The 105563-nt window shown below is 38.4% G+C and overlaps 3 protein-coding genes across 3 annotated transcripts; 1 reads left to right on the forward strand and 2 right to left on the reverse strand.

The window, feature by feature from the left end:
* The first annotated feature begins 4189 nt into the window (after positions 1–4189).
* On the forward strand, positions 4190–52351 carry BRD10 (bromodomain containing 10). The gene is made up of 8 exons (XM_062513309.1): positions 4190–4740; positions 7002–7202; positions 13944–15373; positions 22497–22573; positions 27968–28057; positions 39839–39954; positions 46390–46577; positions 48750–52351. The coding sequence occupies exons 1-8, from the start codon at positions 4190–4192 to the stop codon at positions 52349–52351; spliced, it is 6255 nt and encodes a 2084-aa protein (XP_062369293.1).
* A 12301-nt stretch (positions 52352–64652) lies between these two features.
* MLANA (melan-A) lies at positions 64653–70532 on the reverse strand. The gene is made up of 4 exons (XM_062513812.1): positions 70459–70532; positions 67858–67954; positions 65658–65759; positions 64653–64721 (listed from the first exon to the last, which is right to left on the reverse strand). Exons 1-4 carry the CDS (start codon positions 70530–70532, stop codon positions 64653–64655), a joined length of 342 nt encoding a protein of 113 aa, XP_062369796.1.
* An 8721-nt stretch (positions 70533–79253) lies between these two features.
* On the reverse strand, positions 79254–87942 carry LOC134056982 (monocarboxylate transporter 13-like). The gene is made up of 4 exons (XM_062513948.1): positions 87443–87942; positions 83199–83342; positions 81259–82065; positions 79254–79459 (listed from the first exon to the last, which is right to left on the reverse strand). Exons 1-4 carry the CDS (start codon positions 87642–87644, stop codon positions 79254–79256), a joined length of 1359 nt encoding a protein of 452 aa, XP_062369932.1. The 5' UTR covers positions 87645–87942.
* Positions 87943–105563: the final 17621 nt, after the last annotated feature.

Consider the following 105563-nt stretch of genomic DNA (forward strand, 5'->3'; position numbering starts at 1 on the left):
TCTAACACCACAAAAATGAAAAAGAAAATAGCTGCAGGTCTACAATTAGACACAACAAAGTATAATTGCAAAACCTTTCACATAAATAAATGTTGGGTCTGTATGAAGCAATTTTGTTGCCTTTCCTGTGTTGCACAATTACAGAGAGCAAAGTAAAAATAAACAGTGTTGGAGATTACTAAGTTCCTACCACAAATTTTCTAAGGGACTGAGGCATATGTAGTTGTGCTGTCTGTCTCTCCTTTGCAGATGCTTTTAATCTGCTGGATAATTTTGATGAAGTTTGGCAAGGGTGTGGAAGCAGGAAGCCTAATTGAAAAAAACAAAATTCACATTTTTTCTAGTTCTGTGAACATCAGCAGCTGAACAGCAGGCAGAATGACAAACACTGCTAAATGAAGAACTGCAGCCTGATCTCATCAGTTATCATTCAAGCTTGGCTAAGGACCTAGTTATCAGCCTATATGTGCTGGATGACCATCTGTCAGGTGTGAATGGTAATAAACAAGAGACCTGAACTCTGGAGTTTATTACAGAACCAAAGAAATTAGATGTTTTACCCTACTTGATTATCTGGCACAATTATTTCCTCATGTCACATCCCTAGCTCTCAACCTGTGTCCTCTGCAGGAAGGTCTCTGCTGGTGGTCTGGTATGGTTGGGTAGGAAATCATGTTGATTCCTGCTGTGCCACTTCCTGCAGCAGCCAGCTGCATTAGGCATTAGTGGTCAAAGTCCTTGGGCATCCTACAGCATTCATCTCCACACAGTTCTCAGGCAGTGGACTCCAAAGGCTATCTGGAATAGAGAAAAAAAAATTTGAATGTGCTCAATGGCTTTAGTCTTTCTCTAGCTCTAAAAAGACATTATAACAATTTTGGATCATAACATGTCATGTCAATTTAAAAAATACTTATTCATTGTCATTGTTAGAGAATGGATTTTTGATGCATCATAACACATTGTAAAATTTTATTTCTGATTTAAGTTGCTGAGAATAACTTACTTTAAGGAAAACTGTACTTTTTCAGTACTATATGCTGCAGAAGCTTGAATGCAAAACAGCTTACAGCTTCCAGGACTCAAAAAGGGAGGAATGTCTCTACACTGTAGAACTCTTGGACAGTTTCTTTTCTTCTGTCTTGTTTTTATTCTAATTGGCCATGAGGACACCACCAGCACTAGAAAGCGATGAAAATTTTTTATTGCTGTCTGTGATAACTTGAAGGTAGATGCGCTCACTTAGATTAATATTCTTTGAGAAGAACATGCATATCCACACTTGCAACTATTTTTTATGATTAGAATGTATGTAAATCTCTATCATGCTATTTTACAAAAAAATTGTACATCAAATTCAGATGTATGGAGAGAAATTGAAAGCATATTTATCAGCTTTATTTTCTTCTGAAATTTTTTCCCCCCCGATATGTGAGTCACAGATCCTAATAAATAATATGTAAACTGAAACACCATGGTTACAGGTTTTCCAAAATGTTTGCTTCTGCTTCAGCAGTCCTACCCTGGTTACACTGAGATGGGGGTGTTAACTCAAATTTAAGGCAGTAATGGTACATGGCATTTGTTCAACAGTGCACTCATGTGGTAAGACTCAGGAAGTACATACATAGTGTATGACAGAACTCCTTGAATATAATGTATTTTTCTTATTACATAAGAAAATACCAAAAATTTCTTACAAATTGATACAATGATGTTTCCAAGTACAATCCTTTTTTAAAATTATTTTTTAAATACTACTTTGCATACCGAGAAAATCCTCTTTCAAATATTTTGGTGATAAAATTCAGAGCTCCCATTAAAGGATATTATCTCATTTTGTCATACATGGGCCCTTCTTCACTGAAATTTAATTTCAGAGTGTAAACTCTGATATCTTCATTTCTTTCACCACCATAAAAGTTCAATTTTTGACAGGAGATATGAATATAGTTGAGATGTTATCACACCAAACTCCCTGAAGACATTTTGTGGCTACTCATCCTATGAATTGTATGCAGAATTATGACTACAAGTTCTCATATTCTCAGAGCATGGCCACATATATAGCAAGAAGCAAAACCTTTTATTAACTTACCAGGTATTGCTGCAGAGAGTATAAATGAGCCAGGAAGTGAGTGCTGCAGGCCAGACATCCAACAGGCACAAAACTTAAAAAAGAGCTTCCAGCATCATCTAGTTTTATTTAATTTATACTCGAAATGCCCACTGCTACTTCTTGAATGGTTGCTTTCTTCAGTTATGTTTTTCCTATAGCTGATTTAATCTCCACACGTTGCTGGAATCCCTCCACCTTCACTGTCCCTTTGATGACAACTCTCCACCTTCACCTTGGAGGGGGACTTAGACAAGATGAACATTACTCCTGAGATCAATTATTAAAGAAAACACAACACAGCATTCCCTCTGTTTTGCAACAGGACATATTGGTTCTTATGGTCCCAGTACCAGAAAGACATTCAGACTCTGCAAAGTATCATTTCAAATGCAATTTCTTAGAGCTAATATCATAAGGAAAGAATCATCCTACAGCATTTCAGATCCCATAAACCATGAGCAGTGCAGCACAAATGGGTTTGTAAAAGGGTGCATTACAAAGACCCCATCTGCAGAAGGGTTATCCCATTGTGGTCATTCAAGCTGTAAGAGGATTTCCTTAAAAGACAACAACTTTATTGATCATTTCTACTGTCAGACGGGATGTTTACATAAACATTCTGATTGCAGTTTTAGATAGAGGCTAGGTCATGGAGATTCCAGTACAGTGTGGGAGCTGCTCACAGCTACTCTGACATCGCACTATCTGAATTTATCCTCTAGCCGTGGTACATGCACAGCACAACGCAGACCTGAAGGCCATCCTGTATGTGGCTACACTTGGGTTAACTAGCGCATGGATTACTACAGCCTCAACGCACAATGATCCTTCCGAGCAGGTCCACCTTCCTGCAGCATAGAGGCATTTACTCTCATTAAGAGAACTCCATTACAAGCAAGGTCTCTGGAGTGATGTCTGAAGAACAAGAATGCCCCTACAGAAGTAGAGGGGTTTATTTTTCCTGCTCCCTTAAATTCATCTCCCCCCACCACCTCTCAGCAGGATGCCCTCAGCTTTTTATGGTTAGGAATGTGAAGATAAAACCAAAACCACACAGAGGTATGTGTGGCCAGGTGCTTTGCCTTGCTGTGGAGACAACTACCTGTGAGTTCTCTGGAGCCCGGGCAATGTCCCTTAGGATCTCGTAGAGGGCTGAGCAGGACTGGAGGGAACGCGAGGGCAAACGTGAAATTACTAAAACTGCACCCCAGGCCAGAACAGCGTCGTTAGCAGCAGCCTCCCCCTAACAAAGCACCAAGCCCCCAGCCAAGTCGGCAGAACCGAGTGCTTTTGTGAGCTGCTGCCCCACTTAGGCGGCTGAACACTTGTGGTGGCACACCTCTTATTTGAGACGGCAGACCCGTTACGTGACCGAAATCTCTCAGCCGCAGCAGCATACCAGCAGAGCTCTACGGCGCCGGGGTGCACGACCATGCTGCCACGGCCAACCACGCCATGAGAAGACGAGTGGAGCGGATCAGCCCAGCCCGGCCCGTGAGGGGCTCCTTATCCCGCCCCGCGGCCTCGCCGCCAGACCCCGCCCTACCCCGCCCCGCGCGCACCGCGTTCACCGCGTGGCCCCCGCCGGCTCCGAGTTGGGCGCCCTCTGATGACGTCACATCACACCCGGCGACCACGCGGGTGCGCCTCCTCTGGCCGGGCGCACGCATGCGCGCTGGGGTGAGAGGCTCCGCGTCCTTTCCCCATGAGGGGGGCCGCGCCCCCTCCCTCCCCTCCGCACGCGCTGCCGCGCGCGCCGCCCGTTACCCGACGGACCCCGCGCGGGGCCGGCACGCGCCGCCTGCCTGTCGGGAGCGCGCGCGCGGTGCGGAGGGAGGTCCCGACCGGCCCGGCGGGAAGGGAAGGGCGCGCGCGAGGGGCGGGATGCGCCGGTGCTGCCGGCCGCGCCGGGGGGAGGAGGAGGCGGGCCCTGAGGGCGAGGGCGCGGTCCTCGGGCGGGCGGGGCCGCGCGCCAGCCCAGTCGGTGCCTCCCCCGCGGCGGCCGCGTCCCGCCCCCCGGGCCGGCGGGGCGCTGAGCGGTGTCTGTGTGCGCAGGTGAGCCCGGTGCGGATGCGGCGGCCGGGCGAGGCGCAGCGCCGCGGTCCCCGGCAGGTGCCGGAGAACGGGCCCGGGGCGGGAGACATGGAGGCCGGCGGAGACCTCCCGGAGGATCGGCCCTCGACCCTTCGGAGTGGGATGGAGGAGCCTGAGGAGGAGGCGGATGATGAGGGAGGGAAGATTGCCTGGCAGCAGAGCCTGAATCCCGAGCTGCAGCAGGGGTACCGCATCCTGCGCGAGTTCCTGCTGGAGAAGTACCGGCCTCTGACGGCGCCGTTCCTGAAGCCCCTCGCGGATCAGGCGTTTTTCGGGGAAGAAGGCGCTGGCTCCCTCTCGGGCCGTAAGAACAGCCAGTCCTTGCAGCAGTTGCCAGCTGGAATATGGCTATTGAAAATGGAAGAGAAATTTTCCAGTGGGCAATACACAGGGATAGCAGATTTTGTGTGTGACTTCCGGCTCATGCTGGAGACTTGCTATCGGCTGCACGGTGTGGATCACTGGCTCTCCAAACAGGCCCAGAAGCTGGAGATGATGCTGGAACAGAAGTTGGCGCTGCTATCCCGGTAGGTGTAGAAAACTGTAGGGGCCGTGCCGCGTCTTCTTTACATAAAGTAGAACAGGAGGGTGTGTTTCTTTACGTAAAAATTCCTTTAAAAGAAAACAAGCAACCCCACAACAGATAGAACACTGGAACCGTCAACACTTCCATGAAGATTAACGTTTCCTACTGGGAACTATTCAAATCTTAATTCAAAACGCTTTGGAAATTCCAAACCTCAAAATGCCAAATAGAGCACAGCATTTCCTGGCTAAGATTTTCGTTCTGAAAGAAGCCTTTTGTGCACATGGAGGGACACTTGTTTACACAAGACGTCAAATGCTTCTTTCTTTATTTCATTCTGTCGTGAAGCTGCCTAAACTCTGTATGAATGTTTGGCTCTTTGTAATTGTTATTTTTACAATCTGTGGAATTATTACCGCCCTTAATATACATAGGAATAAATATTGAGACGAAGTTACCTGCTTTGAAATGGTGTATTTTTTTATAATCATAAAATGAGAGACCGTGCTTAACATACTATAGTCTGAAATGCAAAAACATAAATCGTGGTAAGTTGAAATGTATGTCCCTGGCAGGAACTTTCTTATCAGTCAGAGCAGCTGAAACATAGAAAGCTCTTGAGCTGTGTAGTAGAAAGCCCAGTTTAAATCACAACTGAAGAAGATGATTTCTCATGACCTTGTCATAGGCACAGTTTAGTCATTATCAGAAAACCATAATGGCTTCTTAGAGAAAAGCCCCCTGGTCTTCTGAATGACATAGTATTCTGTGTATAAAAACCTAGAGGTGTTTTAGGTGAAGGATGAAGGTGAAGAAGGAGTAGCGTTGGGAAGTATGTAGCTCTGTTTGTCCATCAGCTTTAAGTTTGCTAGTGACATGCAGCATGAACTGCTAGCTGGTAAGAAGGTTGCTCCTGTAGGAAGAACACTTGAGGAGAGTGGTGCAGAACTCACCTGAAAGCAGAGTGAATGTATTCAGTGATCCTGTAGCAATAGTGTATTTGAAACTCTTTCTGTGTAGCAGCAGTTTTGGGACAGTCTGGTAGTAGAAGGAAGGGAGCTGAATGTAGTGGGACATGAATGTTCCTAGTTTGCTTGAGTAAAACCTGATTTTTAAAAGAAAACACAAATCCTGGCTTAATAGAATTACTGCTGGCAGAAAAATAACCAAATGCAACTTGGAAGATTTTGTGATTTCAAATAGTAATGTAGGTATTGACTAAAAAATAAATTCAATTGCTCTTGTCATTCTTCCATTCAATGCACAGTCTTTTTCAGAGAAATATTTGGGAATACTGAACTGTTGGAGGGTAATCCTGCCTCAGTATATAGTGAATTAACTCTTCAGAGATTTAAAAAGATTTTTTAATTGTGTCTATGTGCACTAGGTTAGTAAAAGTTTCTAGTAACTCTTAAGTATAAAGGATTATGGAACCTAGAGGTCTTGAAGCTCTTTTACAATTTTTAATTAGACAAATTTGTTTTAAGTGTTTAACATAATCTTATTTGTAAAATGGAATTGAAGAACTACTTCTTGGAACAATCATTCTTACATGATTACAGAGCAGTATTTAGGTCAATGATGCCCTTCAAGTGATTCAAGGGAATCCATCAATGTTGGTTGTATAATTCCTGAGTACTACAGGCCACAGAAAATTGCTTTAGAATGGAGGTTCCTTTTAAATGGTGGTTGGATTTTTCTCCTCTGTTGCTCAAATGTTTTCACAGGTTTTGAAAAACTCATTTGTTTTAATAGAGTGTTTTGAAAGAATGTATGAAGAAATGTAACTTTGCAGACAAATTTGTAGTGTTTTGTCTTTCAGTTTTTGTAGTTTTAAATAGGATAAAGCCAGTGTATAGAATATGCTTCCCCAGCTTAAACCAACTAATGTGCCTTTCTCCCCACCACTCAGCCCACTATATTTAGGTATCTGCTAAAAAGGATACTTTCTTTATCTTACATCTGGTGGAAGTTTTTCCTTTCCAAATAGTTATGGAGTAAGATAGAGAATTCCATTTCCAAATAATATTTGGTAGCTTATGATAAATATACAGTTTTTAGCTGGTGTGAAAACGTAGGTCATATTAGTATGTTGCATTTAAGTTTAAAATTTCTTAAAGGAATTTGCAAATTGGAAAAAATGGCAGGTGAAAAAATAGATTTTTTTTTCTGAGTAAACATGCTTATGGTTGGTAGGCTAGGCATTGGGGTGCACTGGTAGGGAAATTCCTGGTTGTGAATTGGCTTGCTTTTTTCTTCTAGGCATTTAAGAGAGAAAACATCATTAGCTGTAACATCTAGAGGATGCTACGGGCAGGAGGATGAGAAAACTACAGCATGCATTTCTACAAGACGTCGTTCCACACCTCGCAATTTAGTAGGCTTGTCAACAGGCATGTTTGAGTCTGTGATGGTTCAGGTTCTTCGACAGGAGGAGCAACTGAGAGCAAAAGAGGAAAAGAGGTAATAAGAAAAGCTATTTTGTTTTCGTTTTAAGTACTTGTGACTTCCTAGTTTTCTAAAGAGGCTAGCTCCTTACAGGTTTTTTAGGTAAATAAATGTTGTGGCACTCTTATGGTCTTAAGTTCATGACTTCAATACAATGTATCCACAAAGCAAAAAATCAGTACAATTTTCTTAAGAAATTGCTGAGGTAATTTAAGTTTGGAATTCAATTGCAGCTGCTCTTATTTTAGTGTAGCAAAACTTCTAATATTAGCTAAAAACATCCACAGTAATTTCCTGTTATTGCATTATGGTTTATCATATATATCCTTGGTGAGTTTTTCATGCAATAATTAGGTTAAAAACTACCAGAATGCTTAATGACAGTCTAATTCCATGATCTTGTCACTGCTTCTCTTGCTGGTAGCCCAGAAGCAAATTATTTCTGCCAGTGCCTCTGCTGTTACCTCACTGATATGGCATTTCAGCTTGTCAGTTAGGTAACAATTTAGATTGTGCATATAAGTAACTCTGAGATTTTGTGGTCTTCTTAAATTTAAGAGCTATATAATGCCAGGCAATGTTTAATGTTTTACTTCGAGGAAAATGAAGCTTACAAGTTTGTTTAACAGTAATTGGAGTGTCTGTGTCTAAACATGGTGCAAAAATGGTAAGACAGTATTTGCTTCAGGAAGCAAAATGTTTCTAGCTTTTTTCAAAGTTTTGTAGACTTTTTCCTACATATAACCAGCTCACTTTTTGGTGTGCAGGTAATCTTCATTTTCAGCAGATTTGAAACTATATGGCTGATTTAGCTGCTAGACAGTACTTTTTTCTGTAGAACTTTCTTCTTTCTTCTAATCCACTAATGTTGTAATCACACTTTGCCTAAAGAAGAAGCAAAAATCACTAGAGTTATTGTTTCTTTGGTAAAATTCTCTTCATTTTTGCTCAACTCTGTTTTGAACTCAGAACTTGATAAGAATATTATGAAAAAGGACATTTTGATTGGATTTTAATTCATTGATTGAGTCTGTAGAACAGTTTATCAAACAAATAAAAATTACCCTGTCACACGCCTGTTTTAAGTATATTGCTGCAAAACCCTAGTAATTAACTGTTATAGCCATGTATCTGGATATACTCAAAAGTCCCAGATCCTCGGCAATAGGTGGTTGAGTTTACAGAATGTTCCATAACAGAAAAAGACCACAACTAGCTTGCCTCTTTACACCTTAAAGTTTTGAACTGTACCACTTATTAAGAAGCATTAAAAATCTGTCAGTAGATAGCTGGTTTAATATTTCTTTGACTCTACTGACCTTTCCAAATAATCATGCTTCAGATTATCTTCTCTTAGTTTTATTTCTTAATTGCACTATGTTTTCAAATTAATTTGGCCCTCTCTGTATTAATTGTTTCCCAGCTCACCAAAAATGTTCCAAAAGTACAAATTTCAAGCACATTTATGAAAAGGGCTTGGAAATTGGAAGACCTATAAAGTTAGTTGCACATTTCCAGTGAAGATCACATTTTACAGTATATGTAAATTTTCAAAGTGGTGCACATATAAATGCACATACTTTCAAAACTATTTTTATTTGAAAACATATTGCAGCTTTCTAAAACTTACTTTGGATTATTGCTAAAGTATATATTATGTTGTTAAGAAGAGAAGATGGTTATTCTGCTACTTTTTATGTTTTCTTTAGAAATCTAATACCCTGAGGTTGGCACAGAAGAAGTACTTTCTAAACAATATGGAAGATTGCAGCCTTGGGTATTTTAGTTGGAGAGCACAGTGCTGGCAAATCATTTGTGTTTGGATAGGCAGCATCTGCTCTTCACCCAACCTTGAGATGAGTTATCAGGAACATAAAAAAGAGCTCAGTTTCTGACCATCTAGTGGACGGCTCAGTGTGTTTGTAGTTGTAATTTTTGCTTGCAAATAAATTTATCTTAGCTCAGAATGTTTAAGAGTTTTCAGTCCCAGAAATGTAAGACTGCAAATGCAAGGGCCTTTCTATAAAACTTTGCCTCATATCTAAAGAAATTGCCTGTTGAAGTTCAAGTTTATACATAATTCTTTGCTTTAGATATTCAGATACTTTTATAAGACAGGTAAATTATGATGAAAATTAAATAAAAATAAAATTAAATTTATAACAGTAAAATATATAAATAATTATAATCATGTATGCTGTATAGAAATAAAAATAAAATGCAAATTAAATTAGTAGATTAAATCCTTAAAATGCTTTTTGATTATTTCTTTCCCACAAAATCCTTTAAATTGATTTTACAAGTTTTTTTCAACTGCATATTTTGGAAGAACATTCTGAAGAGGGATTTTTATCTTTTCTTCTGTAGTTAACTTCAAAGAAATACCAATATTTCCAAAATATTTTTGGAATATTTTTTGGAAAATCCTAATATTTCCAAATATTTTAATTACTTTTGTTAGAATGGCGTCCTTTGTTGAGACTTCTCTTGTAATTTATCCATTTCTTGCACAATCAGTTTAGCTTTTCTTTATGTAATGTTTTATAACTTTCCCCAGGTGACACATTCATAATGGTAGGCTCAACATGTAAAAACTGACAAGTTATCATTGCAAAGGTGATTTCAGTATTTGGAACCACTAGTTTTGCAGAGCAGCAAAAGCAGTTCCCCCCACCAAAGTGACAACATCTGATTTACTTTTATTGTCAGTCCTTTTTGTAAGCATTCTTTTTGTTGAACTGTTGTAATAACAGAATATTGATTATCTTCTTCTAATTATTAATTACATTTCTATGAATTTCTGCTCAGTTGCTTGGTGAAATGCTAAGTAAAGTAACAAATCAAGTAATTTACATATTAATTAACAATAAATAGTTGTGGAATTATTTTATAATTGGAAATGATTGACTTGTTAGATACTGAAATATAAAGGTAAATTCCTATTGAAATTTTTAAAACCACCAGTAAATGGCAGATAATTATCTGGTTGATTACAGTGGGAGTTAGGGGTTGGTATGGCTTTGGTTTGTTGAAAATTATGTAGGCAGTTCTGTGTCATCTCTGAAAACATGATCCTGGGATAAGCTTCAGACATGTTCATTAAAACATTTAAAGAATTTCATTCTGGCTGTAAGTTAGTAATTTATTTAAGGAAAGTATGCTTATGTAGTAAATTTTTGTTTTTATGAGTGTGTTAGCATGGAATTAACTGGATCCAATGGAAAAATATAGAGTATATAATAATATTATTTAAGATATTTGAGATACAGAAATAAGGTTATATAGTTATATAGCATACTTAGTATCTTCTGACTATTCTAAATTAAGAATAATTAATTTAGAATAATAATTTAGAATATTAATTAATTTAGAATAATATGTAATTTAGAATATGAAATTTAGAATCATTTAGTTGTTAATTTAGAATAATATGTAATATTGCCAATCCGTGTGTAACTTTCTGTTTATTTTTAAAAAGAAAGCTTGTAGAAACAAGTTACTGTGAATTAAAACAGTTCTGTGTCTTGTCTTTAAGAGTTCCAGTGTCTGACCTTTTACCTGTGAATCAACACCTAAGTAGGTTCGGTGTGATAACTGAGAGAACAAAATAAAATCTAGTCTTTGTCTCCTCTTCCCACCAAGAAATCTGTTGCAAGCAAGAAGGAATTTGCTGGTGGTATGTGTCTGCTGCCTTAAATAAGGAGAAATTATAAGAAGAGTAGGAAGTTATGTCTGAATTCTGTTTTAGATATTATCTCTCCTTGGGTATCATCTTTGATGAGTTTTGAGGTGAGATGCCACTCAAGAGCTGCAAAATAACTGCTGCAGATGTGTTCTAGAAAGATGGCCATTGTTAGTCTAGAAAAATCAGCTTCACCTTAGAATAGTTCTGTTACTACTGTAAATCCAATACATGTATGCAAACATATTTCTGGTAAATGCAAATAAGAGTATGAAACAAGAGGGTTTTTTACACTAGCTGTCAGCATGAAAACCAAATATGTATGTCCAGAGGCTTTCTCAGTATAAGGATATTTGTGCCACTGAAATGTCAAATGTCTCTCCCTTACCTCCCTCTCCAGTTTCTCTCTTCCTTCATCCCCTGCTCCCTTGCCCTGTGTCCTGTTCCCTCTTTACTTCTCTTTACCCTCTCAAAAAAAAAAAAAAAAAACAACAAAAAAACCACCCCAGGGAAAAAGCTGTGCCCTCCAAAAGCTGCTAGCAGGAAGACCTCAATAATGAAGATGTGAAAGTGTGCTATTATTTACATTTTTTTCTTGAGTGTCTGCTGAGAATGCAATGACAACAGATACTGTGGTAAAACAACAGCTTAAAAACAAGACAAACTTTCTACAAGAGAAACAACTTACAGTTTTCTTTTTAAAGGACCTTTTAAAACATTCTTTAAAATGATATAATAATTGTAATTTTACCTAGGCAGAGGTGAATCTAGGGTATTGTATTTATTTTGATAATTCTACCATTATTTAAATTATTACTTGGTAAAAAATTGGAAGTGCTTGCTAAGATGTTATTTTTGAATGGCCTACAGCTTTTCTTGCTATTGTTTGTATTTGTATTGCTACATGTGTTCCATCTCACCATTTAGTTTTGTTGCCATATTGTATTAACTGAGTTCACACCTTTTGGAGGCAGGAGGTTATTAGGAAGTATGTTTTACAGTTAGGAGGAATGAGGGAGTGGAATCCAAGAGAGCTATGAAATTTATGTTTGAGACCACTTTTGCGAAATATAATTTCTTCCTTTGCCTCACTTGGATATTACTTAAAGTTCCTTTTATTAATTATATCAATGCGATATTAGCGCATTTAAATGGAACATAAATAAGAATAAAAATAATGCCCATTTTACATGTGCAAGTAGTATTGTTAAATTTAGTGGTTTATTCACCAAGAATGGCTAATAGAAGTTTGTGCTGAAAAGTAGAATTTTGTCTTTATATTCCATCCTTTATATTCTTAAGTTAATGCTGCACAGGGAGACTGAAGTTAAGAATTTACTGACCTGTTTGCTTTTACCTTTTATGTTTAACATGAGTCTGTCCTTCTGCACTTACTAGATATGTAAATAACAAGAATGCATGTATGTGGTATTAAAAAATTCTATTCAAAGTATGGTAGCAAGTCACCGAACTTTTAATTTTATTATAGAAGATAAAGTATTCAGTGTAGTCTTACTGTGTTTTTTTTGTTATTTTGCATACACATGGCATGTTTCTCCTGTGCTGATACTAAAATATGGACAAAGCTATGTTTATTTCAGTTTTTTACTTTGTTAACATAGCTAGTCAATAGTAAATGCTTGAAATACATGCCCTTCAAGCTAGATGGCACTATGAGCTTCCTGTTGTAAAAAAAAAAAAAATTATTTTATCATTACTCTTTTGCTGAATTTGGAAGGCATTGATAATTTGAATGGATACATGGCATTTATTTGCTACTTGTTTATGAAGAAATAAAATTGGAGATTTGCAATTTGGAAAGAAGGACATGTAAATTCTAGTAGTATTTGTGTTAGAGGCAGATGATAATTTTCACCAGTGACAGAAGCTTCAGAGGAAAAGATAAAAGAAGCTTAGGGTGAACTCTAAAACAAGTTTCTATAAGTACAGCTGTATCTTAATCCTGTCTTTTGAAATCTGGTTGTGCCTTCAGGCAAAAATCTTAGTTTACTAGTGCAGCAGCATTAAAGAAAATTTCCTTTGGCTGGTAACTTTTGATATTTGTGTGATTCATGCAGATGTCTGTTTTCTGATTTGGAAATTAATTGACGTATCTTGTATCTTAGATGGCAAGCTACATGTAATTGATTATCTGAAATGGAGGCATTACTTTTTCTAACACGTTGCCCTTAAATTTCATGATGAATTTACAAATAAAAGCAAGTCTATCATATAAGTCTGTCATATCTCAAATCTATCACATGAGCTTTACATGCTGCTGCCATGTTTCCTCTTGCTAGTGTTTTGTGTGGACTCCCAGATGACTCAGTCTTTACAGGCCTCTCTGGTTACTGATAACCTTTTTCTCTGAATACATGTCATTTCTGCCCTACCCTGTTTTTTAGATAGGGGGACCAGAACTGAATACATTTTTTTCAGGTGAGGGCAAGTCAATTAATGTAATAACATGTTATTTTTGGTATTATTTTCTGTCACATTTTTAATGCATCCTGATGCTTGTTTCTTTTTTGACCACCATTGCAAACTGACTAGTAACATACTTTTGGGTGGGAGGGAAAATGGCTCTTGTACATGTAAATGAAGCACTTAACAATTAGGCATGTATACTTGTGTGCTGAGGAAGGTAGGTACAAGGCAGGTGACATGGGCCACAGGGTAATCATTTAAGATTTATCTGGAATTTGTTTCAAAGATTTTACATGGACTGGTTGTTGAAAATAACTTAATTCTGATTAAAAGGGGCTTAGGAAGGAAATACTTTTTATTGTAATACCTGAAAATCAAAACAACTCAAACGATATATGCCAGGCTGTTTTAAAAAATCCTTTTCCCTTTTTTAGATTAGTCGTGATAGGAAAAAACAATAATTTCTGATTTTGGTTGATGCATTCTGCACTGCAAAGCAAGGCAAACTGAAGTGAAACTTCAGTTTTACTATGCTCTTTATAGCTTCAAGATAATTATGTTTGATATAATGTAGTTCTGATTTTTTTCCTCTCTCATTTCTTTTTATTCACCCAATATCTGAATTTCCATGAAATTTCTTTTAATAGGCAGAGAGATCAAGAAAGAAAAGAAGCAGAAGAAGCTAGTCAGAAAGAAATAGAAGAATGGGAAAAATCACTTTTAGCTCAAGCAGCACCTGCAAGGATGGAGACAATGTGGGAGATTCCAGCTATTGGTCATTTTCTTTGTTTGGCACAACAGATTTTAAATCTACCTGAAATAGTATTTTATGAATTGGAACGTTGTCTTCTGATGCCTCAGTGTAATGTGTTTTTATCTAAAATAATGACTTCTTTATTAAGTCCTCCTCATCGCAGACCTACATTACATCGCCGGCCTACATTTTCCTACAGGACTTGGGAAGCAGCACTCAGAAAGAAAGTGCAACACTGGTATACTGTTGTGGGGCAGACTGACAATCCTAATGGTGCTGCAGAAAAACTTGGATTGTGTCCCCAGTTTTTCAAAGTGCTCGGAGAGGTTAATCCCTTGGAGGAAAAACCATTTCATGAGCTACCATTCTACCAAAAAGTATGGCTGCTAAAAGGTCTCTGTGACTTCGTGTACGAAACACAAAAGGATGTTCAGGATGCAGTGCTAGGTCAGCCTATCCATGAATGCAGAGAAGTAATTCTTGGTTATGACTGCTTGGAAAATGCGTATGTTCACTTTCCACAGTTCTGTGGTGCAGATGTTCGAATTTACAAGCAAAAACCTTTTCAGGCTCCTGAATTCCCGTCTCTCCCCATCAAAGTTAAAAGAGTGCCACGTATTAAATCAGAAAGAGTAAAACGTGAATGTGGGAGCAGAAGCAATGGGGAGGTCACTTCTGCTGGGAGAGAAGTGCCAAGTCATTCCAAGACAGAAGGAAAGAAAAGTATGGACATTGTTATCTGTCCAGAAAAAAGAATACGTTTAGGTAGCTTTAGAGTCACTACAGAGGAGATGAAGATTGACTGTGAAATAAAAACCTCAAGAGTTTGTGATGTCAAAAAACCTGGTTATTGCAAAGAGAACTTCCAGAATTTTATTACTTCAGGAGAGGTTATTGGTTTGGGTGGTCACCCTAGTTCAGAAGAAATAGCAGATGTGGAGAAGGAACAAGGTTGCACTGGAATGGCCAGAGTAAGATCTGAGCTGAGTCCATTCAAGGAGAACACACTGAAAGCTTGCAAAATGCATGTCAATGGCACTTATAATGAAAATCAAGGCAGAAATTACCATGAATCTGCTAAGGAAACAGTGCTAGAATCCTTACTGCAAAATAATAAGAAACTAAATAAGATGTTGGCAAAAAAGAAGAAAAAGAAAAAAAAGAAGTTGAAGGATATTCTAAATGAAAATCTACAGAAAAAACGTGATGACTTGCAAAGAAGGCGTGAGATTCATCTTCATCCATTCAAATCATATAAATATGAGATCCAGAACAAGTTGTTTATAATTAAAAAGAAAGCAAAACATAAGAAGCACAAGTCTGGTAAGTTGACGCTTTTGTTTATAGTAAAATTTAGGAGGATACAGATCTTTTTTTGAAGTTTTCTTAGTTGATAAATCTACATTTTATTTTATGAAAAAGGAGAGCCTTATTGCATTAGACAATTTGGATATTAATTGTAAAGTTACCTACCTGATAACAAAGTATATAAAACAGGTGATTAAACTGTGCTTCATTAGCAGAATGTATCTTTAGTGAACATAATTACTCGGAAGAGTTAATTTGTTGCAAAAGATATTCAGGAGAATGAATATGCTGACTGGTTAGCATCAGAGTATGTCGCTTGAAGGCATTTTATGGTATCTTCTATTAAGCAGTTGTGGAAGTGTTTCTCCCCCTTTATGGTAATATTACCTTATCCAAATTATGAAGAAACACAGAATAATTACTTGAGATGATGAATCTAACATCAGTTATTCATAGTGAAACTGTGCAGTCTTAGGTCACCAAACAGTACTGCTTTGACTGTGGGCCTGAGTCCAACAATCAGGATGCATTGGCATCAGAATTTATGCCAATGACATTTTTATTATGGAATTGTGCAGCATCTAGTTAAATCTTTCAGGTAGGTGATACACAACCCAGATTTCAGTTAACTTACTGGAAAATTTCAAAGGTATTTGCAAATAGTAAAATTACAAAAACCTTAAGATAGTTTAAATTTTTCAGGTAGATGTAGTATTTTTAATGTCATATGAAGCAATGTGAAAGTTTCATCCTTTTGAGTCCTGGGCTAAGCTATCTGTGCTAGATTTTAGCAGACTCCTTCAAACATTGTATTTTTTTAAGTGACAGGCTGCTTTTCAGAACAGTGTAGACTGACAGATAAATACTGGATTTCATTAGAAAAGCAGAAGGCCAAAACTAAGAATCTGGGTGACAAAAAAAAAAAGTCTTCTAAAGGTTAAGAAGCTAGCCAAGGTCTGATGGCAGTGCATGTAGCTAGAAATCAAATTTAAAGCTAAGAGAACAAGTAATATTTAGATCCTAATATTTGCACAGAACCCCCAAAGAACTGTCTTACTATTTGAATCACAAATTCAGTGCCCACATCTAAACAGAAGTTTCAAGAGTTCCAGCTGAAGTTCATATATGTAGTATTTAGGGAAACTAATGTATTTTATATTTGCCTGTGTGACTGTTAGCTCTCCAAATGTGTCACTGTGTTCAGTCTTCTTAAAACCAAGCAAATTGACAAACAACCCAATTGGCAAACAAGGACTCTATATAGGGGAACTGTTATCCTTTATCTGCTGATGTGTTGAGGCATTTCCCATCTTATTCTGACTACTTCATTTGACCTTGCTGGAGAAAATTTGCAATAACTTTACAGCACTGCATGAAAGTGCTTTTCTTTCTATGGTTTTTAAATGTCCATTGGTAGCTACTAGGCTGAAATGGATGGGATTGGATTTGATTTGTGCTAATACGTTGTTGTTTGTAATGTTTCCTAATGTTTGAGGCTATGTAGTATTTCTTAAAGATTGTCTGAAATTAAATCTTCTGTTTAAAGATTCCCTTACAATGTAGAGCAGAAAAAGTGATTTAGTAAAGCTTATTCTGAGTCCACAAAGACACCTGATTTAAATCTGTTCCTAGCCATAATAACTCTTTACAACATTCTTTAAAAGTACAGTAAGTAGAAGAGAACATCAGGAATGAAAAAGTGAGTACCTTTTATTACTTTCCAACAAAATTATTTTTTTCCTGCTATTGTTCTCTTAGGCAGCTAAATTTAACTGAGTCACAGTTTGTGTTTCTATTGAGATGATTTACATATTCCTGACTTGCTGTGGCAGTAGCACTATGCTGTGGCATAGTGAATATAGACTGGTCATGCAGTGTTTCCATCTGAAAACTTGACAGGGATTTTGTGAGTAGAATTACTTGCAAATACAGCTATGTTATGACCTTTACCCTATAGTGATAGAGTTTTCTTACAATTTATAAAAGGTGTGATTTTTCTGAATTTTCCATTTTACTGAATTTGTATCTTTGAAACAAGGTGATGATTACTGTTGTGGCATTATTATTGTTCTGTGTCAGTATTACTGGCAGGATAGTACTAAGTGTAATGGGAAGACAGAGCAGTTCTGTAAACAAGTGCATGCTATGCATTGATTTTTAAATGTTATTTTCTTACTGGAGTTAGACAAGTTTCAGTGCAACACAGTGCAAGAGCATGAGAATCCTACAGTTGTATGTTTGAAACAGGGATTGGATGAAATTCAGAACATCTGTAGGGCTGAGAAAATAGAAAGGATCAGAGGCTGCTTGGAAACTGTGATGTGCCTCAAGCAGAGGTTGAAGTAAGTGTAAACTGAATCTCTTTTTATTCCAATTGATCTAGAAAACACCAACACAGCACATGACTTTAGAAGAACCTTGGATGTAAATTCTGTACTATATACTCTGGAAAATTCATGGACCTGCTTAAGTCCATTTTACTATATATTTTATTTCTTTAGAGTACCATTACATTTTTTGTATGAAGAGTCAAGCATTGCTTGAATGTGAGAAAATTAATTTGACAGCCTGGCAGCAATTTTCTAGTGTCTGGTTTACTGTCCTTGGGAGTTTAATCTTCAGAAGTCTTCTGGAGGCTTTTCTCTTAAGTGTTGTAAAAAGTTTGTCCTGTTACCTAGCCTGTAGATAAAGGAGCAGCCTGTTGATCACTGAAACATTACGTGGTGGTTAAGTTGTCAATTGAAAACATAAAGTGAGGTATGCCAGCAAGTAACAATGTACTCCATACATTAAGCTTCAGTGCCAGTGTCTTCAGAAACATGTACCACTGGGATTTTATAGGATTTCAGACTTTGTACTGTAAATCAGCAATATTAATGCCCTTGTTCAAACCTACTTACCTCATTTGACTATATAAAAAAAGTGTATGCTGTGTCAATATGGAAGCTTCAAAACTTTATGATGCTTCATTTTACAGGTTGTATCATGTTATATTTTCTAAAAGAAGAGCTGTTAGGAGTGAGATAGAAGAGTAGGAGATTAAAAGGAAATAAGATATCTACAGTGGTTGCTGAATCCTTGAAAGACATGAAGTGTGTCTTTAAAAATTGTTAACAGAAAGGTACAGGGCCTGCTATTTAATTTGAGAACACTGCAGTTGCTGCTAGAATGTAGTGAAAAAGCAGAAATTCTTGTAGTTGGACAGGGCTAATGTAACTGTATTCTACTATGACAAATACTGCTGAGTTCACATTTGATATTAAAAACATCTGTTGCCCCATCTGAGATAATGAGACTGCTCCACATCCAAGAAAAAAGTTGTAGTCTTACGAAAAATAATTATTAAAATGAATTTTTATTCAAAATTGCTCTGTGTTGTCAGTTTATAATTTGAAGCATAGATTGACATTGCTTTTGTTCTTCAAGGAGAAGCCGGAAGAACTCAAAATACCAGAGTTCATAATAAAAAGTTTCATTAGATCTGTAAAAATGTTTCTGTTTTCACATCACATTCATCCCAATATAGAAAAAATATAAATAGATTGTATAATTATTGCTGAAGTAATTTACAAGTGTCAAGAGCATATCTGGGGCTTTGTGTTTTATTAGTCTCATTTTTATGCCAAAAATAGTATTAGAAGAGATCTGACTTATCTCTTTGTTTCGCCTTCTTCAGCCTTAGATGGCAACAACAACTTGGTCTTATGTTTTAGTTTCATTTCATCTCCCAGCGTGTTTTTTGGATGCTCCTAACTAGTCTTCAGGTCCAAGCTGTTGTGCTACTCCATTAATTGCTTGCCTGTCTATTCACTGATAGTATCTATAGAATTTGTTTTAGCTTGAAAGGAAAACCTATGGCAGTCAGATTTCTCCTGGACCTACTGAACTTAAGTTTAATATCTAAGAATTTTCACAGAGCTGGCTAAGGAGCTCTTGGTTAATAAAATATTGACTTTGTATGACCTCCTCTTGGGCATGAGATGCCTCAGAGTCTCTTCCACTCTGAACTGAAACCAAATGGAGATGTGGAGCCTTTTGGAAAAGTCTGTGTGGAGACATAATTACTAGTTATGGCACAGTAAATTGTTAGTTAATGTAAAGTTACTGGAATATCTTTAAATGTGGGCAGGAAGCAGACTGTTTTGAATTGAGTAGGTGAACTAAGCAGATTATGTATATGAGATTCTTAATTATAAATATTTTTCTAGTAAGGATTTAATAAGGTTCTGCTAAGGTTTAGTAGGGCTCTACTAAGGTTCTAAGGTTTTTCTAATTGATTGCTTTTAGTCAGTAATAAAATATATTTGTACATTGAGTATACTCAAATAGGCACAGTGCCATGATTCAAAATGCCCTGTGATCTAACTGCTCTGAGAAACATTACTTCATCTGCTCAGGAATTAATAGAAGCCTTTGAGATAGTTTCTTCATCCAGGATTGTGGACAAAAGATCTCTAGCACACCTCAGTGGGGTGATTTGAGAAATTTCTTCTCACTAGTGATTTTGTTATCCCAAGACTGAGTTAGTAGCTGGGGGTTTATAAACAAGTACATAGAAAAGATACTTAAGTTTATTACACAGCTACAAGTCTGGGTGACGTGTGGAAATCCACAAAACTGTCACGCCTCTGTGTAACACACCTCTTTGTAACTTCTGGGTTACAAAACTGGATTTTTATACACTTTAAAAAAATATATTCACCTATGTAATAAATATGAATTACAGATAACTGCCAGTTGTGAAAGGTTTGGTTTCTGTTACCATTGTTTAAATCTGAGTTTTTGGAAAACCAGATATAAAATTTCTTTAAAGGGAGAATTTGTCAGTACTGTCACTACAGCTTCTTTCCAATATCAATTTTATATTTTGAAAGGGTGCTTCTTAGGTAGAAGATAAATTTGCTGTAAGTTTGCTGTATTTATTAATTCTCTCCCATGCTATAAGTATTTGAAGGGTTTTTTAGTTTTTAATACATTATATCAAAAAAATGCCTGCATCATAGGACATCTGGTGTAAAAAAAAAATACTATGGTGCTGCTCTATACAGATACATGCTTAGCTCACATCAGTTAACAGCCTCGGAATTCTGTAGGTCCTTTGGTACATATATTCCAACAGGTATGTTTTATGATGTGTTAGACTCTATTTTTAATTTAATGAGTAAGACTCTTTCTTGTCCTTCTAGATGGTTTCTTTTAATTCTTGGTCTGTCTGTAACTCTATGTCTTTCCTACTTCATGCTTTTCAGATGATGATGTGAAGAAAGAAATGTTTATTTGGATTTCTAATTATTTCTAACTCTAAAATTTTTCCTCTTGCTTTTCATAAGGATATATTGGGGAAAAGAGAAAGAATTTTTCTGTTTAACTGCTAATTTTGTACATCATATAGCACTGGACACTGAAAACAGTAAAATAAATATTTATTGAAAAATATGGTGAAAGTACTGAAGAAAAATGAAAATACTATTTTAAACATATTAAAATTTTCCTTTTTGTAAAGAAGAAAGACAATCTATCTGCCTTATTTTTTTGTCTTTTCATTTTGTTTCCAGATAACACTTTTTTAAAGGGCCATAGCAAGGAGCCAGACTTCTTTTTGAGTCAGATTGTCAAGAAAGCTTCTAAGCATCTATTTTTAGTTCATTCAATGAACAGCAATTATTTTCAGTTGTAGCATGCAGCTGTATTCATAAAGTATATAACAAAAATGCTGACTTTTTTGCCCATTGTCAGAATGTTTGGGTTATTGTTCTAATAAACAAGTTTCTCTATTTTATCACTTGTTCTCTAATGTGAAATATGTTTTTATTTTTGGTAGCTGAGGGCTTTTTAAAATTTAAAATATGTTTGGTATAGGTAGTTTCTAGGTTGTTTTATTGATTTTAATTTAGTTTGATTTTATGTGGAGTTTCAGATCTAGATTCTTCAAGTCTTGTGCCTTGTCCAGTAAGTGTGTATATTTCAGAGTCAGGTAAGATGTTCAGAAAACTCACAATGTAATAAACTGGAAGCATAGGTGTATAGGCACCTGTGAATATTTGTATGTATAAGTGCATACACATTTGCATATAAATATGTATTTTTTGCGTATATACTGCACTTAATCTTCATCCTAACAGATGCACATAAAGCATCTGTTAGGATGAAGGTTAAGTGCAATTTCTTTCAATATAGTAATTAATATAAATATTGACTCTGCCTGTGCTTGTATTATTACCAAGTTGCTAGTTGACAACAAATTCCACACTGGATGATTATTTTCTTCATGCTCTCTTTTTGTTTAAGGTTTGTAATTATTGTTTCATACTCTTGAATGAACAAGAGATAATGTTAGAATGATGGTTTTGGCCTGAGTGAACAAGTTAAAAGGTGGTATTGTTGAGTTTACCATATGAACATAGAAATAACCACATAAGAATCTTGCTGTCTTGCTTGGTAACATAACTACTTGATTTGAGAAATGTATAGGACTTGTGAGCTCTTATACTGTAGGCAGTAAAAATAAAGCATTTACCTTACCTTCACAGAGATTTTTGTTACACCTGCTTGTGTATAGTACAGCTGCATGTGAAGTGCATTATAGAAGGTTGTTTGCCTTCTTCTAAAAATTTTAGGTATTGCCACAGGCAGGAAAAACGAATAATCTAATTTCCTTGATAAATTTAGTATGTTCAGTCAGGGATTTCTAGATACTGCTTGTGTTTTGAGGGTATCTTTTCACTGTTAGACATAGAGATCCCAGATTCTAATGTGTGATTCTTTAGAGTGGTAGAGAAACAAATCTTGCAGGTAAGATGCTATGTTTCTTATGTTTGTTTTAATTCTGGATTTCACTTCTTTCAGAGGGTGGTGTCAATGTTGCTTTTATGACTTAGATTTGTAAGTTCTGTATTATTGAAATTGTAGTGGGTTTTTCTTCCTTTTTTTCCTTCTACTCCATAGAAAAGACTGCAGTACACAGATACTTGTTGAGCGTTTGCTTCTACTAAGTCTAGTTCTGATTTATCATGTTTACATGACTTACTGAAAACCATCTGTTAGTTGCAGTTTAACGTACAAGTCTATATGTAATTTGATTTTATTAATGAAGTACAATGAGCAGCATTATGAAGCTTTTCTCTTTTAATCTTACAAGGAAAAAAATCACTATCTAAAAAAGCAATCACAAAGAAGAGGAAAGGTGTCAGAAAGTCTACCATACCAGAATTTCAGGTAAATTGTTTTATTTTTTGTTTTAAGCACTTGAATTCTGAATGTCTATGAAATAAGTACTTTAGTTTCTGGTGGAGACTTTGGAAATATTTACTGAAGCTTCTTCTAGTTTTAAAGGCTTAAACTGATATTTTTGAAAGTACATTTCACCTTTGTTTGGTAGAAAAACATTTTGCCATTTTTATGGTGTTCAGCCTAAACACTATTTTCAGGATTGTTTATGATCCCAGATATACTTGTTACAGTATAAAACCTCTAAAAACTAGGAGTTGTTGAAAACATTTTTAAGGTAGATACAGTAGTCTGGGTTAAAATTACTTGGTTTTGTATGAGGTGTGACAATATGGTTCTTGAATTGAAATCTGGCTTGGTTAACTGAAGGACTTGCTAAGAAATTTATAGGCAATTGTGCTTACCCTGCTTGCAACTGTTATTCCTTATCAGCATGTGGTTTCTGGGACTCTAGGACCTTAGGCTTGGGAAAGCAGCCAGAGTATTATTTATGCTTATATGCTTATATGGCTTCTATAGTAGAAGTGTTACAGTACTTCAGTTCTGTGTTGCTGTCTATATATGTGAGGCTGCTTGAAGTTCTTTTTTCTTTCTTTTTTTCATTCAGAAAACACTCTGTGAGTTTGGCCAGTAGGCTGACATTGAATCATGACTGTTTTGTAATACCCTCATCCTGAATCAGTTGATTCCATCGTGTTTATGTGTTTCAGATGGAGCTGGTAGAATTTCTTGTGTTAAAATTAGGAAGTAACAGTCAATATTGAGAGACAACTGATATTTAAGTGTACACTGACTTTTGTCTATATCGTAATGGTGGTCACTAAAGTGTTCCCTAACACCCCCAAAAAATAGGTACATGTCTAAATTTTTTCCAAGCACATTATCTGCATGCCGTGGATATATGCAGTTTGGAAATAATTCCTTACATAATAAAATAACTGCACTTAAGTAGTCTATCTAAAACTTAGCCCAACCTTTTAGCTTTAGTAGATAAAACATACATGTATCTACCTAAGTGTATATTTATCTTCTGTAAAACCTTATATTAACATGTAACAAAATACTTCTGGCTCTTTTGATCAAAACTAGGACTCATACCTGTTTTAGGTGAGGCTCAGACTGATTAGTATTGAGCAGTTTAATCTCATTGGGGAGCTTCTTAACAGCTGAACAACTTTGAACAACTTAACCTGACTCTTTCAAGTGGTATGATTGTTAAAAGAATTTACAAATATTAAACCTTGTATATTTGGAATAATACCAAGACCTTTGGTGTCTAGTAATGCATGCTTCAATGTACTCTTCCCTATATGAATGACCAAACTTTATGAAATTATGTAACTGTTTGTAGGTAGAATTATATTTTTAAAATATTTGGTAAAACAGCTTAAATCTTACAGGCTTTGTGAGATATGCTGGGAGGACATAACCACAAGAATATTGCTATTTGTGTCTACACATCAGTTCTTTTGGAGTGAAAGTTAATAAATTAAGAAGTATAATATGTTTCATGTGCCTGCAGCCTACAAATGTAGGAAAAAACTCCCAAAGTCAACCAGAAGGCACTTAAGTTTATTAGATTAGGTTTTTAAGTAAAGATGGTGTGGAAATCATGTCTGACTTTAAAGCTGAGTAAATTTGTATTAATAAGTCATTTAATATGTGCAGTGACACAAATCAAAATCAATTATTAACAAAAATTTAGTAGGTAACGGTGCTACTTAATCTAACATTTAGAATGCCATTTTTGTAATGTATAGCTCAAGGCTGATAAAAAAAAAATCCCAAAGCTCTGCAAACAACAGAACAAAGTCAAATCAAAATCAGATGCAAATTGAATTACTTTTACCAAATAAAAATGCATAAAAACCAAGTCCTGGTTTTAATATTTTGAAAATTTTTGGAAAAGTGGGTTTACAGCTTCATAAATAATGATATAGTTGTCTCTTGATTATTATTCTAAGTTCCAATCTTCTTATTACTGTTGCTCATTAACATTTTAAAGAAATTAACAGTAACTGTAGTGCTGTACATAAGGGACACTAATGTGTTTTGGGCTTTTCCCCAGTTATTGTGCATTTAGTTTTGGTAACCAGTACTTCACTCAGTCTTTTCTCCTTTCACTTCATGTACATTCACACCTAGCTGTATAGACTTTCATGTATGATAATTAAGGAGAAAAGGAGCATGCACACTCTGTTTCAGACTGTTTCTTATTTTCACACTCTGTTTCTTAATTTCAGTTTTTTCAGCTATCATCTATATTCAATGCTGTTCTCCAAAAGGGGCTGTCTGGACATTTTGCACATGTAGATGTCAGTGATAAAAGAGCAGCTTCATAGGAAATGCAGTTATAAATAACAGTCATTACACAAATAAGTTGAAATCAAGTGTGAGACCCTGTTGAAGTGAGTAGAAATTCTGCAAAAAGTTTTAAGTTAAGAGGGTGAAGAAAGAGCATCAGTGATCTGGGAATACACTAGGTTTGTATTTATCAGTAGATCCACAGACTAGATGTGGTTCTGTGATGTTAAAGAGTTCAGTTATAAGTTGATTCACAGGAGAGTCCCAAGTTGGAATGCAGCTTGATCCCCCTTGCCTTCCCTTAAAAAGTTCAGGGCAGATTTTTTTTATGTTTCTTCATTGTAGTCCAAGGAGTCAATGCGGGTCTTTGAGAGATTACTGAGATCTGAGATTGCTTCATAACATGAAAGTTGAACACTGAATTTGAAATTTTACTGAATATCTGATAAGTTTCCTCTTCAATTGTAATGTAATTTGTGTACAATTGGAAAACAGGATGCTTATGGCCTATGAAGAATAAGCCCCTATGTAGTAAGTACTGTGCCTGTTGTGGTGGTGTCTTTGTTGCAGTAAACATGTACGCAACTAATGAGATTACATTAATGTAAATGTTAACAGCCTGAATCTTTATGCCACCATGTACTGTTCTAGAGAGTAGGGACTAATCTTTCACTCTCTTTGATAATTGAAAACGGAAACATTTTTTCACTTCCTATTGTTTTCCTCATGATGGGTGATTAGAAGGCATGTTCTTCAGGAGCCATACGTGAAACTACCAGTAATCTATCAAAATGTGACAAAATTATTAGATTGTAGCATTAATACCTCTTTTTTTTGTGCCTTCATGTTGACTTACCTATTAAAACATACAAAACAAGTTAGAAGGCAATGTTGTTTGCAGAAAATTGAATAACTGAGTTCCACCAATTATCAACCATGAGCAAAGAACACTGAAATGTAAATAAGACTCTCATTGGGAGAAATAGCATGTAAAGTCCATATCAAAATGTATGAAGTACACTACACTTTGCTATTTTCATTACTGTTCTTTTCATCCTTCCTTCAAAATGCTAGCTTCATTCTCTAAGACAGTAAATGTTAACCATATGAGAGATATTTCAGAATTAGCTTTTTCCCAGTCAGTGTGTGTCTTTATTTCCTCATCTTAAATCATATTGTGAATGAAAAAATTAAAGTTTTTTCTTGAACCCTTTTTATCATGCTTTTCAGTATAGTATTGGATTATTTAAAACACTAAACTAATTTTGACCGTAAATTCTCCAAGCTCAGCTGCTGTCACCTTCCTTGTTTTACCAGCACATAACTGATGCACAGATATGACCCTCAAATGTACATCTCATCTGATGAAAATTGTGACTCAGAGATTTGATTACTCTTGCCTGTCATCCCCAGCCCCAAGGCAATTAAGCTTTATTTACTGGCATTGTTTTCCCCATTGATGTAGTTTGGATTGCTCTCATAGGAGAAAATAAAAAACAATTATAGAATTTGGTAACTGAATTGTCAGGTGTATAGTCAAAAAAATGGATTATAATTGTGTAGTGAAAACCTTTATCCATGCCTTTATTGACTTCTGTCAAGGGCCTTGTGATGTAATTTTATGCTTAATAGTACAATGTCATAGATTTTTTCAAAGGCCAGACACAGCCAGTATTTGGCTTCAGTTTGTCTTTTGGGTATTTGGGACTCTTAAGTTCAGGACATACATTTTGAACCTGAGTTAGGTTCAATAGTAATAGTAATTCTGTTTAGTAATAGTAATTCTGTTTTCTGGCTTAAAAGAGATACCTTTCACAAGTAAGTTTTGCATACACTGTTTGTGGCAAGACACTGCCAATTTCCTTATTAATTTGCTATTCTAAATTTGATAAATGTCAAAACTGTAAACTTTTGAGTCACTCAGTTTCCTCAATGCTTCAAATGTACACAATGCTATGTGTGCACTAGAGGTTTATGAAATTTATTTTGTTAAAGTTTGTCAACTCTGTCTTTATGTGACTAGCAAAGGTGTTTTTTAAATATGAATTTCCTGAAAATCTATAACTGCACATGAATTTGAAGTTAGAATATATCATTATAAATTATTGATTTGGGAAAAATACTTAACAGTTTAATGAAAACATTTTAGTGAAGGTGAATTTTCTATTTTTTTTTTTTAATTTTCTCAAATTATTGCAACATGTTTTCACTAAAAAGGAAAACGTGTCCACCTAAGGGTGTTGAGAAGAAGCAAGTCTTAATATAATATAATCCAAAATAATTTAACATATTAATAATTTCTCATTTAATTCTTAACTTGTTCTAGATGATGGTAAGACAAAATATACAGATCATCTTTGACATATTTTTCCAGAAAATAGCATTCATTTTCTGAAAGGAAAAAATGTAAAAAGCTGATTTATATAGACAAGAATTAGAAGAATATAATACTTTTTCAGAACATACTTTAAGTAGGTAGACTTGGTAGATAATTAGGTTGCCCTAGAATCATCAGTGTGGGAAGAGACCTTCAAGATTGTCCAGTTGTCCACCCAGCACTGCCCCTATCATCCCAAAACCACTAAAATACATCACCAGACCTAGGTGCCTCTTGGACATATCTAAGGATGGAGTACTCTGGGCAAGCATATAAAGTTGTATCTGGGAAAAGTTGTACCAAGTGTAATATGTTATAAACACAGCATACCACAAAGATAATATACTTATTTTACTAGGGAGTTGTACTGAAAGCTGTTCAGTCATCACTCTTCTTGAGACAAATTTGGTAGTTGCCATTCACAGAAGTTTTAAGAAAATACCTATATTTTGAAATGGAAGCTTACAGGTATAGATATGGTTTGTGCCTGAAGAATAAGGGTATTTTCTACTTAGATTTTCTTCCTCTCAACAAGTCCTGTTTTTTGTTTGGGTTTTTTTTTTTCTGTTTAAAAATACTATAGCAAAATAATAGTCAAATGGTGGCACTAAGTAATAATGTGCTTTTAAATTTTATTCGATTTCACTGTACATTTTCCAAGTCCCACATCACCAAGTGTTTGTGTTCGTTTGTTTTTTTAGCTTATTTGCACTAATCTTGATGAACTCAGGGAATTAATCACAAAGATTGAGAATGAACTCAAAGATCTGGAGGACATTAAAAAGAAATCGGTATGTGACATTAAAAGCTTTCTCTTGTATGGATATGAAACAGTGTCAGTTACTTGCTGAGACCTGTCAATGGAAGTTTTTTTTTTTGCTGTTCAGTAACTGCATGAAACCTAAAATTGTACCTGGGGACTGCAATCTCAATTTTTCCTGTGTGTAATGCTCTGTTCTCAATGTTTTTATGGTAAGTGAATTCAGTACTTATGTTAGCAATTCTCCATGCCAAATCAAAATATAAATAGTGATAATACCTTAGAATGAGTAGTTCATCTCTATTAAACATGTGACTGTTTTGCCCTGAGGACAAGTTCTTACCAACAAACAGATGGTATCCTACCAATAGGGTAGAATTCTCATATCTGCCTATGTGGTGTTGATCAGAACCTCTAGTGAGCTAGAATTCTTAATTCCTCTTTTTTGCATGTGTGATTAAAATCTGCTTTGTTTAGTATTTATTGAAGATGCTTGTACCAGAAAGCATGCTATCTGGCTTTTGATATCAGATTGAGATACAAATTTTACCAGTATATTCTGGATCACTGAGTCTGTGCAACTGAAAACCTCTAAGAAGTAACAGACAAGAGAATCCAGCATGTCTGACCTTTTGCAGGAGGCAGTGATTCTTATTAAGGTGGTGGATGGGTTTAAATACATGAATGGTACTCATTTAAACCCATTACAGAATACTTACTACTTATTTCATTGTAGTTCTGTTTAGTGGACCTTTATAAGGCACTTCTATGGTGGCATTTCTATGAAAAAGTAGTTAGAAGTGCTGATTTTTCTATGTTAGAAATCAGGCTGCTTTTAATTCAAGCGAAAGTTTATAATCTCATGAAGAACCAGTATTTTCTTAAGTTATTTAAATAGGGAAGAGAGGTGTGGTAGAAGAGAGACAAATTAAAGTGGGATTCTGAAAGACAAGTATCAGTGCAGACAATTAGCATAGTAATTGTTAGTGTCAGTGTCAGCAAAGGAGTAATACTAGCCTAATCTGGTTTTATCGTAAGAATGTCAAGAGATTATCAGAAAGGCTATGTCAACAATAGGATAAAAAGCCAAAAATTAGGTTATGCTACAACATATCAATAATCTTAGTATAGGTGAGCATTTCAGTCTGCTACTAAAACTGTCGGAACAGGACTTCAAGGGTAGACAAATGCTAAATATGTCATAATTGCACTTTAAACTGAAATCTGATAATGTCATTAGGTAAGTAAGTTGCATGACTTCAGCAGGAATACTATGTTTAGTTCTAATTGCACCATCTTAAAAAACCCAAACACTTAAGTACAGGGGAATTAAGATACAATTCATTCAGCCTTCAGAAGTTGTGAGGTAAGGACGATCTTTTGTTGTGCATTTATAGACCTATCAGATCATAATTCTGTGTCTCTAAACACTTGTGTTATTAGAAAGTTTATGTAAAGAAAGAGGGTTAGGATTAATTGCTGAAGAAGTGGTTATGAGGAAACAGTAAATGAGATACTGATTTTGAAATATTTTTCAGGGAAATGTCATATTTACCTTTAAACATACAAATAGAAAAGTGTTAAATTAGGAGAATAATCATAAATTTGAACTTGCTAAAATGAGGTTTTGCTTTGTAAGAAAAATCTTGAGAATTTCATTTGTGGTGTCTAACACTGTGTGTAATTGTTTGTTACCTGAAAAACTGGAGATATTGCAGACTTTCATTCTTCAGCTCTAACCAAATGATGGTGGCAGTTTCAGAAGCATCCAGAGTTGAGTGTCCAGTTTTTCTGAAGTGCATAGGCTGTTAAGTATTAATAAATTTTCCTATTTGATAATGGAAATTTGACCTAACGTGAAAGTTTATTTTAATATAATGGCACTTACTTGCTGTTCATGGACTTCTTTCTTGCATTGACTGAAAGGTGGTGATGTTCTTACTACTTCATGGTAATTTAATACTGATTTTTGTTTGCAGTAATGACCTGGGTGAAGCCAATAGGCATCTTCTTCATAACTTGGTGATTTCAGTTGTACTAGTTGCTAGCACATGCTACTGAGAAAAAACCTTTAAGGCAAGCTTTGCTGTTATGCTAAATACTAACACATTTTAGAAGTACAGCTTATTTAACTTTAAATTAAGACTTTCAAGAATAATGTTTTCTTAGCTGTAACCTCCCTTTGTTACCTTGAAGACCATTCTAGAATACATATAAGGAATTCCTTCTCCAGAACTTGGAAGTAATGTAGACTGTAATGAAAGAGCTGAGCTACAGGCCTTTTTAGTATGAATAAACTTACACTGTTTTCCCTCATTTTTTGTAGGTAGTTGGACTGGTTGTAGCTGATGCTTTTCACAACATCAACTTGAGACAACAAATGACAGATTTTTGTTTGGCAAGTTAATAGAAAATTAGAATAGGGTCATGTAACGGAAAGTAATGGATAATTTTAAGTTAGGGCATTTCTACAAGTTTCTTTTGCAACAATGAAATAATAAACCTGATGGAAAGTATTTTCACTGTTTAGTTGATTAAAACACTTTCACTACTCTTAGACACTTGTATTGTCTTTTGAATTAGCTATGGATAGTATTTTTCCTTTTTAAAAGCCTTGCACTTTTTCTTGATTACTGGTGAGTTTGTTATACCCATGATGAGATTTTCTTTCTGCTAGTTTGCTGTGACTGGAATGGAAAATTGAATTTGACCTCAGTTCTTTAATTTTGAAGAGTTCAACTCTGTACTTGATTCAACTCTGTGCTTGAACTCTAGACACAGTTCTGAAGCAGCACTGCCTTTTCTCATATGCTTTCAACTGACACAAGCCAAAAGTGTTGCCAGATAAATAGTTCCTACTTCCTGTGTCTCTGGAAGCTTCTGTTTTCTATACCATCCCTTGTGAGAGGCTAGCAAAATTCTTTGTTCCATTTCATGGTGCAAGTTAGACTGTGATAAACCTAACTATATATTTCTTCCAGTGAACTGTTTGTAAGTCAGATCAGTTTTCTAATGCAATTTATCATGGATTTGCACTCATACCTTTGCTTGTATTCTGCTACAGGTTTAGTGGTCATTGTAAGAACAGAAATGGCCATCTAGGGGCAAAAAGAAAGTAGGACTGATTTTGACAGGAAAAGCGCCCTTGTATAGCAGCTGAAGTTAAATGATACTACTATTGGGGTGCTCCAAAAAGTCTATTCCTTCAGCTACTGAATGATTCCTCTCCTTACCACATATTACATATTCAGAGGGAGAGGAGAAATCAGTCAGATTTGCTATAGTTTAAGTACCTGACTGGAAATAAGAATGTGAAAGGTGCAGAAAGGGAACTTAAAGGACTTAGTTTTATGTTTTGTGCACTGCCTAGGCTAATATCCTAAGGAGTGTCTAGGCTAGAATGTCTTCTAGCTATTGTACATTGCTTAGGACATATGAAGCTACATCTTTTAATTTTAAAAACTGGAGTAAAGGTTGAATCAATAGAAGAAAAACAGAATTTACAGCAATGAAAATTAAATACTAGTAGAAATTAGGTCTCTTTTGTTGCTAATGCTTACATAGATAAGGTGTGGGTGAAATTACAAGCAGTCAGTAAACAATTATAAAGCTGAAGTAGAAGAATATACTGGCTAAAAATTCTACTGATATTTTATTGTGTTTTTAGTTATTGCTTTTTTGAAAATTTACTGTATATGTAATTTACATGGCCATTCTGTTGAATGTGAACTCCTAGAAATTTTCTATAACTAGCAAATTGACCAAGGTATGCAAAATAGCTTAATTCCACACTTGCAGTGGTATTGCTGAAAAAATAATTTTGATACAGGATAGGGAAGCATTTTGCTAGTATATTTAGAATCCCATAAAGACTTCTATCTAATATAGGAAATTTATTTTATGAGAAGAGGCAGTAAAGTAATGCATTGTGTCAGATCACTACACAGGATAACAGCTATCAGTCTCTGGCATTTTGGATTCCACTTTTCCCTAGGTCTTCTCTGTCTGGTAAAGTCAGTGGGACTTGCAGTGGGAATGAAAATCTTCTTGCTTCCTTTCAGATAATCTGTCTGTCATGTGATGTGAAGTAATTTTTTGTCTGTATGTGAAACTGTTAGTTGCTTAAGTTGCTTAATTGTTCAGTTGTATGTACTTAACTGTTGCACATCATAGCAGAAATATAATTATTCTTTTATATTTTCAAATGCTTCTTGACATTGTTTAGTATAAAAGTGTCAGGACTGCAGGTACTTGCATATAATCATGAATTTAGGGCTTTTTTGCAGGTGCTAGCTCAATTTGCATTAAAGTGAATGGGGTTTTTAATCCTCTAAGTCTGATGGATGAATGCATAGCTGTCTAGGGGGCGAGAAGGGAGTCTGGAGCCCAGGATTCCCACAGTTAAGCTGAGGAGGTTAAAATTAATAACAGGCAGTATCTTCCTGAGCAGGAGACTAAATCATCCCTAGAGAGAAATAAAAGTCAGACAAAGGTTAAGGGAAGGAAAATTACTTAGTCAAAGGATACCAGCCAAGGTAACAACTAATTATGATTTGGAGAAAAGGCTTTATTGTTGCCTTTATGGTTTGCCAGAGGTCTGTAACACCCTGATGTTCTTGACTTAATAGCCAGAAAAGTAACATCCTCTCCTTCAAAGGTTTTGTGTTCTGCTATTGTTCCTGGAGCTTTTAATGACATGGTTTAATGCCTTTGTCTATCTTTTAAAATGGCTATTTGTTTTAGGCAGGTGAGTCAAAAGGCCAGAAAGCAAACTGAGATTTTCTGCAGCATTAAATCACCTACAAAAATATATATTTCAGACTACACCTGCAAAATTACATGTTTCAGAGTACACCTGAAAAACACACTGGTTTGGGTTAGAATTAGTTAGAACTTCAGACGGAAATTCATTTGTGGGCTATCTCAAAGGAATATATTGATCCAGGGTAGAACATACTTCCCTTGTCTGTTTTTTTATGAGATTCCAAATAAGCTGCTGTTAAATTTGTTCATGAGATGTAAGTATCTAAACTAGGAGACTGCTTTCTGAGGTTTTTCATTGATTTGCTACATTTTATTTTTAAAATATGCTAATACATGGAAAGAATAATGCAAAAATGGTTAATTTTAAAAGTTTATAAAATATTCCCTCTCTGTTCAGTGAAGAAATAGGAAATATTGTCATATATTTGAAAATGTTTGGCAGGGAAACTGTGTTTAGGCAAGAATCTACAGGGATTTCTGAAGAACTTCCCATCAGCAGAAACTCAGAGAATCATTAGAAATAGTTTAGGACTCTTATTAATATTTTAGTCATTCAGACCTCAACTTTGCAAACGATGAAGTAGAAAAATCTACTGTGTCTTCTCATTTGTGACCTAGGGAAACATTTTTATTATTGGGTTAAATCTTACTCAATTTTTACTCAGAGGTTGACTTCCTCTCCCCATTTCTGCCTCCTCTTGTCCTAATCACTTCCTCCCTTCCCAATGAAATATGTGCCATGCTTGAGAGTTTTGCATGCAAAGGGTTTTCTGTTATACTTGTTTTCATCAGATTATTAATGTATTTACATAAATGTAAAAACAAACAGAAAATACTATAATCATGGAGAAATCCATGTGTGCACACCCATTTGCAGGTTTAAACTGCAGGTAAAGTGAGCTACAATAAAAGAGATAACAATAAATACTAGGGTTCGAGAGTATTAATAGACATACTTCAAGTGTTGCAGCTGAAACATGTTCTTTTACTTGAAAAGAACAAGTATATATATATATATACTTGTATATACTTTTTCTCTGTTAGTGTGTATATTAGTCTGTAATGTATCTAACATGCTCTTTTTACATCCTTATCCTGAACGCTTGGTTTGTGCTTTAGTCACGTTCAAATACTGTTACGGCTTCTCTGTGTCTTGCCTGCATCTCTTGAAAACACTAATATGAACCCGAAGTACTGAATTTTGAGACAGAAATTTACACATTTACATCCATGCAGCTTCTTGTACTTCTGAGGATGGATTGAAGATGTGGAGCATTTGTAATATTTAGTTATATAATATGAATGCATAAGGTCAATTTTCGCCTTCAGTTTTTGGAATCTTCTCCACAATATTTGTCTTCTCTGCTATTTTTAACATTGGTTTATCTCAGTAGCATTAAAATTTTTGTCGCAGTCTTCAGTTTTTCTTAGCTTCTCCAGTTTTCTGTCTTTATTGTTTACTTTTTCTGTAACTGTTTTCTCTTGGTCTTTCATGCTTTCCATGTGTGACTCTCTAAACCTCCAATAAATGTATTTTATTGGAGTAGTTTTCTTTAAACCACTTTTGCCGCAGTTCCAAATGTGAAAGTGTGGGTTCTGCATCAGAGATGAATGTGTACTCATACATTTTTGTCATAGAAATACTACTGTGTATTCAGAACATTTCACAGTGCTTTGAGTTTTGGCCAGTTAATATGTTGTTTTGAAGAAATAATTCAAGGCATTCATGTCAGCACACAGTACTAGCAAAACAGCTACTTTTAAGATGTTCATCTGAAGAATATAGAAACACTTGTATTGAGTTAAATAAGATCTTAACAACTTAAAAGGCAAAACTTTTTGTAAATAGTTTAAGATACTACATATATCCAATTTCTTTGTAAGATGCAGAAGTGTAAGTCAGATAATAACTTTGAAGGTCTTCTAATGGAGGAGTAAAACATGACAATTCAGTGCTGGATGATTTCATTGTTCTGAATTCAACAGTAAGTCCATGCTGATAATAAACTTTCTCTTGTGTTTTTTTGGCTTATATTTATATATATATATATATTTTTAATTTATATGTTGTTTTTAATGTTGTATATTGATCAACCTAGTGATGATTGTGTATTAATTTTGCCTAAAGAAAACTAGAACGTGTGGCTAAGCATCTGAATGAAAATAATTTCACAGTAATGGATTAAATCAGGAGACAGGGACAGTCTTGGTAGCAAGAAATTTCTTGCACTTTGTTTTGGTGGTGGTGTTTTTAGTTTGTTTTACATTATTTGCTTGTAGTAGAAATAAGAGCATGAGATCGTTTTATGATACAACTTTGTGTGATCAGGTATCTAGGTCATGGAAGTGCCTTTCAGTAGTTGCTGGTAAATGCTCAAAGATAAAATTGATTAACAGATGTCATTACTGAATTTGTTTTATAACAAGTCATATGCAGGTCATTCTTCCTGACTCTGATTAATCAGAGAATATCAGAAGTTGGTCACCTATTGATATCTACTTATATGTTCAGAATGATGTTGCTGAAAGTAAAATACAAGATACTGACTTTAAGGAACTTTTACTGTAGAAGATAACTCTAAGCATTTTCAAAATTAAAACGTTTTCAATAATAGATGAGTTTGCATAGTATGAATCTTGTCATGCATTCTTATTCAGTCAAAATTGGAAGTAAGTGTCTGAAATTGTAGTATTTGGCCCATAGAATATTCAACATCAGTCCGTATGTGATTTGAAAAAGTTATTGATCTCTCTTCTTTAGGTATCTGTTGTCCAAAGCAGCTGGAGATCACCAACTCCCTCTCTGTGTGACATCACTAGAAAACGCTAGACTGGTGATGTCACACATACCACAGAACCCCGCAGCAGAATGGAGCAGGCCTGTTAAGGGTAAGTTTTCTCCTTCCACCACCAGCCCTTTTCAACAATATTGCATGGTTTTATAAGATTACTAATTTTCTTTGCTTTATGTCCCTGGGATATAAAGTAAAGATGACAGACAATCTTATAAAACTGCATAATATTGTGGTGTTGTGTGTGTGTGTTTATTTAAAAGCTAAACAAAGACTCCTAAAAAAGTTCAGTCCTTATCCCATGTATCAATATCCTGGCTCCAGTCTGCTTTGGGGTTCCATAATAAGTATGCCAGAATAATGTGTGTTGGGGCATCGATCACAGAGAGTGGAGTCAGCATTTCCTGGCTGCTCTGGATGTCAGAAACCTTGTTTTAAAAGGTAAGTTTTCAGTTGAATGTCTCTCTGCATTTATATGAAAGCATTCAGCCCATTTTTAAAATGTGTTTTTATTGTGTTTGAGTTTTTGAAATTTGCTTTTAATTTGACACAGCCCAAAGGTGACATTTTACACTTCTGTTTATTCTTTTTTTTCCTCTGTTATTTTTGTATGTTAATACCTTATATTGTGTTCGCAGAAAAAAAATAGTGTCTTGTTTGTCACTGTTTGAAACAAGATGGTAACTAAATTCTGTTTAATATCATTCTTAGTGATCTGGACAAGGGATCACGGGTACCCTCAGTCAGTTTGCAGATGACACCAAGTTGGAGTGTTGATGTGCTGGAGGGCAGGAAGGCTCTGCAGAAGGATCTGGACAGGCTGGATCATGGCCCAGGGCCAGTGGTGTGAGGTTCAACAAGCCCCAGTGCTGGGTCCTGCCCTTGGGTCACAACAACCCCAGGCAGTGCCACAGGCTGGGACAGAGTGGCTGCAAAGCTGCCCACAGGAAAAGGACCTGGGGGTGCTGGGGACAGCAGCTGAACATGAGCCAGCAGTGCCCAGGTGGCCAAGAAGGACAATGGTACACCTCAAATGCTGTGCTCAGTTCTAGGCCCCTCGTTGCAAGAAGGACATCTTGGTGCTGAAGTAAGACCAGAGAAGGAGAATGGAGCTGTTGAAGTGTCTGAAATATAAATCTTTTAAGAAGCAGCTGAGGGAGCTGGGGGTGTTGAGCCTGAGGAAAAGGAGGCTCATGGGAGACCACAGCTGCCTGAAAGGAGTGTGTAGCCAGGTGGAGGTTGGCCTCTTTTCCCAGGGAACAAATGCTGTTAGTTTCTGATGAGCATATGTCTCTGAACGTCCATCCTGAACCTCCTAAGCTTCAGTTTGTAGCTGATCTCTTATATTACATTATTTGGTATTTCTGAGAATTTACAGCACAGACATTTGTTGTAAACAAGTTTATTCTATACAGAAATTAGTAGGTAGCTCTGTACTAAGGAGTTAAGTTGCAGCTTTATCAATTATTGATTTGCCTTTCCCCCTAATTAAGACACACACACAAGACTGTGCTAGAGAATCAAATTGAATATGAAAAGAAATGCTAAATTTTGTAGAGATGGGTCTTAAGATATATAAATTTTTAATGCCTCTTTTTACTGTTTGATATTTAAGGAATAATAGCATCTAGCATATATTTCCACAGAAAACCAACTGAACCACAATAATTTAAAAGATAGGGATTTTTTAAAATTTCCAGTCTTCTTTGGCCTGTGTTTGTTCAGTCTTGACTACTTCTGAGGAAAAGAAATTTTTGTCATGGCTAAAATTTGTTCATGTGTCCATTAACAGGTTTATTGTCAGTTCCAAAACCCCACAAAGAAAAATAAGTAATTGGGATAAAGGGAAATAATTAATTAATGTTTTTAAAAATTATGTTGCTATAAAATTTTCATTTAAATTACTCAGAAGTATGGTTCCTCTTTAACTGTTCTCCACCCTGTTGAGGTCGTTCTGAAGGATTGCAAAGGTCTCTGGGGTGTTGGCCACTCCTTCCAGCTTTTTGTCATTGGTGAAGTCAGTGAGGAGGCATCTGCCTCTTCATCCAAGTCACTGATGAACAAGTTACTGGACCAGTACTGAACCCTTGGGGACACCACTAGAGACAGGCCTCCAGCTAGAGCTAGTTGAAGAATTAGGGGACAGGAATTGGCTAGCTTTCTGTGTTTGTTTTTGTAAGCAGAGAGAAAAGTAACATGTTTGTTTTTCTGTGAAGTGTTAATTAAGTCAGTAAACTCTTGAAGTCTGTTCTTGACTAAACACTGTACATGTGCTGGCTGCCTAGCAGTTGCCACTTCCAATTTTTTCAGTGGTCAGTTGATACTTATTTCTCATTAATACTCTTCTTTTCTACTTAAGCCAAGATTTTAGCCTAATTTGAAGACAAATTAGGCTCAGAAATCAATAATTTATTGGGGTTTTTACTTTGTAGTGGCTTTTCGTATCTTTTAATATTACATTTTCACACATTTTCTTTTCTAAATCAACTGCATGTACAGCATTTATATTTCACTATAGTAGTAGCATTGTTTATTTTTGCTATTTCATTTTTTTTGAGACAATGCACTAATGCTCTTTAGTGTAGGAGTACATTATTTTAAAACAGTCTGCAAAATGTTTTGGTTTTCTTACAAGGAAAATAAATCTGTTCACCTAATATTTTTTTGTATGTTAACAATTAATTCTGTTGTTTGCTGACATTAAGTGATGATACTAAATACCCTGGTAGGCTACGGTATGCACAAGGTCTGGTTTTTGTTGTAGTGATTACTGACAGGTTTTATGCATGTGACTGGTCACAGGTGAAGGAAATTGTAATGCAGTTTACTGTCTTGTCTGTGTGTTCAACACTGATCATTATGTGGTAATGTGGCATAATGATCCTACTTAAGATCTTTGCTTTTGTAATGTTAATTGAAGAATGAAGGTAACTGTTTCTTTTGTTATGTAACATGTAAATGATTATCCATAAAAAAATAGATACCCCGTCCTCAATCAAGCATTCAACCTGAGTGATCTTGTGTATATTGGAGAGATCTACTGAAATGTGTAGGAGATTGTCCAAAGTCTTTAGGAAGATCATTCTTGTAGACTGCTGAAAGGCAGCTGTGACAAGCTTTATCCAGATTTTCCTGCCTTACCTTTCTTGGTGTGCTAGACCACAGGAAGCTGTGAAGGATATGTGCACTATAGAAAGCTAAATATGTATATGAAATAAGTAAGTTCCCAAGTCTTGCTTATTTTTCCTGCAGAACCATAATCTCTTTGTCACCAAAATCTCTTTGTTTTACATCTTCTCTGACCAGTCAAGAGCTAAAATCTTCATTTACATAAAATTCACAGAGTTAGCAGAGTGGCAGAAATACAATACCACATCTCTTTTATAACAGTTACATATATATGCATTGTTCAGTCTTTTATGCAATGAACTACAGAATAAAGTTTTGAGAAGAATTATGTACAAGGGGTATCTGTGAGTGTTAAGGCGTATGTTCTGCAGCATGATGGCCAGCATGGTTGTCATTTACCAGTGTCATTTCTCCTTATTCAGACTTTCTAGATTTATGAAAACATGAATATAAGATTATATTTATCCGTTTTGAAAGTAAACTTAATTATATGCTTGAATTAAAAGCTGAAAGGATTTTATGTTGGAAAATCAGACTTTGCTGCATATGTTCCTTCATAAAAGATTAATTTGCTAAATTTTTCTCTTTTAAAAAAAACTTCTAGAACTTTAAATAAAATGTAATGGGAAAATGGTGGGATTTTTATCCTTGAAAATTGTAGTAAGGTTTCTTTTGCAAATAATGATATTATAATTTATATCACTTCTCTTAAATGAGATTATGATGAGAATTTCTGTAAAAATTTTAACTCAGAAGAGTGTACATATGTAGTTGATTTCCCTGACCTGAGTGGATTACTACCTATGTTACTTACTCATTTAAATAATTTTAAACACATGGTGTATTTGTATAACCCTGTTTCAGTTTTAATTTTTACCTATAACAAGTGAGTGTCCTTGCAGCATTACTTTTCCAACTAGGACATTATCTCTCTGTAGTATTAAAATAAAAGTAATCATGTCCTACATAGGTTAAGGGTGGATGTAACTCTGAAAGTTTCTTATCTTTTCTTCCAGTTGTTTTTCCTCATGTGCTATATCAGTGTACCAGGATTATTGTAGTACAAATACAGTCTAACAAGATTTAGGTCTAATGCAATGATAAATAAATGGAATTTATGTTTTCAGGGAAGATGGTACCACCGGAAGCAAGCGGTAAAGGAATTACATGGTACGTTGCTACGACTGCTTAATGAACTGTTACCATGGGAACCAAAACTAATTAAAGCATTTCAAAGAAACAGGTAATTTCCTGCTCTTTTTTTTTTTTTTCAACAGTAGTGCATGGGATGAAAAACAGAACAAAATTCATCTTTTAAAAACTGATCAATAAGTTAGCTTCTTAAATAAATAAATTAAAATAGTTTGAGGAGTGAGGCACTGTCAGTTCTTTAGTTGGAAGAAGTATCTTGTATTCCAAAGTTACTATCTCCAAAAGAATTTGAGCTTAACTCACTAGTGTTTTTTTCCTCTAAAACACTCTAGAATCCTTCAGTCTGCTCATCAATAGTATATCACAATACAGCTAGGATTTGTATTGCTGCTTATTTGGTTAAGAAATGCTGAAAACCTTTCTCTAGAGAACTATATCAGGGCTTCTTAGAATACTCTGATTACTTACTATATAAAGCTACCTAAATTATCTCATAATGAGCAATTAGTAATAATAAACTATTAATATATTAATGAACAATTCTCCTCAGGGCAATTCTTGAAGCATTGTTTTGGGGTCTTTGTAACCCAGTAAATTAGAAATGCATCTGGAAAGAGGTATGTCAGAGGAATATGAGTGAAGTGACAAGTTTAAATCTCATAAAGTGCAAGTATTAGTAACTGAGGGTGCTACTCTGATTACAAATCATGGAGTGATTAGATACTGTCTTGAAGCTCAGTGCCATTCTTGCCTCTTCAGCATACAGCTGTTGCTATAATCATACCTTAGTTTTGCCATGTAGACAATTAAAAAGCAAGGAATTGTTAGAGGCTTGAACTCTGTGACAAAGGATAGGAAAAGAAGCTGCTTCTTAAATGTTGTGTGTGAAGAAAGCAAGTTATACTGTTATGTGGTGCAGAGCTAATGCTAAGTAGTGTAAAATGTGTTAGGTTTAAAAAACACAACCACATAACACCAAAGACATTAAATTGGTTCCGCAGTAGCTCATTTTGTGAATATCATGCATGAATTAAAATTTGTATATGGAAATTTGGGATGTTGTTAGATATTTTGCTTTAAATAATGGACCCAAGTACTAGTTTTGGGTATTTTCTATTCCTTTCTATTCTCATTCCTGTTCATTTTTCTTAGCTGTTTCTTCCTGTCTTTTGCAATTCATAATCCTTCTGGAAACATGGCAGATAGTATTACTGTCAGGAAGAATTTAGTTTTCCAGTATGTAGAGTTTACAATTTTACTCTTTTTGTAAATTCTGTTGTGATTGATTTGGTGCTCAGTATTCTTGTCTGTCAAATCACAGAATGATAGAATGGTTTGGGTTGGAAGAGACCTTAAAGATCATCCAGTTCCAATCCCCCTGCCATGGCAGGGACACCTTTCACAGAGCAGGTTCCTCAAAACTCCATCCAATCTCTCCTTCCAGGGATAAGGCTTCAGCAACTTCTCTGGACAGCCTGTTTCAGTGCCTCACCACAGCTACACTTCAGAATTTCATCCCAATTTCTAATCTAAACCTACTCCCTTTTAATTTGAAGCCGTTGCCTCTTGTCCTCTCTCTACAAGTTCTTGTACAGGTCTCTCTCCCCAGCTTTTTTGAAGGCTCCCTTCAGATACTAGAAGGCTGCAATTGGATTTCCACGAAGCTGCCTCTTTTCCAGGCTGACCAATCCCTCTCAGTCTTTCTGCAAAGGAGAGGTGTTCCATCCCTCTGATTATCTTGGTGGCCTCCTCTGGACTCTCCAGCAGGTCAATGTCCTTCCTGTGCTGGGACCCCAGAGCTGGATGCAGCACTGGAGGTGGGGTCTCACCAGAGCAGAGCAGAGGGACAAAATCCCCTCCCTGGCCCTGCTGCCCACACTGCTCTGGATGCAGCCCAGGACATGTTTGGCTTTATGGGTTGGGAGTGCCCATGGCTGGGTCATGTCCAGCCTCTCACCCACCAGCAACCCCAAGTCCTTCTGGGCAGGGCTGCTCTGATCTGTTCATCCCCAGCCTGTGCTGTGACTGGGGATTACCTCTACCCAGGTGCAGCACTTTGCACTTGGCCTTGTTAAAACACGTGAGGTTTTCCCATGGACCCACTTCTCAGGTTTGCCCAGGTCCCTCTGGCCATCCCATCCTTCAGGTGTGTCAGCTGCACCACTCAGCATGCTGTCATCTGCAGACTTGCTGAGAGTGTCATCATTCCCTCTGTCTATGTCATGGATGGTGATATTAAATAACTGTGATCTGAGTATGGTCCCCTGAGGGACACCACTTGTCACTGATGTCCATCAGGATTCTGTGCCATTGATCACAACCCTCTGAATGCCACTGACCAACCAATTTCGTATCTATTTAATTGTCTGCTTGTTAAATCCCAGTCTCTCCAATTTAAGAGACAAGCATGTTGTGGGGGGGATCATGTCAAAGGCTATACAGAAGTTCAGATAAATGACAGCTGTAGCCATTCCCTTGTCCACTGATCAATCAGTGCATCCTAGAAGGCCACTGAATTCATCAGGCAGGACTTGCCCTTGGTGCAGCTGTGCTGGCTGTCCCAAATCACCTTCCTGTGCCTTCGCACAGGTTCTAGGAGGGTCTGTTCTGTGATCTCCCTCACCAGAGGTGAGGCTGACCGGTCAGCAGTTTCCTGGGTCCTCATTTCTACCTTTTTCGAAGATGGGTACAATGTTTTGCTTTTTCTTGCCACCTGGGACTTCACCCGACTGCCAAGATTTTTTCAAATATCAAGGAGAGTGGCTTGGCAAATACATCAGACAATTCTGTTTCTTCTGTACATTCACATTCTTCAGGTGATCATGAACCTGATCTTTACAGTGGGAGGGACTTGTTCTCCCAGTCCCCTTTCTGCTGTCCATCCACTCAAGAGGTTTGGGAAGAAATGTTGCCCTTGAAGACTGAGGCAAAAAGCTGTTGAGTACCTCAGCCTTCTCCTTATTCATTCTTACCAGTTTTCCACCCTTATTCATCGGGGGGAGTTACCGTCTTTGGCCTTCCTTTTTTGGTTAACACGGAATCCCTTCCGTGTCCTTTGCAAAGTTCAGTTCCAGTTTTGACTTGGACTTCCTCACCCTGACCCTCGCAACCAAACTTGATCCCTTCAGCCTCTTCCTGGGCCACCCGTCCTAGCTTCAACTGCCTGTGCATTTGCTTCTTTCCCTCCAGTCTGACCAGCAGTTCCCTACTCAGCCCTGCTGTTCCCTTGCTTTCCTTGCCTAGTTTCTTGCTCCTGGGTGTTGGCAGCTCCTGCTCTCTGTGGAAGACTTCCTTAAAGATCTGCCAGCTCTGCTCCACTCCCTTTTCCCTGAGGAAAGCCTCCCAGTGGCTATCTCCTTGAAGGGCTGGAAGTCTGCTTTCCTAAAGTTCAGGGGCCTAACTTGGTTCCTCACCTGGCCCATATCCCTCAGGACTGCAAACTTCAACAGTGCACAAACACTGCGGCCCAGACTCCCTCCAATCTTGACGTTCCAGACCAGCTCACTTACACTGCTGCCCATCAGATCCAGGATTTTATCCCCTCTGGTAGGGCTGCTGTCTATTCCTTGGCTCCAGAGGGTATCCCTCCTGCTTTCCAAGAGTCTCCTGGCTTGCCTGTAGCTTGCTACGTTGCTTTCCCAGGAGATTTTGGGATGGTTGAAATGCCCCAGCAGGACCAGAGCCTGTGAGCATGATGCTGCCTGTAGCCAGAACAAGAAGGCTTCATCAGCAGGGTCCATTTGATCAGGGGTCTGTACTTAAAATTATCCGCAAGGTTCCCTTTGTTGCCTTGGTCCCTGATTCTTACTCACAGGCTTTTGACTTGCTCATGGCTGTTCTTCAGAGACAGCTCTTCACACTCAGTCTACCTCCTGATGTAGAGGGTGACCCCTCTGCCTCTATCTTTCCTCACCTGTCTCTTCTGGAGAGCCTGTAGCCATTGATAGTCATGCTCCAGTCACAGCCCACCAAGTTTCAGTGATGGCAAGAAGATCATAACTTTCTAGCAGCATAGTGGCTTCCAGCTTGTTTGTTTGTTGCCAGTGCTGCATCAATATGGTTAGAACACAGAACTGTCATGCAAAGTGTGTTAAATGCTATATATGAGCTATGACTGATAGGAGTAAATTTTAGTCTGGAACAGGGTATCTGTAATGTTTAGTATATGTATGCTGGTAGCTATAGAAGCATGCACTTGGAGTGCAAGATTACTTCTGAAATAAACTGAATTCAACTCATGCTTTTAGTATGTATGTTTTAGGCTGTAACCCTAGTTTATTCAGCAAGGAAAACCCGAGTATTTCCATGACATAACTGTTTGGACATACATATAGCGTACCAGGGACCAGGTCCATCTGAAGAAAGATGTTTGCAAATCATGGGGAAGAAAGAAAAATAGGTGGGGGATTCTAGGTCACTGTCTTGGTCTGATTCATTATGCAGCTGCTAGGCAGCTTTGTAGCACCAGTGACAGTGGTGAAGAAAGGTGTCAAGTAATAGGGAAAAAGCAAATGAGCAAAATTTGCTTACAGTGGTGTAAACAGCAATTCCTCCATAAGTCTCACTACAGTTGTTCTGTCTATAGGGTGTCTCAGCAAGGTGCTAACATCTACTAATTGAATAACAGTGTTTAAGTTCTAAGCTATGAAGGGCTGTGCAACACTTCTTCCCCCAGATGCCACAGTATAGAATAAGAGTCTGGAGTTTTCCTTCCTTGTTATTGTCTTTAATTAGTAGCAGCGGACTTTATGATCAAAATCCTTTTCTTTTCCTTCTGCAAGGTCCTCTGGTCTTTTCAAGATTATGACAGAGTACAATATTGAATTGTATTTGAATAACAACAAGGTTTAAAAGGGGAAGTTACTTGTGCCCACTGATTACAGTTGCTCACTGGCTTCACAGAAGTTCCTCAAAAGAAAAAAGGAAATTATATCCAGAACCTTTAGTACAGTAGTAGTTCCCTGGTGTGCTCCTATAGTTCTTCCACACCTAGGCTTCAAGCTCAAAATCCTGATGAGAAAGTTGAAGTATTTACACTACATCTTCATACAAGCTTCCATGTCTGCTCTCAGTGATAATGTAAAAGCTGGGAGTAAACAACCAGATCTCACTGACCCTTAGCAGCCCCAGCTGGCTGGCTGTCTATGCTGCCTGTCCATGGGCCCGGAATCCCCATTTCAGGTCATTCTGCGGCTTTCAATCTCTGCTGCAGGTGTGCCAGTTCCCAGGTCAACTACAGCAGTTACTATGCCTGGCCATGGATCCTACTGATCTTGACTGACCCTCAGACTGACCTTCTACCTGCATCATCACTGTGGAGCTGCTCAGAAATCACTCAACTTAGTTGCCCAGAAATCACTCATCTGGGTCCTGACCCTGGCAGCCATCACTGCACCTGGTCTTGATCTTAAACTTTGAATTGACTTCCCAGTTTTATCTCAGATCTGCCTCAGCACCAGGAACTCGCTTGTTGATCTCGGCTTTTGGTTGAAGACCGTTACCACCCCTAGACCTGCCCTTCTGCCTCATTCAGGGAGAGTGGAATAGTTTGGGGAGACTCATGCCCTACCAGCTGTGACATCATTCTTGGCTCCTCCCTCTCCATCTCATAGAGAGCAGCTGGCCATTGCTTCATTCAATGCAAACAACTGTTAACACTAACACAGAACAATGGGTAAATTTAAGATACTGTCTTTTAAATTTAATATATTGTTACTGTCATGAGAGTTGGGTCCCAGATAGTCTAGACTATTCCACACAAGGTGTTAATTGCTATAATCTATTTACTCATTTGCTAAATAATCCTTTTGGACATTGTGTTGGTTACCACCAGCTGAATCTTGAAGTTCAATGTGTTTGTATGCTAAAATAGCCACCACATCCCATCTAAGCAATGGTTTAGAAGAGGGGACAATATAAAGTTGTACAGGTTAGCAGTATCAAGGTAAGTGGATGTGTTTCTGAAGGGTGTTCAAATGAGTGAAGTACCAATGTATTTCTTTCATATGCACATTCTTTAGTGGAGTGTGAACCTATGGAAATGATAGCAGCAGCTGTCTAATGGGCCAGATAAACTGTTATTAAAGAAAAAGTTACATTACAAGCGGAGCCAAAGGCAAAGGTGTTTAAGAAAAATGAGATTTGTTTAATTCTCTTCTGGGGGTTGCCTTCAAAGTAAGGAGTAGACTTTTTACAGTTTATACTCAAGTCCATACAGGTATTTGTCACATGAAAGATGAAGGAGGAAAAGGAATATGGATGCAGTAAAATGGTGATGGTTGTTTTGACTCAAGTCTTTTTGCTGTTGTTTGAGGACTTAATGAAGCAGAATTCAGTTTTGGTTAAATAAGGGATGTTGCTGTTATTTCACATTTTATGTGTTTTAGAGACTTGCAGACAGGGCTACACTGTAATTATTTGAAGGGCACTGGCAATTAAATCTACACCAACTTTTTGTTTGGCAGCAAATAAAATCAATGTTTAAAACAGTGTGTTTTTTTAGTAAGTCAGTTTTGTTATTTTTAAGGTCTAGATTGAAGAAGGACTATGATGACTTTAAAAGACATCCAGACCATGATAAATTTACCAGAGAATTGTGGAGTAATGATGAAAGTGAAGTTGATTCTGGCAAAGAATCTTTTGCAGTAGCATGCGGTAAATCATCAGAGTCTGCAGAATATATAGAAGTTCCTAAAAAAGATCAATCAGACAATGGTAAGCATTTGCTGGAATTCAGTAGCTTGAACTTGATTCAGGAACTGAACTGAATTATTTGGGAACCTAATTTTTCCATGTGAGCTTGTGTCCTACTTTTTACCTGAACTCCACCACTGTGGTAATACGAAAATAGTTTGTGGTGCGTATCTGTCAGTGTACACTTGAAGAGGGCAGACATGACCAAGATGAAAATTCTGCTTTATTGAAATGTTTGCCATTTTTTGTTCTTAACTATTTCTGTGATAACAGAGTGAATCTGTGTGGAATTTACTTTTATGGTGGGTTGTCCTTGACTGGCTGCCAGATGCCCACCCAACCACTGTAGTCCCCCCTTCCTTAAGAGGCTAGGGAAAGGAAACAATATGGAAAAGCTTAATGGTCAAGATAAACACAAGGCAAATCACTCACAAGTTACAGTCTAAACAGACTCACCTGAGGATAATAAATTTTAATTTGTTGTCAATTAAAAATAGAGTAGAATGGTGAGAAACAAATACAGAACCTAAACCCTTCTGTTTTACATATTTGCCTTCTTCCAAGGCTCATCTTCATTCCCAATTATTCCACCTCCTCCCTTGTCAACTGGCACAGGAAGGATTGAATCTGGGAATTGAGGTCAATCTGTGAGTCCCTTCTGCTCTTTCCTTATCCCTGCTTCAGTGTGGGGTCTCCCCTATAGATTACAGTCCTTCACAAACTGCACTATTGTGGGTCCTCTCCATAGGCTAGGGTTTTTCAGCATAGGACTGTACTAGTATGGGTCTCCCATATGCCACCATTCCTGTCAGGAACCTGCTCCAGCGTGGGCTCTTCATGGGCTGCAACCTCCTTCAAGGCATTCTACTCACCTGCTGTAGAATGGGGTCCTCAAGCATCTGCAGTGTACATATCTGTACCCTACATACCAGCATGATCCTCCATGGGAGCAGGTAAACCTGCTCCAGGGGTCTTATTGAGTTGCAGGGAATCCATTCCAGTGCCTAGAGCACCTCTTACCCCTCCTTCTTTTCTGACCTTGGTGTCTACAGGGCTGTATCTCTACGTTTTTTCTTCAGTTCACTCTGTCACACACTTCTGCAAAGCATTATCTATGGGACATCACCAACTTGACTGACAGGCTCAGCCATGTCTTTCAGTGGATTTGTTTTGGAGCCAGCTGGGTCTAGCACAAGGCAGTTCCTCACCTCTCTCCTCAGAGAGGACCCTCTGCAGCCCCATGCAACCAAAACCTCAGTGCATGGCCTTTCTGTCCACCTGGCCCTCCTGCATGCATCCTTAGGCTTCTTACCACTTCATGCATCTGCTGCTCACTGGCTAGTCCAGCTTGATGCTCACTATGAAACATGGCATTAACATCTTTGTTGCACAGGCAACCCCCACTCAAAAGCCCACCTGTTAGGCCAGCCCAGTCCCCCAGGCCTTCCTGCTCATGAGCTAGTCTACCTTGAAGTTTATCACTGAATGCACATGCACTGGATTTGGGTGGGATACAGACACTCACCCCCCAGCAGCTGGCAGCAGGCCCACAGGCTGTAACCTCTTGCAGCTATCTTTACAGCTCCCCTTACCTCTGCACATCCCTTCATGGGTTTGTATAGCTGTACCAATTCCCTTGCCCCTCCTGGCTCTGTCTCCAGGATCTCCCCTGGTTTGTAATCATATAAGATTCAAAAGGCTGGCCTTCCTGCAAGAGCCCTCTGCAGTTTCCTGGTAACCCATCAATTGGTGTGATTGGTGAAGTTGTTTCTTGACATTGATTTGACATCTAACCATTTTTGTTTGGTTAGATCAGTGTCTCTGTTTATTTTTTTCCTGGCTTTTTCCTTTTTCCCCTTAAGATAACCTTTCTGGAATATACATTTTCATGCTCTTACATAATGTTATCAATTAATCTGATTAACCAGGCTTGGTATTCCTCACTGTCTCCCATTGCTGGTCAGGTTTCCGTCCGTGTATGTTCTTGTTTATTACTTCCTCTTTTCCTTATCACCCTCTTTTTGTATTGCAAAGGTCCCTGACCAGATGCCCTTAAAAATTAGACATTTCCTTCCACATACCTTTACTCTTGCAAACTAGTTTATTGCCTTTAGCGAGACACTTTAAAACTGTTTTATAGGGGTATCAGTTGCAAACATGTAAAACACAGTTTCTCTTTCAATATCCTTGCAGATGAAATGAAGCTATTAGAGATGAATTTACCTGCAGGAAAAAACAGAATTCTGAAAAAAGAATCAGCTTCTAAAGAAATACAGAAGACGCTGCCCAAATGCATTAAAAGACAGTTCAAGCAAAATAGTTGTCTGGATCAAAGCACTAATCAGCTTTCACCGAGGAAGAAAGCTAAACTGAGCACTAATGAAGATGTGGTTCAGAGTTCAGAAAGTAGCCTGCAGTCAGATAGTTGCTTGACTGAGCTGAAGCAATTTGAAGGGTCAACTCTAGAGTTGCTTTCCTTGACAGATCCTGCAACATCAATATCAAACTTTCTGAAAGGGACCAAACCAATCCAGGCCTTGCTTGCCAAGAATACTGGGAACAAAGTGACCTTAACAAATCAACTGCTGACTCCTGCAGGCATGAAGGTATCTACTTCTGAAAAGTCAGTTTTACCAGCTTTGGAATCGTCACCGATCAAACCAGCATTGCCCTGCCAGGCTAGTTCAAAGACTCCTTTACAAATGGTGTACCAAATGCCAAATGGCCACTGTGTACCAATAGATGTTCCCAACAGTTCAGTGAAAATTCAAATGCAAGCTATGATTGACCCTAAAAATGGAGAAAAAGTCATGCAACAAGTTCTTATTTTACCTAAGAATTTTGTTCTTCAGCAGAAGGATGAAAAAGTTGTGTCCAAGGACATTCAGTCACTACAGCAAAAATCATTTGAGATGCACTGTACATCTTTACCAAAAATGTCAAGTGTCAATGTTTCTTTAACACCTGTTCTGGTAACAGGCCCTGCAAATGCCTCTCAGTCACCCACTAGAGTTTTTAGCAACAATACTAGCCACTCATCACAAGTGACTTGTCCAATGAACACTATACAATCATTGCCTAATGTAACTTCAGCAGATAAATTATCAATAATTAAGGTAAGCCAAAGTGAAAGTGACAAAATCAAGACTACAGTTTCAACTGCTATGTTGCCTGTGTCTTTGGCTTCACCTACTCTTTCCACAGCTAGCCAGTCCTTGACACCAGTAACAGCATTAAGTGAATCAACATACGCTGATTCTGCCTCTCATAATCTTGCAACTCAGCAGCAAACTGACTCCCTTGAAACTAAGCAAGAGCTAAAGACTGTGTGTGTAAGAGAATCACAATCTATTCTGGTGACAACACGAGGTGGAAACACTGGAATTGTTAAGGTGCAAACAAACCCAGACCAGATTTCACCTAGTAGTTTATGTCCTAGTTCAGTTTTCACTTATGCATCTCAACTTCAGGCCTTTTTTGTGTCAAAAACCACAGCAGTATCATCCTCTAGTCTTCCATCTGTAGCAACAGCCACATCTGGTCTCCCACATATTGTACAATGCTCTCCTTCTGCATTTGCCCCTTCAACAGCTTCTTCTGTTAACATTCCAGCTTTCCATGCTAATTTTACCCAGGCAGTGGAAAAAAATATCAAATTTACATTACAGCAGCCAGCTGTTTGGGACCCTTTGTGTCAAGTAAGAGAGAACTCCTGCCATATGTCTTCTTTATCCTCCATTCCATTAGCTAGCAATTTGGTGTCTGCAACTCCAAACAGCCCTGTTAGTACAACTAGCACTGGACAAAGTATTGTCAAAACTCCAAATTCTTCTGTGCAGCATCAAGGGGATACTGAAGTGAAAACAAAATCAGTTACACAATCTGAGTCAAATTCTGCAATGAATGAAGAGTTAATCAGTGCTACTCCAGTCCAGAAATTTACATTAATCACAAATCCACCTATTTTATCTCCCTCTGGGACATCAGGGGTTAGTATTATACCCTGTCCAGCATCTACTGCTGTTAACGCTCAGAAGCTGGTTTTCATTAACACACAAATTGCCAGTGGCCCATCAACCACCAATCTAGTTGCAGAGTCATTGAAACAGAACCTTCCTTCTTCCTTAACCAAAACCTTTGTTAATGCCACAGAGCAACCACAGTTGGTTTTGATCCCATCTACAGTAGGGGCACCAATAAGAATAAACTCATCACCAACTGTTGCTCAAGTAAAAGATGTGAAAATTGGACTAAATATAGGTCAGACCATTGTAAATACAAAAGGCAGTGCACAGGAGGCTCTACCAGTTAATATATTGCACTCTGGCATTTCTAAAGGAGAAGACAAAAAGAGGACAGCCTTGGCCCCATCCTTGACAAGTAGTACTGTGGTTCCTGTTCCAAGTTTTGCTGTGTCAGCTAATGAATCTGTATGTGTTGCCACAAAAACTGAAAATGCCTTTACAATAACAACAGCAAGTGCACGAGTAGACTCTGTTTCAGTAACCTCAAGTGGAACTTCCTCTAGGGCACAGCCTACTATCTTGATTGGTGGCAATGATCCCTCAAGAATAAGGCCTGTTCTGGGTAACCGGCTTTGTACATCAAATATTGGAAATACTGTGGGTATATCAACTGTGAAAACCGGACATCTTGCTTCATCTGTGCTGATTTCAACACAGCCAACAGTATCTCCACAAAACTTAGCATCTGCTCTGCAATTTCCAGTCATTAGCTTGTCTGGACCTGCAGCCACCCCCCACAAGGTGTTACATACAGTCTCTCAGTTGGCAGCAGTTCCAGCTTCTCTTCCTGTACCAAAAAGACAGTTGCCCACACTGGTCCAGTTTCAGTCATCAGGAGATTCAGTTGCTATGTCAAGTCATGCAGGTGTTCACAAACCTCAGAGAGTGTTGCCCCCTCCTTCAGCAAATACAGGTGAAGTAATTAGTTTTCCCAGTCTTTCTGCCCTACAATGTCAGCAGGTGCCTCCCACTACAGAGAAACAAAGTCATGATTATGCTAGTGCTTGTACCATTCAGATGTCTGAAGCTTCACCCCCTGTAACAAGCAAAACAGGAGTTCTGTTGAATGAGCCTTCTGCTCAACAGAAAATAGTCATTAGCACTTGTATGCCTTTGGCACCTGGAACTCAGATAATGATTAATGGTACTCGTTTTGTTGTTCCACTACAAGGCCTTGGAGCTGGCAGCCATGTTCTTCTTCTCTCCTGTAATACAAAACAGACTCCTTTAACAATTAACCATGGTCAAGAGCCTCAAGGTGTACCGACCGTTAATCCAATGACCTCAAAAATCATCCTAGCACCAAGTCATTCATTAAGTTGGCAAATACCAAAACTTCATTTAAAAAGCTCTACAAAAATTGTGAACTCTTTTGGAGCTGCCGATGCTTTACCCATTGTACATGCAACACCCCAGATATTTACTACTCCAGCTAGCTCATGTACTCCGCTGTCTACGGTAACTCTGCCTGCATCTTCAGTGACAAAGTCTCCCATTAACGTAGCTACATCTTCTGTTTCTGCTGTTCATCCTCCAAGTTCTCATTTACCAAGCAACTCATCAGTGTTTCAGCTAGACAGTTCAATCAAAAAACTATTGGTTAGTCCAGAGGGAGCCATACTGAATGCTCTAAATACTTCAGCACCAAAAGTTCCTTCCCTGTCTTCATCGCTGCTTCCTGTTGCTGTTTCCACAAGCAGAAATCCTACTGTGGTCTTCCCTGCATCTCAGTCATCTTGCCTTGATAAACCTGACACAGCTGCATCCTGAATTTACTGCAAATGAGCCACATTGAAATTCTGGGGCATTCTTCAAACTTTGGAAGCTGTAATTATTGAACAATTTCTTACAGTGTTTTAAAAATTGATTTACTCAATATTAACAAGGTAACAGTTCTTACCTGTTTACCTGTGGGGATTTGGAGAAAGAAAAATTTCAGTTTGTCAGTAGTTTTCAGAGACTTCTCCAGTAGAAGGCTCATAAATGACCGATTTGTTAAACAGTTTGGAGAAATCTCACCTTTTGCACATGTTCCATCTTACACTATGGACTGTTTGTGAGTGTATTTATGACAGTATATATCTCCTTTTTATTTGTCAAATTTATTTTTGACTTGTTTCTTTTTAAAAAAGTTATGCATTGCAAAAATGCAATCTATAGTATAGGATTGTACCTATTCTTGAACTTCTAAAAACCTGTACTAAACAATATGTACAAAGAACTATGCTGTATTATTTATGTTTTGTTTACATAATGTATAGTTTTTAAAGTATTTTAGTAACTTTGGACCAGTGTACTGTTAGGCAACAATGCAGAAGAACCTGCATATAATAAATCAAGTTGCTGTACTGCTTTGTGTTGGCAGTAGTTAAAATATGTGTTTCTGTTACACCATGGGAAAATCTATATATACATGCATACATATATATGTATCTTTCTTTTGGTGTACTGTAGAATGAAATTATTTAATCTCTTCTGTTCTTCTCTGATTTTACATTTCACGTGATTTGGCAGGATTTGTAAAGAAGGCCTCCTTATTGTTCCTCATTATATAGGGCAGGATAACCCATACTTCAATCCATTCGTAATGGTTTGCCTAAACAACTCCAGTGAAATGGTAAGGCTACAAATGGCTTCCTAAACAACAGTCTAAGTCACACTGATTGCTGTTAAGGACTGCCATGCTTTGTCTTAAATCTCAAAGATCTGTCGAAAAATTTATTGTTCTCTATTTTACAGCCTTTTATGTATTTCCACATATCTGGTAACTGTTACAAGGTCACTCACCAATCTTCTGTCTAGCCATAACAGCTACCCATTTTTTTCACTGGTCATGCTTTCTAGATATGTATTTTTTCTTTAGCTTATAAGTGGTCTATCTGGAAAGAGAGTGCTAAAACATCATACAAGATTGGAAGAAGCTTTATTAGTACTTTGAATGGGGATAATTCATATATTGCATAAACCTTCCCTTTTTATATGGTGTGTTCAGTATTTATGGGCTTAGTTTCAGCATTTGATCTGATAAAACCTTTGGGTTATTTTCTGCAGATCTGCTGAGTTCACAGCTGCCTGCTGCAGTGCTCATGGAGATAAGTTTTTGATATCTTCTGTGCTTTTGCATATAGAAAAAGAGTGCCCATCTTACCTTATGGAAGATGATGATTTTAGAAGTGTTGTCTTCGTATATGTTGGATTTTTTGTGGAGTTTGTTGATTTGTTTTTTTATAGAAACTGGAAGGGAAGATTTCAGAAGAGCTTATTAATGATAGTTGCCTTTTAAATAGCTATGACTTCAAAGGGGATAAAAACTTACATATCTGTATTTAGCAGTGTTAGTAGACTGAGTTTCATAAAAATGAAGCTTCAACCTTTGTTCCTCATCCTGTTGAATTTTCTACTTCCCCCTTTGCTGTACACAGTTTTGCAGTTTGGATGTTGAGTTAAAGAACAGGACCACATCTTACTGCCTCTGTCAGCTGCCCTTTAAATTGTTCTGAACAGTGAGCTGATAGCTATTTAGCTGAAGTTCTGGGAAAGTGGGGGGAAGAAAGGCTTGTGCCTTCCACAGGGACCTTCCCTTTGGCACAAATTAAAAGAATGGCATTGGGAAATTACATCTTTCTGGATCAGAAATCTCAGTCTTATCTCAGGGCTGGGAAAGATGGAAGCTGTCAGTTTTGGAATGAAGGAAGGTTTGTTTAAATTTTGAAAAAGCTACCAGCTGTGATTTTCCTACTTCTCATAAAAGGTGTTTTGTAACTGATTTTGAAGACACCTGGTAGTAAGGGTGGCTGCTTGCCCTTGTAGAGTTTACAGTACTAAGGATTTTTAAGTCTGACTGCATTTTACAGTTGAATGCTGTAGGTGACGTTTCCAACAGAGGGAGATGGCAGAGAATAGCAGTTTCTTCATGGACATTTTACATACCCAAAACCCATACATATACATACATTTACATATACCAGCAACTCATTTTATTTCCATTTTACTGGTTGAATTTTGGGACTTACTTTTTTGGATTATTCTCTTTTCTTGCAATGATTGCTTTTTACTTTTTTCTAATTTGTATTTACTGTAAAGTGAGTTGTCTACATTGTTTAGAAAGCTCAAGACTAGGTTCTAGTATTGAAGTTGCTCTTGATGGAGAAAAAAATCTTGCATGGCATTCTTCTGTGTGCTAATGTAATAGAAAGATGTATGCTATAACTGATTCTAATAAAGAGAAAAGTTAGAAAAGCTGAACTTAGGAACTCAGGACTCAAGTAACTTGCTTAAATGATTTCCAGGAAATTTTCTGAATTAATATGGCAATATTTTATGATTTTTTGTAAATATTTTGTAATTTAGCACACATAAATTTTACAACATGAGAAGTTTGATTACAGTTTTCACAGATTTCTATGCTCAGACATATGTTCACATTACAAACCCTACTGGAGAAAGACTTGAGATTACTGTGTAATGGGCTTGCAATATTCATTATGTAACACCGAATTTTAGTAATTTTTGTGAATAAAATTCCTTTCCCAATACTCTTCTCTAATAGTATGAATGTCAGTCAGAGATAAGGCTTTTTTTTTTCAAATGAACAAATTTGCAATTAGCTGTGTACCTTTTGCTCCCCACCAAATGTATAGTGCTACCAGTAGCACAAAAAGAACTGTAAAAAAGTAGATTATATTCATAGACACAATAAAAAAGCAGAACTGCCTGGATCTCAAAGTTTAAAAGACATTTGATGAAAAATATAAACGTAGATATATAAATCAGCCTTTTAAGAAAACATGTTTAACTTTTCAGAGCTTGTAAAATGTTGTGCTTTTGGACACCCTCTGATACTGTATACGAGTATTCATACACTATTTTACATGCCAACTTTTAAGTTCACTAGTAGCTATGAATATTCTGAATGACATTCTTTTATTTACCTTAATGGATATGTTTGCACAATAGTTTTGCTTTGTTATGAGTAGAAAATGCCATTAATATTGCTTCACTGTATGAAGCCCCATGTGTGTGCTGCCGTTTTCTCATAGGTATTCTGTCACACTAGAAGCAATTAAATTTGGCCATTCTTAGGGGTCATGGAAGTCCCTATTCAAACCAAGTGCTTCTGTCATGTCATTCAAACCTGTGCTGATTTCACTGTGTGACATAGCAAAGGGTTTAATGTGTAAAGGGAAGCAAAAATTCTCCTTGGCAGTGAGTGAAGAGAAGCTAATTTGTCTCATGGGAGTAAGTCAGAAATTTACCAACAGCTGGCTTTGTGGGACATCCATAGCTACTACAGTGTGTGTGGTTCATAGTTGGTTTTGCTTATACTTTGTGATAGTGCAGAACTTCAGTAGTGCAAAATAATTTTAAAAGAAATTAATAATTTTTATTGAAGCATAAATGTTTGTTATGTTTAAGGACTGTTTTCTTTAAATAGAATGGCCAGAGGTGCTCACAAAATCTTAAACTCATGTAGGCTGTTCCCTGTAAGCTGCACCTCAAATGAGTTTATGGACTCAAAAACATAAAAAAATAAGATTAATAATGCTGCATCAAACTTAAAGTCCATCTATCCTATTATAATCAACCCCAGCATCACCTAGTCTTTTGAAGCACTCAACAGTAGCATTCTAAACGAGCACAATAACAGGCCTGAATACCCTTTTAGTATCCACTAATCTGTGAGACAGTCTTCCTCACACAGCTGTAATTTCTTTTCAATTTAGTATCTTTCAGTGTACTTCTTGTGATGAAATACACCAATCCTTTCAAGAATTCATGGAAGTATGTAAGCAGACTAATACCATTCACAACATCCAGTGGTTAAGAGTTTGTAAATAAATCTCTTTGGTTTCCAAACCTGGCACCTGCTAGTTTCATTTGATGTAAATATTTGTATTGTAAGATACAATAAGCTTTTGCTCTTTGCTATTTTTCCATGTGGCCTATGTAGACCTTTTCCATGTTGGTTGTCTGTTTTCTAGAATAAAGAGAAATCATGAATTCGGTTATTACTTTCATGGGAGTAATCAGTTGCTGTCATTGCTGTGTATACCTTTTCAATTTTACTGTATCCTTGAGATGTGGTATCAGAAGAGGTTGTGTTCTTAAGGCCCTATGAGCTATTCAGCAGGTGTTGATGATTTTTCTTTCATAATAATTATTTTAATGTTGTGGGTTGATTTCTGGGTATTATTTAGCCTAGTACTAACTTTTTCACAGAAATATCAGTTGTTAACTGGTAGTTAACTTCACATCACTGTCAATTAATCCAATAAATCTATACCACTTGCAGAATATTATAGCTGTAAAAACATGATCTTAAACCAGGTTATTGAAACCACTCTTAAGTCTGGCACTCTCTGTTCCTATTTTTGCCTGATTTATGTGTCCTGAAGATATAAAATGACAAACTGCTGTAATGATTTTCAATGTGATGCTTTTTAAAGCTCATTGTTTTTGTGCATAGGATACAAGATAAAGTCTGTATATGGTCATTTTATACAGATTGGCATCCAGATAAGAATTTTTTAGTTGTTGAAGAGGCCACTTTGTAAATGTGACACAGAGCAATGTTATTTTCAAAACTTTTCCTTGAAACTAAAATGGTATAAATGAAAACTTTAAAATCTTGATAAATCTTGTGTATTTTCTTATTTTCTCAAAATATGGAATTGGCTGGTCAGTAATCATACTTGAATGTCTTGAGTAAACTTTGAAGCCAGGATAGTTCATGGTTTCATATGTGACTGTTCCGGAACTTCTTCAAAAAGTTGATGTTATTACAGTATCTTTATTACAATCTCAGCTGAACTAAACACATTAAATGAAAATGGTATGTAAAAGTAATGCAAAGAAAATATAATTAATTGCTTATATTATTTCTTGAAATTATGTTTGTTACACAGAAGATCTCTTTAAAATATGCATAAATATGATTTCCCACCTTTTGCAGATGAAGCCAATGAAGTTTCATAGCAACATGGAGGAATTGGGAATAGAATCCTTGATCCCCTAACTTCTTCCAGCATCCCATCCATAACTAAAGGTTAGAAACCTAGATTACTGCTTTATCTTCCCCTGTTCTCGCTTTTTACAATGAAGAACATATTTGGAAAATGTAGTTATTTTCAAGAATGTGAGGATCATTGACAAATAGGATTTATAGAAATTAAATAGCACAGGGAAGCAAGATAGTCAAGAAACAACTGTGATTTTTGTGATTGTCTTCCAACTTTAGAACTTAGCATGTCAATGCCGATGTCATAAAAAGAAGACAACGTACTTATTTAATTAGTTGTTCATACTGATTCCATCTCAAGTTAATTAATACACAAGAATTAGTAAAGAAGCATAAAATCAGATTATTTTGGCTGTCAATAGGTTGTTGCCATCTGCTAGAAGCATATACATTGAGATCTGTCCTCGTATCATGTTTTTATTTGTGGAATCATTGCTCGTTCGTTTTTTTTTAATCACATACAGCAGTGAAATTGAGCAACAAAGAGGAAATGATGGCTGGGGATTACTGTGTAGCCACAGGGTGTCTTCCTTATAATAAAGGAAGATTGGTATCATGATGGATTCCATTTACACAATATAAAAAGCAGGTATTTTTACTATTATAATCAATTCTAGCTACTTAGAAGGAGGAATTGCTTGTATCTATTTTTAAAAAACATTGATAATTCATGTTAGCAGCATGCCAATACTAAAATGGTAGTAGTTTGTTTGAGGCTTGTCTGGACAGTTTTAGTTACATGTGTATATATGTATGTGTGTATATATGTATATGTTGTGTTATGTATGCGTTATGCCTTTGAAATGTTGTTCTTGCCAGTAGAGTGCTTTTTGCAATGGGATCATAGTAGAAGAAAAAGTGGGAGAGGCCTGTCTGACGTAATTGCTTCCTCCAAGGCCTAAGAAATTGATGGAAAACCAATACTTTTTTAAAAAGAGAGCCCAAGTCTGAGAGTGACTTTCTTACTTAGGCACATTAAATGCAAGTGATGTGGCTGGTGCAGCAGTCCTGTTCATGTTTTGGCTGCACCTAGGACTGGGTGTTACAGTCACTGTAGTGGCCAGTAGGGAATGCTTAGTGGAAAGAATTAAGAAATAGATCAAGAATGAGTTAATTTTCTCAGTATGTATACACAGCCTCCAACAGTAATTCCAGGGAAATTGTGTGAACTCAGCCTGAGCTTGTCTGTGACATGAAAGGGCAGATTTTGCAGGCAAAGAATAAGGGTACTGGAAAAAATGTGAGCAGTAATTCAGAGAAGCACAGCAGAAAAAGCAGTGATACAAAAACATAAAACTGCTTCTCCATTATAAGAAGTGGTAGGAGAGATGCATGAATCCTGTTAAACAGCAGACGGTTCGAATAAGGAGTTGACTGAAATTGCTGTTGGGGCCAAAATCCAGGAGGTGAAGATCATGTGGGCTGCGTATCCTGGGAATTACAAATGTAAGAAAGACAAGCTTCTTAAATCTGTGTTGATACCAAAAATGTTCAGATTAAGTTTCCTCGAGACAGAGAAACAGGAGTAATTTATAACTAGATAGACATCTGACACCTTCAAATCCTTGCAAGCATTTCTCTACAGGATATTAATGTCAGGGAATATTCACACTTTCCATATGATTTTATTGTTTTAATGAAAACTCTGAAGCAATTCTAAGGCTTTTCTTTTTTATGGCTATCAGATAACAGTCCTAAAATTCCTCCTGCAAACAACTGCAGAATCAAATCTAGCATGGAACTACATCTAAAAAGGGCCACTCTTTTGCTCCAGTGTGAGGGGCAATGAGTTACTTGAGATGTACGTGGTGCTGTGGAGAAATAGAAATCAATTACTTTTGTCAGTCTGAGTGGACAAATTGATAGAACTAGGAAGATGACACCTTTTTCTTAAGAAAATAATTTTCAACAAAAATTAGTCAGATCTTTCCCTGTATAGCTACAAGATGATGGTAAGGTACATTTAAAAAAAAAGAACATGAAGAAGCAAGGCTGCTTTTCTGTGTATGAGAGAACATAGTAAACATGCAGCAGAGAATTCTGTTTCTTCCATCCATAGGTGGAAGCTAATGGAGTTGAAAAGACTACAAAATAGGTATTGAAAGACTGAGGTATTTATGTTAGGCCATCACTCTTTGTTTTGTACTGATTGGAACTCATGTGATATATCTCTCAGGAAAGGAACAAATAAAGCATTAGATCTGTACATCTAATTGAGGCTATACTGAAATGGTTTAGACATGTGAAGGCACATGTACTTCTTAAGGACTGTTCAGATCTTCACCCATGTGAATCCATCAAGACTGGAGTTTGCAGCTGTCCCATGTGAAGAGCTTTCTGGGGAGACAAGGAAGAGGCAGTAACTGTGACATTTAATGTCAATAGTACTTGTGATCTTTAATGTCAATAGTGTTGCCACAATGGATTATACATTCTGCCCTTTTTTCTCTAGTTAAATAGGGCCCAGTAGTCTCTGGTTCGTTTCTGGATAAATAAATGTCATAGAATCACAAAAGCAGAGAATGGGTCATGTTGGAAGGGACTTCAGCAGGTGACCTGGTCCAGTCTCCCTGCCAAAGCAGGATCACCCCAGAGCACATTGCACAGGATTGCTCCAGATGATTCTTGAATATTTCCAGTGAGGGAGACTCCGCAACCTCTCTGGGCAACCTGTTCCAGTGTGAGAGATGTGATCCAGTGGGAATTGAGAGATGGTTCATAGTGGATATGGATGAAATAGATGAGCCTTTCTTCTTCATACTGCTGTGAGCACAGTACAGTTAGGAACACCACTGTCCCCAAAAGTGTAGTCTTTTGTATTTGCACAAGAGTAGAATCTACGTGGACAAAACATCTAGAAGAGTTAGATTTTGGTAGCAAGGGAAGCAATAGTTCATTCTGTTCATTAGAAATCTAAGGCTGCTGCCTTTAAGCCAAGGATTTTTTTGTATAAAGGAAGTAAAGTATAAAGTTGAGGTTCTCTAAGGATGCAATATGTGGAGGGTCAAACCCAAAAAGTGCACAAGTGCTGGATTTTAGCTGGCAGCACATGTGTAGATAATACATGTAGATAGCTTTTTAAGCTTTATATTGCTGCTAGTTTACTGGTTTTACTGCATATAAAATTCAGTGCAGATCTGTGTCCAAAAGACAACACTGGAAAATTTCAAGTACTTTTCAGTCCTAATGGGCAATAAAATGTTTAATAAAATGACATGAACACACAACGATCTTTCAACCTTGTTGTACAGTTTAATACGCAGTTAACAGAAAAGTACAAGTGCATAAGTGCTACTTCTCCAAAGACAAAGAAACTTGTTAACCCTTTTCTTTACATGAGAAGTGAAAAGAAGTTTGCTTTTAAAGGCAAAGAATGTGCTCTTATGTCATGTGAGTACATGGACATAACACCAACAAAGTAATAGATATTCTACCAATATTAGACATAAATATGAATCAAAGTATTTAACTGAAAAATTACAAGCAATATGGCTAATACTAATGCAGTTCTTAGGGCTAAGATAATATACATACATCCCCAGTTGTAGCAGAAGTTAAGCCAAAGGACCTTGCTGAGGTGAATGTCACTGGATTCTAGCAAACAGCTGCAAAGGCCAGTCATTTACACAAGACTAGTGAGACTCTAAAAAGGCAAGTGCTTCCTGTGGAAAGTTTCTTTTATGATAACTTTCTGTCACGTATAGACTATACCCTTTGGCTCTTGGCTCCAGAGAGTGTTTTGCTGCATGGTGCAGTATGCCAGGAAGATTGAACTCATCAGAACTTGCTACATTTTACCTTTGTTCAATAGTTTTGAAGGCTCCATTAAGGCTTGTAACTGGATTAAAAAGTAGATGATCCAATAGGTTCATACCAGGAAACCAAACACGGAGTGTAACTGCTGTTGCCATTCTAATTTACCAATCTGACCAAAACACACTATATCAGCAGGGCATCTGTTTTTGAAGTATTTGTTGCATCTATGTAAGGGTTCCATGCATAGTTATGGAGAAATTCCTACGATTCTCTTTTTCAGATAAGCTTTAGTAACTGTGTGTCTGCTGCTCTGAAAGTGCAGATAAGCAGCAAGCAGAGCTTCATTCTCCAGCTATGATTAGCCACCTCTTCATCAGCATCCTGGGGAAAAGCTCAAATTGCCCATGAATTTCTTCATTAGCTTTTTTGATGGAAGAAAATGAAGCACAAATATCATGTTTGTTCAAAATTATTGTTGTAATACAAGGCATCTGATAGCAACCTGATTGTAAAGAGGGTAAAAACCAGAGCAGAATGTCTTTGACTTCTGCATCCTCTCTATTACATACATGACCAAACTAAAGAAATTATGAATCTAAATTTTGGTGGCCATTTGCTACTCTGGAGTCATATAACTGTCTAATCAGAAAGACTTTCCAGGAAGGTTGAACACTCTCTACTATGTTCACTGTGTATGGTAATTAAAACATTTCTGTGCATTTCTCTTTAAAGAAAGAGATGTCCTGGAATGTTTTAACTAGTCTTTGGTAAAGTGCAGTGTTATTCAGTGTAATGCAGAAAGTATCAGTTCTTATATCATGCAGCTTTGGCAATTATAGGTCTCTTACTTTCACGGTATGACCTGCCTTTTACCAGTGTTTGTTTTTTTTGTTTGTTGTTTTTTTGGTTTGGTTTGGTTTGGTTTTTTTTGGTTTTTTTTTGTTTGTTTGTTTGTTTTTTGTTGTTTGTTTGTTTGTTTTGTTTGTTTTGCTTTTGTGTTTTTTTTAAATGAGTCAGCAGCCAGACTCTGCCATATAGAGTCTGGGTGTAGTGTCTGGGTATAGAGCCAGATTTGAAAAATGCAAGTTAGAATGGCATCCAGCATGAGTGATGAACTTTACAACTATCTGAATTCTTTGTGAAGCTCTATTTCATGCTCTTATTTTAATGTGCTTAAACCTGAGACCACTGTCTCACTGTGTCTATAAAGTAAAAATACTGCTTTCACCAGGAGAAAAAAGAGAGACTTTCTGAAAACTAGAGATAGGTTTCCCAGAGGGCTTATCTGTCCTTTAATTATCTATAAATTCAGCTGGAAGTTTAATTGTTCCAGTTCTGTCTGCTAAGGAATGTTAACAGTTTGGCCTTATATATTTCCACAAAGAAATTAATATTTCTACTTCATCAGTGTTACCTTCCTCATGAGTTTTTGCAACATCTGGTAATGTATTTAATTCTGACACTACTAAAAATGTGTGCCACCATGTAAAGATTTTTGAACTCTAAGCACTTCACTTCTTCATAGTAGATAATCTCTATTAATTTTTAATTGATTTTTTTTCTCCGACCTGAGTAAATGAGTGTGTATGTCAGGTCTGTTCCCCTGTAGCACTACACAGTCTTTTGAAAGGATGCTGCCCTAGAGTAGAGAAATGCAGAGTGCTGAGTTGCTGAAGATAGCCCCAAGCTTTAACTTACCAGACCTGCAAGAAAATTGTGTTCTGTATCTCTAGTGCTTACTAGCTATAAGATGGCATTTTTATGTTTTCCTGCTAGATAATTCCACATTTTTTCATCACAGGCAGATATTGGAAATTACACAGGTAAGACAGTTTTTTAGGTTAAAATACATCTCTTAAGTTTCTAAATAAAGATATCAACTACATTTATAAAGACATATGGGTGGATTATAACCTTTTACAGCAATTATTGATATTTTTTACCTTCCAACAATTTTACTAATCTATATAAACACTTTTCTTACAAAAGAAACATTTAAAAAAACCTGTCTTAATATTTATCAACATATAAGGAGTTTTTATGTTATACAAGTAACTGTGCCTTATGTTGAAAACTTTTTTTGTTTTAAGATGTTTGTATTTGCATATCTGATGACAAAGAACTAGATTCTTTACTTATCGCAGTTAATTGCTTTACAAAATCAGTTTTCTTCTGTAACTACTTTTGATTTTAATGAACATTGTACTGTTTTAGCTGCCTCCTGCTGTGAGATACCAGGCCTTGTGTACAAATTTATTGTTCTGCATATAATGTTAAGTAGTAATCTGGCAAGCAAGCAATAACAAAAAGGCTGAGTAAACAATAGCTATCAAATATATGTAGCAAATTTATACATATCTTCATTTTTTATTACTGCTAGTGTTCTGGCAAGCTGGGAAAATTAACATCTAGGAGTCTGCTGTCTTCTGTATTCTTCAAGAAACATGGTTTTCATGCATTTTCTTATGTAGTGGTGTCATATTAGAAAGAAATGACATGTAAATTGTTATATTTACAAAGTTTGTTTGCTCTCTTACGTGTTTGCCACAAGGAAACAAAAGGTGATGTCATTAAATCCATTCACAGTATCAAATAGTATGAACTCCAAGCAGAAATTCCTAGATTGCCTAGACTGATCATGTTTTATAAGGAATTAACTCATTACAGGTACATAAACAAGTGATGTGAAATAAAAGTGTGTTGTAAAACATAGCCACTTTTTGGAAGTTAATTTTAAAACTGCTGGTGAGGAAAACAGTCTGTAAGAGGACATATAGTCAAAGGGTTTGTTTCATTTTGTGACGGATTCTTTTACATCACATTCTAAGGAATAGATGGGGGTTTTTGTTTTTGTTTTTGGTGTGGTTTTTTTTGTGTGTGTATTTTTTTTTTTTTGGTTGGTTGGTTTTCGGGGGGGGTTGGGTTTAATATTTTTTAAAGAAAGGGAAACTAAATGAGAAAGATGAAAAAAAAGGTTCCATCACTTTTTACTCTGATAATGAGTAGTGTGTGACTACAGATGTATGTAGACCTATGAAGGATTCAGGATGACCTTAATGTATTAATCTGACTGCAAGAAGTGAAAAGCTTCAAACAAAAGCACATTCAGATTCATTAAGGCATTTCAAGGACCAGTTCTCTAAGTTAAGCGGGAATAGTTTTCAGCAACTGCTAATGAAAACATCTTGTTTTCTTTTGTATGATTTTAGCTTTAAGAAAGTTAAGCATATACAGGAAATAAAGAGTGAGCATGAAGAAATGGAATCAAGTATTTTTAGGGTTTCAAATTTCATGTTATCATGGTGAATAAGGTGGTGGTGACAGATCTGCAGCAATTTTGTCATAAGCTGGTGGAGCATCAGGTACCTGTGGTAAGGAAAGTGGGTGTGAAAGATCAAAAAAAAAATCCCAATTGAGATACAAGAAAAAATTACGAGAAAATGACGTTAAACACACAGCAAACTATTTACCATCATATTAAATACAGTTCTATGACTTAAAAAAGCTGTGCTCATTAATTTTGTCTCTTTTAAGGTTACTCTTTTGGTAGTATGTTTTCTGGTTTTTGCATCAGATTCACTTTATTGCTATTGTTCATCCAAATAGAGAATTTTCAGTGTTAGAAAGGCAGGAATATTTTTCTTATATATATGGGATGTTTTTAGATTGGTAATTCAGACAAATATTGAAGCTTTTCTTTAGGAGTCTTGATGCAGGCATCTTGTCTTATTTCTAGTGTTAAAAATATGAGCAGGTTATTTAAAATTGTTTGAAGTTAGCCTCTTCTCGATTCTAAAGCAATTTAAACACTCCCATTTGTATATACTTATCAATTAATTTACCTTTTTGAAAAGTGAAAGTTTAAATGTTCATCTGTCCATAATGACTCAAGACCTAACCCACTGAAGTTCTAAACTGTTCCCTGATTAATTCTTGTCAGAGTATAGTATACCAGACACAATCCATTTGTTGTTTGTCAGAGTAGCAGAAAATCAATTAGGGAAATTTTTGGGGTTTTTCAGTATATTTCAGCATTCAGTTGTTGCATCATTCTAATAGATTGCAAAATGATCATACAATTTAAGAATAAATGTAAATTGAAGACAACTTTTAGAATAAGCATTCTAAATAGTAGATGATTTTTTTTTTAATTTTTCACAGTACAAATTTTTCCAAATCCTACTAAGTTGATATTGAGGCATGAGAGAATACACTAAGGGAAAAACCATCACATGCCTGTTTAACAGTATTATCTCACCATGTCTTACTCAGTTTTAAGTGAGATCTTGAGTTGCAACTTACCACAGAATTAAAGTCTCTGTAATCCTGCAGAGCCATTTTGCAGTCCAGTATTTCTCCCTCACCTACCATGTTTCGAATTGTGCTCACACTAGAGCTTTTGCTCTGTGACAGATCATAAAGAAATATTGGGAAGGTGAAAGCAAGAAGAGACTGTGAAGTTGCAGCAAAATTTTACAGCACATATACAGCATGTATTAGGATCTGGGATTAGACACAATGCAAGTAAGAAAGATACCTAACACTTTTTGCTGTCTCTGCTGAGACATATGCTCCATCTCCTATGTGATCCAATTATATTGCCAGAAAAATAAGTATCACATTTTTTAGCTTCCAGACTGATGCAGGAACTGACATCTCATGTACCCGAATGCCTCCTGGCTTTTTATGCCACCCATTTCTTTCTTTAATCCCCAACCTTTTTGTTTTCCATTTTTGCAACATTTCTTTTGTATACATTCTGTACCAGTTCTCCCCTAGCCAAAAATAGCAAAAAAAAAAATTATTTTCAAAACCAGAAAGTAGCAATCTGTGATGAGAAGGAATACAAAAACAGATTATGCTCTTTTTTTGCCAGGATATACAAACCAGGGATTTGATTTGATTTTTGAAGGATTTTTTTTTGAGTATTGCCTATATTTTTGCAACATTTCACTATGAAAGTTGAGGTTTTAGGTATTCTGCTACTTGCTATGCATATTGGATAGATAGCTGAATAATTGGATAGAAAGAGAATGGGACAAAGTTACCAGAAACAGCAAGGAAATGGATTTGCTGACTTAGATGAGTGCTTTGCTGGATTTTTTATTCTCAAATAGTTATTTATATCTTCTTCAAAATATGAGGATAACTAAAAGATAACTGTAAAACATATACTTGGATTAAGCTTTGTCCTGGTTTCAGCTGGAATAGAGTTAATTTTCTTTTAAACAGCTGGTACAGTGCTTTGTTTTGTATTCATTATGAGACTAATGCTGATAACACAATGATGATTTGGTTTTTGTTCAGTAGTTCTTGCTCTAAGTCAAGGACTTTTCAGTGGCTCATGCTCTGCCACAGAGCAGGTGCACAAGAAAGTGGGACAGCTCATGGCTGGGACTCCTGACCTGGACTAGCCAAAGGGATATTCCACACCAGAGAACATCATGCTCAGTATATAAATAAGGGATTTGGCAGGGAGGGGCTGATTGCTGCCCAGGAATGAGATGGCATGAGTTGGGGATGGTGAGAAACTGTATTGGACATCACTTGGTCCTTTGGGGTTTTACTCCTCTCTTTCTCTTCTTTTCATTATTATGATTAGTAGTAGTAGATGGTTCAATTTTGGTTCAATTATTGACCTGTTCTTATATCAACCCACCTTTTCTTTCCAATTCCCATCCACACCAGGGTGGCGCAAGGAGTAAGTGTCTACATAGTGATTAATTGCAGTCTGGGCTTGAACTATAATAAGCTTTCACTTTAAAGAATTAAAAAAATATCTCCCCTTCCATAGGAGAGGGAGCAAAACTTCAAAAATAAAGCTTTGGGACTTCTAACAACAGATGATACGAGAAGGATTGTACCTTTTTAAAAACTTTTTCAAAGAAGACACAAATGAAAATATTTTTAAGGTAAAACAAAAGAAAACAAAAATTTTAGAATTTTTGAAATTTTAGAAAATTTTTGCTTTTAGAAAACAAATCTCAAACCTGTCCCACTTTTTTTTATAAATCTTAAAATTGCAAGTCAGATTTTATATGGATGAATCATACATCCACCCCTATGTGAGCATATTTACCTACTTGTAACATTTATTTTTCTTCTCTGCTTCCTAGGTTTACTCTAATCATATCTGTCCTTATTTAGGGGTAAATCTTATGAACAGTGAATATATTACATTTTTATTAAATGAAAGGATACAGAAGAATTTAGAATTCTTCCTAAAAATAATTTTTTTACTGATGTGATGCACAAAGTTGGGCAACTGTTTTCATGTCCCTTTGCTTTGGTTCCTCTTACCCCTTTGTCTGACTTGAAAGTTCTTCTGGACAGGTTGTGTTTCATATTGAGTGGTTTTGTCTATGACATGTGTCAGTGCAAATACTGCCTGAGATAATGAGGTCCTGTTACAGATTTGATGTTCTCTGCATTAATGTCATGCAAATCAAGGAAATATGTTGTCAAAATAATAGCATGAGAGAAGATGAGCTGCCACACTTACCCGCAGACTTTTGTAGCCACTACGTCTTCTGTAATACCAGCAGCCAAAAGCAAGTAAAATTGCCAGCACCAAAATGAAAAGTCCAATACCCAGAGCTCTGTTGGGGAAGCAAAACAAAATAATTTGCACCACAACTACATGCATCCTCCTAGGAGCAAGAATGGTTAGACCAAAAGTTTGTGTCAGCTTCCTTTTATCAGAGGAAGGCATGGAGCAGAATTTACCTCAGAAAATCGAAAACATATCAATAACTTTAGCCAGTTTCTGTAGATTTATCTGATACATAATTTCTCTATTAAGTTCTTAAACATTTTAAAAATAAATTGCTTTGAAAATAATTATTTTCCAGTGACTAGTGATTCCAAAAACATATCTGTCTGTAAATCTAGCAAATCATAGTATTGTGATACTGGAAATGAATGTGAAATAAATGCCACATCTGTAATGATGCAGTTCATGTTTGTTTGCTACATTTCTGTAGGCAGCAAGTATTTAAAATGCATCCTGATTGCATCATATTGCAACAATTTCTAATGATGGAAGGTGTTTTGATACATAAAACACATTACAGCCTTAAAACATGACTAAGAAACTTTGAATTATTCATAAAGAGTTCTATAAGGATTTAGTTCTTGCATGACATACTAGGCACAGTTTTGGTGTCACTGGGTCATTTTAGGGAAAATATGGTTTCCAAACTGTGCTGTAAAACATCCTTCCCACTGCTCACTGGGGACTTGCCAGAAGCAGCACAGTTCCACTTTGTGTCAAAAAGCAAACTGACAAAGTAATTTCAAATTTCTTAGTCACAAAACCCCTTCCTTTAGTGTTAATATCCTCCCTGTTGAGACATATTGAATTCATTCCCCATTTTTTTTGTTCTTTGCCTGTTCAGGAACAGAAGAATATGTGAAATTATTAAAGGGAAAAGAGTATGGGGGAAAAAAATACTGTGTGAATCAGGATAAAATCATTCTAACATAATTCTGTATACCTTATGCCTAGTTGTCTTGTAGTAATTACCCCAGGCTTTTCCATAGGTTTGAGTAGTGGTGCATGTGACTTATCAGAGAGTCTTTATATCTTTATTTCCTGTCATTTTCCCTGACCTCAAGTCTCATGAAGGAGTATTTCCTTGTGAACTACAAAGCCTGAAAGGAGATGCAAGCAGATTTGTGTGGCAGGCCAAGCTGCCTTTTTGTCTGAACTTCCTCTGTGCTATTTGAACCCCCTTGGAGACAAAGGGATTTTTTTTTCCAAGTATGTGGATCTTGTAAGTTGCTCCTTGCCCCTTGAAGACTTTGTGCGGCTTGCAGACCTGTTTAACTCAAGAACAGAGCTCACAGCAGTCACTTTCTGATGCCACTGAAGTTGTGAGGTGGCTCCACTGGTTTTGCTGTTCTTGCTAGCAGAGCTGAAACTTGGAGGGACTACTTCTCCAGGCAGCTGGTGCCCTCTCTACATTTTTAGACATGTGGTTTGTTGTATTTTATGTTGTTTTAGCCATCCACGAGCTTGTACACCCCCAGAATGTATTTCATTTCTGGAGCTGATACTTCTGACTGTACATTTGCCATCTAATTCCTTCCCTAACTACTCAGAGGCTAGTAAAGAAAGTGTGTATACAATTTCTTGGAATTCCAGTTAAAGCTGAAGTTGTGCTGCTAGGAATCTAGGCTCATATCAAGAATATTTCTGGTTCTGGAAGGAGATTGTCACTTTTGCATATCTAAAAAAGCTACTTACAATTGCAGCTACTAGAATTCACAGCAGAGAGAGGGGAGCATGCCTACTAGCCATATTTTTTTAGTGGTGGTAGCTTTTTTTTTTGTTATTTTTTGGTTGGTTGTTTTAAGAACTGAGCTGCTTTGGATGGACTATTAGAGAGCTTTTTCGTTTGTTTGTTTATTCTTTTTGTCAGGACTGATGGAGGAGCTAGTATCTCACAGAATGAGTGTTTGCAACAAGTCATTAAGTTTGGACTCATTTGTAACAAGTCAGTAAGCCACTACCTAGCAGCACAATTCACTTCCAGATATGCCAAGCACACTGGAATTACTTGTTTTATGTAATAAATCATCACCATTTGGGTGGTGTCTCTAATAATCCCAGCCCAAACATATTTTATTATAATTCAAAGATAAAAAACACTTGCTAGAAACAATGTGGGAGTCACAGTTGTATGGCATCTTATGCTTTTTTAAAAACCTTTTTTCTGGGGGGTTTGCCTCATTCTTTAGGGTGAGACAATGTCCCTTTGAGGTTCCAAAGAGAGGTCTGTGAATCTAGAGATTTAGTATACAGATCACCTTGTAACAGCCTCAAAAGTAAATTCTAAATAAGCCTCAATAAACCTGGTAAAGGCTAATGACTTCTGATCATATGATTAACTCTAGATTCTTGAATTCTGCAATTCTGATTTTTCTTAACATTGAGGGCTAGGATTGCACTGTGACAAACGTTAGAGAGAACTGTAAGATTGTTAAAAGGTACCCCATCTATATACAACAGTGACTTTTTTTGATACAATTGTCTGTTTTTCTTTCAATGCAAATTCTTTTACCAATTTACATGCTAACATAGGTTTTGATTTGTGCTTACTCCTCTGCTGCAAAATAGATGTGTCCTTTCCCTCTAAAATAGTTGCCATCCAGGTGGTTATTTCTTCTGGGCATCTTGTGGGGTTGGTCTTGCTTAAACCTACAGGGTAGAAGCACAGTGTATCAGTGTGATTAATAATTCATTACCTTTAAAGCATATTTTCAGCTTCTTTGTTTTGATGGGAGCATTTTAGAGAGGAAGGATAATCCGATATCTTCAGAATCAAGTAGATCAATATACACATGCAACTGTCCCAATTTAAGATAAAGCTCAAGACCATAACTATAATCTATATATTAGTATCAGCACTGATATCAAGGTGTTTGCAACTGAGTGTAACAGAGATTGCAGAATTTGATGTGATCTGCTTAGGCACCAAGTGATGGCAGGCTTCTGAAGCAAAACATAGAATATAGAGAAAAAGGCAATCTACCTGCACAAGAAAAACTATGGAGAAGAAAAATATTGTTCTTACAAATAGGTTTTTTTTTCTATTTTGCTATTCCCTGTAAACACTCAGGTTTTCAGTCACTGGAGACTCAGATATCTGTTGAATTTCAGATGGGAATACTGATTTATGTCTGCTGACTATCTAAACTCAGATGTGTAAGGAATTTATATTACAATCTTTATTCCCAGTCTTACAGTCATAATCATAACTGTCTGAACAGTTACAAATCTATTCAGTCAAATAGAGTAAAGAAAAAAGTCCACATGTAATCATGTTTCTGTAATGTGAAGAGCATAACAACAGATCCTAATTGATAGCATCCCACTAAATCTACCTACCCTAAACAGGTAAATTATAAAACACAATTACTTTATTGAAGAGAATTCTGGCCAAGGAAAGAAAACATTTTGAGTTCACTTAGAGACAGTGAAGCCTCTTCTAAAGCATAATTTTTAAGCAAAGCTGAAAATTTTCTGTAAAACAAAAAAAATTATAAATCTTACCTCCTTTAGACCTGTATTCTGTCTGTTAACTGAAGGTATATGCAGCTTTCTTTGACTTGGTCTGTTTTTTTTCTCCTTTGGTCTGTCCTCTTATGACTATCACGAGTTTAAATTCCTTTCAGTACAGCTTCTGAATGCATTAATTAGCATGAAAGGGGCAAGGAGACAAGTTCTCATTTTCTTCTGGATCCTTCCCTCTTAAGAAGCAGCAGAAAAATCTGTTATTTCTTGATTAATTACATGTGCTGTGAAAGACAGCCCAACACCTTCTTACCTGACCAATAAATACAAGCTCCTAGAGTGGATAGACTGTTTCTAGATGCAAACATGTTTTGATCGAAGGCTGCTTATTTTGTTAGAGGACTGGTATTTTTGCATGTATTTACTATAGCTTTGTTTATGCACACTTTTTGCACCGTTTTAACACTGTGCAAACTGCATTGTGCAACTAGTTGCAACAGTTCAAACAACAGTGTGCAAACACTGTGCTAACTAGTATATGTTTTATATATATATATATATATATATATATATATATATAATTACCCTGTGACAGAAGTGTCTTATATTAGGGTAAATACAGTTTAATTCTGTACTGAAGAGTAAATACTGCAACAAAAGAGGGTCTGTCCCATGGGTGGCAGAGCTAATGAAGCCTGGCCTTTGCCTGTGCTAACACTGTAGTAATTCCATTAACAAGGTCAGGCAAGAAATCGCAGTCCGTGATTGATTCAGAGGTCTGGGTTCTGTGATACACCAGAAGTTAGTTACTGCCAAAAGAGCAAGCAGATAAGAGAACCATGTTCTGCTTCTCATTTGTCTTAATGAATCATTAATCTGAGCCTCTCTGGCCCTCTCCAGATTTTTTTCAGTTTGAAGGATTAAACACTTGTAAGTTTTCACTTTGAAGCTGTGCACTGGGCTCTAAATATGGTGAAAATGGCTGACAGATTCAAAAGAAAATAAGAAAGATCAGATAATGTGAGTGACCAACATCCATTTCGTTAGGAAGTCAGATTAAAAGTATTAACATCAACATTTTTTAACTAATGTGGGGCTGCTTCTGTATTTTTACTAATTACAGTAAAAATCTGACCTGTCTTTATATATTTTTCCATGGAAGTGCCTAGTGATCAGACCAGAGGCAGTGAGTGGTCTGAAACACAGGCTCTGTTCTCTGAACATCAGGAAACCTGTTCTTCTGTGAGGGTGACTGTGCAGTGGCACAAGCTGCCCAGAGAGTTTGTTGAGTCTCCCCCACTGGAGATCTGCAAAAGCCATCTGGACACAGTCATGGGCATCCAGCTCCAAGCAACTCTCCTGCAGCAGGGGGTTTGACAGCAGGACCCCTAGAGGTGCCTTCCAAACTCATTCTGTGATTAGTGCCAGAAGGATCTAGTTGGTTTTGCTAGACCCATTAAAGTTTGAAGCAGCTCAGTTTTTGCAAAGGGGAAAATAAAGAGTACAGGAAGAATGAGCACTGAGGAGTATAAACTTGCTAATTTGGGCAAGTTAACCCAGAGGAACTCAGTAGGAATTTCAAAGGTAAAAGAGGTGCAGGGAAGCTTCTGTAAATATCCATGTGTGTAAAACTGTAAGCGGACACTATCACAGTCTCTCAAGTTCCCATGAAACATGCCAGGCCTTGTGCACTCTGAAAATGTTGTAAAGTTCCTTATCAGATCATGCATTTTCCTGAAGAAAATCTTCCCTTCTGGAAGAGGATGATAACTGAAGGGCACTGCTTGATCTTGTGAGAATCAAAACACTAATAAAGTTCATGTGATTTCTTCATGTAGCAAAACCAGTCTCTGACCCTTACTTGTCTCAAGTGATTTGCGGGGTAAAATGTCAACTGCTTGAATATTATGTGTTCTGAATTAATCTCTTGTTAATAGTATAACAAGAAAGGGAAAAAAAACCCCAACTTTTTCATGGATCTGCGTTGCGATCTGGAACGTAAGTGCAGAATGCTTCTGTTGAGGAGTTGGATGGATGAGGAGGTGAAACACCATATCCCAAACTTCTGATCCCAAACTTTTTACAAAATCTTATTTCTATGATGTAGCGCTGCTAACTCCATCAGTGTAAAGTCACTGGCATTGACATATGAATTCCAAAGGTGTTACCTTTTCAAAGACAACTTTTCAGAAGAGGATGAAAGAGGAGTCCTTTGGAGAAATCCCACAGTAACGCAGTTTTTTCTGACAGCCAAACGTGTGGCAAATCCAGGACATGGATAAATCTTAGTGAAAGGTGGGAAGTGAATGCTTCTGGTGTAACTGAAATAACAGGCCAGACCTTTAAAAAAAGAATAGCTGCTGGTTGGTTTTGTGCTGTTGACATTATGGTTCCATCTTTCTAGGACAAGATCCTGGGCTTTTTATTAATTTACTTCACTTGATAGTTCTTTGATATTTGAGACTTCTTACAGCACCCAGAGCAAAGAAACACAAGTACCTTGACACCTGATTTAGTAAAGACTTTAGTTTTGAGTTTTATGGGAAATGCAGTGGAAACTCACAGATATTTCACTGCTAAATCTACATTACCAGTAGCACAGTAAGAGAAAATAAGGAATTATATCCCTTTCAGTTTGTCTTGAGGATCCTTGTCTCTCCATGGTTTGGGGACTTATGTTGAAGGAGGTACTGTCAGTTGAAGAGTTCCACAATAGGCCAGATTTGAAGCTTTTTGAAAAGAAGTTATTCCTCAAGTTGCTCCTACCTTGACTGCAGGCCCCTCCAGGGAGCAACATGTCCTATAGACTGCCTTGCACAAGCACAATAAATATGTTCATCCTGAAAGCCTGGTTCATGACGGAAACTTCCTCCTCAAGTAATTTCCAAATGAAGCTGTCATCCCTCTGCTCCATCTCTGAATCTTAACACTAAAAAAAGAACGGTAGTCTTTATCTTGTAGAAGCTGTGCCAAGAGGATGCCATGATTACAGTGGCACCTTTATTACTCCACCATGTTTTTGAACATCTTTCTAACAGTTTTCTTTCACTTCTACTTTGTCTGTGTTAAACTGGAGGTTCTGAGCTCAGGGAATTGTTCAGGTTTATGTGACTTTCTCCATGAGAGTAGGATGATCAACCATGGATGAAAAGTGTTTGGATGCAGTTGGCTGCTGTCATGGTGAGGTTGAGTTATGACTTCCCTTGTGTGTAATTTCAGGAGGCCATACCTGGCTTCAAGAGAATGGCAGTGCTTTCTAAAGCCTCACAATCCTGTTTCCACCAGTAATTTGCTAACTGTTCTGGAGTAAGAAACTCCTTACATGTGGGCTGCTGATCTAGGCCTCTGAGGCTATCTCTCAAAGAAAATTAGTATAGTCAACAGTGACTACATTCTTAGAACTTGTATCAAGGAGTCCTTTGCAATAGGTTGCTCAGGGACGTGGTAGTGTCACCATCCCTGAAGATGTTTTAGAAGTGTGTGGACTTTGCACTGGGTGATGTAGTTTGGATTTAGAGGTGACAGTGGCAGTGCTGGGTGGATGATTGGACTTGATCTTAAAGGTCTTACCCAAATTTGATGAAAGTAATCCCTGTAGTAATAGTCCAGTGAAATTTAACTTGAAATATTTTACTTCAGCTGTAGCTGAAGTAAAAGCAGTTTCAAAATACAAACACTCAGTACTTGAACTCTGAATGTGAAGAGAGCCAGACTACAGGGAGTTAGTGAGCAAACTACCCTGGGAAAATGCTTCCACAGGTGCTGGGGTCTGTCAGGGCTGGTCACATTTTAAGCACCATCTTCTAAGGACACAGGAGGAGACAATTCCACAATGTCGAGCAGGTGAGGCAGAGGATGGCTTGGCTGAGCAGGAATCTTTTTTGGGAGGTAGAACAAAAAAGGAAGGGGTAGGCTCAGCAGAAGCAAGGTCAGGTGATGTGGGAGGAACACAGACATGCTGCTCACCACTGCAGGGAGAAAATCTGTCAGGCTGAAGCTCAGCTGGAGTTGAAGCTGGCCGCAATTGAGGAGGACAATAAAAGGAGCTTTTTTGAAATAATATCAGCCTGTTGCAGGATAAGGATGGTCACCTCACAAATAGGGACATGGACAAGAAAGAGATGTTTAATGCTTTCTTTGCCTCTACTTTCAACACCAATAAGGGACTAAGGGGACTCCACTGCCTGGATGTGGAGGACCATGACTATGAGAATGATCAGCTCCCAGATGACCCTGGACTTTTACAAAATGTCCAGCATACAACTGAGTAAACACATCATGTGATGGGTGATCAACTGGGTGATGGTCAGGCCCAAATGGTTTCAGTGAATGGAGTGACATCAGACTGGTGACCTGTCACTACTGGGGTTCCACAGGGCTCCACCATAGGGCTGGTGCTCTACAATATCTTCATAAATTACTTGGATGCAGGACTTGAACACTAAGTAAGTTTGCTGAAGACATTAAATTGGGAGGAGCTGATGACTTCTTTGAAGGCAGAGAGGCCCTGCAGGGAAACCTTGACACACTGCAGGTCACCAAACAAAGTTTAACAAGGGAAGGGGTCAGATTCTGGACCTGAGATGAGACAACCCTGGATGTGTGTATAGACTGGGGAATGAGGCTGAAGAGCAGCATTGCAGAAAGAGACCTCAGGGTCCTGGTCTGTGGAAAGTTCAACACGAGCCAGCTGTGCCCTGGCAGCCAGGAGGGCCAACCCTGTCTTGGGGGCATCAGGGACAGCATCACCAGCCAGGCAAGGGAGAGCATTGTCCTGCTCTGCTCTGAGCTGGGGCAGCCTCACCTCCAGTGCTGGGGGCACTTCTGAGTGCTACAGGGTAAGAGAGAAATAAAACTATTGCTCGAAGGAGGGCAGTGAGGATGATGAGGGGTCTGGAGGGGAAGCCATGTGACCAGTGGCTGAGGTAACTTGGTCTGTTCAGCCTGGTGATGAGGAGACTGAGGGAGGATCTCACTGTGGTCCTCAGCATCCTCATGAGGGGAAAAGCAGGGGCAGGCACTGATCTCTTCTCTATGGTGACCAGTGACAGGACCTGAGGAAATAGCCTGAAGTTGTGTCAGGGGAGGTCCAGGGTAGATATCAAAAAAATGTTCCTCACCCGGAGGATAGCTGGGCGCTGGAACAGGATCCCCAGGGAAGTGGTCACTGCACCAAACCTGTGGTGTGGCATTCAGGAAGCATTCAGACAACAGTCAGGCACATGATGTGACTCTTGGGATGGTCAGGAGTTGAACTTTGATGATCCTGGCTGAGCATTTCCAATTCATTATATCCCATGATTCTATAATTTTACTTCTTCTGTGCCATTTAACAGATAAATAGCAACAAGATGACAGAGTGTCCAAGTGACTAACACTATTGCATTAAGCAAAGAAAATAAATGTATGACTTTTCATTTCTCACAAGATCCTGTTCAGGCTGGTGGGAACCAGGGGAAATCTCCAGCCTGAGCTCTGACAGAGCCAGTTCTGAGCTCAGATGGGTTGCTCAGGACTTCACTAATTTGGGCCGTGAAAGCCCCAAGGATATAATCAGCCCAACCACGCTGGACCATGTCCATGCAGTCAGGCTGTCCTCAGAGCTTCAGCCTGAGCTCCTTGTGTTTCAGCTTTGCTGCTGCCTCACCCTCACACCATGCACCGCTGTAAGCAGCCCAGCTGCATCTCCTCTATTCCTCCTGTTGGTGCCGGGGATTCTGTTTGGTGCCCCCAAATCTGTTGCTCCCCCTGGCTGAACCAGCCCTGGTTCCACAGCCTCTCAGTGATCCTCTGCCAAACTCAGTCATCTTTGTCAAATTCTTTCCTGTGTTTGGTACTCCAAAATCTATGCACAACCATGGAGCAGAGGGGAACAATCATCTCCCTTGACCTACTCCTTGTCCCCCTGTTCTTCCAGCACAGCATGCCACTGAGTGCCTTCTTTACTGTCCATGTCAAACATCAGGACATGTCAAAACAAATTGGTGATAGGACCTGTAAATGAGATACAGAATTCTAACAGAATGCCAGAGGTGGAAACTGCATCTATTAAATATTTCCCCATTCTTCCCACCTCCAGTAATACGTTAATACCTCCAGTATAAAATGAAGAGTAATTTTAAGTAGTGGAACACTACAGAAGACTGAAGAATAATACTCCCAGAAAAACCCAAATTTTTCAATGTGTAAGTTTGAAAAGGATTTTGTGAGGTATTTGAGAGCCTTACTACAAGACTTTGCACACCCAGGTGTGTTCCTTCCAATACTTGTTCTTCATTCAAGTCCTCACAGGTAGTTGATTTATTAATGGTTCAGCTGATTCCTTCTAAGTTAAATTTTTAAAATACCTGTTCTTATGAGACAAGAAGTGACTATTGCAGATGAGAGATTTATGTAAACTCAGCTTCACAGAGGAAGTGTTTCAATGGTGAAAATTTCTGAAGTTTATAATTAGGGCAGATATGATATTCATAATAGTTTGAAGGCTTTAAAGTGCTATGTTTTTTCCCTTTCAATGTTTCTAAATGTTATTCAGCCTTTTCTCCCTTAAATTATGTCTTCCCCCTGACAGAGTAAAATTACAAAAAGAAACAGTTGTTTGGATACAGACTCTTTTTTATTCTTATAAATAGAGTATTTACTCTTAAGTATTTGCCTTAGGATAATTGGAATGTGGGACTGAAGGGGACCTCAGGAAGTTATCTAGCCCATCCTACTGCTCTGAAGCACATATATTTACATCCTTGATCCTATTCTCTGATACTTCTGTATTTTCATATTTTGCATTCATAGTTTGCTTTGTATCTTTAACAGGCTACAGTGAAGCTTTTTCTGTGTTACATGACTGCCTTTCTGTGAATTAGAACAATTACCAATTGTCTTAACAAGGAAAGAAATTAATCATGTTTTCTTTATCTCAGCCTATTATGGATTTGAAGGCTGTTCTCATGCTTTGTAAAACTTTTTGTGTTCTAAACCAGGCCAACTTTATTTCTTATACTTTTTTTCTTAGACTGTTTTCGTAATTTTCTCATTTATGTTCCATTTAATTCTTTGTAACACATGTACTTCTTCCAGTTAAAGCCTTGCAAGTATCATTATCTCCTCTGTATTACCGTAACGCAGAAAGACATTTAGTATTTTTAACACAGGGTTGCATTTGGGATTCTTACTCAGTTTGAAGTCCACTGTAGCCTTTGATCTTCCTCTACTATTCATTGATCCCTCTTCATTTTGTGTGGCTGTATTTTGCTTTTTACTTCTGATATTTAGGATTGATTTCTCTCTACTGCTCTTCTATTTCTCTCTTCTCTCTTCTATTACTCATATAACTTTTACCTTTATCAGGTTTGTTTATTTATCTTATTCCAGCACTGCTCTGTAGAGACCTGTGAGACTCTGTGAGACTTTTAGCTCAAAACTGTATTCATTTACTTGTGCTTTATCCAAGTTGTTGAAAATACTTGTTTTCTGGGCACTACTTCCCCAAGTAAGCATTTGTGAGCTGATGCCTTTTCCTCTTTTTTTAGTGATAGCTGCTGTCTGCATTTGGGGGTAGAGTTTCTATCTTCTGCACTCATGTTTCATAGCAATTTAATTTAGACCATGGTTTCCCCAGTTCATTTAGCACAGCCCTGTGGGACTCTATTGAAGACTTGCTCAGTCAAAATGCAACTTCAATATCAAAATTATATGGTAATGGTTACTGCTCTAGTTTGCATGTAAATTAATTACTTTCTTCCTTTGTTTCAAACATTCCTACCAAAACTTCTGTTCTTTTGTAAATCCTAATAATAGTGAGTTTGGAAAAAATAAAACACTTCCATATGTCCCGAAATGCTGTCAGAGGTCTCATGTAGTCACACCACTACACTGTGCTCTCAATACCTTCTAGTTTGATGTTTCAGGATATGGAGGGAAGGGTAGGGTAATGTTAACTTTTCTGGTTTAGTTCTAATCTTGCCTCCTCTTTTTTTTCTCTGTTGGAATCGATCTAAAAAAATTAAAAATCCAGTTGATAGGACAAGAGTGGCTCCTGCCATGTAGAAGCCTGCTCTGTAATCTCCAGCGATGTCCACAATCAGACCTGGAGAGAAATATATGATAGGAATGTGAATGATGGAAAACAGGCTAATGTGAATTAGCTCAGCAGTGTGAATATATCCTCTTACAAAGGCAGTGTACTAGCTACATACTTGTCTTGCAGATTTCTACATCATGAGCACATGGAACATCACCCCAGTATAGCATTTTTCAGTTTGAACACAATTCATATCTCATTGCTTTTTATATGTTAATTGCTAGTGAAACAGTATATTACATAGTTTGAAGTTTCCAACCTAAAGTGTGGCAGACAGTGCAGGTATTGGCAGAAAAAAAAAAGACTGTGCAGCTGAGTATGAGAATAGCTCCATGTTCTGTGGTGTAGCTGTCACCAGTTGCTGTAATTTGGACCATAATTACAGCATGAGTGAGTGAGTTTAAAGAAGGAAAAGAGATCCAACTGCTGGAAACAAAGTTGGAGAATTTGTCCAACATGTTGTGGGTTTCTGGTTCATCATTTTACAAAGAGTCACAGATGTTAACAAAAACCCTTGGTTTTCAGGGAGCTTTAAGCCAACCAAAATATGCAATGCTATTGTGTATTACACTGAAATATCTCTAGTACAGTAGTGACACTGCAGCAGTGTGTCAGCTGCCCTGAGGGTATGATGGCACATTCCTTTGGGGGCTGATGAAGGTTACTTGCTTGTGGGAAGTTTGTCCATGGTTAGGGTACTCCCTAGCCCACATTCTAAACTCAGCTCAGCCCTATATAGGCACAGGAACCATGAGCTCAAATCTTTTAGTGCTTGAGAGGCACTTGGGGTTCCCTGCTCTTCTACACCTTCTTTGTAGAAGGGTAAAAAAGAAAGGGGGGGCTGCACCGATTCCCAGAAAATCAGTACTAGTGACCAGCCACTACAAATTGTATTTTATTCAGATCTTTCCAACACATTTTTTTTATACTCTTCTGTCTCAAACCCTCTACGAATCTTTCTGGTTCCTGTATTTTCCAAAGTGAATTAAAATTTTCCAGTATTCAGTCTAACTCATTTGCAACCCATTAGTGATGTCATTTCCACAGAAGTCACTTGTAGTGCGTGAACAATGGTCTTTGGATGAGGACTCAGATCTGCACTGTACAAGTCACACTGGTCAATTTCTTTTACTGTATCACTTTTTAAAAGTCTCTACAGCTTGCAGTTCATTTGTCTTGCATTTTTCCAAGATGACTATATTTTGTTGCCAGCCCATAAATCCATGTGCTGTCTTATTGTCTGTTCTGTCTTCCCACTGTTCTTATGTACTGCCTTCCTTATTTATTATACTAGTTGGCTCAAATGCTGTCTAAAACCAGCAGGCATTTATCTGAATATTTCCTTGAGGTTTGCATAGCCTAATGTTTCAGGCTGTTCAGTTTGAACTTCTGTAGAAGCCCTCCCAACAACACCAGCATTTGTGCAACATCACTAGTCTAAAATTTCAGTTTCTTCTCTGAAATTGTGTCTGCTACTTGTCCCAAAGGCGCACTTTCTTAGCAAGATAGTTGGAGGCCATCAAGTGGCATTATGTGGGATTCAGGAAGCAAGACCATCATGTGAACACTGCCTTTCATCTCTCTTTTCTTGTTGAAGTGGTATCTCTAAAATCACACAGAAGAGAGGGAGCAAGATATTTTGAAGAGGATTTAAACTATTTGTTTTTTATGTACTTCTTGGCACAAATATCCCTCAGCTAAAAAAAAAGGGGAAATTTGAGTGCAGATCCAGATCTTTTCAGTTTGGATTACCATTCCCCTTTCTTCTTTTAAGATGTATTTGGCAGTGAGTTGTCTTAACTTACCTGCAAGAGGAGGCCCCACAAAACCTCCAGTGCTTCGAATGAGCATGAAAAGCCCTAGAGCACTGTCAAATTCTGGCATGCCTACAACATCTGCCAGCACTGTAATGTGAATGGCGACTGTTGTACCAAAGAAGAATCCATAGAAGCCAGTGAATATTGCCAAGGAAAGGTAATTGTTAGCCAGTGGCAACAGCATCAGGGAAGTACTCATCAATGTAATTGTCATTACCAGCAAATGAATGCTTTTGGTAACATGGAGATTGGCATACCAGCCACTCAGCAGTCTGCCTCCAAAGTCCACCATGGCCAAAATGGATAGGAGGGATGAAGTCCACGATTCATCTATTCCCAGGCTGTAGCTAAGTGGAACTAAAAATAATGGAGGAACAAAAAAACTCATAGCAGCTAATATACCAAAAATGGCATAAAGTACAAATTCTGGTCTCCTCACAAGCATCCAGTTGAAGGTTTTGTGCATGATGGGGAACTTATCTTCTTTGTCTCTCCTGGATGCACTGTTGCCAGGTGGTGTTCCAGTTTCATAATGCCTGGCCTTAAGGGGGCAGCTGCTTTCCAGGGGTCGCATCAGTACTCCACAGACACAAATATTGAGTTGGATGCCACCTATGATCAAGAGGGCACCTTTCCATCCATACTGACTAATCAGCCATTGGAAAAATGGTCCAAACATGAATGCAAAGGCGCATTCTCCAGCACTGGCAATAGCGTTGGCCAAAGCCCTTTTCTTGGAGAAATAGTGGCTAACAATGCTAATGGCTGGTGTCCATGAAAAAGAAATGCCAAGACCTGAAGAACATAAATAGAAATAGCACTGGTTAAACACTATTGAGGCATTTTGCGAAGGTGGAAATTAAAGCAGTCAGTGCCTCTACATTTGTGAAGTTAAAAAGTGTTAGAAGAAAAATATTTTTGCCTAGAAGAAGCATGAGCTTAGCTGGAGTAAATGTAAGGGTGTATTTGTGACATTATATTCTGTGAGTTGTATATATTCAAAAGAAAAAGCAGAACATTAGGTACATACATTATTACAATCTCATTTTAAAAAAAGAAAAAAAGTTGGTTTCACAACTAGTCAGTGTGTGAGAAATCACATAGTAATGGGGTTGAAGCTGGACAGATCTCAGATCCCATGCTGTCTATGTTCAGGTTGGTACTAGGTCAGACCAGGAGGTTAAGCTGAGCTGTGTTTAGGGTAGACAGTGTTCAGGGACACAAAGCAAGCTGGTCTATTGCCTCTGTTTGCTCTTATTTTCTTGCTTGACTGCTTTGAGCAAACTTAAAACCTGCTCTAACTTAGAGTTATTTTGATGGTTCCCTAGACTCTTTGGCAGCCCAGGACTGCCAAAGGGCTCAAATTCCAGACATTTTCTCAGGCATCCAGTGTGGAATTCGGAATGGTTTATTTCATTCCCTGCTAGCTTTGCTTCCTGTTCCAGGAAAATCTGCTAGTTGTTGGAGAAAATTTTCTGGCCTGATTTTGCTGGGAGTAAAGGAATGGTTTGGAATCAAATGAAAGGCTGGGACTCTGTTCAAAACATAAGTTGAGAGAAAGTATAGAATTTTCGATCTCCGTGCCTTTTTACTTCAGTACCCTTTATGTAGATTTTTTAAAACTTCACAAAGCTCTTATATCTGAATGAAAAATAAAACACTTAATTTTCTACTTGCATAAAATTTTCAGGTAAATTACTGGCATCTAAGTATTTGTATTCTGTGTTGTTGCAGGTTTCCTACACAAATTCTTATTTCCAAAGTGGGACGGGAGTGATATCACTTTTAAAGAGCATTGCTTGTTCTGACTGCTCATAAAGTCAAAACAGATACCAGATTTTAGAACTGCTACCACTAGCATCCTCAAATAAGTTGCTGATGGAAGACAGCCATAAATAAAATAAATAAACAAAGCCATAAATTCATACCCTGTAGAAAGCCAGTTGTTGCATACATCCACACCATGCTGAGTCCAAAAAATCCCAGTGCCATTCCTGAAAAAGCCAGAAGTCCTCCAGTGATCACAACTGTCCGATGGGTATATTGTACACACAGTGAACTGGCAACAGGGGCTGGATGAGCAGAAAAATTGGAGAAAGAGAAACATATTAGGAACATTAATCTGATCAACATGGCCAAATAAATAAAACATTTAGAGGAAGGCTACCCTTATAATGCTCGACACAAACAGCCTTAATTCTGCTGGATGGGGTAGGAGGTCAACCAAAATTTCAAAATTGTATACTTGCTGATAGAGAAATGACTGTCCCTGAGGCACAGATTTGAAAATACACTCAACAAATGTGGACTCTTTTAAAGGGAAAGAGCATTTTAGTGCCTTCCTTGTAGTAGGACAGTTTTGCTGATTTTCATGTAGGGATACAACTACCAACAAGACAGAATCTCATGGACTGTTTTAGCAGAAAGTGAAACTTCAGCCACAGAACCTATAGGTTCATTTATAAAAATTGTACTATTGAGAATGTGTTATTGATATGGCTGGCATGAAAATTTTCTGGAGAAAACTAACTTTTGTTTTTTAGAATTTTTCAAAAACCAACCCTTAATGGAATTTTAAAAGTTTATAAAGGACCAAAAATTATAGTTTATTTTGTGGTAATACTTTTTGCATAAAATTGGCAGTTCATTTCTTAAATCTTTATTTAGTGGTACAGTTTCTCTGAACAGAGTTCAGGGGCTCTTCAACACAAGGGCAAAGGTGCAGGTGATACAGATTTGATGGTGTAGTAGCTGCTTTGGTCTCTAGTCACTGTCTGGAAACACCTGAAACGTCAGAGATATTTTTGCTTGATTAAGGATCAGTTTTACTGCCTGGCTGTTTTTCCTATCAGCATCACAGGGTCGAGGTCAAGGCCGTAGGATTTCTCTAAATAGCCATGACCACTAGGGGGTTCCCAAGTACTACCTGGCATGAACGAGCTCCTTTCAATCTGTTAAATATCCTGGGAACTGGAGCTCATGCATAAAATGGAATTCGGTTAACGGCGACCATGCTTCTAAATTGAAATAAGTAGGAAGACCATGATCAAAAGAGAGCAGCCAGCAAGGAAGGTTTTGTAGTAGTTTGTAGGGGAAGGTACATACACCTGTTTTAAGATCGGAATTAAGAGAATTTTGTAGCTAGGATGAGTGAAATAAACTGACAGAGTTTGTTGCAAAATCTGCAGGATGTACATTGTCTGACAGCAGAAAGACCTGGCAGGAGCTGTACAAACCTCAACTGTCTCATCAGCTTTTACAGCAAAAATCTGGTAATTTTGTAAGCATGCAAAAATGATACTGAAATTCAGTCATTATCTTAAGAGTTGGTTGTAACTTTTTCTTGTGCCCCCTGCCCTGTTGTTGTTGAGCAGGGGAAAGTTCAAGGTTTGTGATTGCTGGCCTTTCAGGCACTCAGCTTCATGGTTTCTCACAGAAACCTTGAGTTTCCAGCCGGCATCAAAAGACCAGGAGAGCAGCTCAGACTTTTTCCACAGGCTTTATTATCATCCGTGAAGGGGTCAGGCTACAGATCCAAAGATGGGGGATCACACGTGTACTTTCATAGGGTTTGGGGGGATCACAAGTAAACCAATGGAAAACAGGGTTAACACATTTTGACCAACTACATTACCTTTCTTTGTCTGGGACAACCAATTATAAAGAATCAAAGCTAACCCATAATAGTCTAAAAAGATAAGAAGAAGAGCTTATATTTTTTCTAACATGAGTCATTCTAAGCAAGTAGTTTTTTCTTATCTCAAGGAAAGTGCCAGGGGGCCCTCAAAGGGATATCTGCAGAGGGATTTGTCTCCTCTACAGAGAGGAGATTATCCATATCATTGTATGATTCTTGGTGAATCATACAATTTGATAAAGAAAAGAAGAAGAGAAAAGTAGACACAGAATAACATCCATAAAAATTCTTGAAGACAAGCAAAACATCTGCAGCTGGAGCTGAAATATTACCAAATCTCAGTCTTTAAATAGCAAATAAGGAGAATAAACAGCCAGAACTTAAACATGGGATAGTAACAAAGACGCTAGCCACAGAACTGGAAATGGGTAAAATAGCTTGACTCCAGAGTCTGAAAGGATAAGGGCAACACACTGAAAATGTACAAGCAATGGAAAGGGATGACAACCAGAGAAAGGTGTTAGGAGGCATACATCAGTATCAAGAGAAGGCTGGTGAAGGTGATGGGGAGAATCCTTGCTGTGGTAAATTGAACAGCCTGTTGCAAGTGCAGACCTTGGGAGTGAAAGCACATGTTCTCCTTTCACACAAGAAACAGACCTGCTGTTGAAAGGATCCAAATAGGGAAAAATAGTAATTCAGTGATCATCCTTCATACTGAGCCAAGTGACACTTAAGGTTTCCCAGAGATACACATTAAGAAAGACTAAGCCAGGCCAGGAAACATGCTCAAAGAACTGGAGGCTCAGGTGATCTTCATCAGGAAGTCTTGTGGTCCCTATAAATGAAGCAAAGGCAGAAGAAGATGAAGACAATTATGTATTGACCTGAGACATTTATAAACTACTATACAGAGGGGGGTTTGGAATGTTTGACCACCAAGCTTTATTATTTTCAAAGGATTTCAAAGGATGAAAAACAATTTCTGCTGAATATTATGACTGCCTTCCGTGAAGTAAGCCTGCCTCACACCTGGCTAGGCAAATATATTTCTGCTGGTTTATACTTGATATTATTGTGTTATATGCTCTGTTCCTTGATACATTCCTATAGAATGTAAATATATGCTACAATAAAGCAAAACCTAACTAAACAGAGCTGTTAATTTTTTTCCTCCTAGGCTGGCTTTTTCTTCTCATGAAGTTCAAATGACTGAATGACAAAGTAGTATCACAATATGTCAGTTTAATTTGTAAACCAAATGGATAGGTTACCATTTATTCATTTCTGTGGTCTATGAAGTAGGTTTTTCAATTATTTTTGTCAGCTAATTATATATGTTACTGCAAAGGAGGCATCAAGGATAGCAGTTTATGGAACTCATAAATTCAATTCATGACTTATTTTATCTTTTTACTTTGACTTTGGGTTACTCTTTTTCCCTTCTGAATACATCTTTCAAAGAAAGATCAGTTGCTCTTTATGTTTGAAGTACTAAAGTTCCAAGCAATAATACTGATAGGTGTGGGCTGAGTAGAATACATGTAATTATACAGTGTCTATGGAATGAAGTGTCTTCAGAAACAATATTATGATAGCATTTATTATGTAAGGATATTTACATACTGCAACCATATATCTCTGTGAGAATATGCAGAGCAGACTTCACAAATTCTGTACAGTTCAAGCCTGCACATGCTTGGAATCCTCACATCAAGTGAAGGATCATGCAGTTTACAAAGGCACCAAGGACTCTCTAAACAACCAAGTTGAGTCAAATGCAGTATGTTTCCTATTTTTCCCTCCTTCATTTGGTATGATGTGGTATTTGACCTGTTCCCATAGCCCACTGCCTTTGACTGGGAACATCAAAGCATCCCCTATTCTCTGCTTGAGTGGTCATGTCTTTATGGAGCTCTCTCACTGAATGAATGGATTTTTTTTTCTTTTTCACTCTATGAGCTTTCTGGTAGATCAATAATTTGAAATCATACTAAGAGCGGTAAAGAAGACAGAGAATTCGGAATATATGCAAAGATAAGGGATCTTGATGAAGATAAAAAGAAGTGAGAAAAAGCAGGACTGAGAATCATTTTGGTATCAGATTGCTTACCTGATAAATGGGGTCACAATGCTTGCATTTTGAAGTACTTTGAAAAAGTGACAGTCGCTCTGAGATCAGTGACTTTGCACAAACTGTTTTAAGAGCTTAACTCAACAAGCTCTGCTGCTATCAGAATTATCTCTAATGAGTTTAACTCAAAGCCTGTAGCAAAACTTAATCATGAGTTTAGGTGCATGTTGTTTTTTTCAGGCAATCAGATTCCTGTGTCTATAAAGTTCTGGTATTAACCCATTCCGTATCTGAGGCAGAAAATGCCAATTTTCTGAAAATATTCTGTATTTTCTGTAGAGACAGAAGAAGGAAGTCTATACCTTACATATTTCTGGTTTGGGGTTTTTTTAAGGAAGATTTCCAAACTTGCTTGGGTAGTAAATATTAAAATAAAATGCTAGAAGGGTACTACTACCTACCTCCTAAATGAAAGATGGCAATAGTTACTGATGTGATCCAGGAAGTGGAGCTTGCAAGTTCATCAAAATGCTGTTGGATTTCAACAAAGAACAGACCAAAAGTCTTGAGGACAGCAACAGTGAAGCCCATCACCATGAAGGCTGACACTACCACAACCCATCCATAGCCACCATCTGGTGGGTTGCTGTCTTTAGCCTGCATCTTTTCTAATGATTAGATCTTCTCTGTGTTTTGGGTTGTTTTTTCTTTTTCTTTTTTTTTTTTCTGGAGTGGTAGTGATGATGGTGAGGTATTTTAACAGATCTGAAAATTGGTAGAAGGCCCATTGTTAGAAAAATCAATTAAAACATTTTAAGAATGGCTTACAGAAGTAATTACCAAGTTAAAATACAACATTTATTGCAGTGGTTTGACTGAAAATATTACCTGGGGAAGAGACGCCACAAGAGCCAGAAGAAAAAATAAAGAAATTGAAAAAAAAAATCAAGTACAGAGTTAAGAAAACAAAAGAAGCATGCAGATGTGAACAAAGGAGAGAAGACAATGTGAAAATATTCAGACATTAAGATTTTCAAATATAGAAGAATTTTAGGGTCTGCAACATTCTAGCATTTATAAATATTAATGGTTCCTGCAATGCCAAGCATTTTTGCCAGAATAGTGCACATCCATTCTTGTGAAGATATATTTGTAGGCAAGAGCATCTTATTAAACATTATTAAAGAGCATATTTTCCCTTAAAAATTTTATGATAAACATGCAATAATCATGCAGTGCATGGAGGACACAGGATCTGGCTGGAGGGAGAGAAATATTTATACATTTTTCTGGTTTCTTCATGGACACTAAATTCTGAGCAGGGATATTGTACAAGATGCAGAATACCAAAAAAGACCTATCTCATGAGGAGAATGGGAACTTGAGATAGCTGAAGGTGTACTATACTTAAAATTATCTACCCTATGTACAGTTAGGAAAAACTAGTTGTATGTGGAGATCCATACCACTTGAAATTATCCAGTACAAAGAAGCAGTTGCTAGTTCTGTGATTTGCTCCATTGAGGTACATGATCTCAGAGCCTTGTAGGGATCAGAAGCAAAATCATTCTACTGCCATGTATCTGGACTGACGTGGCACAGGACACATTTGCACGTCTTAAAAAATCTTAGAACAGCCACAAGAGAAGGAGAGATTGCCTTTTATTGAGGTCTGTATGAAATAATCTGGTTTTCATTCCCATAGTTTCTGGGTGACTTTAAGCACGTTATTGGAGCTTGCTGTGCCTGTTTTCTCAGTTGTCAAATGCAGCTAATACTTTCAAAGGTCATAAATTTTGTAAAGTTGGAAGCATTAATACCTGTATCAGTGCTCAGTTTACTATAAGAAAATACAGAAATTATATCAAGCTGTAGCCATGTCTTCTGACAATGCTGAGTTCAAGTAGCATGGTCATAATTTTGGTTGAGAAGAACATAAAAAGGATGCACCACTCAAGCTCATGCCTGCCTAGTCAGAGTGATATTTCTGCATTCTGCATGGACATGCCTGGGCAAGGGATTATGATTTGTGCCACAAGACAGATAGAATAAATCCTGCTCCTTACCAGGCAACACCCGGACTAAAACAGGCATGATAAAATCTGCATGACACCACCCAGCACCCTTCACTTTCATTAGGCAAACTGTCCCAGGAGGAGTATAAATTGGCCCTTACTGCTCACAAACTTAAATTAACATCATGTTTCCCTACAGCAATTACATCTTTTATGTCACAGCTCAGAATTCAGCCTTCAGTTCCTTTTAGTGATCACAGTGTTCCACGTAACTCTAAAATGAAATTACTATTTCGGTTGTATTATTAATTAATGAGGTAGTTATTTTCCAGCAGCCCTATGGATTTGAAAGCTGTGCAGCTACATACTATAGGGAATTGCTGGAATGCCTGAACAGGGTAGAAGAAAGCATAGATACTACAATAAGGGAACATGTTTCTGGCACCATGTTTTTTTTTCTGGCACCTTTCTCCTTCACTTGAAAGGAAAGTTTACTATAAGATGATGTAATTGCAAACACCCTAAGCTGAAAAAACTTACATAGGATCTACTTTTGCTCTTACCTACTGAGTAATGGTAAACAGTAATGTAATCTTCACTTACTCATTTTGTCCCTGGAGCTAACCTTCTAAATAAAAAGGAGACAAAACCTTTTGGGAAAGTGCTCCTTCTGTTGCACCTAGCCATACACAAGAGCCCTCAAAAATGTAAAGCTGTGCCTGGAAGCATAAGCACTCTGTCTAGCATCCCACTGACTCCTATCTCCAAGACTTCTCATGGCAACTGGAACAGATGTTCTGTGAGCAGGGACTTACACTGGGAAAGCCTGTGCTTGGTGTGTGCATGAGCAAGAGCAGACAGCTCTGTTAGTAATGTTATGCTCATGGAGAATTTTGCCAGCAAGAATACACAAGCAAGGGTGCAGTCTTTATCTTTGCACCTGGATAGCTACAAAAGCATTTTCTGAGGCACTGGGGTTGTTCCTCTATTCATGCTCTATGAGTTTTCCAAGCTATTTATGCTTTGATTCATGTGAATGACTAAAAAAGCTTATCAGACAATCATAAAAATAATGTATAAAATGCTTCTCTTGTTTCATGCATTTTAGGGTGCCACATAAACTTGTGAAGATGGATACTTCTTGTTCTACTTGGTTATCTTGTGCTCCATGTCCTAATTTACTTTTTACAAAAGAGTAAATGAGTAGAATACATTTACTACACATTGCAAAACAAGTTGGTGGTGGAATCAAGAAAAATCTGTTGAATCCTAAACTTCTTGTTTTCATGCAAATCATACTTAACACTCCCCAAATAAGTGTATTCATGCTCTCTGAATGGAGGCTGAGTGGGCTCCTTGTGATCTGGTGATACTTTACAGATATAGGTTCCCCAAGAAGATAAAAAAAGGGCAAGTACTAAGTTTTTCCACACTTAGATTAAGAAATGTGACTTAGTAATGTATGTTTGGTTTGAGTTTCCAGTACAAACTTGGATTTGGACTTATCAAAGCAAAAAAACAGAAAAGGAAGAAAAACATGCTTAATATGCATTGACACAAAACTACTTTTACCAAAGGCTGATACCTTGAAACCGGAACTATGTAAATAATTTATATATATTAAATATTAAATAATATAGTCTTGTTTTATTGGTTGTATTAGAAGAAAGATGGAAAGAAACATGGAAATCAGTTGTAATTTATGCTGAAACTTCCTCCATGCATGTGCCTTGGTACCTAGGCAAGGAACAGGTACTATGTTTGTCACATTCAGATACCTTATGATTTTCATCTAACACTCAGACTGGCTCTGCTGATGCTCACCTGTCACTAGAGCTTCAACTACAATAGAGTCCTACTGCTCCTCAGACACAAATTTAGGAGGAACTCTTTTTTCCTTTCTAACCTCATAACATCATTATAGAAGGAGTCAGTTTAATGAGTATGATCTATAGCAGTTATTGACAAAGCATATTAGGATGGAAAAGAGGGGCTGAATGCTACGAGTAACCAGTTAGAAGTACCTAAAATCAAGTATAGCAGCAAGAAATTACCTTATTCAGATAGCCAAGGCTTGTATGGGACATGAAGCTCTTCCTTCACCTTCTAGTTGTATTTAAGTTCTTGAGTTCTGCTGCAAACCACCAGGTCATGTTTCTCATCTGAACTACCATCTGGCTAGCTGAACAAACCAAGTTGTGTCCTTCAGAATGTGTAAGCACTGGATTTTATAAGAATCCCCTCCTCCCCTCCTCAAAAGTAATTTGACTCCACCCATACTCAGAAAAACAAAGTTCTGTCCTGACTAGTGATCAGAGAAACAAAATCAGGAATGGGTGGAGGAAACTTAGAGGAGGAATGCAAATTTTGTTATTTTTCTGCACTAGACTTATACTTGCCTTGGACTGCTGTCCATGTTTTCTACTGAACTCAACTACTGTAAAACCAGAAAGTTCAGATGTATCAGCTGACTTCAAACTCCTCTATGTTCTGGGGCATTTACTGCAAATGTTTATTCAAATTTGAAATTCATTTGTGGCTTCCCTATGGTTGTGCTGTTGGGCAGATGTTGGCTACAGTGAGCATCACATAGCCTGCAGCAACTACAGAAGTACAGAAAATTGAATGTGCTCTCCTGAGCATGGTACATGGATATTTGAACCTTTCACCACACCAGAGCACTCCTTTACTTGTGTGGTTTAAGAGCCCACAGTTAAATACTGCTGGTCCTCGTAAAACTTCTCTCTCCCAGCTCTCATTGCTAGTTTATTGTATCTTATTCCCTTTCCTACCAATTTGCCTTGCACTAAGGTTGTGGTGGTTATACTGGGGGGGCAGGTTGGATTGTTGCAGTGGGTTGTTGCTTTTTGTAATATTTTTAATTTACATATTTATATACTTACTTCATGACTTGATCAATAATCTGTGTGATCTGTGTGTGCTAAGGGGAAGTAAAATATGCAGTTGACCTGCAAAACTAAGAAATAGATATATTTCTTAATTTTGGCATATTTGAATGGGAAGCCAGAAAGTTTGTGAGGTGGCATTCTAATTTTCTTTTGCTAGGAAAATTCTCTAGAGCTGTTTTAGGGCTGGAGAAGACAAAATCATGGAAAAGGAAAGTTATGGGGTAGTTTTTGAAGTGGAATTAGCATGCAGTTTTCACAGAAAAGTTGCTGTCACTCTTACTTCACCTTCCTGCGACCGCATGGGTTTTCATGCAGTGAGCTAGACTGGTGAACTGAACCCTGGTGATCACTACATTGGGGCAGTTTCCCCAAATGGTGTGCTTTTACAATGCAAAAGGAAAAAGAAAAGGAGCCAGGAATGGAACTTGGCAGATGAGACTGCTTAATCCAGAGAAGAAATTCACATGGCAGTTGTATACAGTTCACGTATTCTCATGCCCCGTGAGCCCACCAAATTCTGACCCATGATGTTGCTGGGCACAGATGTGTGACTGATTGGCCTATAGTTCCCTTGGTGTTCCTTCTCTAAGAACAGTAGTTATGCTTCCCCTTTGCCAGTCATTGGCAGCTTCTCCAGACTGCAACAACTTACTTCTCAAATATGACACTGTGGCTCAGCCACTTCCTCTGCCCATTCCCTCAGAACCCACGGCTCATCCAGACAAGCCTCCTGGTGTTTCTGCCTGACTCATGACCTCATTGTTGAGATGCTTAGAATAGGTGGCCCTTGAATATTATATTACAGTCATGGGAATTCAAGTCTATAGACAAAATAATGAAGTCTGGAATATTTCACTGGTCAGTCCATCAGATTATTTTTAACATTACATTCACTGAAATAACTGAAGATTATGTGCAAAGGAATATTGTCATGGCCTGTCATGGCTCTGTCTTTAAAACAGAATGGTCTTAGCAGGACTAACTGAATGTTCATTTTCTAGAGTCATTCCTACTGAATACATTTAGTTTTTACTCATACCATTTAGTTTGGGTTATCCAGAACTACTATTATGCAGTAATACCATAGTAGATTTTGCTCATCTGATCAGGCTAAAGTATTTTCACAAATTTCTGTCAATGTACAGAAACTTTATGCTATACCTGTGTACAGTACTTCTCCTTAATCATCTATTTGTTTTCTCATGTTAAATTTACAAATAAAATTTAAGTCTCTTATTTTTATTTAAGAAATAAGAAAAAATGTTGTAGACTGCACTTCTATTAAATGGCTTACATTATTTCTTGTTCAACATTTAAGCATTTTAGAAAACACTTAGATAACTTTCAGGTTTCCATTCATATACTGGAGGGAAAAAAAAATATTCCAGGTGGCAAGAAGAGTCACTTCTTCTCAGATCTAGTTTTGTCAGCTCAGCTTTCACTAATTCCAAAGGTTAGCTTCCACTTTAAGTGCTTGAGTAAGCATAAAATACGTTCACAGGTAGACTGCTCCATGAAATATTTGGTGTAGAGTGAAATGAGAATCTCCCTGGAACATCTGTATTTCAGATAATAACAGTGATTCATGATTATGAAGAGATTATGCTTAAATTCTGTCCAGTCAAGTCATAAATAAATATTTAACCATTCAGGAGTTAGTGTCTTGGATTTTATTACTAGGCCCATAGGATGAAATCAGCAATGGTTTAAACAGAGGCTGGATATACATGCATTTCTAAAATGCCTTTTTCTCAGTATTCCCAAATCTGAAAGTAGTGATTGTGTTCTCTGCTTCTGTAAATAATTTCAGCTCCACTGATTTCAAAATTACTTCACCCCTTTCACCACCAGAGAATTTCTTCACTGATTGCCCAATGGGAACAGGGCTGTCTTTGAAGAATATATTACATATCTATCTATCCATCGCCTCTTTATTGTTATTATTGTAGTGTATATATAAAATCTGGGAAATGAGTCTCTGAAATTTGGTTCTTATTTAAATAAACTGCATAAATATAGAAAGCTAGCCTGGCATAAATACCCACAGATGCTGGCAAAGTCTCCTTGTAGTCAGCAGTGCTCAGATGGAAAGGCAGAGAGCTTATGAAACCATGCCTCCTGCATTCATCAGTCCTTGGTGGTGATCATGCTTGTCCGTCTACTTGGAACTACCCGCTCTTATCACATACATCTGTTTTTTTTTTCCTGACCAAAGCCTTCTGATAGCAGTGATAAACAGATAGTTGGCCAAGATAAATATCGATTGAAATGACTGAATCAAAGTGACTGTGTTTGACTTGTGGTGTTAAGTGATTACCAATGTAATACAGGTAGCCTGAACATAAATATTCGCAGGACCGTGTGCAGGAAAGATAGCATATGAAAGGACTGAAAAACTATTATGTAAGAAATAAACAGGCTGACATCACTGTGAAAATAGCTGACATGGGATGCTAAATGAACCTGGGTAAGAAATGTGGATGAGTGTAGAGGTACTTAAGGTCTTGAAGGAAAAAAAGAATTTCATCTTGATGTGATTAAAGAAGAACCAGGATGGTGATTCAGTTGCATAAAGTTAGGATGAGAAAGGAGGTGTATTTTGTGGAGATAGGATAGCAGGCATTGATTGCTGACAGATCAGAGGGGCTAAGGAACAGAAAGAGATAGCAAATAAGCAAGTGAGTGATTAGGGTTTCTCAGAAGCTGTCAGATTGTAAAAAGTGAGCTATTTTATAGATAAAGTAAGAATAAGTGGCTTGGTTTTGGACTGGCTTCTGGTTATCCTATTACCAGTTTAACAAATCCTTATTAGTTTAAGATTGACTGAAGCTTTACAGGCTGGGAGAAAATGAAGAAAAGCCTCTGTCCTGAAATTATAGTCAGGTGTGCTGATTGCTCCCCTCCCCAGGGTGACATCAATCCCTGGCCTCCCTTTGTAATAAAGGGAATGCTCAGGCTGTATGGGGAAATATAGAGTCTGAATTGGCTGTAAGTGGAGGGTGTGTTTATCTGAACAAAGGTTGTTTGTTTTGTTTTTTAACACGCAATAATCAGTTTGTTTTCTCTGCATAATTCTTGGTTGTGATTATAGCTTCCATTACAAAACTATAGGGTAGGAAGGAGAGGGGGTACAGGAAATGAGCACTGCTAAACAGAGAAGAGGGAAATGCACTGCTTAAGCTTATCAAAACAAAATGGTTAAGTACAGTGCTGATGCAAACAAGAGTCTCTCTGTGCCCTATCAATCTAGCATCTGTGGATGGCTTCTTCCACTTCCTGTTCTGGAAAGAGTGACCAGTGTTTAATCATTCTGCTTTAATTATAACATGAAGGTGAAAATGCCCAATCCTTGGGTATGTCTGGAGTATCAGTGAGACATTTTTTGTTCTTGTTCCATAGGAGAGAGATGGATGTGTTTGGCTAAATTAGCCCTAAATGTCCTCTGGTTGATGTCTGGGAAGGGTTTTTACAAGGATTCAGCTAAGAGCACAGACATTAAGGTGTATAAACTCATTACACTTCCTGTACTATTTTCTTAAACTAAGCTGTGGCACACTGTGCTGTCCATGTTGTCTTGGTTTGAAAGACAGGTGTTTGCTAAGGAAAACAGAAGCTTCCCTTTGGACTGAAAAAAACCATGATTCTTCCGATTATTATAATTTTGGAATTAAGAGAGCTCTCAGGCAAAGATATGGGGTAGGAATAACAGTTCTTTACTAGTATATCTAACAAGACAAACAAGAACATCAACAGCTATGAAATTACCCACAAACAGAACAGTAACTCAGTCCCAGTGTTTTTTTGGCTGCAGGCACCTTTTCCCTGAGCTGCAGTTCCCGGTGCTGGGGGCGGGCAGGTCCCGCAGAGCCGCAGGAAGGCTGGGGGTGATGGCAGCGCTGTCCCAGGGGGAGAGAGAGATGGAGAGAGAGCTCTCCGCTCACGGTGTGGGTCCCGGTGCTCAGCAGAATGCTGGATGGTGGTAGTTCACAGCGAGAAGACAGCAGGGCAGGGTCCAATGGTGGTTTCCCGACGCTGGGATGGGACACAGGCGGCGATCGTCCTTCTCATCCGAACTCCGCGGGGGAAATGGGCCGAGGCCCAGCCTTCCGCTTCCTCTTCTGGCTGTTTGAATCTCGCGGGGCTTCCCTCTTCCCTCCCGTCCCCTCCCCCTTGTCACCAGGGCCCAGTCAACAGGTATCTTAGCATGACAATGGGGAAAATTCCACAGAGGGAAAAAGGGAGAGAACTAACCCTCAACATTATCCACCCCGAATTTTCCCCTACCATCATGCCAAATCAAATTAAAATCTTCAAATTATAGACATCCATACAGTTACAGATAAAGGCACAGTATTGTAGGTAGTTCACCCTAAAGCAAGGTCTCCTTGGGGTATGCATCGGGTCTTTCCATCCCTTTGCATCACCCAACAGGTACACCCTGGCCCTTGAGCAAAAACCACCCCCCGAATTGGATTGTCTTTGCTGGAGGCAGGGTTCACCCAAACAGTTTTTCCTAGCATACCTCTCATATGCACCACTGGAATCTTGTCCCCATCTGGTGTTCTCAAGGGCTCAGACTGGGCAGGGCCTGCTTGATTAGTGGAACCTCGGGTGTTCACTAACCATGTGGCCTTTGGTTGATTCATCTCCCAGTTCTTGAAAGTCCCCCCACCCAGTGCCTTCAAGGTGGTTTTAAGCAGCCCATTGCACCGTTCCACTTTCCCAGCCACTGGTGCGTGATAAGGAATGTGGTACACCCACTCGATGCCGTGTTCTCTGGCTCAGGTGTTTATGAGGCTGTTCTTGAAATGAGTCCCATTGTCTGACTCAATTCTCTCAGGGGTACCATGTCTCCAAAGGACTTGTTTTTCCAGGCCCAGGATGGTGTTGCGGGCAGTGGCGTGAGGCACAGGGTAGGTCTCCAACCATCCAGTGGTGGCTTCCACCATGGTCAGCACGTAGCGCTTGCCTTGGCGTGTCTGAGGCAGAGTGATGTAGTCAATCTGCCAGGCCTCCCCATACTTATATTTGGACCACCGCCCCCCATACCAGAGGGGCTTCACTCGCTTGGTTTGCTTGATGGCAGCACACGTCTCACAGTCATGGATAACCTGGGAAATACTGTCCATGGTGAGATCCACCCCTCGGTCTCCTGCCCACTTATAGGTAGCATCTCTGCCTTGGTGACCTGAGGCATCGTGGGCCCATCGAGCCAGGAACAACTCTCCCTTGTGTTGCCAGTCTAAGTCTATCTGTGACACCTCTATCCTTGCAGCCTGATCTACTTGCTCATTGTGTTGGTGCTCCTCATTAGCCCGACTCTTGGGGACATGGGCATCTACATGACGGACCTTTACGGGTAGCTTCTCTACCCGACTGGCAATGTCTTTCCACTCATCAGCAGCCCAGATTGGTTTTCCCCTACGTTGCCAGTTAGCTTTTTTCCATCTTTCCAGCCAGCCCCACAGAGCATTGGCTACCATCCATGAATCAGTGTAAAGGTAAAGCTTTGGCCACTTCTCTCTTTCAGCAATGTCCAGGGCCAGCTGAACGGCTTTGAGTTCAGCAAGTTGACTTGATCCACCTTCTCCTTCAGTAGCTTGTGCAACCTGTCGTGTGGGGCTCCATACGGCTGCTTTCCACTTCCGGTTCATCCCCACGATGCGACAGGAACCGTCAGTGAAAAGAGCATAGCGAGTTTCATCTGCTGGCAGTTGGTTGTATGGCGGGGCTTCATCAGCCCGGGTCACTTGTTCTTGCTCCTCTTCATCGGCAAGACCAAAATTTTCACCTTCTGGCCAGTTTGTAATTATTTCCAAAATCCCAGGGCGATTTGGGTTTCCGATACGGGCGCGCTGTGTGATGAGGGCAATCCACTTGCTCCATGTGGCATCGGTGGCATGGTGGGTAGAGGGGACCTTCCCTTTAAACATCCACCCCAGCACTGGTAGTCGGGGTGCCAGGAGGAGCTGTGCTTCTGTGCCAATCACCTCTGAGGCAGCTTGAACTCCTTCATAAGCGGCCAAGATCTCCTTCTCTGTTGGGGTGTAGTTGGCTTCAGACCCTCTGTAACTTTGGCTCCAGAATCCCAGAGGTCGGCCTCGGGTCTCACCAGGTACCTTCTGCCAAAGGCTCCAGGACAAGCCCTTGTTCCCAGCTGCAGAGTAGAGCACATTCTTCACCTCTGGTCCTGTCCTGACTGGGCCGAGGGCTACAGCATGAGCGATCTCCTGCCTGATCTGGGCAAAGGCTTGCTGCTGCTCAGGGCCCCAGTGGAATTTGTTCTTCTTCCGGGTGATCAGGTAGAGAGGGCTCACGATCTGGCTGTACTCAGGAATGTGCATTCTCCAAAAGCCTATGGCACCTAGGAAAGCTTGTGTTTCCTTCTTGTTGGTTGGTGGAGACATCGCGGTGATCTTATTGATGACCTCAGTGGGGATTTGGCGCCGCCCGTCTTGCCACTTTACTCCCAGGAACTGGATCTCTCGGGCAGGACCTTTGACTTTGCTCCACTTGATGGCAAAACTGGCTCCCAGCAGAATCTGGATGATCTTTTCTCCTTTCTCAAATACTTCCATTGCCGTGTTCCCCCACACAATGATGTCATCGATGTGTTGCAGATGTTCTGGAGCTTGACCCTTTTCCAGTGCAGCCTGGATCAGTCCATGGCAGACGGTGGGGCTGTGTTTCCACCCCTGGGGCAGTCGGTTCCAGGGGTACTGCACGCCCCTCCAGGTGAAAGCAAACTGAGGCCTGCAGTCTGCTGCCAGAGGAATGGAGAAAAATGCATTGGCAATGTCAATGGTGGCATACCACTTTGCTGCCTTGGACTCCAGCTCGTACTGGAGTTCCAGCATGTCCGGCATGGCAGCGCTCAGCGGTGGAATCACTTCATTCAATGCACAATAGTCCACAGTCAATCTCCATTCTCTGTCAGACTTACGCACAGGCCAGATGGGGCTGTTGAAGGGTGAGTGGGTTTTGCTGACCACCCCTTGGCCCTCCAGCTCACGGATCATCTTGTGGATGGGGATCACGGCATCTCGATTTGTCCTGTACTGCCTGTGGTGCACTGTGGAGGTGGCAATTGGCACTTGCTGCTCCTTCACCTTCAGGAGTCCCACTAGAGATGGGTTCTCTGACAGTCCAAGCAAGGTGTTCAATTGCTTAATGTTTTCTGCCTCTACAGCAGCTATTCCAAAAGCCCACCTGAGTCCCTTTGGGTCTTTGTAATAGCCATTCCTCAGGAAGTCTATGCCTAGAATACACGGTGCCTCTGGGCCAGTCACAATTGGATGCTTCTGCCACTCCTTCCCAGTCAGGCTCACCTCAGCCTCCAGCAAAGTCAATTCCTGTGATCCCCCTGTCACCCCAGCAATAGAAACAGGCTCCTCCCCCACATGTTCTGATGGTATTAGGGTGCACTGTGAACCAGTGTCAACTAATGCCCTATGTTTTTGTGGCTCTGATGTGCCAGGCCATCGGATCCACACTGTCCAAAAGACCCGGTTTTCCCATGCCTCTCCCTGGCTAGAGGCAGGGCCCCTCTAGCACTGGTTATTATTTCCTTCCTGGGCATACATGTTGGAGGTTCCCTCAAGGGGATCTGACAAATCATCCTCCCTTTTGTAGTACCCTGCATCTTGGTTATGGGAAGTTGAGGCTACCTTCACTTTAGTGGAGCTCTTTTGGTTAGTGTTTCCCTCCCTGAGTTGACGCACCCATGCTGCCAGGGCAGAAGTGGGTTTCCCATCCCACCTCCTCATGTCTTCCCCATGGTCACGCAGAAAGAACCACAGGTCAGCTCATGGGGTGTATCCTCTCTCCTTAGCTGGGGGGCGTTGGGCTCTAACTCTGGCATCTGTGACTCGCACTGGTGCTGTACTGACCTTCTTCATCTCCTCCCTCATCTCTCTCATCTCCTCTTTGAGTTCCCTAATCACAGCAGAGACCTGAGCCTGCATTGGGCCATTCATTATACTCTCAAAATTCCTGAGCCTATTGGCAACAGAACCCACTGTCTCGTGGTTGGTGTCAGCATTAATGGCTGCAATGAATGTGGTGTATTGAGATGGCCCCAGGTGTGCCAGATTCCACAACATCTGCCCTGTGCACCTGACCTTGTCGGGGTCATTGTCATGTTGTCCACCCCTCCCAAAGAGTATCTCCAGTACTGCTACTTCTCTCAGCTGTTGGATCCCCTCCTCAGCGGTCTTCCAGCGCATTCTATGGTGGTGCTCCTGCATTCTCTCTCTATGGACAAACCTCTCTCTTACACTCATTAAAAGCCGCTCCCAGAGGGAAAGGGGGCCTGGTTCCCTTACGAATATGTGATCCACACCTGAGTCCTGGGTCAGGGGTCCCAAATTCCTTGCCTCAGTACCATCCAGCTGCACACCTGTACCCATAAGGTCCCAGACCCGCAGTAACCACGTTGTAAAAGCCTCACGGCCCCTTCGTACAACATCTTTACGAAGATTACGGAGACTCTCGTATGACAGGGACTCTGTGATGATCTCAACCTCTGGCTCCCCTGCTGGTTGTGAGGGCCCTGCTTTCTGATCCTTATTATCCAGGTGCTTTGTTTTCACCTTAGACTTTCTAGTTTCCACAGGGGCAACTGCTGCTGGCTGTGAGTTCCCTTGCAGTTCAGCTGGAACCTGGTGAGATGTAACATCTGTGGGTTCCACTGCTGCACCATCAGGTTCTCCCTCTTTAAGGCAGGGGGAGAGTTTCTCAAGAGCTGGGGAAAAGTACTCCTTCAGCATTTGGCCCATCTCCTTCACTAGAAACCCCACCCACTCTGGATGGTTCCTTTCTGAGGTGACCTCTGGGGCAGAATCAGGCTCAGGGGCAACATCCTTAGCCTCTGGGGCAGAATCCTTAGTCTCTAGGGCAGAATCCTTAGTCTCTGGGGCAGAATCCTTAGTCTCTGGGGGAGAATCCTTAGTCTCTGGGGCAGAGGCAGGGTCAGGCTCTGGGGCAGAATCCTTAGTCTCTGGGGCAGAGCCAGGCTCTGGGGCAGGGCCAGGCTCTGGGGCAGGATCCCTATTCCTTGGGGGACGTATCAGGGTTGTCATCCAAGTCAATCTCCCCTCATCTCGGAATGTTAAATAGAACAGGTTTACAAGGCCTATTAGCAATGTCAGCCACTGTATGACATCATTACTGCTTAGAAGAGATTTGAACCCCTCAAAAGCTGGTGGAGCAGACCCAAAAAACTGTGTAAGGGGTTGGGACAAAATTTTCCCTGGTGTCATATCCTCACAGTATGTACCATTATTAAAGTAGCCCCAAAAACATACAGTTAGAGTGTGATAGCTCCGAATCCATGTGCCCACCTTCCAGAGGAAGTTAAAAATCCATGAATTTCTCACGTTATCAGCCCACAAAAGGAACTGGATAATAGTTACAGCAGCCTGAGTTATAGGACCCGTGTTCAAGTAAGGGATTGCAAATGGGAGAGATAAAGCTGTGGCCACATGGAGCCCAAAGCACGGTAAGCTGGACAACATGATGCCACCTAACACAAAACTGAGGTAACTCAAGAGCTGTTATTCCTTTTTACCCTTTTCTCTCAATGCCCTTGGGCCTCACGTTGGGCACCAAAATCTGTCTTGGTTTGAAAGACAGGTGTTTGCTAAGGAAAACAGAAGCTTCCCTTTGGACTGAAAAAAACCGTGATTCTTCCGATTATTATAATTTTGGAATTAAGAGAGCTCTAAGGCAAAGATATGGGGGTAGGAATAACAGTTCTTTACTAGTATATCTAACAAGACAAACAAGAACAACAACAGCTATGAAATTACCCACAAACAGAACAGTAACTCAGTCCCAGTGGTTTTTTTTGGCTGCAGGCACCTTTTCCCTGAGCTGCAGTTCCCGGTGCTGGGGGCGGGCGGGTCCCGCAGAGCCGCAGGAGGGCTGGGGGTGATGGCAGCGCTGTCCCAGGGGGAGAGAGAGATGGAGAGAGAGCCCTCCACTCACGGTGTGGGTCCCGGTGCTCAGCAGAATGCTGGATGGTGGTAGTTCACAGCGAGAAGACAGCCGGGCAGGGTCCGATGGTGGTTTCCCGACGCTGGGATGGGACACAGGCGGCGATCGTCCTTCTCGTCCGAACTCCGCGGGGGAAATGGGCCGAGGCCCAGCCTTCCGCTTCCTCTTCTGGCTGTTTGAATCTCGCGGGGCTTCCCTCTTCCCTCCCGTCCCCTCCCCCTTGTCACCAGGGCCCAGTCAACAGGTATCTTAGCATGACAATGGGGAAAATTCCACAGAGGGAAAAAGGGAGAGAACTAACACTCAACACATGTCTAGGTGGTGCATTGTGGAGTTATGATAAAATGAGGAACAAAAGTCCAAGAAGAAGTGCCAGTTTCCTTAACAGCATGACATGTGCCTGTATAGGAGAATTTTCAGAATGGACAGCTGCTTGTATTGAACAGAATACAAGGCTACACAAAGCTGCCCTGCATTTCTGTAAGGATGGATTCATGCACTGAGCTCTCAAAATATTCTTCCTAGTTTCATTTTTTAAGACTAGTATGGCAATAGATAATGAAGAAAAATGTGTGTTCACTCTGAGCAATACTGAATGCTTAAAAAATTTGTAAGGCAAACATTTGCAGTACACAGAATGAGAACCAGGCCACAGTTAGGAGATGGGAACTGGACTTTTGGTAGTAGTGCCCAAAACACCCACTTTGAAGACAGGGCAGAAAATTGATTTAATATGAGCTTCTAGTTACAAGGCTGTGGTTACAGGAGTGAGGTAACTGCTGGATATATGGTTGAAGAGATAAAAGATTTGTGCCTGAGGGAGGAGTAAAGGTCTAGCTCCATTGCAGCATGAAGGATCAGCAATCCAACACCACCTTCTGTGCAGGGAAGCAAGATTTTTCCAAGCCCACATGTATCACTAAGGAAAGGCTGATATAAGGCTGACAAAATCCCCTGGAAATGCAAAATGTAAAAACTGATTCTTCTTCCTCACAGGTTTTCTGCTGAGTCCAAATTTCATTGAAAGCTGGTCTGTCAGAGAAGCTGTGGGACACTGAGTGGATGGCTGAACATGCTGCACTAACAAAACCAGATTCCTAAGACAGCTGGACAGAACTGTCACTTCAAAGCTGTGGCAAGATGCTTACATTAAAACAAGTAAACATCTCTGCATCCCTGCAGAGTAGCAAGGATTTTATCTTTGTATGTGTCTCTGGTGTAGGTACTGCAATACTACTTCTTTTGGTTTACAAATGCAGGAAAGTTACTTGACAACTTGAAATCATCAGAATGGTTAGCAGGAGGATGAAAGGGCTGGAAAAATCAACAGTTTATAAAACTTAAGCTTGAAGATGACCATAAGAGGGGCCTTGATCATGAGGTGCTAATACCTACATTGGACTATAAATCTTGTAACAAAGGGAATTTCAATTTAATGGTCAATGATGTAAGAAGATTCCATGGTTAGAAAAGAGAAGCTAAGAAATTAATACCACAAGTAAGTCACGTTTGAATAAGAAAGATGATAATGGGAACAACTTACCTATTATTTCATTTATTTTTAATCAAAACTGAATGCTCTTCTGAAGACAGTGTTCTAGTTCTCTAGCTGATGGTGGCCTTAGTGTATAAAACATTCATATTTGTACTTTTCTGTTAAGCAAGAATGCTAACCTGCTATGACTTAACTTGCTTTTGCTACTAAACTATAAAACAAATCCAACCCATAGTTCTTATAGATAAGGAATTGTCTTTTTATTTTTTGTGCTTAAAGCAAAGTTTACAAGTTAAATTAATTCTCAGTGAATACAGGATTTTTCTCTTTTGTGAGCTGACAAAATTAACCAGCTCAGATTACAAGATACTAGGTTAAACACCAGCTTTCTTGACATAAAGTCATACTCAATTTATGTTAATAATTTGATTGGAAAATAGATCCAATTATCTTAAATTGCTCATTCCAGACTAACAGAGCAATAAAGAGCAGTGTGTTGATGTATTTGACCCTGATGTTACAGTCATGTCAAAACATGTAAGCACTATGATTCCAGCCTTCTTTAGTGCCCTCCCAAATGCTGTGCTCAGAACAGATGATAAAAGGGGTGTTGGTCTTTCAAACATACAAAGTCTTTCTGATCTAAAGCAGAAAATTACTTCTGAATTTTGAATTGATAGAATTTCAAAAATTGTTTTGATTGATAAGAGAATGACTAACACCAAAATGAGTATAGTCATGACTTTTTCTTAACAGGGGAGAGGGAGGTGGTTTAATGTTCAAATGTTACCCAAAGAATACATTAAGAAAACAATGACATTTTTCTACAGCTCCAATCCTCATGTATGCCTAGAGCCAAAAGAAATAAATGATGTGTAGCTCCTGTTTCTCAAACTGTGCATAATGCTTCAGACCAACAATGTAGGCACAGTGAAATTGATACAAAGCAAAAGATGTTGCTGGAGAGCAACTGGCCCTGCATAAAATTGCTTAGGTGAGTCTTTCAGGAGTGGTAGCCCCCACTACTTTAACACTGATGATTATTCATGATTTTCCACGAAATCCACTGATTATCCATGAAATCAAAATATGAAAGTCTGTATTTGATTTCTTGACTGCCTCCTCTATATAACTGCAAGACCTACATAAGAATTTCAAAGGAGAAAGAGAGACCTACACTAAATAGCAGGCCCATCTTTCTTTAAAACCATATTTTCTTATATATATTAATAATACTACCTTAACATCATAAAGGTTAGTAATATGACATGGTCAAAGGGCATTTTCCATTCAATGACATGTTGGGCGATCACTTTTTTGTTTGTTTGTTTTATTATTTGTGTTGCAAGCCTTTCACTGGACTAATACTGTGCTGGTATTTTATTTTTTTATTGGAATTTTTGATAGTAGTTTCTAATGTAAAATCTCTTTTTGAGAACCTAATATGTAGGTATGCTTGTGAAGAGAGAGATAATGCAGGTAAAAAAGAGACAAAAGCAGAAAGGAAGGAAAAAATGAACAAAACAGAATAAATTAAGCCTCTCAGCCTAGAACTGTTACTGGGTTGTAGCGTAATCTGGAGCTGTAAATCATAAATTGTCATCAATAATCTTGTTTGTACTGAGGGTGTAGTGAAGCAAATGAGAAAACGCGCTAAGCCTGAGCATGGAAATTTCCTAAAGAACCTGGTGTGTGCAGAGAGCATAGTCATCACCTTTCAGTCCACCACTTTTTTCAGTTTTTTTTTTATTTATTTCAAAGAGTATTGAAAGTCCTATTAGTTTTCATTTGGCAATAAGGGCAGGGTAGAAAGCAGCAGTGTGCAGTGGATTTATTGAATCCAGCAGTGAACCACTGGACTTACTGAAACTGCCATTTCTCTAGATCTTTATATATTTTGTTTCCAGAATACATTACAAAGCAGCAAAAATAAATATCTTTTAGAATATCTTCAAAAATGGTGAAGAACACTGGAAAGCAGTATGATAAACATAGGGCAAATGACCACAAACAGGTCTGTGCCTTCATTCAAAGACAGTGTGAGAGCAGGCAGAAGTGTTCTGTCCCCATGAGCACCGTGTGGAGTGCTGCAGGAGTGATGGTCCTTGCCACTGCTCAGGCCCCATCCTCGCGGGGGCTCTCCTTGGCATGAGTTCACTGGAAGCTG

Source organism: Cinclus cinclus, chromosome Z (assembly GCF_963662255.1).
Source record: "Cinclus cinclus chromosome Z, bCinCin1.1, whole genome shotgun sequence".
NCBI classification, from domain to species: domain Eukaryota; kingdom Metazoa; phylum Chordata; class Aves; order Passeriformes; family Cinclidae; genus Cinclus; species Cinclus cinclus.

What these genes read in the sequence shown, in the direction of transcription:
- BRD10 (XM_062513309.1), top strand. Translation starts at nt 4,190, where the DNA reads ATGCGGCGGCCGGGCGAGGCGCAGCGCCGCGGTCCCCGGCAGGTGCCG. An exon ending in ACATAAGAAGCACAAGTCTG is followed by an intron (nt 15,374 to 22,496) that starts GTAAGTTGACGC and finishes TAATCTTACAAG; the next exon opens with GAAAAAAATCACTATCTAAA. An exon ending in AGGACATTAAAAAGAAATCG is followed by an intron (nt 28,058 to 39,838) that starts GTATGTGACATT and finishes TTATGTTTTCAG; the next exon opens with GGAAGATGGTACCACCGGAA.
- LOC134056982 (XM_062513948.1), bottom strand. Translation starts at nt 87,644, where the DNA reads ATGCAGGCTAAAGACAGCAACCCACCAGATGGTGGCTATGGATGGGTT. An exon ending in TGCCATCTTTCATTTAGGAG is followed by an intron (nt 83,343 to 87,442) that starts GTAGGTAGTAGT and finishes CTGCTCATCCAG; the next exon opens with CCCCTGTTGCCAGTTCACTG. An exon ending in AACAACTGGCTTTCTACAGG is followed by an intron (nt 82,066 to 83,198) that starts GTATGAATTTAT and finishes TATGTTCTTCAG; the next exon opens with GTCTTGGCATTTCTTTTTCA.
- MLANA (XM_062513812.1), bottom strand. Translation starts at nt 70,532, where the DNA reads ATGCCCAGAAGAAATAACCACCTGGATGGCAACTATTTTAGAGGGAAA. An exon ending in ATCTATTTTGCAGCAGAGGA is followed by an intron (nt 67,955 to 70,458) that starts GTAAGCACAAAT and finishes CTTCCCCAACAG; the next exon opens with AGCTCTGGGTATTGGACTTT. An exon ending in ACAGAGACTTTAATTCTGTG is followed by an intron (nt 64,722 to 65,657) that starts GTAAGTTGCAAC and finishes TCCTTACCACAG; the next exon opens with GTACCTGATGCTCCACCAGC.